The sequence below is a fragment of the Haematobia irritans genome, chromosome 2, assembly GCF_050003625.1.
Source record: "Haematobia irritans isolate KBUSLIRL chromosome 2, ASM5000362v1, whole genome shotgun sequence".
NCBI classification, from domain to species: Eukaryota; Metazoa; Arthropoda; class Insecta; order Diptera; family Muscidae; genus Haematobia; species Haematobia irritans.
The window spans coordinates 153867545-154011723 of NC_134398.1; the positions used below are offsets into that span (position 1 = coordinate 153867545).

Sequence of the window (144179 nt, forward strand, 5' to 3'; positions counted from 1 at the left end):
TAGAAAATTTTGTCAATATTTTATTTTTATAGAAAATTTTGTCAACATTTTATTCCTATAGAAAATTTTGACAAGATTTTATTTCTATAGAAAATTTTGTCAAAACTTTATTTCTATAGAAAATTTTGTCAAAATTTTATTTGTATAGAAAATTTTGTCAAAATTTTATTTCTATAGAAAATATTGTCAAAATTTTATTTCAATAGAAAATTTTGTCAAAATTATATTTCTATAGAACATTTTGTCAAAACTTTCTTTCTATAGAAAATTATGTCAAAACTTTATTTCTATAGAAAATATAGTCAACATTTTATTTCTATAGAACATTTTGTCAAAACTTTCTTTCTATAGAAAATTATGTCAAAACTTTATTTCTATAGAAAATATAGTCAAAATTTTATTTCTATTGAAAATTTTGTCAATGTTTTATTTCGAAAATTTTGTCAAAATTTTATTTCTATAGAAAATTTTTTTGAAATTTTATTTCTGTAGAAAATTTTGTCAAATGTTAATTCTATAAAAAATTTTGTCAAAATGTTATTTCTATAGAAAATTATGTCAAAATGTTATTTCTATAGAAAATTTTGTCGAAACTTTATTTCTATAGCAAATATTGTCAAAATTTTATTTCGATAGAAAATTTTGTCAAAATTTTATTTCTATAGAAAATTTTGTCAAAATTGTATTTCTATAGAAAATTTTGTCAAAATTTTATTTCTATAGAAAATTTTGCCAAAATTGTATTTCTATAGAAAATTTTGTCAATTTTTTATTTCTATAGAAAATTTTGTAAATTTTTTTATATATTAAAATTTTGTCCAATTTTTTATATATAAAAGTTTTGTCGATTTGGTTATATATAAAAATGTTGTAAAAATTGTATTTCAATAGAATTTTTTTAATTCGAGAAATTTTTGTCAACATTATGTTTCTATAGAAAAATTTGTAAAAATTTTATTTTTATAGAAAATTTTGTCAAAAGTTGTTTTTTTTTTATACATAAAAATTTTGTTAAATTTTTTTATATATAAAAATTTTGTTAAATTTTTTTATATAGAAAAATTTTGTCAAATTTTTTGTCAAATAAACCCATATGAATTCAAATCGATGATTTGACAGTGGCATAGGAAAAGAGATATGTTCGTTTCGAATTTATTTCGGCATAAGCCGGCTATCAATGTAAAACCTTTTTTCGGAGGGTTCAAGTGTGGTTTTTGTTGGGTTTAATAAACTGCCTGAATTTATTCTGATAATTGGTTGATAGTTTTGCTGCAAGTAGAGGATGCTGATGAGGAATGTGGTAATTCCGAAACGTGCGTCCATCCAACCATCTTGCAGTCTATAGGGCTTTGCCCAAATAAATTTGACAAACATTCTTTTCCTCTGTTGGTTAAGCTACACTTGTAGTTTAGTCAATGTATGGTTTTAAGCTGCAATAAAAAACAACAACAATGCTTAAAGAACAAAACCAACAATAACAAAACAAAACAAATATAAAAATGTTGTAAACATTTTTTTTCTGTAGAAAATGTTGTCAAAATTTTATTTCAATAGATTTTTTTTTTTTTAGTTCCAGAAAGTTTTGTCAACATTTTATTTCTATAGAAAATTTTGTCAAAAATTTATTTCTATAGAAAAATTTGTCAAAATTTTATTACTATAGAAAATTTTGTCAAAATTTTATTTCTATAGAAAATTTTGTCAAAATTTTATTTCTGTAGAAAATTGCGAAATTTCTATAAAAAATTGAAAGTCTACAAAAACTTAGAGGATTCTACCAATCTACCAAACAGTAAAAAAAAAAACATTGTTGGTAGAATTCTACCAACTGTGGCGAACGAAAATCAATTTTTTGTCAAAAATTGTCAAAGTGACTTTTTGTATTTTTAAAAATTTGAATAATCGAATAATTTACGAAAAAATAGACTTTTTTAAAGCAAAAATTAAAATTTTAAAAATTCAAATATTCGACTACTGCAAAAATCGAAAATATGAAAATTTACGTTTCCGAAGTTCCGAAAAATTAATATGGTCACTTTTTTATTCCCTAGGGTATGTTATACTGCAGCAATATTCGGCTCACCTTGTAAAATAATTAATTTAAGGTTTTACTGATATTTAAAAACATTTAATATTTATGTTAGGATTTTACACTGAAATGTTCACTAACAAATTTGCTTCGATATTAAAAACTGGAGTAAACTACCAAAACCAATTTCTGGGACACATGCATATTCCAGAAAAATATCCTTGCATGTAAGCCAAGAGCCAAGCACGTCTGAATCAAATTTAAATTTCATAGTGAACCGACATAAGCCACACCCAAAATATGCACTTGCATTAACCCGTAGTAGATATTCTGTCATGGGAAATGGAAATACTGCCAAATATTTCATTCGAAAATTGGCAAACGCCAACACTACTTTCATCTGGTATTACTATTATTTACAGGATGCATGGAGCACTGAATGTTCATCATACCATCGTAGATGGGGTTATGTAATTTATTTTCAAATCTTTGACTATGCATCTTTGCAAGAGCAAACCAATAACATTGGTCGTCTAATGATGTATTGATGGTGGTGTGACCAAAATACCAGAACATACCCATGTTCCTGATGTGTAGTAACAAAGGATATTGGCAATAATGGAAGAAGTATTTCTTTTGGAAATGGCAAGGCGACGGAACGACTAACTAATGTCATAGCCTGAATGTGTCGTCAACATGTGTTAACTATTTGGCGGAAATTGAATTTTTATTAAAGGAAAAAAGTTTTCTTCAAGAAATGTGCCCTTTTCTTTCATGCTGCGGAGTTGGCCTTTTATTTTCTTCGATTTGTTTTCTTCTTTACTTCCTGATTGAATTTTCTTTGGCCCGGTTAAGGACGTTGCTTGGCACAGTGGTTGAATGTGAATTGGATATGCGAATATTACGGGTTGAAGTTGATAAAAGGTCAAAAAATCATGACTTCTAGTGAAGCATGACGCTTGGTGTTTAAGCGTCATGCTTCACAGACACAGGGTGTCTGATATGTCATGTAACAAGGTAAAGCATGTTTTTTACATATTTTATACACTGTGAAACACCAAATGTGATACAGGGTATCATTATAAGTTAGTGCATGGTGTCTTTGGCAATAATGCCTAGATTTGGCCTCTGAGCCGCAATCCATGGTGTACGCATTCCATGGTGGAGAGTACACAAAATTCGGCATGACTGATTTTTCGGCCCTATATATATTTGTTTTTCCTATGTATTCCTATTCAAAGACGAATGCTTCGTATCATATCATTGAATAAAATCACTGTGCAGTATTTTTTTCTTACCATTAGCAGCACATCCTTCACTAGTACCCTTTTATATTTTTTCCAATTCCTGTTTTTTTTTTTTGCTTTATGTGCATGTTTTCTTTCTTCGTAGCAAAGTTTGGCAAATAAAATTTAAACTTTAGTCCTTTGTTACCATTTTCAACACACTACCACCATTCAGATACTGCTACATGGCAACATGCCTCTTACTCACGCACACACACACATATATATACTTGTGTATAGATATATCTTTAATATCGTTTGAATTGTATTTGTTACTGCGGCTGAATTTTTCTCCCCCATGCCAATCCACCATTTCCATTCGACTGACCATTGAAAGGATGCTCCATAGAAAAATGTTTATTGGGTTCGTTTGTGCTATCATCGCAAAATTGCCATCATTGGTATGCGGGTAATTAAATTTTCTTTAATTGTTTACATGTTTGGAATTCATTTGGAGTCAGCTAGTGAACGCAAAAGCAAATATTCCAACTTAAAAGTTTTCTACGAATTGTTGTTTTTTGTTTTGGTTTGCTAGGTCACCATCATACAATTGTCTTAAAGGAAATTTAGTTGTTGTGCATACAGTTCAATTTTTTGTAACCGCATTTCCATATTTAGGAACATTAAGGGGTATATGTTTATGGGAGTTTTAGCACAGAAATCTGAAAAACAAATCTCTAGTATTGGGAGCTATAGTTGACTTTGCACGTACAGAGCTCGTATTCCACTAATATTGATCCCATTATTAAAAAAAAAAAAAAAAAACAAGTATATACGGCCGTAAGTTCGGCCATGCCGAATCTTATGTACCCTCCACCATGGATTGCGTAGGAACTTCTACTAAAGGCTGTCATCCACAATCGAATTACTTGGGTTGCGATAACACTTGCCGATGGCAAGGTATCGTAAAACTTTTTAACACTGTCTTCTAAATTGTAAGTTAGCCCATACGGGGTATATATTAAACAAAAAAAGGCCGATTAAATACGTATATAATCTAGTTTGACAAAATTTTCTATAGAAATAAAATTTTGACAAAATTTTTTATAGAAATGAAACCTTGACAAAATTTTCTATAGAAATAAAATTTTGACAAAATTTTCTATAGAAATAAAAACTTGACACAATTTTCTATAGAAATAAAATGTTGACAAAATTTTCTATGGAAGTAAAATGTTGACAAAATTTTCTATAGCAATACAATTTTGACAAAAATTTCTATAGAAATAAAATGTTGACAAAATTTTGTATAGAAATAAAATTTTGACAAAATTTAGTATAGAAATAAAATGTTGACAAAATTTTCTATAGAAATAAATTTTTTACAAAATTTTCTATAGAAATAAAATTTTGACAAACATTTCTATAGAAATAAACTTTTGACAAAACTTTCTATAGAAATGAAATTTTAACAAAACTTTCTATAGTAATAAAATTTGACAAAATTTTCTATGGAAATAAAGTTTTGGTAGATTACAAAATTTTCTATAGAAATAAAATTTTGACAAAATTTTCTATGGAAATAAAATTTTGACAAATATTTGTATAGAAATAAACTTTTGACAAAACTTTCTATAGTAATAAAATTTGACAAAATTTTCTATCGAAATAAAGTTTTGGTAGATTATTTTTGGCGATATGAACCAATTTTTGTGTAATAAGTCATCGGCTATATATAACTAAAGACCGATATGGACCAATTTTTACATGGCTGTTAGAGGCCATATATTGACAAAATGTACCAAATTTCAACCGTATCGGATGACTTTTGCTCCTCCAAGAGGTTCCGGACGTCAAATCTGGGGACGGTTTATATGGGAACTATATATAATTATGGACCGATATGGACCAATTTTTGCATGGTTGTTAGAGACCATATACTAACACCATGTACCAAATTTCAACTGGATCGGATGAATTTTGCTCTTCCAAGAGGCTCCGGAGGTCAAATCTGGGGATCGGTTTATATGGGGGCTATATATAATTATGGACCGATATGGACCAATTTTTGCATGGTTATTAGAGGCCGTAAACTAACATCAGGTACCAAATTTCAACCGGATCGGATGAATTTTGCCCCTCCAAGAGGCTCCGGAGGTCAAATCTGGGGATCGGTTTATATGGGGGCTATATATAATTATGGACTGATATGGACCAATTTTTTCATGGTTGTTAAAAACCGTATACTAAGACCACGTACTAAATTTCAACCGGATCGGATGAATTTTGCTCCTCCAAGAGGCTCCGGTGGTCAAATCTGGGGATCGGTTTATATGGGAGCTATATATAATTATGGACCGATATGGACCAGTTTTTGCATGGTTGTTAGAGACCATATACTAACACCACGTACCAAATTTCAATCGGGTAGGATGAAATTTGCTCCTTCAAGAGGCTCCGGAGGTCAAATCTGGGAATCGGTTTATATGGGAGCTATATATAATTATGGACAGATATGGACCAATTTTTGCATGGTTGTTAGAGACCATATACTAACATCAGGTACCCAATTTCAAACGGATCGGATGAATTTTGCCCCTCCAAGAGGCTCCGGAGGTCAAATCTGGGGATCGGTTTATATGGGAGCTATATATAATTATGGACCGATATGGACCAGTTTTTGCATGGTTGTTAGAGACCATATACTAACACCACGTACCAAATTTCAATCGGGTAGGATGAAATTTGCTCCTTCAAGAGGCTCCGGAGGTCAAATCTGGGGATCGGTTTATATGGGAGCTATATATATTTATGGACCGATATGGACCAATTTTTGCATGGTTGTTAGAGACCGTATACTAACATCAGGTACCAAATTTCAACCGGATCGGATGAATTTTGCCCCTCCAAGAGGCTCCGGAGGTCAAATCTGGGGATCGGTTTATATGGGGGCTATATATAATTATGGACCGATATGGACCAATTTTTTCATGTTTGTTAGAGACCGTATACTAACATCAGGTGCAAAATTTCAACCGGATCGGATAAATTTTGCTGCTCCGGGAGGCTCCCCAAGCCAAATTTGGGGATCGGTTTATATGGGAGCTATATATAATTATGGACAGATATGGACCAATTTTTGCATGGTTGTTAGAGACCATATACTAACACCACGTACTAAATTTCAATTGGATCGGATGCTCATCCAAGAGGCTCCAGAGTTCAAATCTGGGGATCGGTTTATATGGGAGCTATATATAATTATGGACCGATATGGACCAATTTTTGCATGCTTGTTAAAGACCGTATACTAACATCAGGTACCCAATTTCAAACGGATCGGATGAATTTTGCCCCTCCAAGAGGCTCCGGAGGTCAAATCTGGGGATCGGTTTATATGGGTGCTATATATAATTATGGACCGATATGGACCAGTTTTTGCATGGTTGTTAGAGACCATATACTAACACCACGTACCAAATTTCAATCGGGTAGGATGAAATTTGCTCCTTCAAGAGGCTCCGGAGGTCAAATCTGGGGATCGGTTTATATGGGAGCTATATATATTTATGGACCGATATGGACCAATTTTTGCATGGTTGTTAGAGACCGTATACTAACATCAGGTACCAAATTTCAACCGGATCGGATGAATTTTGCCCCTCCAAGAGGCTCCGGAGGTCAAATCTGGGGATCGGTTTATATGGGGGCTATATATAATTATGGACCGATATGGACCAATTTTTTCATGTTTGTTAGAGACCGTATACTAACATCAGGTGCAAAATTTCAACCGGATCGGATAAATTTTGCTGCTCCGGGAGGCTCCCCAAGCCAAATTTGGGGATCGGTTTATATGGGGGCTATACGTAAACGTGGTCCGATATGGCCCATTTTCAATACCATCCGACCTACATCAATAATAACTACTTGTGCCAAGTTTCAAGTCGATAGCTTGTTTTGTTCGGAAGTTAGCGTGATTTCCACAGACGGACGGACAGCCGGACAGACGGACAGACGGACGGACATGCTTAGATCGACTCAGAATTTCACCACGACCCAGAATATATATACTTTATGGGGTCTTAGAGCAATATTTCGATGTGTTACAAACGGAATGACAAAGTTAATATACCCCCATCCTATGGAGGAGGGTATAAAAAAACGAGGAAATCGCTCAATTAGTGTGAGTAATAAATTCAATTGTCCAAAAATCGGGCAATATATTTATGGTATATAAGATCTACATGAAAGTAAGTAGCATTGGTTAATAAATACGGGTATTATGAATAAGATCGGTTTATAAATAAGAGTTTTATGGCCAACATTTTCCAATTTGCGCTATACATATATAGGGAAACTATATCTAAATCTTAACCGTTTTCGGTGAAATGTTGCATAATTAAAATGTAGTAAATTAGATTATATTGTGCCAAATCTGATGACGGTCGAATAGTAAAAAAGCGCAATTTTACCCCATTTGTCGAAATCGGGCTATACATGTCTGTGGACTTATGACAAAAATTATATGTTGTGTGTAGTTTTTGAAAGCGCATAAGTCTGTGTTTAACATACAGAGTTTTGCCCTAGATCGGGAAATATGAAATCGTGCAAAACAATGTAACTCGCGATTTGTATACCCTCCACCATAGGATGGGGACATATATTCTAGGTCGTGGTGAAATTCTGAGTCGCTCTAAGCATGTCCGTCCGTCCGTCTGTTGAAATCACGCTAAATTCCGAACGAAACAAGCTATCGACTTGAAACTTGGCACAAGTAGTTGTTATTGATGTAGGTCGGACGGTATTGCAAATGGGCCATATCGGATCACTTTTACGTGTAGCCCCCATATAAACGGACCCCCAGATTTGGTTTACGGAGCCTCTAAGAGAAGCATATTTCATCCGATCCGGCTGAAATTTGGTACATGGTGTTGGTATATGGTCTCTAACAACCATTCAAAAATTGGTTCACATATTTATATATAGCCCCAATATAAGCCGATACCCAGATTTGGCTTGCGGAGACTCTAAGAGAAGCAAATTTCACCCGATCCGGCTTAAATCTGGTACATGGTGTTGGTATATGGTCTCTAACAACCACGCATAATTATATATAGCCCCCATATAAACCGATCATCAGATTTGACCTCCGGAGCCTCTTGGAAGAGCAAAATTCATCCGATTCGGTTGAAATTTGGTACCTGAAGTTAGTATATGGTATCCAACAACAATGCAGGAATTGGTTCATATCAGCCCATAACTATATATAGCCCCCATATAAACCGATCCCCAGATTTGACCTCCGGCCCTTTTGGAGAAGCAAAATTCATCCGATCTAGTTGAAATTTAGTACGTGGTGGTAGTATATGATACTTAACAACTATGCCAAAAGTGGTCCATATCGGTCTATAGTTATATATAGCCATCAGATAAATCGATCCCCAATCACACCAAAAATTGGTCCATATCAAGTTCATAATTGTATTTAGCCCCCATATAAGCAACCCCCATATTTCAATTCTGGCTCTCTACGTTTGTCTAACACATACCACGTATGGACTAACTCACAATTTAGAAAACGATGTTAAGAAGTTTTAAGATAAGACAACCCAAGTAATTCAATTGTCGGATCACTTTTACGTGTATCCCCCATATAAACGTACGCTCAGATTTGGCTTATGGGAGCCACCGTGGTGCAATGGTTATCATGCCCGCCTTGCATACACAAGGTCGTGCGTTCGATTCCTTCTTCGACCGAACACCAAAAAGTTTTTCAGCGGTGGATTATCCCACCTCAGTAATGCTGATTACATTTCTGAGGGTTTCAAAGCTTCTCTAAGTGGTTTCACGCCGTTCGGACTCGGCTGTAAAAAGGAGGTCCCTTGTCATTGAGCTTAACATGGAATCGGGCAGCACTCAGTGATAAGAGAGAAGTTCACCAATGTGGTATCACAATGGATTGAATAGTCTAAGTGAGCCTGATACATCGGGCTGCCACCTAACCTAACCTAACCTTGGCTTACGGAGCCTCTAAGAGAAGCATATTTCATCCGATCCGTCTGAAATTTGGTACATGGTGTTGGTATATAGTCTCTAACAACCATGCAAAAATTGGTCCACGTCGGTGCATAATTATATATATAGCCCTCATATAAACCTATACCCAGATTTGGCTTTCGAAGCCTCAAAGAGAAACAAATTTCATCCGATCCTGTTTAAATTTGGTACATGGTGTTTGTATATGGTCTCTAACAACCATAAAAAAATTGGTCCATATCAGTCCATAATTATATATAGCCCCCATATAAACCGATCCCCAGATTTGGTTTGCGGAGCTTCAAAAGAAGCAAATCTCATCCCATCCTTTTGAAATTTGGAACATGATGTTGGTATATGGTCTCTAACACACATCCGTGCATAATTATATATAGCCCCAATATAAACCCATTGGCTTGCGGAGTCTCTAAAAGCAAAGAATAATCTACAGAAATTTTATTGCCATAAACAAATTTGTCAAAATGTAATATTTCTATAAAAAATTTTGTCAAAAACTTATTTCTATAGAAAATTTTGTCAAAATTTTATTTCGATAGAAACTTTTGTCAAAATGTTATTTCTATAGAAAATTTTGTCAAAATTTTATTTCTACAAAAAATCAAGAATTCTACCAATCTACCAAACAGTAAAAAAATTGCCATTTTTGGTAGACTCGTGTTCATAATTGTATATAGCCCCCATATAAAGCGACCACCATATTTCAATTCTGGCTCTATAATTACCGCACAAAAGTTCATATCGATCCGTAATTATTTCTTCCCTATATATACCGGTCAAGAACTGAATACATGCGTATTTAATTGACCTTTCTTTTGTCTACTATATATCCTGCATGGACTAACTTACAATTTAGAAGATGATGTTAAGAAGTTTTAAGATGCCTTGCCATCGGCAGAAACCCAAGTAAATTAATTGTGGATGACCGTCTTTAGTAGAAGTTTCTACGTAATCCATGGTGGAGGGTATATAAGATTCGGCCTGGTCGAACTTACGGCCGCATATACTTGTTTTCTACTCAAAAACGGCATTCGCATTTTAAGGACATGAAATCTTTATACAGCATCAAAATACCACATTTGATAAGAGTGTGGTCATTTGAATTAATAACATATCGTGCTATCTACCCCTTATTTAAGACTCCACTCTCTATTTGATAGTATAAAAATCGAAAAACACTTCAATATCATAAAGTTTAATGTAAAGCTATTCTCATCTCTTATCTCATTCGGATATGTCTCCGTCTCTGTGTCCTATTGTCTTGGCCATCATTAAAAATTGTTGCCTGCTGCCCACCCAATGTTTTATTTCACATCATCAGACATAATAATTTCTCCACCGCAATGGGTATTCGGTTGGGTGTGGTATTTTATTGTGGTCTCAGTAACCGAGCAGTGGGCACATGCTCTCGCACTCATTCAGAACCACAGTGATTTCTTCCTCATCCGCCAACAGAATTCTCAAAAACACAGCATGATGCTGAAGTTGGCATTGTAATTGTTGCGAAAATGTTGCTAAGGCAACAGCCTGTATTGAATGGCTAGAGGAGTATGGAAACTAAAGAAAGCGGAACAAGAGAGGAAGGACAACACATTTTTAGCATCATTATAATTATTATCTTCATTATGGTTGTTATAATGCGCGCTACAATGATGCGCTAACAACAACAGCATCCATTTATATGTGATGTTCACTGCAGGACTTCCTGCATCACACACATCTGTGAGACAGATACAAGAATTCCATCCGGATTTTGTTGACTACCGCATACACGCACGTAATGGTAGAAGGGGGAATTATTCACGTTTTAAGTGATTGAAATTATTTTTTTTGAAAGAGAAAGTTTTTCTTCGTGCTGAAACTGAAGAGATCTCAACACCGACGGCTAAGCCAAATACCTGTAGGAGGAAACTTATGCGTTTCAGTGGAGCATTGCGTGATAACTCGTCACAATATTTGGAACGGTACGAAAAAGTGATGTTGCAGCACGATAAAATTCTGCCAAATGTTGCAAAACCGGTAAACACTTATTAAGAAAAACACAAATGGGAATTCGTACCACTAGCCAAAAATTATCCACCAAAATTAGGAGAAATTTTATTAAAAAAATTATCAAACAAAAAAATCTTATTTTGCAAATTTTTATTTCTACATAGAATTTTATCAAAATCAAAATTTTTTTTTATAAAAAATTTTGTCATAATTTTATTTTTATAGAAAATTTTGTCAAAATTTTATTTCTATAGAACATTTTGTCAAAATTATATTTCTATAGAAAATTTTGTCAAAATTTAATTTCTATAAAAATTTTTGTCCAAAATTTCATTTCTTTTGAAAATTTTGTCAAAATTTTATTTCTATAGAAAATTTTCCCAAAATTGTATTTCTTTATAAAATTTTGTCAACATTTTATTTCTTTAGAAAATTTTGTCAAAATTTTATTTCTATAGAAAATGTCAATATTTTATTTCTGTACAAAATTTTGGTAAAATTTTATTTCTACAAAATTTTTTTCCAAAATTCTATTTCTATAGACAATTTTGTCAAAATTTTATTTCTATAGAAAATTGTGTCAAAATTTTATTTCTATAGAAAATTATGTCAAAATTTTATTTCTACAGAAATTTTGTCAACATTTCATTTATTTATGAAGTATTTTATTTATTTATAAAGTATTTATTTTACAAAATCTACCATAAAATCTAGAATACTAGCAATGTAAAAAATCAACTATTTTTGTTGGAACTCTACGTATTGTGGCAACCGTGCCGCAATGACACATGATTTGACTTATCAGCAGTTGTGTCCTTAAGGTGCAGCCAAACATTTTTTTCCTAATTTTATTTCTACAAAATTTTATTTCTGTACGAATTTTTGGTAAAATTTTATTTCTGTAGACAATTTTGTCAAAATTTTATTCCTATAGACAATTTTGTCAAAATTTTATTTCTATAGAAAATTTTGTCAAAATTTTATTTCTATAAAAAATTTTGTCAACATTTTTTTCTATAGGAAATTTTTTCAAAATTTTATTTCTGTAGGAAATTTTGTGAAAATTTTATTTTTATAGAAAGTTTTGTCAACATTTTATTTTTATAGAAAATTTTGTCAAAATTTTATTTCTTAGGAAAATTTTGTCAAAATTTTATTTCTTAGGAAAATTTTGTCAAAATTATATTTCTATAGAAGATGTTGTCAATATTTTATTTCTGTTCAAAATTTTGGTAAAATTTTATTTCTACAAAATTTTTTTTCTGTAGACAATTTTGTCAAAATTTTATTTCTATAGACAGTTTTGTCAAATTTTTATTTCTATAGAAAATTGTGTCAAAATTTTGTTTCTATAGAAATTTTGTCAACATTTCATTTATGGAGTATTTTATTTATTTATAAAGTATTTATTTTACAAAATCTACCATAAAATCTAGAATACAAGCCATGTAAAAAATCAACTATTTTTGTTAGAACTCTACATATTGTGGCAACCGCGCCACAATGACACATGATTTGACTTATCAGCAGTTGTGTCCTTAAGGTGCAGCCAAAAAATTTTTTCCTAATTTTATTTCTACAAAAATTTTTTTCAAATTTTATTCCTATAGAAAATTTTATCAAATTTTATTACTATAGAAAATTTTGTCAAGATTTTATTTATATAGAAAATTTTTCAAAATTTTATTTGTCAAATTATTTTATCAAATTTTACTTCTATAGAAATTTTTGTTAAAATTTTATTTCTATAAAAACTTTTTTCAAAATTTTATTTCTATAGAAATGTTTGTCAAAATTTTATTTCTATAGAAAATTTTGTCAAAATTGTATTTCTATAGAAAATTTTGTCAAAATTTTATTACTGTTGACAATTTTGTCAAATTTTTATTTCTATAGAAAATTGTGTCAAAAATGTTATATCTATAGAAAATGTTGTCAATATTTTATTTCTGTACAAAATTTTGGTAAAATTTTATTTCTACAAAAAATTTTGTCGAAATTTTATTTCTATAGACAATTTTGTCAAAATTTTATTTCTATAGACAGTTTTGTCAAAATTTTATTTCTATTGACAATTTTGTCAAAATTTTATTTCTATAGAAAATTGTGTCAAAATTTTTTTTTCTGTAGAAATTTTGTCAACATATTTTACAAAATCTACCATAAAATCTAGAATACTACACACAAAGAAAATTTCATTAAAATTGAGCCAACGAAAATTTTTCATTGATATAACGAAACATTTTCATTAAGACAATGAAAATGTTCGTTAATAGTACGAAACGTTTCGTTGACTAACAGAAAATTCGTTATAATAACGAAAAATTTCGTTATATCAATGAATTTGTTTCATTGGCTCAATTTTAATGACACATTTCATTAATATAACGAAACTTTTTCTACCAGTGTAGCAATGTAAAAAATCAACTATTTTTGTTGGAACTCTACGTATTGTTGCAACCGTGCCACAATGACGCATGATTTGACTTAGCAGCAGTCTCCTTAAGGTGCAGCCAAAAATTTTTTTCCGAATTTTATTTCTACAAAAAATTTTTTTCAAATTTTATTTCTATAGAAAATGTTATTACTATAGAAAATTTTGTCAAAATTTTAATTGGCAAATTATTTTGTCAAATTTTACTTCTATAGAAAATTTTGTCAAAGTTTTATTTCTATAGTAAATTTTGTCAAAATTGTATTTCTATAGAAATATTTGTCAAAAATTTATATCTATAGAAAATTGTGTAAAAAATTTTATTTATAGAAAGTTTTGTCAATATTTTATTTCTGTACAAATTTTTGGTAACATTTTATTTCTGTAGACAATTTTGTCAAAATGTTATTTCTATAGGCAATTTTGTCAAAATTTTATTCCTATAGAAAATATTGTCAATATTTGATTTCTATAGAAAATTGTGTCAACATTTTATTTCTATAGAAATTTTTGTCAACAAGTTTTGTTTCTATAGACAATTTTGTTAAAATTTTATTTTTATAGAAAATTTTATCAAAAAAATTTTTTTTTTTTGGAAAATTTTGTCAAAATTTTATTTCTATAGAAATTTTTTGTTAAAATTTTATTATTAACGTCCAAATGCATTATATCTAATTTTACAATTAGTAATCGAGCTTTATGGACAAATTTAGATTAAGGAACTTTATTAATAGAGTAATTGAAAAGAAAACGCCAGATAAAAATCTATACACGCCTAGACTGTACTTGTTTCAGTTCGGGCGATTTTATTTCTTTTTTTTTTTTTTTGTTAAAATTTTATTTCTATAGTAAATGAAATAACATTTTGTTAAAATTTTATTCCTATAAAATTTTTTTCAATATTATATTTCTATAGAAAATTGTTTAAAATTTTTATTTCTATAGAAAATTTTGTCAACTATTTTTTATTTATGAAATATTTATTTTGCAAAATCTACCATAAAATCTAGAATTCTAACAATAAACAACGTCTTCCAATCCATAACGCACGATTTGACTTATTGGCGGTTGCGTTCTTATGGTCCAGCGAAAGTTTGGGTCGATTCGCGGATTGGGTCCAAAGGCTCCCCCACTTGGAAAAATTGGTAATTTTTATTTTCCAATCCCAATAAAAGGTAAACATGTTTCAAAAGTTCCATGTTACGTTTTCGCGGGGAACATGTAACATTTTTGCAGCAACTATGTAAGCTTTTCGAAAATTATGTATCTGATTTGGCCAAGCATATTATTTTTGACGAGAAAAGAATATATTTGCCACCAAAATGTTTAAAATGGTGCTCTTGAGGCATGTGTGCATATATGGGAGCTATGAAGTTTTAATAAACTCATAAAAAATTAGGATGTACGAAATTTAATAAAGATCAGTTAATGTGTGCGTAAATTTTGACCAGTTCGGTGGGTTTTGTCTTTCTGCCAAAGACAAACAGACAGACGTAAGAGATAATGAGTTTGTCATAGGGCAGACTTAATCTTAATCAGGCGTCTGCTGCATTGATTTCGCCTTAATTCCAGGGTTGGCCTGTCACAAACTGTGACTTTTGCGACATACGTTTGCGACGGTATAATACGTATGTCGCAAAAGTCGTAAACCTACTGTAGAAAACCAAATTTTGAATAGAAGAAATCCTGAACATTTTTTAATTTAGTTTGACAGCATTTGCTGTGAGTTTCTGCAGAAATTTGTGAAAGTTTTCCCATGGTCAAGCCTATTTTCTTAGGTGGTATCGAAATTCCCGTTAGTGAGTGTGTAAAATACCTTGGAGTTATATTGGACAGGAGACTGAACTTAAAGCTAAGAAAGGACGAGAAAATCCACGGTTACCCTGTACTCGTGCAAAAGGGAAAATGTGGGGCAATAGGGAAAATGTGGGGACTAAAACCGAAAATTGTGAACATTCCTAAGAATTGAAACTTCTTCGCACCTCCATCGTCTTGGATATCATCGAATTCGCTGCCTAGCCGACGCGACTAAAGTATTTTCAGTTTGCGACTTTTGTTACTTTTTCTACATTTATGACGCGTATGTGACGTTTACGACGTTTTCAACTTTGCGACAGTCGCAAACCTAAAAAAGTTTTATACAGACCATCTCTGCTTAATTCTTAAAAATTAAACCTTTTCTTTACTTTTTGGGTTCCTGCCTCTATATGAAGACATTGCGAACAATATTAAGGCATATTTTCTGCTAAATCCACGTGGGCCGAAATGAATTCACATACTTTTCTAATATTCAAATTTCCGTTATTATGTTTGTTTTTATTGTGTTTTATACCATCTAAATTTTTAATTTTTTGCAATGACATCTCTAGAAGAGCACTAAAAGTAATAACTTAGAAAGAACTTCCATCATAAAATATCGATCATACCTATGACAACACCCTTTCATCATGTATCCATTAAAGCCTTTAGCACTCTATAGCGTAAGGCATTGGAGTAATCATTGTCTTGATGCACATCTTGGTAAAATAATTATTTGTTCCATATTCCACCCCGTTGTCCAGCGCTTCCCCAACCCCACAACCTCTGCGTCATTCAATGTCAGTATCCCTATTCATTTATAACAGACAGCATGAGGAGAATAACACAAACTACTGCAATATAGACTATGCTCTATGCTGAATATGTGTCAGGGCATCATTTGTACGCAAACAGTCTCCGGAAGCAACAGTGCAAGTTGCAATTATCTTTCTTTTCTCGTTTTTTTTTTTTTTTTTTTTCCAACAAGAATGTCATGGCTGACACACACACATACATACATAGATTTCTCTATCAGCAGACGAAGACATTATTCACTCATACAGCAATATCAAGCAGACAATTAAAGAAAAACAGGATACTGTCTTCCTGCAGATGCTGCTGATGATGATAATGTTGAGTAACGTCAGAAATGATGGTGAAGAAAATATGGAGAGAACTAAAGAGACGTGAGGTCGTTATGGCTATAATGATTATACGTCATTGCTGTAATTATTCATTTCAATGTTTCTAGAGTTGCTTTCAATATCTCTACACTCCATTGCTGTCTTTTTCACCCGATCAACAATGGAGTAAATGGGAAATAGAATCCCCTTATCCACACTGACAAAAAGCATGTTCGGTTCCAAAGATTGTGTCTTTACACAAATGATTTTGGTATTGATTTTGAGTGGATAATTGAAATAAATTTCAATTAAATTTGAGTTTTGCGTACTATTTGTTTTTCAGTTTTTTTTTTCTTCAAGTGCTATGAAAGTAAAAAGTCAACAAATTTAAAGACGATTTCATTAATTTTGAAGATTTTGCCAGAAGAATTAAAGCCAATTTGACTTAAAACGATATTTCTTTCATGTTAGGATATCCAATTGTCAGTCGAACCATTTAACAATATAGACAAACCACTTCATTGAAAAGTTTGTCGACTTTTGGACAAGAAAAAAAAAAACTTTAAACTTTATACCAGAGAAATGCGTATTTTATGCTAAGCAGAATTCGCATTCATTTTAAGGACATGAAAACTTTGGCCGTACGAGAATATTTTTTTGACCTAATTTGAAAGATTATGCAACCTAAATTTTAGGTTACGTAATATACCCAATATTAAGAACAAATTTCTTTAAAATAATGAAACTTTAATTAAAAGTTGTTTATAGTCTATGTTTCAAACAATTTGTTTATTAAATTTAAAACACAAATTTTGCAAATTTGCATCCCTCCGTTAAAGTCCTATGTCTTTGAACTAAGGAAAACTTAAAATAAAGAAAAACATTTTTGATTTAAAGAAACCGTCTTTAAATTAATTGAGTTATATAATCTTTAAATTTAATATAAAAACTCTTTAAATATCGGATAAAGTGTAATTTGAGGATTTTTGTATTTTTTGTTTAAAGTTTTTTTCTGTTTGTAACACATCGATATATTGCTCTAAGACTCCATAAAGAATATATATTCTGGGTCGTGGTGAAATTCTGAGTCGATCCGAGCATGTCCGTCCGTCCGTTTGTTGAAATCACGCTAACTTCCGAACGAAACAAGCTATGGACTTGAAACTTGGCACAAGTAGTTGTTATTGATGTAGGTCAGACGACATTGCAAATGGGCCATATCGGTCCACTTTTACGTATAGCCCCCATTAAACATACCCCCAAATTTGGCTTGCGATTGCTCTAAGAGAAGCAAATTTCATCCGATCCGGCTGAAATTTGGTACATGGTGTTAGTATATGGTCTCTAACAACCATGCAAAAATTGGTCCACATCGGTCCATAATTATATATAGCCCCCATCATTAGCATAGCTAGACAATTTTCCTAGGGGGGGCTGTAGCCCCCCTAGCTAAAAATGTATAGACTGAAGTTATAAGTTCAATTAATGTTTTATTTCATAAAATTGAATAAAAAATTAGACATCAAAATAACTCGACCATTAATTTATAATAAAGCAACTAAAAGTAGTTCCACACTTTTCCCAGCAAAAAAATTGTGAGTTGTTCTAAAGGCACAACTTTAAAAGCACTTCCAAAAATGTCCTCAATTATTTTAACAACACAGGAAGTTTTTTTACTTCATTTTTTTCATATTTTAATGTGTAATTTTTTGTTTTCTTTTTGTTAAATAGTTTAAAAAAAGAGTAAGAATAAATAAATTGGTACAAATTATTCAAATTTTGCCATAAAACTGCTAAATCCATTATAGACAAATCGATAATTTTGGAAATTATTCGAGGAAAAACGTTTCAAACAAGCGTCAGAATGCATTAAAAATCATAAAAACAATAAAAATATTATTTATTTGGGAAAATATCACAAAAATTTTTAATTCACATTCAAAACACTGAATTCGGATCTCACCTTAAGATGTGATTCAAACTCATTGCAACGGCTGTTGAAACGGTGGACATTTGTCCTATGACAAGCTCATATTACATTCATTGCTTCTCCGCCAATTTTGCACCACTTCTAGACCCAAAAAGAACATTTCACAACTTTTTTGGCGACGCTTTTTCGCAGCATTATTAAGATATTAATTTATGAAAGAATAGTTTTAATATCAATTACTATTTTTTTAAATTAAATTGACTAAACTAAATCAATCAAAAGGTCAACCACAGCTTTATTTCATAAATATCTGACTTCAAACATTGCCATCGGCAATTGCTACCACAACCCAAGTAATTCGATTGTTCATGGAAGTCTTTAGCGGAACTTTGTGCGATTGTATATACGTGTTTAATTGTTAAAAAAAAACTATTGACATTTATTGAAAAATGGAAAATCATAAATAGAGTTTCAAATTCTGGGGGGGGCTAAAATTTTTCTGGGGGGTCTAAGCCCCCTCCCCAAAGGCCTTCCTACGCTTATGGCCCCCATATAAACCGATCCCCCGATTTGGCTTGCGGAGCCTCTAAGAGAAGCAAGTTTCATCCGATTCGGCTGAAATTTGGTACATGGTGTTGGCATATGTTCTCTAATGACCATGCAAAAATTGGTCCATATCGGTCCACTTTTACGTATAGCCCCCATATAAACGGACCCCTAAATTTGGTTTGCGATTGCACTAAAAGAAGCAAATTTCATCCGATCCGGCTGAAATTTGGTACATGGTGTTAGTATATGGTCTCTAACAACCATGCAAAAATTGGTCCACATCGGTCCATAATTATATATAGCCCCCATATAAACCGATCCCCCGATTTGGCTTGCGGAGCCTCTAAGAGAAGCAAGTTTCATCCGATCCGGCTGAAATTTGGTACATGGTGTTGGCATATATTCTCTAATGACCATGCAAAAATTGGTCCATATCGGTCCACTTTTACGTATAGCCCCCATATAAACGGACCCCCAAATTTGCCTTGCGGAGCCTCAAAGAGAAACAAATTTCATCCGATCCGGCTGAAATTTGGTACATGATGTTGGTATATGGTCTCTAACAACCATACAAAAATTGGTCTACATCGGTTCATAATTATATATAGCTCCCATATACACCAATACCCAGATTTGGCTTGCGGAGCCTCTAAGAGAAGCAAATTTCATCCGATCCGGTTGAAATTTCGAACATGGTGTTAGTACATGGTCTCTAACAACCGTGCCAGAATTGGTCCATATCGGTCCATAATTATATATAGTCCCCATATAAACCGTTCTCCAGATTTGACCTCCGGAGGCTCTTGGAGGAGAAACATTCATCCGATCTGGTTCAAATTTGGAACGTGGTGTTAGTATATGGTCCCTAATATCCATGCAAAAATTGGTCCACATCGGTTCACAATTATATATAGCCCCCATATAAACCGAACGCTAGATTTGACCTCCGGAGCCTCTTGGAGGAGCAACATTCATCCGATCCGGTTCAAATTTGGAACGTGGTGTTAGTATATGGCCGTAGAAAATTTTGTCAAAATTTTATTTCTGTCGAAAATTTTGTTAAAATTTTATTTCTGTAGAAAATTTTGTCAAAAATTTTTCTCTATAGAAAATTTTGTCAAAATTTTATTTCTATAGAAAACTTTGTCAAACTGAATTATATACGTATTTAATCGGTATTTTTTGATTTAATATACCACGTATGGACTAACTTAAAATTTAGAAGACGGTGTTAAGAGGTTTTAAGATACCTTGCCATCGGCAAGCGTTACGGCAACTCAAGTTATTCGATTGTGGATGGCAGTGTTTAGAAGAAATTTCTACGCAATCCATGGTGGAGGGTACATATGCTTCGGCCTGGCCGATCTTACGGCCCTATTTACTAGTTTTTCCTCGGGTTTAGTTAATTTAACTAACGAACGCCAAAAATTGTGAGAGTAAAAGAAACTTTCTCCAAACATAATAATTCCATGAATTAAAATAAAATTAAATTGGCTTTAGTGAAAAAGGGAGTTCACTTTTTTTGAGTGTATTGTTTCTGAGTGGAGAATTGAAGTAAGGACACATTATAGATACAATTCTCTTTTATATTTGAGACGTATTGAAACCAATTTGGCCTTAAAACGATATTTCTTTAATGTTACTATTTAACAATATAGACAAAACGACGTCATTGGAAAGTTTATCGATTTTTGGACAAGGAAAAAAACTTTATACCAGAGAAATGCGTCTTTTATTCTAAGCAGAATTCGCATTCGAAAACTTTGGCCTCATGAGAATATTTTTTTACCCAATTTGAAGATTATGCAATCTTAATTTTAGGTTACGTTATTTAGCCAATATTAAGAAAATTTTTTTTTTAAATAATGAAATTTTAATTAAAAGTTATTTATAGTCTATGTTTCAAGCAATTTTTTTATTAAATTTAAAACATAAATTTCTTTTTATTAAATTTAAAACATAAATTTTATAAATTTGCATCCCTCCCTTAAAGTCCTATGTCTTTGAACTAAGGAAAAACTAAAATAAAGAAAAACATTTTTGATTTAAAGAAACCGTCCTTAAATTAATTGAGTTATATAATCTTTAAATTTGATATAAAAACTCTTCAAATATCGGATAATATTGGTTAAAAGTTTTTTTTTTTTTTAATTAACCCTTTCACTACCGATGTCCACATAGAAGAACATTCGAAAAAGGCACCAAATTCTACTTTCCTACTTAGTTTCGATTTATTTCTCGATGTTGTTTTAAAGTAGAGGCTTTAGTTTAAATAAGCTATAAATATTGTCCATATTGGTGAGGTCTAAAATACATTTGAGACAATTTTTGTATTGTATGTTTCTAGTAAATGGACATTTATACAAAACCTATAGCTGATACTTTTACGGGTTCTTTTTTTGTATTTTTTTTTGTCACACTTTGAAAGATGTTATAGGCCAAATAGCGCTTATTTTCTCAAGGCCATTTGGTCACAATTCAAGAATCCAGTTTTCAGAACAAACTCATATAGCTCTTGAAGTAATTGAGGTAGGTTTTCAAAATGACAATTTTTGTTCAACGTGCTGTTAGTACAAGTAAAAACAGAAGAAAAATAAAATTTTTGTTATTAGGTTAATTTCGGTAGTGAAAGAAAAATAAAATTTTTATTATTAGGTTAATTTCGGTAGTGAAAGGGTGAAGAAAACATTTGTTACTTTGAAATAGTTGTCATGACTTGAATTTTTATAGAGAATGAAAATTCCATAAATGAGATTTGTATCCTAATTCTAATTTTACTGATCCTAGATTTAAGCTACATAGCTCTTTAAAAAAATTGTCTTTATTTTAAAGCAGCCGCATCTTTCGGAATTAATACTAAAATCCTTAAGGGAAAAATTCTTCTCGTACAAAGTTAGCTCATTTCTCTAGGCAAGTAAAGGGTGATTCTTTTGAGGTTAGGATTTTCATGCATTAGTATTTGACAGATCACGTGGGATTTCAGACATGGTGTCAAAGAGAAAGATGCTCAGTATGCTTTGACATTTCATCATGAATAGACTTACTAACGACCAACGCTTGCAAATCATTGAATTTTATTACCAAAATCAGTGGCAGAAAATCCGCTTTTTTATCGACAAATTTTGTTCAGCGATGAGGCTCATTTCTGGTTGAATGGCTACGTAAATAAGCAAAATTGCCGCATTTGGAGTGAAGAGCAACCAGAAGCCGTTCAAGAACTGCCCATGCATCCCGAAAAATGCACTGTTTGGTGTGGTTTGTACGCTGGTGGAATCATTGGACCGTATTTTTTCAAAGATGCTGTTGGACGCAACGTTACGGTGAATGGCGATCGCTATCGTTCGATGCTAACAAACTTTTTGTTGCCAAAAATGGAAGAACTGAACTTGGTTGACATGTGGTTTCAACAAGATGGCGCTACATGCCACACAGCTCGCGATTCTATGGCCATTTTGAGGGAAAACTTCGGAGAACAATTCATCTCAAGAAATGGACCGGTAAGTTGGCCACCAAGATCATGCGATTTGACGCCTTTAGACTATTTTTTGTGGGGCTACGTCAAGTCTAAAGTCTACAGAAATAAGCCAGCAACTATTCCAGCTTTGGAAGACAACATTTCCGAAGAAATTCGGGCTATTCCGGCCGAAATGCTCGAAAAAGTTGCCCAAAATTGGACTTTCCGAATGGACCACCTAAGACGCAGCCGCGGTCAACATTTAAATGAAATTATCTTCAAAAAGTAAATGTCATGGACCAATCTAACGTTTCAAATAAAGAACCGATGAGATTTTGCAAATTTTATGCGTTTTTTTTAAAAAAAGTTATCAAGCTCTTAACAAATCACCCTTTATAATTTCATATTACACTTTTGACTATATATAATATTTGTTTTCTTCTTATAATAAAATGTAGCCAAGAAAATATTTATACAATATTTCCTCTGTATATTTACACATATGTGGTGGATAGAAATGGAAGAATGAATGAAAAGTAAACCTACATTTGAGAATTTTCTCCACGTTCAAGTATACATGGTTGTGGAAATGCAGCATCAATATCTGTGAATGTCTGCTATTTTTTGCATATTCATATTCAATCGTATAGATCTAGTGTTTTTTTTTTCTCTTGTCCCCATTTGAATTGTATTCAAATATCGTGTTTTCGGATCAGCCCTAGTTATGTAGCTGTACCAAAGGGGAACATTTCACATCCTATTTTATGGTACCTAAAATGCTTAAGGGAATAACATGAAAAGTTTTAAGCTTGAATTTGTCTGGCAATGGAAACATGAGATCAGATGAATCTCTCTCTCTCCCTCTCTCTCTCTCGTTTTTAATATAATCAATACGATATTGTTTGTAGCAAGATTCCAAACTTAATAGAAAGAACCAGCCTTTCATATCTATGACCAATATCTTGGCCTAGAGAGGCTAAAATATTTCTCCTCGCCAGAAGCTTGTCCAATCTTTGATCCGCTTTCAAAATTGACAATAAATTCCTTATTGAACTCATATCCATGCTAGGATTTTCTCTCTTTAAGTATTCAAGCAATCTCTATAACATTCTTTCCAATATTTGTAAAGTCTTAGTTAATGTATCAAAACGCAATAGATGTAATATGGTGGTTGGGATATATGTTAATGTGACATTTCCGTTATTCTTTCGTCTGACCTTTTATCCCAGATTAGGTTAGGTATAGTGGCACTCCGATATTTCAGGCTTACTTAGACTAGTTAGTCTCTCTATCTTAAGCTCAGTGATAAGGGACCTCTATTTTATAGTGGAGCCCGAACGGCGTTCCACATTGTGGTGAAACCACTTAGAGAAGCTTTGAAACCCTCAGAAATGGCACCAGCATTACTGAGGTGGGCTAATCCACCGCTGAAAAACTTTTTGGTGTTCGGTCGAAGCAGGAATCGAACCCACGACCTTTTGTATGCAAGGCGGCCATGCTAACCACTGCACCACGGTGGCTCCCTGTCGATATGGGTTGTACGCCATTACCCGCATTACTGAGACGTGATAATCCACCGCCGAAAAACTTGTTGGTGTTTGATCGAAACTGGCAAGGCGGTCATGTTAACCATTGATCCACTGTGACTCCCATTTTATACCAATATGTAAAACGAAATTGGGATACACTTCAAATATTATCTGATTCAAGCCCAAAGTTAATAGATCCAATTAATTATACCCTCCACCATAGGATCGAAATATTGCTCTAAGATCCCATAAAGTATATATATTCTGGGCGTGATGAAAAAATGAATCGATCTAAGCATGGCCGTCCGTCTGTTGAAATCACCCTAACTTCCGAACGAAACAAGCTATCGATTTGAAACTTTGAACAAAAAGTTGTTATTGATGTAAGTCAGATGGTATTGCAAATGGGCCATATCGATCCATATAGCCACCATATAAACCGATCACCAGATTTGTCTTGCGGAGCCTCTAAGAGAAGCAAATTTCATCCGATCCGGCTGAAATTTGGTACATGATGTTAGTATATGGTCTCTAACAACCATGCAAGAATTGGTCCGTATCGGTCCATAATTATATATAGCCCCCATATAAACCGATTCCCAGATTTGTCCTCCGGAGCCTCTTGGAGGAGCAAAATTCATCCGATCCGGTTGATCGTGGTGTTAGTATGTGGTCTCTAACAAACACGATATGGACACGAATTGGTCCATATCGGTCCATAATTATACATAGCCCCCATATAAACCGTTCTCCAGATTTGATCTCCGGAGTCTCTTAGAGAAGCAAAATTCATCCGATTCGGTTGAAAATTGCAACGTGGTGTTAGTATGTGGCCGCTAATAACCATGCCAAATTTGGTCCATATCGGTCTATAGTTATATATAGCAGATCCCCAATCACACAAAAATTAGTCCATATCGGTTCATAATCATGGTTGCCGCTCGAGCCAAAAATAATTTACCAAAATTTTATTTCTATAGAAAATTTTGTCAAAATTTTATTTTTATAGAAAATTTTGTCAAAATTTTATTCCTATAGCCTCAAAGAGAAGCAAATTTCATCCGATACGGCTGAAATTTGGTACATGGTATTAGTATATGGTATCTAACAACCGTGCAAAAATTGGTCCAAATCAGTCCATAATTATATATAGCCCCCATATAAACCGATCACCAGATTTGAACTCCGGAGCCTCTAAGAGGAGCAAAATTCATCCGATCCGGTTGAAATTTGGTACGAGGTGTAAGTAGATGGTCTCTAACAACAATTGGTCCATATCGGTCCATAATTATATATAGCCCTCATATAAATCTATTCCCAGATTTGGTTTGCGGATCCTCTAAGAGAAGCAAATTTCATCCGATCCGGCTGAAATTTGGTACATGGTATTAGTATATAGTCTCTAAGAACCATTCAAAAATTGGTCCATATCAGTCCATAATTATAGCCCCTATATAAACCGATCCCCAGATTTGAACTTCGGAGCCACTTGTACGAGCAAAATGCATCCGATCCGGTTGAAATTTGCAACGTGGTATTAATATATGGCCGCTAATAACCATGCCAAAATTGTCCATATCGGTCTATAGTTATATATAGCCGGTCCCCAATCAAACAAAAATTGGTCCATATCAGTTCATAATCATGCTTGCCACTCGAGCAAAAATAATCTAGCAAAATTTAATTTCTATAGAAAATTTTGTCAAAATTTTATTTCTATAGAAAATTTTGTCGAAATTTTATTCCTATAGAAAATTTTGTCAAATTTTATTTCTATAGAAAATTTTTGCAAAATTTTATTTCTGTAGAAAATGTTGTCAAAATTTTAATTCTATAGAGAATGTTTTCAAAATTTTAAATCTTTTGAAAATTTTGTAAAAATTTTATTTCTATAGAATATTTTGTCAAAATGTTATTTCTATATAAAATTTTGTTAAAATCGTATTTCTAAAGAAAATTTTGTCCAAATTTTACTTCTATAGAAAATGTTGTCAAAATTTTATTTTGTCAAAATTTTATTTCTATAGAAAATTTTGTCAAACTTAATTATATACGTATTTAATCGGCCATTTTAGGTTTAATATATACCACGTATGGACTACGTGGTATATATTACGGTATTAGGAAGTTTTAAGATACCTTGTCATCGGCAAAAGTTACCGCAACCCAAGTAATTCGATTGTGGATGACAGTAGAAGTTTCTACGCAATCCATGGTGGAGGGTCTGGCCGAACTTACGGAACTTCGGCCTGGCCGAACTTACGGCCGTATATACTTGTTTTTTTTTCCTTTGGATTTTAGCCAAAATTTAATTACTAGTATGCATATAGAAACTAATCAATACCGGCCAAAATTTTAAATTATATAATTAATATTTTAATTAAAAACGTAAAAATTACAACCCTTTGCTTAATTGATTTTATTTTTTGATTTTATTGAAAAGCGCTTTACTTTGCTGCATTACATATCATCTACTCTGTATAGGTAACAAGCCTTTAATGAAACAAGCGAATTCATACCATCCAGTACTAGAGGGAGAGATTAGGAAGAGTAGGAATATATTTATTGTGATGGCAACTTGAAATCATTACTTCCTCCTCCATTGATGCAGCTAGACTAATATAACTTAAAACTGAAAATTTCCATTATTTTATTTGTCCTTTTCCAAATACGATTTTTCTTACTATAAGAAAAATTAGCTTTACTTTAAAGACAAACGACGGAAGGTATTGAAATTTCAAAGGTTCGTGTCCTAAATTTAATCATTTTTTTTTTAATAAAATTTCTGTATTTTAAAGATATTTACCTTAATATAGCGTACAACAATGATTTTTGTTTCATTTTGCATTTTAGTTAACGGCATGAAAACTATGCGAAACGACGTTGGCACTGACATCCTTCTAATATGGGTTGAATTGTTTTCAAGTCGATTTACTCGATATTCTGAATCACTTTCAACCTCATACATATCTTTCTTTCGAAAAATGTTCTCCTACAGATTCTCGAGAGCACCATCCCACAATCCATAATTGTATGCATTTCATATAGGATGGCAGTTCACGAATGTGCTCCTTTGCTCAGTAGTGTATCCTGGTCATTGTTGTTTGACTTTCCATTAGCACACATTTTCCTTCTGTTTTGTTGGTATTTTTTTTAAGAGCAATTCAAGAGGTCATGAAAATTCCAAATCTTATAAAGTATTCGATATTGGAGATTCGAATCGAGTGGTTTCAAGTGCTATGAACTGGCACATCCAATGGTGTTGATGCAGATGTTGTTGTTGTTTTTTTTTATTTGTTCATGGTGTCGCTTGAGCAAGCATTTAAATTGATTTGAATTTCGATTGAAGGGATATGGAAGTGAATGGATATCTTTGAAAGAGAGTCTTATTTCATGGATCATTTGCTTTTTTTGAATTTGAATTTTACTCGTTGAAATTATTGCAAAAGTTTTGCCTTGCCGTATAAACGGTAGAAAATAATAGAAGTAATTGGACAGATTTTAGTTTAGGTTGAATATTTAAGCACGAAAATGACAGACAAACTTTGTATTCTATTCCATTTTATTGCCAACAAGGTTATCGTTAATGCGATGCTAAATTTAACAAAGTTTTAATTGAAACAAGTATATACGGCCGTAAGTTCGGCCAGGCCAACTCTTATTTACCCTGCACCATGGATTGCATAGAAACTTGTACTAAGGACTGTCATCCACAATCGAATTACTTGGGTTGCGGTAACACTTGCCGATGGCAAGGTAACTTAGACCTTTTTAACACCGTCTTCTCAACTGTAAGTAAGTCCACACGGGGTATATATGAAACAAAACAAGTATATACGGCCGTAAGTTCGGCCAGGCCGAATCTTATGTACCCTCCACCATGGATTGCGTAGGAACTTCTACTAAAGGCTGTCATCCACAATCGAATTACTTGGGTTGCGATAACACTTGCCGATGGCAAGGTATCGTAAAACTTTTTAACACTGTCTTCTAAATTGTAAGTTAGTCCATAAGGGGTATATATTAAACAAAAAAAAAAGGCCGATTAAATACGTATATAATTCAGATTGACAAAATTTTCTATAGAAATAAAATTTTGACAAAATTTTCTATAGAAATAAAAACTTGACAAAATTTTCTATAGAAATAAAATGTTGACAAAAATTTTCTATGGAAGTAAAATGTTGACAAAATTTTCTATAGCAATAAAATGTTGACAAAATTTTCTATAGAAATAAAATGTTGACAAAATTTTCTACAGAAATAAATTTTTTACAAAATTTCTATAGAAATAAAATTTTGACAAAATTTCTATGGAAATAAAATGTTGACAAACATTGCTATAGAAATAAACTTTTTACAAAACTTTCTATGGAAATGAAATTTTGACAAAACTTTCTATAGTAATGAAATTTGACAATTTTTACATGGCTGTTAGAGGCCATATACTACGAAATGTACCAAATTTCAACCGCATCGGATGACTTTTGCTCCTCCAAGAGGCTCCGGAGGTCTAATCTGGGGATCGGTTTATATGGGAGCTATATATAATTATGGACCGATATGGACCAATTTTTGCATGGTTGTTAGAGACCATATACTAACACCACGTACTAAAATTTCAATTGGATCGGATGAATTTTGCTCATCCACGAGGCTCCAGAGTTCAAATCTGGGGATCGGTTTATATGGGAGCTATATATAATTATGGAACGATATGGACCAATTTTGCATGCTTGTTAGAGACCGTATACTAAAATCAGGGTACCCAATTTCAAACGGATCGGATGAATTTTGCCCCTCCAAGAGGCTCCGGAGAACAAATCTGGGGATCGGTTTATATGGGAGCTATATATAATTATGGACCGATATGGACCAGTTTTTGCATGGTTTTTAGAGACCATATACTAACACCACGTACCAAATTTCAATCGGGTAGGATGAAGTTTGCTCCTCCAAGAGGCTCCGGAGGTCAAATCTGGGGATCGGTTTATATGGGAGCTATATATATTTATGGACCGATATGGACCAATTTTTGCATGGTTATTAGAGACCGTATACTAACATCAGGTACCAAATTTCAACCGGATCGGATGAATTTTGCCCCTCCAAGAGGCTCCGGAGGTCAAATCTGGGGATCGGTTTATATGGGGGCTATATATAATTATGGACCGATAAGGACCAATTTTTGCATGGTTGTTAGAGACCGTATACTTAGACCACGTACCAAATTTCAACCGGATCGGATGAATTTTGCTGCTCCGGAAGGCTCCGCAAGCCAAATTTGGGGATCGGTTTATATGGGGGCTATACGTAAACGTGGGCCGATATGGCCCATTTTCAATACCATCTGACCTACATCAATAACAACTACTTGTGCCAAGTTTCAAGTCGATAGCTAGTTTCGTTCGGAAGTTAGCGTGATTTCCACAGACGGACGGACAGCCGGACAGACGGACGGACATGCTTAGATCGACTCAGAATTTCACCACGACCCACAATATATATACTTTATGGGGTCTTAGAGCAATATTTCGATGTGTTACAAACGGAATGACAAAGTTAATATACCCCCATCCTATGGTGGAGGGTATAAAAAGGCCGATTAAATACATTTATAAATCAGTTTGGCATAGTTTTCTATAGAAATAAAATGTTGACAAAATATTCTATAGCAATAAAATTTTGACAAATTTTTCTATAGAAATAAAATTTTGACAAAATTTTCTATAGAAATAAAATTTTGACAAAATTTTCTATAGAAATAAAATTTTTACAAAATGTTCTCTAGAAATATAATCTTGACAAAATTTTGTATCGTAATAAAATTTTGACTAAATTTTCTATAGAAATAAAATTTTGGTAGACTATTTTTGGGGATCGGCTATATATAACTATATACCGATATGGACCAATTTTGGCATGGTTGTTAGCGGCCATATACTAGCGCATTGTACCAAATTTCACCACGGAACCAATTCGAACCAAAATTGGCATACATATCCCGAACCTGAATTCTACTCCCTGTACAGAGTTTCAAGTAAATCGGGGTAAAACTCTAGTCTCTGTGGAGTTAGCACACTTGACTACGCCTATTGTACTCTTTGTTCAAAATTTCAAGCACATTAGGGTAAAACTCTGGCGTCTGGGGTCATATAAATCCATATCGGGCAAAAGGTATATATGGGAGCTATATCTAAATCTGATCTCAAATACATACTTGTGCCAAATTTGAAGTCGATTGGACTAAAATTGCGACCTAGACTTTGATCACAAAAATGTGTTCACAGACAGACGGACATGACATGTAGATCGACTCAGGGGCGGGTCCTGAGCAATATTGCCAAAGACACCATATGTCTTTCTCGTTTCCTTGTGGGTGTTGCAAACATATGCACTAACTTATAACACCCTGTTCCACATTGTGGCGCAGGGTATAAAAAGAGGGTGATAAATTTCGGACCTTTATTTTGTTAACAACAAATGGAAAGGGAGCCACACAATCCGAAAACTATTAACGTATTAAATCTGAGTTTATGCAATGTTGTATTCATTTCATTAAGGGAAACTAAAAATCAGAGATAAAATTTTCTTTGTTGAATAATTTTATTTTCTTTTAACAAATAATCCAATTATGTACTAATCTTAGATTTTTGATAGCCGGAAAAACACAGGCCACACCTGAACCTTTACCTTTTGTCTAAAAATGAAAAAAAAAAAAAAAAACAATAATACCTACAACAAACCAAAACGTCCAAAAGTTGTAATCATATTAAGGAAATTTCCTAGAATTTGTTTTTCTATCTAATAACATTTCATAAAATTCACCTGAACCCTCTTACAATTTTGTTAAAACTTTAATAGTATTACGTTGCCTGTTTCCCCTATTTTTAGAGCATATCAGTGACATACAAAAAAAAAAAGAAAATTCGTGAATATATCTACTAACACACATATATGGGAGCTGTTTGCTATACACGATTGTATCAAAGTCATGCATATGTAATAGGATTCTTAGGAGAATGAGTTTTTACCATTAGCATTTTGTGCCACCAACAGCTGAGACCTCAATATGGAGGATGTAGCTCTCTCGCTCTCTCTCTCTCTTTGCCTTACCTTTACTGTTAAAGATGATAAAGGCAGACATTGTCAAAAGCCAAAGAAAACATAGAGGCAAATATGTACATACGAGTATCAGGAACTGTGCTAACAAAAGTATTTTTTGTGTTTCTTGTTTTTGTTTTTCTTATATATATATATATATATATATATATATATATATATATATATATATATATATATATATATATATATATATATATATATATATATATATATATATATATATACAAACGCTCTATATATACGTATGTATGTTAAGCCTATTTTTTGTTCCAGCCAATTTTATACCATATCCTGTTACGGTATGAATAGAAAATGATCTTCTATTTTTATTGGTTAAAATGCACAAGCTTTAAAAAATCTTGTAAATGTCGGAATTGCAGTGATTTTTGATAGTCTTATAAATTTGGTTGTGTTTTTAACTGAGATTTGTGATGAGAACAAAAAATGATGGCTTTTCGACTTTGTTTAGGTTTTCAAAACTCAATTCTCCGACATTATACTGATAGAAAAAGTTTCGTTATATTAACGAAATTTGTCTTTAAAAGCGAGCCTTTAATAAAGGGTGATACGGTCAAAATTTGGTCAATATAAACTTGACGTTTTTCTTTCAATTTTGCATTTAAAAAACCTGAACACCCCTCATTTTGAAGGTGTGTGTGTAGAATATTGCTCCTATTTTGATTTTGGAATTCACTCTTCAGTTGTCAAAATGCCGTCCAAGCAAGAAGAGCAGCGTATCAAAATTTTGCTCGCGCATCGCGAAAATCCAAGCTACTCGCACGCAAAGCTGGCAAAATCGCTAAAAGTTGCCAAATCAACCGTTACAAATATAATTAAAGTGTTTGGGGAACGTTTGTCGACAGCCAGGAAGTCTGGATCGGGGGGGAATCGAAAACCGGAAGCCGCTGAGACGACAAAGAGAGTTGCCGGTAGTTTCAAGCGAAACCCTAACCTCTCTCTCCGAGAAGCCGCAAATAAGCTGGGTGTATCGTCTACAACCGTGTATCGAGCCAAAAAGGTAGCGACTCCAAATCGCGATGATAAACAAAATACGACGGACAAAGCGCGATCCCGGAGGCTGTACACGACGATGCTGACGAAGTTTAACTGCGTGGTAATGGACGACGAAACCTACGTCAAAGCCGACTACAAGCAGCTTCCGGGACAGGAGTTTTATACGGCAAAAGGAAGGAGAAAGGTAGCAGATATTTTCAAGCACATAAAACTGTCAAAGTTCGCAAAGAAATATCTGGTTTGGCAAGCCATCTGTACCTGTGGCTTGAAAAGCAGAATTTTAATAGTTTCCGGAACTGTCAACCAAGAAATTTACGTGAAAGAGTGTTTGAATAAACGTCTGCTGCCTTTCCTGAAGAAACACGGTTGTTCCGTACTGTTTTGACTGGATTTGGCATCTTGCCATTACGGTAAAAAGGCCATGGAGTGGTACGCCGCCAACAACGTGCAGGTGGCTCCCAAGGACAAGAACCCTCCCAACACGACAGAGCTCCGCCCAATTGAGAAATACTGGGCTATTGTCAAGCGGAACCTAAAGAAGACCAAAAAACTGCTAAGGACGAGCAGCAGTTCAAGGCAAACTGGCTTTCTGCGGCGAAGAAGGTGGACAAGGTGGCTGTACAAAATCTGATGGCAGATGTCAAGCGTGAGGCCCGGCAATTCAGATTTGGAAAAGCGAAAGCCTAACTGAATATTTTTCCTGAATTTAATACTAATTGAACTTGTAAAAGAAATTTAATTTGATTTTTTAAATAAACGATTTCACCGATTTACACGCGTTTTCCCTTGACAAAATTTTGACCGTATCACCCTTTAGAGTAAGGGCAACAAATATCGTACAGGCTGGTAATGTGGTATAGTAGCTTTTTTCTTTATCAACATAAGAATAACCTAACCAAGCTGAATAGATTGTGGCTGTCAGAGAATGAAGCAATCAAAGATCAATTTGATTTTTACAACTTTTTATTTGTGGCAGTTGAAAAAAATTACATTTTAGTAAACTTATACGCTAAAGCTTAAGACCTTCGATGTCATAGCTTTATTTTCATTTTTTCTTATAATTTAATTCGGCCCGGCCGAATCATAAATACCCACCACCATGAATCAAATATAATAGTTTACTTTGAAAACTCTACGTCGTAGCGGCTTACTTGATAATATATTGCATTTTAGGGGGTTTAATGACAAATCTTCTCTCAAGCAAATCAGTTCAACCAGTACGCTTCCCGGAGTAAAAATTTAAAGATTCTAACTATGAAGACCACATCAGATTCTGGTTTTATGAGAACCAATTTTGTTTGAGTTTTAGAGAAATCATAAACACATCGTGCATATGATAAAATAACGCCTTGATTTGAAATCTTAAATTTGTAGATTTTTTCCGCCATTATTTAAATGAATACGATGAGTAAAATCTGGAAATTTTACTTTCAGTTTCAAGCAATTTTCATGATCAGTGCACCTGCTATAACCTGAAAGAAGTGTTTTCTTTTCTGAGGAACGAAATTTTAGACAAGCAAAGTTTTCTTTTGACACAAATTTGAGAGACAATCGTTGAATCGCTTATCAAAACTTCGGACTAGTTTGCTCTAAACGAAAATACTTTATACGAAAGGAGAATTTCGTTTGCCTAAAATTTCATTCCAGAAGAAAATATTTTTTCTTTGGGTGTACCCTCAAGAAGTTAAATCGGTCTGTATCGATGCCTTGCCAAATGGACCGGGAAAACTAAATGCGATACAGATTTTTAGGGTATACAATACCAGTATATTTACATTTTCAAGCAAATCGGATAAAAACTACGGTTTCTAAAAGCCCAAGGTGTTAAATCGGGAGATCGGTTTATGTGGAGGCTATACTAAAACATGGGTCGACACACACCAAGAAGCAAAATCAGGAAATCGGTCTATATGGGGGCTATATCAAAACATGGACCGATGGACACCATTTTCGGCACATCTTTTTATGGTCCTCAAGTACCTCTAGGTTTTCAATTTCAGGCAAATTGGATAAAAACTACGGTTTTTATAAACCCCAAATCGGGAAATCGGTTTATATGGGGACTATATCAAAACTTGGACCGATATAGACCATCTTCGGACTTGACCTGCCTGCAAACAAAAAAAAACGAATCTGTGCCAAATTTCAGGACGATAGCGTCATTATTGATGGCTGTAGCGTTATTACAACAGACAGACAGACGGACATGCTTATATCGTCTTAGAATTTCTCCCTGATCAAGAATATATACACTTTATATAGTCGGAAATCGATATTTCGATGTGGTCCACACGGAATGACAAACTTATTACAAAAATCTTATTATAAAAATCACATTTACCTGTGCTCGAATGGGTTTTTTGGGTGGTTCTTAATCATTTCGTTTTGTATGAATTTGGTATATTTTCCATTTATTAGTTTTCGTATGTAAATAACTCACGAGTACTAAATAAGTATAAAATGTATGCAATTGCCATATACATATATGTTACATTTATTTAAAAAAAAATCTACATTATGGTGTACCACATTACCTGCACCTTTTATGAATTCGTGCTTAATGAGTTTTTTTTTAATAAATTCGCAAATATATGTGAACCCAGCAAAAAAATTTGGAAGATCTTCCAAAGGCACAACTTTAAAAGCACTACCAGAAGATGCTCTCCCAATGATGTTCTTTATTTTAGCTCCCTAGGAAGTTATTTTAATTAAATTTTTTTATAACTTGATAGTGCCGTTTTTTTGCATACATGTATACATACCAAAATTACGTGAATTACCTCGAACTCGTTTTTATCAATAATTTATTAATTGGAAAAATCAGATACAAGTCGTATACAATAAAAACATGTTTGTAACAAAACATGAACATATTTATCTAAGACCCTATAAAGTATATATAGTCCAGGTAATGGTGAAATTCTGAGTCTGAAGTAATTAATACATATAAATTTGCGTGGTTGGTATTTTGCATACCCACACTAAGTCCCATATTTGCTACAACAATTTCCACAGTTTCAGCAATTTGAAAACGCGTTGCACAGCTATTGTTTATGCCTGCAAAATTTTTAAAATATTATTATAAAACAAGTATATACGGCCATAAGTTCGGCCAGGCCGAAGCTTACGTATCCTCCACCATGGATTGCGTAGAAACTTCTACTGAAGAATGTCATCCACAATCGAATTATTTGGGTTGCAGTAACACTTGCCGATGGCAAGGTATCTTAAAACTTCCTAACACCGCAATATATACCACATAGTCCATACGTGGTATATATTAAACTAAAAAAGGCCGATTAAATACGTACATAAATAAGTTTAAAGTTTCTATAGAAATAAAATTTTGACAAAAAAAAAATCTATAGAAGTAAAATTTGGAAAAAATTTTCTATAGAAATAAAATTTTGACAAAATTTTCTATAGAAATAAAATTTTGACAAAATTTTCTATAAAAATAACATTTTGACAATGTTTTCTATAAAAATAAAATTTTGATAGATTATTTTTGGCTCGAGTGGCAAACATGATTATGAACCGATATGGACCAATTTTTGTGTGATTAGGGATCGGCTATATATAACTATAGACCGATATGGACCAATTTCGGCATGGTTATTAGCGGCCTTATACTAACACCACGTTGCAAATTTCAACCGTATCGGATGTATTTTGCTCCTCCAAGAGGCTCCGGAGATCAAATCTGGGGAACGGTTTATATGGGGGCTATATATAATTATGGACCGATATGGACCAATTCTTGCGTGTTTGTTAAAGACCACATTCTGAAACCATGTTCCAAATTTCAACCGGATCGGATGAATTTTGCTCCTCCAAGAGGCTCCGGAAGACAAATCTGGGGATCGATTTATATGGGGGCTATATATAATTATGGAGCGATGTGGACCAATTTTTGCATGGTTGTTAGAGACCATATACTAACACCATGTACCAAATTTCAGCCAGATCGGATGAAATTTGGTTCTCTTAGAGCTATCGCAAGCCAAATTTGGGGGTCCGTTTATATGAGGGCTATACGTAAAAGTGGACCGATATGGCCCATTTGCAATACCATCCGACCTACATCAACAACAACTACTTGTGCCAAGTTTCAAGTCGATAGCTTGTTTCGTTCGGAAGTTAGCGTGATTTCAACAGACGGACGGACGGACATGCTCAGATTGACTCAGAATTTCACCACGACCCAGAATATATATACTTTATGGGGTCTTAGAGCAATATTTCGATGTGTTACAAACGGAATGACAAAGTTAATATACCCCCATCCTATGGTGGAGGTTATAAAAATCTAAAATACTACAATATGGCGTTTCTATGACTAAGGATATTAATCATAGTTTTTGAAATCAAATCTAAGGATCCTGGAGCCACCGTGGTGCAATGGTTAGCATGCCCGCCTTGCATACACAAGGTCGAGGGTTCGATTCCTGCTACGACCGAACACCAACAAGTTTTTCAGCGGTGGAATATCCCACCTCAGTAATGCTGGTGACATTTCTGAGGGTTTCAAAGCTTCTCTAAGTGGTTTCACTGGAATGTGGAACGCCGTTCGGACTCGGCTATAAAAAGGAGGTCCCTTGTCATTGAGCTTAACATGGAATCGGGCAGCACTCAGTGATAAGAGAGAAGTTCACCACTGTGGTATCACAATGGACTGAATAGTCTAAGTGAGCTTGATAAATCGGGCTGCCACATAACCTAACCTAACCTAACCTAAGGATCCTGTAGATGTTTTTTACATTTACTACGTTTTATACAGGTATATGACGTTTGGACGTTTACAACTTTTTGACAGTAGAAAACTCACAAAAATGTTACTCGGACCATCTCTGATTATAATATATAGATTTTATGTAAACCGATCCACAGGCTTGAGTTAGAAGGGCAAATTTCATCTGATCCGGTTGAAATTTGGTACGTGATGTTAGTAATAATAACCTGGTAAATCTGGTTCGTATATGTTTTAAATTGAAAAGGTTGAGTATAGTGGTGGTCAGTTATTACTCTATATGATCACTTAGACTATTCAGATTGTGCTGCCAGATTCTGCATTTCGCTCAAACTCAACAAACATCTTGAAAATTTGGCTCAATATAGCAAAAGTTTTAGGCAGGGTTAAAAGGCATTGTAATAATTTATATAATATGAAATTTATAAATTTTTCATATGTAATGGAATTTGACATACACATAAAGTGAACATCGTTTCAACTAAGCGCAACGTATACATGTTATCCTTAATTTCCACCCCCCCCCCCCCCCTCATGTTCATCAGTTTGATATGAAAACTCCATATTTCTCTATTGATTTGAACATATTGAAATATGCCAGGCAAGTGTGTTACCTTAAGATTAATGTTTCGTGATGCCTATCTTCTATATCCTAGAGCATGAGTAAACCCTTTTTGACACATGTGCCATGATTTATAGATTTGTTTTGCCTTTAAGTAAAATTCCAATATTATTTACATATAACTTTTATGCTTGAAAGATAAATGGTATTCGGCTCAAGTGACAATTGATCAACATTTTAGATATGCAGAGATGTCTAGCAGAAAAATGTTCAAGAAGTTTTGAAATGGGAAATGAATATTGAACGCTAACTATGAAAAATGTATTACACTAACGCCATTTTCATGTAGCTCCGTTAGGCTTTAACTGCCAGTTAACAGAAAGAAAAATGGAATTATCTTTTCTCCGCTTAACTTTAACTGGAAATGTTCAGCTGTTAAGTTTCTAACTGACACATAGAATATATACGTAGATATTACGGTTTAAAAGTTCGTTAGCTAACGTAGCACTAACGGAGCTTCATGAAAATGGGGGTAAATGGTAAACTACAACTTCCTATCGAATTTAAATGACCTAAAATAAGAGTGCAGAAAACGGTTAGGTCGTTTCGGTACTTCGATATCCATCACCACGATCTTATAAGGTAATTCACCACATAAGATATGAACTACCCTCAGGCCTATCGCCAGAATTTTTTTATAGTGTAATTTTCCATCTTTAACCTGAACAAGCATTTTATTTTTACTTCAGCAAGGGATATAGAAGCACGGGTGCCACTTACTCTAACATTAATCTACCAACATTTCAAGAAAATTTTACTAAAAATCTATCAAATTTAAAAAATCTTATTGTGAAATGTTTGATCAAACAGTTGTGGTTAGTATGAAAAAATTGTTTTTTTTTCGAAAGAAATGTTTTATTATTGATTTTTTTTAGTATTTGCAATATCACATATTTTGATTCCACCTATTAGCGACATTTTTTGGTTATAAAAAAGCCTTGAATTGTAAATAGGTTCAATTACAAATGTTATGACGATTACTATTTCTACAAAAGGAGATAACTGACTCTCAATGGATTTTGATAGAATTATCTAACAAGAAAATTAGAATTTTTAAAGATATTGAGTTTATAGAAAATTTTGTATAAATTTAATTTTTATAAAAAATTTTGTCAAAATGTTTACTTCTACAGAAAGTTTTGTCAAAGTTTAACATCTATAGGAAGTTTTGTCAACATTTTTACTTCTACAGAAAATTTTTAAAAATTTTATTTTTATGGAAAATTTTCCCAGTATTTTACACCTCATAGAAATGAATGTCAAATTTTAACTTCTATCAAAAATTTTGTCAAAATGTAACTTCTAAAAAACTTATTCTCAAAACATTATTTCTAATGAATATTTTCTCAAAATTTTATTTCTGTAGAAAATGTTGTCAATGTTTTGATCTAACACGAAAATTAAAATGTTTAAATATATTGAATTTATAGAAAATTTTTTCAAATTTTAACTTCTATAGAACATATTATCAAAATGTTTACTTCTACAGAATTTTTTGTCAAAGTTTAATTTCTATAGGAAATTATATCAACATTTTTACTTCTACAAAAAGTTTGCCAAAACTTTATTTTTATAGACAATTTTGTCAATATTTTTACGTCATAGAAATTTTGTACAAATTCAATTTCAAAAAAAATACTCAAAATTTTATTTATATTAAAATTTTTCTAAAAAAAAAAATCCTGTAGAAAATTTTGCCAAACGTTATTTCTATAGAATATTTTATCAACATTTTATTTCTACAGAAAATCTTGTCAACATTTTATTTCTATAGAAAATTTTGTCAAAAATTTATTTCCATAGAAAAATTTTATTTCTTTAGAAAATCTTGTAAAAATTTTATTTCTATTGAAAATATTGTCTAAATTTTATTTCTAAGAATTTTTTTTGTAATGTTTATAGAAAATGTTGTCAAAATGTCTACTCCTATAGAAAGTTTTGTCAAAGTGTAACTTCTATAGGCAATTTTGTCAACATTTGTACTTCTACAGAAACCTTTGTTAAAATTTTAGTTATATGGACTTTATTTTTATACTTTTTAAAGAAAATTTTTATTTGCCTTTATTTTTATAGACAATTTTCTCAATATTTTTATGTCCAAATTTAATTTCTAAAAAAATCTCTAAACTTTATGCATATAAAAAATTTTCTAAGAACATTTTTTCTGTAGAAAATTTTGCCAAAATTTTATTTTTTAGAAAATTTTCTCAACATTTTATTTCTACAGAAAATCTTGTCAAAATTTTATTTCTATAGAAAATTTTGTCAAAAATTTATTTCCATAGAAAAATTTTATTTCTTTAGAAAAATCTTGTAAAAATTTTATTTCTATTTAAAATATTGTCAAAATTTTATTTCTAACAATTTTTTTTTTTTTTAATTTTTATAGAAAATTTTGTCCAAATGTCTACTCCTATAGAAAGTTTTGTCAAAGTTTAACTTCTATAGGAAATTTTGTCAACATTTGTACTCCTACAGAAAATTTTCCTAAATTTTTAATTATATGGAAAATTTTATTTCTATAGAATATTTTCCCAAAATGTTATTTGTTTAAAAAATTTTCTGAAAATTATTTCTTTAGAAATTTTTGTCAATTTCTTTATCTAACGTGAAAATTTAATTTTTTAAATGTATTGAATTTATAAAATAATTTGTAAAATGTAACTTCAATAGAAAATTTTATCAAAATTTTTACTTCTATAGAAAATTGTGTCACTTCTATATTTGGTCACTTCTATAGGTTTAACTTTCATAGGAAGTTTAAACTTTTACTTCTACAGAAAATTTTGCCAAAATTTTAGTTGTATGGAAAATTTTGCCAAAATTTTAGTTGTATGGAAAATTTTGTCAATATTTTCACTTCATAGAAAATATTGTCAAAATTTATCTTCTTGAAAATTTTTTCTCAAAACTTTATTTCTATAGAATATTTTCTCAAAATTTTATTTCTTCAAATTTTGTATTTTTTTTTACACGAAAATTAAATTTTGTTAATGTATTGAATTTATAAAAAAAATTGTAAAAATTTAACTTCTATAGAAAATGTTGTCACTTCTATAGGTTTAATATCTATAGGAAGTTTAAACTTTTACTTCTACACTTTTGTCAAAATTTTATTTTTATAAACACTTTTGCCAATATTCTTACGTCATAGAAAATTTTCTCAAAATTTTATTTCAATAGAACATTTTGTCAAAAGGTAATTTTTATAGAAAAATTTTTCTAAATTTTATTTCCATAAAAATTTTTCTAAAGTTTATTTCCATAAAAATTTTTGCCAAAATTTTATTTCGAAAGAAATTTTTCTAAAAATTTTATTTCGATAAAAAATTTTCCCAAAATTGTATTGCAATAAATAGTTGAAATGTCTCTTAGCTGGAGAGCAATATTGTGCAAAATCTACCAAAACTTCAAGAATTCTACCTATCTACCAAACAGTAAAAAATCTTCCATTTTTGATAGATTTCTTCCAACTATGCATAAAAGTAAAGGGTGATTCTTTTGAGGTTAGGATTTTCATGCATTAGTATTTGACAGATCACGTGGGATTTCAGACATGGTGTCAAAGAGAAAGATGCTCAGTATGCTTTGACATTTCATCATGAATAGACTTACTAACGAGCAACGCTTGCAAATCATTGAATTTTATTACCAAAATCAGTGTTCGGTTCGAAATGTGTTTCGCGCTTTACGTCCGATTTATGGTCTACATAATCGACCAAGTGAGCAAACAATTAATGCGATTGTGACCAAGTTTCGCACTCAGTTTACTTTATTGGACATTAAACCAACCACACGAATGCGTACAGTGCGTACAGAAGAGAATATTGCGTCTGTTTCTGAGAGTGTTGCTGAAGACCGTGAAATGTCGATTCGTCGCCGTTCGCAGCAATTGGGTTTGTGTTATTCGACCACATGGAAGATTTTACGCAAAGATCTTGGTGTAAAACCGTATAAAATACAGCTCGTGCAAGAACTGAAGCCGAACGATCTGCCACAACGTCGAATTTTCAGTGAATGGGCCCTAGAAAAGTTGGCAGAAAATCCGCTTTTTTTATCGACAAATTTTGTTCAGCGATGAGGCTCATTTCTGGTTGAATGGCTACGTAAATAAGCAAAATTCCGCATTTGGAGTGAAGAGCAACCAGAAGCCGTTCAAGAACTGCCCATGCATCCCGAAAAATGCACTGTTTGGTGTGGTTTGTACGCTGGTGGAATCATTGGACCGTATTTTTTCAAAGATGCTGTTGGACGCAACGTTACGGTGAATGGCGATCGCTATCGTTCGATGCTAACAAACTTTTTGTTGCCAAAAATGGAAGAACTGAACTTGGTTGACATGTGGTTTCAACAAGATGGCGCTACATGCCACACAGCTCGCGATTCTATGGCCATTTTGAGGGAAAACTTCGGAGAACAATTTATCTCAAGAAATGGACCGGTAAGTTGGCCACCAAGATCATGCGATTTGACGCCTTTAGACTATTTTTTGTGGGGCTACGTCAAGTCTAAAGTCTACAGAAATAAGCCAGCAACTATTCCAGCTGGAAGACAACATTTCCGAAGAAATTCGGGCTATTCCGGCCGAAATGCTCGAAAAAGTTGCCCAAAATTGGACTTTCCGAATGGACCACCTAAGACGCAGCCGCGGTCAACATTTAAATGAAATTATCTTCAAAAAGTAAATGTCATGGACCAATCTAACGTTTCAAATAAAGAACCGATGAGATTTTGCAAATTTTATGCGTTTTTTTTTTAAAAAAGTTATCAAGCTCTTAACAAATCACCCTTTAGAACAGGCCTTGTAGTGCAGTTAGGTTCAGTAGTGCGAATGAGTTTCATTTGTACAGCGAGTATCATGAATCATACGCCCCATGTGCCCATAGGAATTCGTTGGAATTCTTTACAAAAATATGTCAGTACTTTTAATATTTTGCATAGATATGAATTATTTTTAATACCATCTATTGAAAACAACTACGTACAGGGTGGCTAATACATATTGCTACTAACTTAAGATTATTACTATTATTTGTTCGACTTACAATGGATTTTGATAGTATGATCTAACACGGAAATTAAAATAAAATTAAAGATATTGAATTTATAGAAAAATTTCAAAATGTTTACTTCCGTATAAAATTTTATTTTTATAGAAATTTTGTAAAAACGTTTACTTCTATAGGAAATTTTGTCAAAATTTAATTTCTATAGAAATTTTTGCAAAAATTTATCTTCTAAAAAATTGTTGTAAACATTTTTTTACTATAGAACATTTTCTCATAATTTTATTTATATAAAAAATTATCTCCAAATTTCTGTAGAAATTTTTGTCAAAAATTTTTTTCTGTACAAAATTCTGTAAAAATTTTATTTCAATATAAAATTTTGTAAAAATATTATTTCAATAGAAAATTTTGTCAAAATGTTTTTATACCCTGCGCCACACTGTGGAACAGGGTATTATAAGTTAGTGCATATGTTTGCAACACCCAGAAGGAGACGAGATAGACACATGGTGTCTTTGGCAATAATGCTCAGGATGGGTCCCTGAGTCGATCTAGCCATGTCCGTCTGTACGTCCGTCAAAGTCTAGGTCGCAGTTTAAGTCCAATCGCCTTCAAATTTGGCACAAGTTCCTGTTTTGGGTCAGAATAGAACCCTATTGATTTTGGAAGAAATCGGTTCAGATTTAGATATAGCTCCCATATATATCTTTCGCTCGATATGCACTTATATGGCCTCAGAAGCCACAGTTTTACCCTAATTTGCTTGAAATTTTGCACCAAGAGAACAATAAGTACTATAGTCAGGTGTGGCAAAATTGATTGAAATCGGTTCAGATTGAGATATAGCTCTCATATACATCTTTCGCCCGATATAGACTCATATGGCACCAGAAGCCAGAGTTTTTGCCCAATTTGGTTGAAATTTTGCAATACGAGTACAATTTGTACTGTAGTCAAGTGTGCTCAATTTTATTAAAATCGGTTCAGATTTAGATATAGCCCCCATATATATCATTCGCCCGATTTTCCGTCATATGACCACAGAGGTCAAAGTTGTAGTCCGATTGACGTGAAATTTTGCACAGAGAGTACAATTAAAATACTAAGTATGTATGTCAAATTTGGTTGAAATCGGTTCAGATTTCTTTATAGCTTCCATATATATGTTTTTCCGATTTGTCCAAGATATCCACATTTTCCTTATAAAATCGCCACTGCTAAGACGAAAACTTGTAAAAGTGATTGAAATTTTTCTTTATCTATAATACATATCTATCGACCGATAAATCATAAATACACATTTGCGAAGTTGCCTCAAAATTGGTTCAGATTAAAATGTTTCCCATATATACCCCGCGCCACATTGTGTACCATCCCAGGACATTATAGATTATAAATTTTGTTCTGATAGAGTCAGATTTAAATGTATATATTTGGGACAAAAACCTTTATATATAGCACCCAACACATTTGACGGATTTGATATAATTAGTATCGAAAATGTGGCCCGACTTTAGGCTTTCCTTACTTGTTTTATATAGAAACTAGCGTAACCCGGCCCGCTTCGCTGCGCCTTCCGAAGCGTATTTGGAGGAACATTTTGCGTTAACTTAGTCAACTATATCCTTCGTGCTGAAAACAAATTCGAAAAGATTTGAATTCTTTTAAACAAATCGGACTACTTGATTTTTCGTTTATAGGTACAAATACGGCGGGAGAGGGTGTACCTTCTTCTATATTTCTTGTGAATTTTAAGTGTGGTTTGTCAAGGAAAGGTATCCTTCTCCTCAACATATCTGAAAATTAAGCATTATATTATAATAACATACAAAGAATTACTGTTTCCCATCCAATAAATCGGAAAAAGCAAAAGTAGTAAAAAATTTTACCACATTAACATTTGCTAAAATGTTGGAAAATAATGCACCCTCTACGTTGGCTGCCAATTTCATGTAAATTTAAGTTCTTTACTAAAAAGAAGTCTGGCAGAAGCCTGTGCAAAAATCATAAAATTATGTCCCGAGTTCCCATTTACGGACAACCCTCTACTTTCAACTTACGAAAAAAAAACGGACAAAAGGGAACCCTCTCTGTACTCATAAGAAGTCTGGCAAAAAAAGCCTGTGCAAAAATCATAAAATTATATACCGAGTTCCCATTTACGGACAACCCTCCACTTTCAATTTAAGAAAAAAAAAACGGACAAAAGGGAACTCTCTCCCCACCTTCGCTCCCTTCTGACCTGATATCGGACTATCACGTACCCTATATTAATTTCGCAACTACTCAATGGTCCCTATAAATTCTATCGAAGTAAATCGACAAAGTTTATTTCAATTTTCCCCTTCCCCAACCAGATATCGAAAAATCATATATTAATTTAAAAATCATGTATAAATTTAATCACCTCCTCCCACGTTCCCTGTAAATTTCAAACACCGTAGTGAATAGCACCCCTAACCTTCCCTGAAAATTCTTGAAACTTTCCTTCAAGTGTGGTGCAATGAAGGTTGCCTCTTCATTTATAACCTTTTCCCCCGCTTCCTTTGTAAATTTCAAGAAAACTTAAATTTTTTATATATCATGTTAGCCTGATACCGAAACAGGCAATTGACGTCCAAATGCATTATATCTAATTATGCAATTATTTTTCGAGCTTTATGGACATATATAGATTAAGGAAAATGGTTAATAGAGCCATTTTTTTTTTGCAGTTTTAGAGGAGGACCTCGAAAAGCGTATCTTTTGTAAACGTCCCAGAAAATGTCAAGCAAATTATAAGCCTAAAGGGGCGGCCTCTCTTCCATCCAAAAATCACAAAATCAGGTATCAACTATTACGGTTGACAGAGGTTACGATCTCTCCCCAGTCCTCTGTAAATTTCAAGTAACTCGGTAAAGTTTAATTGTTTCTCTGTATGTACTTAAGAGAAGCGGATGTCTCCCTATGCCCTTTTATTTTTATTAAAAAATCAGGAACCTGATATAAATTTCATAACCTCACCCATTTTTCCGTAAAATTTCAGTCGGGGGAGTTTAGTTTTGTTTTCACTGTACTTTAAAAAAAGTCGGGCAAAGCGGTGGCCCCCCTCCCCGACCAAATATCGAAAAATAATGTAGCGGATTTTTGTCTAGATGCTAACCCCAACATTCAATGAAAATTTCAAGCAAATCGCATAAGTTTGTTCCAAGTTTCAAAAAGTATGGCAAGTGGGAGGTCCCCCTCCCCGTCCGCATATGAAATCAACAGGTACCCCATATTAATTCCATAACCTCACCGCATGTTCTATTTAAATCTCAGATAATTTAGAGAATTTTAGTTTTTTCACTGTACTTTAAAAAAAGTCGAACAAAGGGGAGGTCCCCCTCCGCCATCAAATATCGAAATATAAAGTAGCAGATCTTTGTCTAGTTGCCAACCCCAACCTTCAATGAAAATTTCAAGCATATCGGTCAACTTTGGTCCAATTTTCAAAAAGTCCGACAAAGGGGAGGTCCCCCTCCGCGACCAGGTGTCAAAAATGAGGTACCCTATTTTCACCACATGAACGTCCCCTATGATATCTGAAAGTTTGAAGTAAATCGGTTCAGCCGTTTCGGAGCCAACTCGGTACATACAAACAAACAAACAAACAAACAAACAAACATAGATTGAATTTTATATATATAGATAAAATTTTGACAAAATTTCCTATAGAAATATAATTTTTCTATAGAAATAAAATTTTAACAAAATTTTTTTAATATATATACAATTTTGGCAACATTTTCTATAGAAATAAAATTTTCACGAAATTTTCTGTAGAAGTAAAATTTTGACAAAATTTTCTATAAAAATAAAATTTTAACAAAATTTTCTAAAAAATAATATGTTGACAAAATTTTCTATTGAAATAAAATTTTTGCAAAATTTTCTATATAAACAAAATTTTGACAAAGTTTTCTATAGAAATGAAATTTTGATTTGAATTTTGATTTTTTTCTTTAGAAATACAATTTTTTTGCATATTTTTCATGGATGGTTAAAGAATTGCATTTGCAGAATTGCATATGGAATATATGCATAACATTTTTATGTTATAGCCTCTACTTTTTAATACATCGCCAAACAAGTCGAAACTAAGTGGGGAGTTAGAGCTTGGCGTCGTTTTCGAATATCCTCTGTAGTGGACATCAGTAGTCAATGGGTTAAATTGATTTTTTATTTTAATCGGGCTTTCTTTTAAGCTATCCTTGTCTTGAAATAAATAAATCATATTTTAATGCGCCTACTTTGTATTGAGAAAAAATTAGAAATTTTAATTGAATATTGAATAATACTTACATGTGCAGTTGCATGTAGATGTTCGTATTTCCGGCCTTTTTGAATGCCCATTTCCAACAAGTACAATCTTGCAAAACAAAATTAGACTAAATCTGCAATTGAAGAGAAGAATATACCAAAATTAATATTTTTGAATACCTTAAAATAAAAAGTGATTAATGTTTTCCAGATTACTGCTTGAATGCCAGTAGAATATAAATCCCCTGAAATATAAAAGTAATTTTTTAACAGTATTGGTCTTTCCCAAATGGTATGTGAATATGTCAAAGTTCAGACATCACTTTGGTAGATTTGTGGCAGCCTATGGACATTTTCAAGTTGAAATCCATGGATAGCTAACGTAAAATTCGCCTTTTTCCATAATTCCTCCCACATTTGCCAAATACTGTTGGCAATACAACGTTATTATCCGGCCGACTTTACCATTTTCTTAATTATTTCCAAAGAGTTCTTCTTTTCAAGACAATTAATATTTTCCTAGTTACAATAAGTCTAAAGTCCAAATTAAACAAATATTGATAGTATTTGCCTTCATGAAATAGATTTTTACTAAGAAGCTTTTACTTGTGGCAAGCATTTGTTCAATATTTCTGCTAAGTACACAACAATAGTTGCATCACATGGATGAGATCTCAAAAGATAATGACTTTCTTCCATCTTACCATAAAATAGATGGAAGTGTACGTTTCAATTTTCTATCAAAAGGAGGACATAGATATGGATAGAGAGAGAGAGGGAGAGAGAAAAATAGTGAGTATGGTTTTGTTTTAGTTGTTGCAATTGAAGTTGCTTTTCTTTCCTCTCGACTCTGTTTGTTATTATCTCATGGGGAAACTCAAATAAAAGTACTAAAAGAAATAAGATAAACACACACACACACACACACACACATGTGTACACACATACACGCATTCACATTTACCAATATGTACTTTCATTTGCAAGAAAGTAATTTGTATTTGTATTGCTGTACGTAACATTTGTACTTCGAGTTCTGTTAGTATTTATACATGTCCTGGGAGGAATAACACTCATGTTGCTCTTGCTGATTGCTTGAAAATTGGGAATGCGAATATAGGTATGTGGGTTTGTAATGGTGTATGTTTTTGACATGTATCAGTTACATATACAAATACGAGTACTATCCTAACTATCAATGTAACTGATAATTTTACTTGCACAATTCTAGCTAGAGATGCACAGTGGGCTAGATTATATTTATAGTACGAATATGAAAGGTTTTATTAGTATTATGAATAGGTGAGTAAAATATTGATAGACAGATGGATGAGACAGATTCTCTTTTATAATTCCCGTTGTAACATATCGAAATATTGGTCTCAGACTCCATAAAGTTTATGTATTCCAGGTCCTGGTAATATTCTGAGACTATCTAGAGAAGTCCGTCCGAATTTCCAAGGAAACAAACTATCGACATGAAACTTGGTGCAGGAAACATTTAAATCTGAAGCAATTTTTAGGCAACTTCGCAAAAGTATATTTATGAGTTATCGGTTGATAGATATGTATTAGAAGTATAAGACAATTTAAGTCATTCTTACAAGTTTTCGACTTAGCAGTGGCGATTTGACAAGGAAAATGTAAGTATTTTGGCCATTTTTGCCCAAATCGGAAAAACATATATATTGATTGAATCTATATATAAATCTAAACCGATTTCAACCAAATTTGACATGCATAGTTACTATGTGAATTCTACTGACTGTGCAAATTTTCACGTATATCGGATTAGAACTTTGGTCATATGACGGAAAATCCGGGGAAAAATACATATGGGGGCTATATATAAATCTGAACCGATTTCAACCAACCGATTCAAAGAACCGATTTCAACCAAAAAAGCATAGTTGTAATGTTAATTCTACTCTTTTTGCAAAATTTCATGTAAATCATATTATATCTTCGCCTTCTGTGGTCATTATACCTACCACCATAGAATGTTGACGGGAAGTTTGTCATTCCGTTTGTAACACATCTTAATATCGATTTCTAAAACGGTATTACCATGTCCGTCCATCTGTCTGTCTGTCTGTCTGTGCTGAAATTTTGCACAAACTCGTCATTTGTCTGCAGGCAGGTAAAGTTCGAAGATGGGCTATATCGGTCCAGGTTTTGATATAGTCCCCATATAAACCGACCTCCCGATTTCTGGTCTTGGGCTTATAGAAGTAGTTTTTATCCAATTTGCCTGAAATTGGAAATCTAGAAGTATTTTAGAACCGTAAAGAGGTGTGCCAAAAATTGTGAGTATTGGTCCCTGTTTTGGTATAGCCCCCATATAGATCGATCTCCCGATTTTACTTCTTGGGCTTCTAGAGTCCGTAGTTTTTATCCAGTTTGCCAGAAATTGGAAAGCTAGAGGTTTTTAGAACTATAAAGAGGTGTGTGAAAAATGGTGAGTATCGGTCCATGTTTTGGTATAGCCCCCATATAGACCGATCTCCATATTTTACTTCTTGGGCTTATAAAATCCGTAGTTTTTATCCAATTTGCCTGAAATTGGAAATCTAGGTATACTGTAGGACCAGAAAGAGGCGCGCGTGTATGGTGATGGTGTTTTAGTATATCCCGATTTTACTTTTTGGGCTTGTAGAAACCGTAGTTTTTATCCGATTTGCCTGCAATTGTAAATATACAGGAATTGTAGACTCGAAAAAAACGAGTTTCGGATTTAGTTTTTATCGGTTCATTTGGGAAGGCCTCCATATAGACCGATTTCACCTCTTGAGGGTATAGAAGGCGCACTGATCATGGAAATTGCTCGAAACTGAATGTAAAATTTCCAGATTTTTTTTCTCGTAACCATTTATATAATGGGGGTGAAAATCTACAGATTTTAGATTTCAAATCAAGGCGTTATTTCATCATTTTCTTGCTTACTTACAAGAAATGTTAATGATTCCTCTAAAGCTCAAACAAAAATGGTTCTTACAAATCCAAAATCTGAAATAGTCTCCATAGGTAAAATCCTTAAATTTATCTTCGGGAAGTGTACTGGTTGAACTGCTCTGCCTTGGAGAATAACCACCCCCCCCCCCCCCACAAAATTTTTCTTCGTTTTATTTTTATACCCTTCACCACTACTGTGGTACAGGGTATAATAAGTTTGTGCATTTGTATGTAACGCCAAGAAGTAATTGTCATAGACCCATATTTTAGTATACCGATCGGCTTAGAATTAAATTCTGAGTCGATTTAGCGATGTCCGTCTGTCTGTCCGTCGTCTGTCTGTATATGTAATTTTGTGCACAAAGTACAGGTCGCAGTTTAAGTCCGATCGTCCTTAAATTTGACATAACATCTTTCTTCGGGTAGAAGACAATCGCTATTGATTTTGGAAAAAATCGGTTCAGATTTAAATATAGCTGCCATATACAGTTATCACCTATTTGATCATAATTCACGTATTTATGATCCGACGTTCTTCAAATTTTGTACATCTGAATGTTTTGTCAGTCCCGCAAAACTGCCAAATATCAGCTAAATCGGTTCAGATTTATATATAGCTCCCATATATATCTTTTGTCCGAGTTTGACTTATATGGCCCTAAAAGCGAGAATTTTGCCCTGATTTGCTTCAAATTTTGCACAACGAGTACGTTTAATAGTATCGTTAATTTGCCAAATTTAGTTGAAATCGGTTCAGATCTAGATATAGCTCCCCTTTATATATTATATATGGCTTCAAAAGCCAGAGTTTTGCACTGATTTGATTAAAATTCTGTACAAGAAGTACGTTTAATAGTATCGTTAATTGTGCCAAATTTAGTTAAAATCGGTTCAGATTTAGATATAGCTCCCATATATATCTTTCGTCCAATTTGGATGTATATGGCCTCAAAAGCCAGAGTTTTGCTCTGAGTTGCTTGAAATTTTGCACAAGGAGTACGTTTTATAGTATCGTTAATTGTGCAAAATTTAGTTGAAGTCGATTAAGATTTAGATATAGCTCCCATATATATCATTCGCCCGATTTGGACTAATATGCCCACAGAGGCAAAAGTGTTACTCTGATTTACGTGAAATTTTGCAGAGGGAGTAGAATTGAACTTGAAACTTTGCACAGGCAGGTTCTGCATATGCGTGAAATCGGTTCAGATTTTGATATAGCTCCCATATATATCTTTCGCCAGATTTTCCGTCATATGACCACAGAGGTCAAATTTGTTATCCGATTTACGTGAAATTTTGCACAGGGAGTAGATTCAACATAGTAACTATGCATGTGAAAATACAGGAAAAATATTCAGTTAGGCTTTCGTTTTTCCAAATCCGAATTGCCGGGCCTCACGCTTGACACCTGCCATCAGATTTTGTACAGTCACCTTGTCCACCTTCTTCGCCGCAGAAAGCCAGTTTCTTGGTTGACAGTCCCGGAAGCTATGAAAATGCTGCTTTTCAAGCCACAGGTACAGATGGCTTGCCCAACCAGATATTTCTTTGCGAACTTTGACAGTTTTATGTACTTTATCTGCTACTTTTCCCCTTCTTTTTGCCGTATAAAACTCCTGTCCCGGAAGCTGCTTGTAGTCGGCTTTGACTTAGGTTTCGTCGTCCATTACCACGCAGTCAAACTTCGTCAGTATCGTCGTGTACAGCCTCCGGAATCGCGCTTTGGCCGTCGTATTTTGTTTATCATCGCGATTTGGAGTCACTACCTTCTTGTAAGTCGATAGTCCGGCTCGTTTTTTGGCTCGATGCACGGTTGTAGACGATACACCCAGCTTATTTGCGGCATCTCGGAGAGAGAGGTTAGGGTTTCGCTTGAAACTACCGGCAACTCTCTTTGTCGTCTCAGCGGCTTCCGGTTTTCGATTTCCCCCCGATCCATACTTCCTGGCTGTCGACAAACGTTCCCCAAACACTTTAATTACATTTGTAACGGTTGATTTGGCAACTTTTAGCGATTTTGCCAGCTTTGCGTGCGAGTAGCTCGGATTTTCGCGATGCGCGAGCAAAATTTTGATACGCTGCTCTTCTTGCTAGGACGGCATTTTGACAACTGAAGAGTGAATTCCAAAATCAAAATAGGAGCAACATTCTACACACACACACCTTCAAAATGAGGGGTGTTCAGGTTTTTTAAATGCAAAATTGAAAGAAATACGTCAAGTTTATATTGACCAAATTTTGACCGTATCACCCTTTATACTAAAAGGTTGGTCTATGATTACTCTTACTTGGCGTTACATACAAATGCACAAACTTATTATACCCTGTACCACAGTAGTGGTGAAGGGTATAAAAAAATGCAATGTATATTTTTTGCCTTTTAATCATTCAAATTAGGTAATTAATTTTTTCACTTTAAATTAATTACGTTTTGGTATTGAAGGTGAGTATAAGGATCAACATAAATACTTTTGTGGTTTAATATTTTGTCCTAATAATAGAGTCGATTGGTATAAACCTAACCTCAATTTCCAACGAAATACTTTTTGTGCATTTCTGCTTATCTCTCTGTCTCTCTCAAAATATCCTCTTGAAATGTTAGTGATGCCAATAAGGCCATGAAGTCGATTCACTTGAATTACCGTGATTGTTGTATGAATGATAAATGGCATTATCATGCCTGATTCAACATTAAAATTTCCCTAATGAGCCAGCATTTATTTGCCATCACATTATGGATGATGATTATATCTATTGAGTTTGATTAAAGCAATACCATATAGCATTTCATTCCCTTTCCCCCTACTATTATCATAAAGAAGGAAAGCGTAGAGTTTAGCCCCTTATCACTCCCTCAAAGACATTCAAATGTTGATTCATTTTGCAGCATCCTCTTTGAACTATGGTCTCCGTGATCTGTGATATACGAGCATTATGACTTTACACTTTGAACATTACATTTGTGTTGGTATACGTGGTTGTGTTTGTACTATAATTGTATTCCATAGCATTTTTGGGTCTCTCGCTACTATGGTCAAAATGTGCCATTTGTGATGACCTACGTATCTTCGAAAGAAATATCAATTTACATCCCCCTCCCCCCTTATAAACAACAAAGTTGAAAGCATGTTTAGTACCCGGTAATGTCATTTTGACAGGTGTTGAATTATGTGTTACCATGTAATTAAGGTTCTTGCATACATAACAAGCTAATGATTCATTGTCATGCCACATGCATGTCTTTGGAATGGTTTCCCACTCTGCCAAATGTACCTCAAATTACAAATGTCGATGGAGCTATCAATTTTGGTGCAGATATGTATTTTTGTTGTATAAATTCGGCCTATTTAGGGCATTCGAAGTTGGAAATTGAAATGCCTCCATTTATGTATGCATTGATGTTTAATGTTCAAAAATAACCAGGTTATTTGTGGTGATTTTGAAGGCAGTAATTTAGATTTCAAAGAAAAGTTTTAAATAGTTTGAGATGGAATTTGAAATATTTTTTTTATTTATTTACAAATTATCTAAGTAATAGCGGAAAAGTAATAAATGACAACGAAGGAGGGTGCATCACAACTTTTCAATGATTACTCTAGCTGTATTGAAACTCGTTCAACACTTTCAGACTACGACAGTTATAAGCATCCACTAACTCCGCTCCATGTTTCATTAAAACCATGAGGAGACCCTGGATTGTCCAACAAATCAGACTGTCGAACCATTTTCTTTCCGGCAGTAACCAATGGTCATTTCCTATCGGGGACATTTTAAATAGTTTTCGACAGTTTGAATCCTCCGGGCCTGATGGAATTACTCCGTCGGAATTGCAAGCAATGAATTACAGAATTATTCATATTATATAAAGTGGGAAATTTTTTTACTCGAGTGCGAATGATTTTCGTCCAATCCTTAATTCCCGCGTAAGACTCTGGATAAGCTGAAAGATGTTTCTCTTAGAACAGGCACCGATTCAATATTGTTCTCGAAACGGCAACATGCTTACTTTACGAGATCGGTCTATATGGGGGCTATACCAAAACGTGTACCGATACTCAACCTTTTCGGCACAACTCCCCACCAAAAAAAGTTGGAAGTTCTTCCAAAGGCACAACTTTAAAAGCACTTCCAGAAGATGCACTCCCATTGATGTTCTTTATTTTAACTACTTAGGAAGTTCTTTTAATTCAATTTTTTATAACTTTATTTGTTCATACTTTTAATGGGTAATTTTAACTTTTTTTGTTTCAAATAGGTTAAAACAGAGTAGGAATTCATAAAATGGTACAAATCATTTAAATTTTGTCGAAAAAAATGCTAAATTCAATTTGAAAAAATTGTGAATTTTTGAAAATATTTGAGGTCAAACGTTTCCAACAAGCGTTAGAATCCATTAAAAATTATAAAAAATTATAAAAATTATTTATTTGACAAAATATAACAGAATTTTTTAATTTACATCCAAAACACTGAATTTGGATTAGACCTAACGAAGAGATGTAAATTCAGTGCAACGGCTGTTGAAATGGAGGACTTCCGTCCTATGACAAGCCCATGTTAAATTCATCGCTTCTGCGTCAATTATGCACCACTTCCGTATCCAAAAAGAACATTTTCATTACTTTTTTGGCGACGCTTTTTTTGCTGGGTCTTTATAGTCCTAAAACACCTCCAGATTTCAAATTTCAGGAAAATGGGATAAAAACTACGGTTTCTATAGGCCCAAGACCCCGTTTTATATGTGGACTATATCAAAACCTTGGGAGCCACCGTGGTACAATGGTTAGCATGCCCGCCTTGCATACACAGGTTGTGGGTTCGATTCCTGCTTCGGCCGACCATCAAAAAGTTTTTCAGCTCTGGATTATTCCACCTCAGTAATGCTGGTGACATTTCTGAGGGTTTCAAAGCTTCTCTAAGTGGTTTCACTGCAATGTGGAACGCCGTTCGGACTCGGCTATAAAAAGGAGATCCTCGTCATTGAGTTTAACATGGAATCGGGCAGCACTTAGTGATAAGAGAAGTTCACCAATGTGGTATCACAATGGACTGAATAGTCTAAGTGAGCCTGATACATCGGGCTGACACCTAACCAAACCTAACAGGTTGGCTGATAAGTCCCCGGTCTGACACATAGATGGCGTCACTAGTATTAAATGCATATTATTTTTATATAGTACCAACCTTCAAATGATTCGTGTCAAAATTTGACGTCTGTAAGTCAATTAGTTTGTGAAGCAACTTTTGTTATTGTGAAAAAAATGGAAAAAAGGAATTTCGTGTTTTGATAAAATACTGTTTTCTGAAGCGAAAAAATACGGTGGAAGCAAAAACTTGGCTTGATAATGAGTTTCCGGGCTCTGCCCCAGAGAAATCAACAATAATTGATTGGTATACAAAATTCAAGCGAGGTGAAATGAGCACGGAGAACGGTGAACGCAGTGGACGCCCGAAAGGGCTGGTTACCGTCGAAAACATAAAAAAAACAGTAAGGAAAGTCTAAAGTCGGGCGGGGCCGACTATATTATACCCTGCACCACTTTGTAGATCTAAATTTTCGATACCATATCACATCCGTCAAATGTGTTGGGGGCTATATATAAAGGTTTGTCCCAAATACATACATTTAAATATCACTCGATCTGGAAGAATTTGAAAGACTTCTACAAAATCTATAGACTCAAAATTTAAGTCGGCTAATGCACTAGGGTGGAACATAATGTTAGTAAAAACATATGGGAAACGTTTAAATCTGAAGCAATTTTAAGGAAACTTCGAAAAAGTTTATTTATGATTTATCACTCGATATATATGTATTGGAAGTTTAGGAAAGTTAGAGTCATTTTTACAACCTTTCGACTAAGCAGTGGCGATTTTACAAGGAAAATGTTGGTATTTTGACCATTTTTGTCGAAATCAGAAAAACATACATATGGGAGCTATATCTAAATCTGAACCGATTTCAACCAAATTTGGCACGCATAGCTACAATGCTAATTCTACTCCCTATGCAAAATTTCAACTAAATCGGAGCAAAAAATTGGCCTCTGTGGGCAAATGAGTGTAAATCGGGCGAAAGCTATATATGGGAGCTATATCTAAATCTGAACCGATTTTGCTGATATTTTGCAAGTTTTTCGAGACTCATAAAATATTCGGATGTACGGAACTTGAGGAAGATCGGTTGATATACACGCCAATTATGACCAGACCGGTGAAAAATATATATGGCAGCTATATCTAAATCTGAACCGATTTTTTCCAAAATCAATAGGGATCGTCTTTGAGCCGAAACAGGACCCTATACCAAATTTTAGTACAATCGGACTAAAACTGCCAGCTCTACTTTGCACACAAAAATACATCAACACACAGACACACAGACAGACAGACAGACAGACAGACAGACAGACAGACGGACATCGCTAAATCGACTCAGAATTTAATTCTAAGCCGATCCGTATACTAAAAGGTTGGTCTATGATTACTCCATCTTGGTGTTACATACAAATGCACATACTTATTATACCCTGTACCACAGTAGTGGTGAAGGGTATAAAAACAAGTATATACGGCCGTAAGTTCGGCCAGGCCGAAGCTTATGTACCCTCCACCTTGGATTGCGTAGAAACTTCTACTAAAGACTGTCATCAACAATCGAATTACTTGGGTTGCGGTAACTTTTGCCGATGACAAGGTATCTTAAAACTTCCTAATACCGTAATATAGACCACGTAGTCCATACGTGGTATATATTAAACTTAAAAAGGCCGATTAAATACGTATATAATTAAGTTTGACAAAATTTTCTATAGAAATAAAATTTGGACAAAATAAAATTTTGACAACATTTTCTATAGAAGTAAAATTTGGACAACATTTTTTATAGAAATACGATTTTAACAAAATTTTCTATAGAAATAACATTTTGACAAAATTTTCTATAGAAATAAAATTTTTACAAAATTTTCTATAGAAATACAATTTTTACAAAATTTTCAAAAGATTTAAAATTTTGACAACATTTTCTACAGAAATAAAATTTTGACAACATTTTCTACAGAAATAAAATTTTGTCAAAATTTTCTATAGAAATAAAATTTGACAAAATTTTCTATAGGAATAAAATTTTGACAAAATTTTCTATAGAAATAAAATTTTGATAGATTATTTTTGCTCGAGTGGCAAGCATGATTATGAACCGATATGGACCAATTTTTGTGTAAATGGGGATCGGCTATATATAAATATAGACCGATATGGACCAATTTTTGCATGATTTTTATCGGCTATTTATTAACACCACGTTGCAAATTTCAACTGGATCGGATGAATTTTGCTCGTCCAAGTGGCTCCGGAGTTCAAATCTGGGGATCGGTTTATATAGGGGCTATATATAATTATGGACTGATATGGACCAATTTTTGACTGGTTCTTAGAGACTATATACTAATACCATGTACCAAATTTCAGCCGGATCGGATGAAATTTGCTTCTATTAGAGGATCCGCAAACCAAATTTGGGAATCGGTTTACATGGGGGCTATATATAATTATGGACCGATATGGACCAATTTTTGCATGGTTGTTAAATACCATACTAACACCACGTACCAAATTTCAACCAGATCGGATGAATTTTGCTCCTCTAAGAATCTCCGGAGTTCAAATCTGGGGATCGGTTTATATGGGGGCTATATATATTTATGGACCGATATGGACCAATTTTTGCACGGTTGTTTGAGACCATATACTAATACCATGTACCAGCCCTATCGGATGAATTTTGCTCCTCTAAGAGGCTCCGAAGTTCAAATCTGGGGATCGGTTTATATGGGGGCTATATATAATTATGGACCGATATGGACCAATTTTTGCACGGTTGTTAGAGACCATATACTAACACCATGTACCAAATTCCAGCCGTATCGGATGAAATTCGCTTCTCTTTGAGTCTCCACAAGCCAAATCTGGGGATCGGTTTATATGGGGGCTATATATAATTATGGACCGATGGACCAATTTTTGCATGGTTGTTAGAGACCATATACTAACACCATGTACCAAATTTCAGCTGGATCTGATGAAATTTGCTTCTCTTAGAGCAATCGCAATCCAAATTTGGGGGTCCGTTTATAATAGGGCTATACGTAGAAGTGGACTGATATGGACAATTTTTGCATGGTTGTTAGAGACCATATACTGACACCATGTACCAAATTTCAGCCGGATCGTATGAAATTTGCTTTTCTTAGAGCAATCGCAAGCCAAATTTGGGGGTCCGTTTATATGGGGGCTATACGTAAAAGTGGACCGATATGTCCCATACTATTCGACCTACATCAATAACAACTACTTGTGCCAAGTTTCAAGTCGATAGCTTGTTTCGTTCGGAAGTTAGCGTGATTCAACAGACGGACGGACATGCTCAGATCGAGTCAGAATTTCACCACGACCCAGAAAATATATACTTTATGGGGTCTTAGAGCAATATTTCGATGTGTTACAAACGGAATGACAAAGTTAATATACCACCATCCTATGGTGGAGGGTATAAAAAGTGTTGTTTCATCAAGACAACGCACCGTGCCACAAGTCATTGAGAACGATGGCAAAAATTCATGAATTGGGCTTCGAATTGCTTCCCCACCCACCGTATTCTCCATATCTGACCCCCAGCGACTTTTTCTTGTTCTCAGACCTCAAAAGGATGCTCGCAGGGAAAAAATTTAGCTGCAATGAAGAGGTGATCGCCGAAACTGAGGCCTTTTTTAGGCAAAACCGAAGGAGCACTACCAAAATGGTATCAAAAAATTGGAAGGTCGTTATAATCGTTCTATCGCTCTTGAAGCGAACTATGTTGAATAATAAAAACGAATTTTGACAAAAAAAAAATGAGTTTTTCTTTGTTAGACCGGGGACTTATCAGCCAACCTGCTAGTATAGCAACTTTCTCTCTGTATCAATACTATAGTTTTAATGGGTAACTGAAAATATTTGGTTCAAAATAAACAAGACCTTCGTTAGTGGTATTGAACGTATCAATATCTAATATTCATCGAATGAAGCTGCCGAGTCGTGTCGCCGATTTTTGCCAGTCGAAGCCGCCCCCCGAATATGTCGACTCATCTCGACTCAAAATTAGCCGCCAATTAATCAAAAATATTGATTTAAATCATAAAAAATTATTAATAATTGTTGAAGTTTTTGTCAAAATGTTTAACTTTCCACCCAACATCCATCAATATGAAGTTGCTAAAATAATTTTGCAAAAATATAGCTTACATAATTTGTATGAAATGTAAATGTGATTGTAAGATTGGTTGTACAACTAATCTCATGACTCCAAAGTGATTTTATAATTGATAATTGTCTGCCGCCGAATAGACAGATTTATATCGGCCGCAGCCGAGGAGACAAAAAAATTATTGTCAGCCGCAGCCGACAAAAATGGGTCGGCTTCATTCTCTGCTAATTTTGTTCCCCATTATATAATTCTACAACTGCCAACAAGTCTTTCCATTCTCAATCCATTCTATTTATAATCTGCCAAATTTAAGATTAAGTGCATATTTAATTATTAGCCAATTCATATGTCTATACTTATAGACAACAAGATGTGAATAATTAAATATTCACTTATTTCCTAAACTGTCATCCAATGCCCAAAAATAAATAACACTCTCCGGGGTAAATTCACATGAGATTGAAGAATATTTTTCCATATGAAATTATTCTTCGTGAGCTCTCGTTATGTACTCTGTCGACACTACATCACCTATGACTACATACATATACACATTAAGTTTAATTGACACAAATAATTAGACAATGAACTAATGAATATTCATTTTGAAATGCTTACTGAAACAAAGGTAGCCTATTACTCCATATAGACATTCTTCAAAGAGAATATGCATAGTTTATGAAGAATGACGTAAATCGATTGCTTTCATGTGATTGCAATGAAATAAGGAGTCAGCCTATTATCATAATTGTAGGATTTATTCTTCACAAAGATTTTGTACAAATCCAAAGAGAAGTTTTCTTCTCTTAAGTATGATTTTCGATTTAGTCTTATATTGGAATTGTGCAATGTAAACTTAACCTTTCAGTTTGCTTTGAAAATTTGTTTGCCACTAATGGAAATTGAAAAATAATTTAATTATTGATGATAGAGTCATTAGTAATATCAAGTGGAGTTTGGGGATTTTAGATGAAACGTGGTGTCAAATGATTGAGTAGACAAAAAATCTTACTTTTTTATTGGAATGGTTAATTTTAAATTGTAAATGATTGATAGCAGGTGCCGTAAGAGTGTACACTTCGCTGTGGCACAGGGTATAATAAATGTATACATTTGTATGTAATGCCCAGAGGAAGCAATCTCTGAGTAGGTTTAGCTGTGGCCGTCTGTCTGGCCAAATAAGTGAAGCCTTAAAGGCACCAAAGCCCATTTAACTCTATTTAAGTTCATAGGAGTTGTTATATTAAATTGAGCATTTCACCAATATGAGAAAGTTTCTTCGACTTTAAGAATTTTTTGTATACGTTAGTTAAATTAACTCAAACAAGTATATTCGACCATAAATTCGGCCAGCATTAATATTATGTACGCTTTACGTAGAAAGTTCTAGGAAAGATTGATATCATCATTCGAAGTAGTACTTGGCTTATTTATTTTATTTTATTGAAAACATTTTTGTTTGTAGTTAAATTTTATTATTTTTTTCGCAATTTTCCATTGTGGATTTTTTATGCATATCCCAAACATTTTTTAAACTAAACGTGGTTAAAGAAAAGAAAATTTTGATTACCAAAAGTACTAAATAACAAGTAAGTAAAGTAGAAAGTCGGGCGGGGCCGACTATATCATACCCTAAACCACCATTACAGAATTAGTAATCATATGCATTTGTGTGGTAACATATAGGTTTGGGAGATAAACCGCAGTTGCATATTTAAGGAAATTAAGGGGTACATGTCTATGGGTGCTTTGTGTCAATCTGACTATAGCTCATAGTCAATGTTGCCAGAGACAATGTTCGGCTTACCCTACAAGGACAAAAAAAGTTCCCTACTTTCCTATACATTCCCAAACAATTTTCCCTACTATATTTTTCGTTAAATTTAAAAAAATTTTACAAAACAAAAATGGTTCTAAGTACTTTATTATCTTAAAACATGAATATGCAACGTATATAACTTAGAATATAAATTTGTATTACGATCACGGTTGCCACAGTTGGTAGAATTTTACCCAAATTAGTAATCTTTTTTGTTAAATCTCTATAAAAATAAAATTGTGGACAAAGTTTCTATAAACAAATTTTTGTAATTATTTTTTCTATAGAAATAAAATTTTGACAATAAATTCTATAGAAATAAAATTTTGAGAAAAAAATCCACAGAAATAAAATTTTGAGAAAAAATTCCACAGAAATAAAATTTTGAGAAAATTTTTTATAGAAATAATATTTTGTAAAAAATTTCTATAGAAATACAATTTTGACAAAATGTTCTATAGAAATAAAATGTTGACAAAATTTTCTACAGGAATAAAGTTTACCACACATTGTTGAAGATCAAGCCTTGCCGGCTTCTAATTTCCTGCTCTAGAGCCACCAAAATGTAAAAATTATTACAAATTGTGTTGAGTGAAAATGTCCTACATTGTGGCCCTACGTCCCTACAAGACGCGAAATATTAGAAAAACCCTACATATAGGGAATTTCCCCTACTTCTAGCAACACTGGCAGTGTTGATATTGCGCCTACGGAGTTAGTATGCCACTAATATTGAGCCCATTATTAAAAAAGAGAAAATCGTTAAATTAGTGTGGGTAATAAATACAAATTTGTAAAAATCGAGCAATATTCTTATGTAAGAGCTACAAGTGCGTATAAGTGCGATCGGCTAGTACATCAAAATTTGAAATTTGAGTAACATTGGTTAATAAATAAGAGTACTATGGCCAAATTTGGGAAAATCGAGCGATGCATATATATGGAAGCTATATCTAAATCTGAACCAATTTGCATAATATTTTGCGGGTTTGATTAATACCACGAAAGGTTACCTTGTGCAAGATCAGTTAAGTAAGACCACGAAAGGTTACCTTGTGAGTAAGATCAGTTAAGAAATGAGGCCTGTATGGTCAAACATAAGGTTATTAGGGGCGAATTTTTCAAAATCGGTTGATACATATATGGGAGCTATATCTACATCTGAACCGATTTTGATTAAATTTTGCACATATAGTTAGTACTATAGAGGACTGGATCTAGCCAACTTTTAGTAAGATCGGTCTAAAATCAATATTTCTGGTAGGCACATTTTTTGGCCGATCAAACTTATTATACCCTGACCACTATGTGGTTTAGGGTATAAAAATAGACGTCAATGATTTTTATACCCTAAACCACATAGTGGTCAGGGTATAATAAGTTTGATAGGCCAAAAAAATGTGCCTATCAGAAATATTGATTTTAGACCCCATAAAATATATATCGATCGACTCAGAATCACCTCCTGAGTCGATCTAGCGCTTGGTGTCCGTCCGTCCGTCTGTCCATGTATTTGTTGTTCACAGGATTCCGGTCGCAATTATTAACCGAGTTGGATGAAATTTGGTACGGGGTGTTTTTTGGGCACAAGGACGAACGCTATTGAATTGGGAAGAAATCGGAACAAATTTAGATATAGCTCCCATATATATGTATCGGCCGATTTCGACAAATGAAGTCACGTTGCGCTTTTTTACACACCGATCGTCATCAAATTCTGAACATAGTAAACATTTTTATCGCCCTTTAAGTCTGCAAAATTTCGTCGAAATCGCTTCAGATTTAGATATAGCTCCCATATATATGTATCGCCCGATTTTCCCAAATTTGGCCATAAATACCTCATTTATTAAGCGATCTTATTCAAACTTGGCTTATTCTAATCTTTTATGGTACTGACAATATGTGCCAAAAATAATCGAAATAGGTTCAGATTTAGATATAGCTCCCATATATATGTATCGCCCGATTTTGCCAAATTTGGTTGTAAAACTCTTATTTATCAACTGATAGTACTCAAAGTTGGCTAAATATAATCTTCTATACCTCTAACTTGATGTGCGTAATTTCATCACAATCGGTTTAGATTTAGATATAGCTCCCATATATATGTATCGCCCGATTTGGTAAAATTTGGTCGTAAAGCCCTTATTTATGAAACGATCGCACTCAAAGTTGGCTAAATGTAGTCTTCTATAGCTCTAACTGTATGTGCGATATTTCATCGAAATCGGTTAAGATTTAGATATAGCTCCCATATATATGTATCGCCCGATTTTGCCAAATTTGGTCGTAAAACCCTTATTTATCAACCGATCGTAACCAAGGTTGGCTAAATGTAATCTTCTATAGCACTGACTGTATGTGCAAAATTTCATCGAAATCGGTTCAAATTTAGATATAGCTCCCATATATTAGAGGTGCGCACGTGACACGAAAATGTCGTGACTGACGAAAATTTTCGTGATTCGTGTGTGAGTCGTGAGTCACGTTCATGACAACAACAAACTTATTATACCCTGTACCATAGTAGTGGAGAAGGGTATAAGCACTTCTTTTGAAGAAACTTTTTTCCATAATAATCACAAAAATTTGATCAATCACTGCAAAATACGATTTTTTAGTTGGCAATTTTTTGTTAATTTTTTTTTTCAAATTTTGGTAGATTATTTTTGGCTTGAGTAACCCTCTATTGGCTTTCCGTTTTCTAAGTATATTTTCATAAGTTTGTTTGCCTGTAGGTTTCCTCTTACTCACTCACCCATATGATGTGGATCCTACCGTTTTCCAAGTATTCGTGTATCATACTTTCACATTTATATACGGTTTGCCCTCCGGCACTTCATTGCCCTCCAACAATCTGTGAATATATTAACGTTTTGCGGCCTTATTTTATTTTCGGGCCATTTTACACATTCCTGCACACATTGTTCGGTAATCGGAATATGTACTCACAAAAAAAAAAAAATCTGATTCACTCACGAAATTAAAACATCCAATTAATGTTTTAATTGATATGTCTTCAATCACAGAAATGATAGTATCAATTACAAAAATAATTGATATTATTAATTTTTGCGATTGATTTTTGTTTCTATTAAAAAATTTGTTTGAATCAATAAAATTTTTAATTGAATATTTTTTAAAAACTCAATTAAAATTTTAATTGGAAAAATGTTCGTGAATTTTTTTCTGTGCAGCGTTTGGGTGCTTCACATATACACGCCGTCTCGTCCTCTCAAGCATCTTCGATCCATCTGTATAGCAGTTATTTCCCTCTGTAATCTGCTTTGGGGTTCCATTCACCAAGGGACTATCTTACTGGAAGGGGCATGACCACTTCAAATATGCAATAATGGATTGTTGCGCAACTATACCCAACGTCTCCCCTCTTTTCTTTAATGATTCGTCTTATTACATATTTCAGCCCATTCTCCCAACATCTTTATTTTCATCACAGCCATGGCGGCTTCGGTTTTATTTTAAGCTCTATAAGTCTTTAGTCCGGCATCGTCTTTGAGGCTTTAGTAGTCATGGTCTTCATTTCCCCTTCATTATGCCAAGACAACATGTCCGTTATACCCATTGGAAAATTTCTATAATACACTTCCTCTCCATCCATGTCCAACAGACTATCAATGTGTATGTCAGGATTGATCTTATTACGCTTTCATATAGCCAGTGCGTAACCTTTGAATTATGGTCCCATTTAGAGCCCACAGTTCTTCTGCACTGTGTCCAACATATGTCGGCTTTCTCAGTCCATTCTTTGATGGGGTTCTTCCAGTTCAGTTTCCAGTCTAAGATTCTCCTCGATTCGATATAATGATAAATTATTGTCCTTCTAGTGAATATGCAAATTCTGCAAGGTATAGTCACACTAAGCAAATATTTGACCAATATGAGTGTCAAACAATTTTTCCAGTTACAGTTTCGAAATATTTGACAATAGTTTTTGGAAAATATTTCTATGGAGATGTTGTACCCAATATGAGCTAAAAGTTTTTGCTGGTTTGACTGTGGCGACAAATTCTTTTTTGATTTCTGTCAAGTAATTGTCCAGTGTTATCGTACCGTTACATTTATAATTATTTTTTAATTATTTACATTTCAATTACTTTTCTTTCATACATGATTCATTAATATAGATATTACAAACAATTATTGTTGGAAGAAATAATAATTGGTCTTTCATTTGCATACATATTGGATATTAAGAGTAAATGAACAGAATGTGAAAATTCCGTAAATTTAAAAAAATTAATTTTACTTAACATTTTTCGCTGTATGTCTATTGATAGTATCACAATGAATGTCATTTAATTCTGACCAGGATGGCCAATATTTCCATATATTTTTATACCCTCCACCATAGGATGGGGGTATATTAACTTTGTCATTCCGTTTGTAACACATCGAAATATTGCTCTAAGACCCCATAAAGTATACATATTCTGGGTCGTGGTGAAATTCTGAGTCGATCTAAGCATGTCCGTCCGTCCGTCCGTCTGTCCGTCTGTCCGTCCGTCCGTCTGTCCGTCTGTCCGGCTGTCCGTCCGTCTGTGGAAATCACGCTAACTTCCGAACGAAAAAAGCTATCGACTTGAAACTTGGCACAAGTAGTTGTTATTGATGTAGGTCGGATGGTATTGAAAGTGGGCCATATCGGACCACGTTTACGTATATCCCCCATATAAACCGATCCCCAAATTTGGTTTGGGGAGCCTCCCGGAGCAGCAAAATTCATCCGATCCTGTTGAAATTTGGTACGTGGTCTTAGTATACGGTCTCTAACAACCATGCAAAAATTGGTCCATATCGGTCCATAATTATATATAGCCCCCATATAAACCGATCCCCAGATTTGACCTCCGGAGCCTCTTGGAGGGGCAAAATTCATCCGATCCGATTGAAATTTGGTACCTGATGTTAGTATATGGTCTCTAACAACCGTGCAAAAATTGGTCCATATCGGTCCATAATTGTATATAGCCCCCATATAAACCGATCCCCAGATTTGACCTCCGGAGACTTTTGGAGGGGCAAAATTCATCCGATCCGGTTGAAATTTGGTACCTGATGTTAGTATACGGCCTCTAACAACCATGCAAAAATTGGGTCATATCGGTCCATAATTATATATAGCTCCCATATAAACCGATCCCCAGATTTGACCACCGGAGCCTCTTGGAGGAGCAAAATTCATCCGATCCGGTTGAAATTTAGTACGTGGTCTTAGTATACGGTTTTTAACAACCATGCAAAAATTGGTCCATATCGGTCCATAATTATATATAGCCCCCATATAAACCGATCCCCAGATTTGACCTCCGGAGCCTCTTGGAGGGGCAAAATTCATCCGATCCGATTGAAATTTGGTACCTGATGTTAGTTTACGGCCTCTAATGACCATGCAAAAATTGGTCCATATCGGTTCATAATTATATATAGCCCCCATATAAACCGATCCCCAGATTTGACCTCCGGAGCCTCTTGGAAGAGCAAAATTCATCCGATACGGCTGAAATTTGGTACATTTTGTCAATATATGACCTCTAACAGCCATGTAAAAATTGGTCCATATCGGTCTTTAGTTATATATAGCCGATGACTTATTACACAAAAATTGGTCCATATCGCCAAAAATAATCTACCAAAACTTTATTTCCATAGAAAATTTTGTCAAATTTTATTACTATAGAAAGTTTTGTCAAAATTTCATTTCTATAGAAAGTTTTGTCAAAAGTTTATTTCTATACAAATGTTTGTCAAAATTTTATTTCCATAGAAAATTTTGTCAAAATTTTATTTCTATAGAAAATTTTTGTAATCTACCAAAACTTTATTTCCATAGAAAATTTTGTCAAATTTTATTACTATAGAAAGCTTTGTTAAAATTTCATTTCTATAGAAAGTTTTGTCAAAAGTTTATTTCTATAGAAATGTTTGTCAAAAGTTTATTTCTATAGAAAATTTTGTAAAAAATTTATTTCTGTAGAAAATTTTGTCAAAATTTTATTTCTATACAAAATTTTGTCAAAATTTTATTTCTATACAAAATTTTGTCAACATTTTATTTCTATTGAAATTTTTGTCAAAATTGTATTGCTATAGAAAATTTTGTCAACATTTTGCTTCCATAGAAAATTTTGTCAACATTTTATTTCTATAGAAAATTTTGTCAAGTTTTTATTTCTATAGAAAATTTTGTCAAATTTTTATTTCCATAGAAAATTTTGTCAAAATTTTATTTCTATAGAAAATTTTGTCAAGGTTTCATTTCTATAGAAAATTTTGTCAAAATTTTATTTCTATAGAAAATTTTGTCAAACTAGATTATATACGTATTTAATCGGCCTTTTTTTGTTTAATATATACCCCGTATGGGCTAACTTACAATTTAGAAGACAGTGTTAAAAAGTTTTACGATACCTTGCCATTGGCAAGTGTTATCGCAACCCAAGTAATTCGATTGTGGATGACAGCCTTTAGTAGAAGTTCCTACGCAATCCATGGTGGAGGGTACATAAGATTCGGCCTGGCCGAACTTACGGCCGTATATACTTGTTTTTGTCTTTTATGGACAAAAACGTAACGTCTTGAGATGGATGGATTTGCTATAATAACATCCTTCTCTTCTTTGATATTCCATATAGCCTTGGAATAACTCTTTATCGTGTGATTTAAGCTTATACGAAAATCGATTACCTTATAAGTTTATTGAAGTTGTACCAAACCAATTTATTCCTATGTATATTTCTTCGTTCTGTTCCCATTGAATACAGACGAGTTCATTCAGAGTTTAGATATTGAAAATTATGGTTATTAAATTACCGATAAGATTGAACATTTTGCTAGAAATTGAAAATTTTCCACACGAACGACATTTGCTCCTACCACAAAAGTTCTACTGGTGTATGTAGTTTGATTGCACTCTTACATATATTATCTTGCTTACAATACACTCACATGCATATATCAAAGAAATCGTAAATCCGTTTGTATGCAAAGATTTGCAAAAATTTCCAATTTATGCATCATAAAGCTTAAAATGTAAAAGGATGTATAAGAAAATCTAGTTAAGTATATGGAAAATGGGTTTCAAAGTGCTTGAAAATTTAAGGGAAAGCATCCAATGTACACTAAAAAAAAGCACTTCCAAATAATTTGATATTTCGTTAGGGATTTTAGTATTGATTTGATTTATTGGTCTTTAATCCAAAAATGTCATCTCTCAAATAATCTAAAAATTAATTATTTTTCTACTTAGATATTTGTCTAATTTTTTTGCGTTATAATTCGCCAAAATATTGGGGAAATTTTTCATTAAGGTTGTCGGGGATATATTTAATAATTTTGGATAATAAATTCCTAAAGGACTTTATGGATTTATTTTCACAATTAGATATGACCCCAATTTTGAGAATTTTTATGCCCTGCGCCACACAGTGCAATAGGGTATTATAAGCTAGTGCATTTGTTTGCAACACCCAGAAGGAGATGCCAGTAATACTCAGGGACAGCTCCTGAATCGATCTAGCCATGGCCGCCTGTCTGTGAACACATTTTATGGAGACTTATATAGCCATTTGATTGGGGATTTATTTCAACTATTGGAAAAATAGGTCCCCAGCCAAAAATTGGAAGTTCTTCCAAAGGCACAACTTTAAAAGCACTTCCAGATGATACACTTCAAATGATGTTCTTTATTTTAACTACCCAGGAAGTTATTTTAATTCAATTTTTTTATAACTTGGGTTTTTTCATACTTCTAATGGGTAATTTTAACTTTTTATGCCCTCCACCATAGGATGGGGGTATATTAACTTTGTCATTCCGTTTGTAACACATCGAAATATTGCTCTAAGACCCCATAACGTATAGATATTCTGGGTCATGGTGAAATTCTGAGTCGATCTAAGCATGTCCGTCCGTCTGTTGAAATCATGCTAAAGGGTGATACGGTCAAAATTTGGTCAATATAAACTTGACGTATTTCTTAATCCACCGCTGAAAAACTTTTTGGTGTTCGGTCGTAGCAGGAATCGAACCCACGACCTTGTGTATGCAAGGCGGGCACGCTAACCATTGCACCACGGTGGTGTGTGTAGAATGTTGCTCCTATTTTGATTTTGGAATTCACTCTTCAGTTGTCAAAACGCCGTCCAAACAAGAAGAGCAGCGTATCAAAATTTTGCTCGCGCATCGCGAAAATCCGAGCTACTCGCACGCAAAGCTGGCAAAATCGCTAAAAGTTGCCAAATCAACCGTTACAAATGTAATTAAAGTGTTTGGGGAACGTTTGTCGACAGCCAGGAAGTCTGGATCGGGGGGAAATCGAAAACCGAAAGCCGCTGAGACGACAAAGAGAGTTGCCGGTAGTTTCAAGCGAAACCCTAACCTCTCTCTCCGAGATGCCGCAAATAAGCTGGGTGTATCGTCTACAACCGTGCATCGAGCCAAAAAACGAGCCGGACTATCGACTTACAAGAAGGTAGTGACTCCAAATCGCGATGATAAACAAAATACGACGGCCAAAGCGCGATCCCGGAGGCTGTACACGACGATGCTGACGAAGTTTGACAGCGTGGTAATGGACGACGAAACCTACGTCAAAGCCGACTACAAGCAGCTTCCGGGACAGGAGTTTTATACGGCAAAAGGAAGGGGAAAGGTAGCAGATATTTTCAAGCACATAAAACTGTCAAAGTTCGCAAAGAAATATCTGGTTTGGCAAGCCATCTGTACCTGCGGCTTGAAAAGCAGAATTTTCATAGCTTCCGGGACTGTCAACCAAGAAATTTACGTAAAAGAGTGTTTGAATAAACGTTTGCTGCCTTTCCTGAAGAAACACGGTTGTTCCGTACTGTTTGGCCGGATTTGGCATCTTGCCATTACGGTAAAAAGGCCATGGAGTTGTACGCCGCCAACAACGTGCAGGTGGTTCCCAAGGACAAGAACCCTCCCAACACGCCAGAGCTCCGCCCAATTGAGAAATACTGGGCTATTGTCAAGCGGAACCTAAAGAAGACCAAAAAACTGCTAAGGACGAGCAGCAGTTCAAGCAAACTGGCTTTCTGCGGCGAAGAAGGTGGACAAGGTGGCTGTACAAAATCTGATGGCAGGTGTCAAGCGTGAGGCCCGGCAATTCGGATTTGGAAACGCGAAAGCCTAACTGAATATTTTTCCTGAATTTTATACTAATTGAACTTGAAAAAGAAATTTAATTTGATTTTTTAAATAAACGATTTCACCGATTTACACGCGTTTTCCCTTGACCAAATTTTGACCGTATCACCCTTTATTCCAAAACAGGAACTTGTGCCAAATTTGAAGGCGATTGGACTTAAACTGCGACCTAGACTTTGATCACAAAAATGTATTCACAGACAGACATACGGACGGACTGTCAGACGGACATGGCTAGATCGATTCAGGGGCCCACCCTGAGCATTATTGCCAAAGACACCATGTTTCTATCTCGTCTCCTTCTGGGTGTTGCAAACATATGCAATAACTTATAATACCCTGTTCCACAGTATGACGCAGGGTATAATTATAAAAATTATTTATTTGACAAAATATCTTAGAATTTTTTAATTTATATCCAAAACATTGAATTCGGATTACACCTAAAAAAGTGATGCAAATTCAGTGCAACGGCTGTTGAAATGGAGGACTTCCGTCTTATGACAAGCCCATGTTAAATTCATCGCTTCTGCGTCAATTTAGCACCACTTCCGGATCAAAAAGGAACATCTTCATTACTTTTTTGGCGACGCTTTTTTGCTGGGGTCCCCAATTACAATTTGTTTCATTTTTGATTTTCAGGCTTAATTTCATGAGGACGTGATTCGTGGCGTCCGAAGACATACAACTTTGACGGAGGAACACGAATTTCAAAAATTCGTGTTCTCAATTTAATACAAACAAGTACAGCACTAAGTTCGGCCGAGCCGAATCTTAAATACCCACAACCATGAACCAAATATTAGGGTTTCCTTTGAAATTTCAGGAGGGCTTGAGGACTTGAGGACATTTCCCGAAGATAAATTTCAAGATTTCACCTATGAGGACTATATCAGATTCTGGATTTATAAGAACCATTTTTGTTTGAGTTTTAGAGGAATCATTAACATCTCTTGTAAGTGTGCAAGAAAATTATAAAATAACGTCTTGATTTGAAATCATTGAGTTTCAAGCAATTTTCATGATCAGTGCGCCTTCTACACCCTCAAGAAGTGAAGTTGGTCTATATGGAGGCATTACCAAATGGACCGATAAAAACTTAATCCGATACACGTTTTTGTGACCCTAAAATACCATAATATTTACAATTTCAGGCAAATCAGATAAAAACTACGGTTTCTAGAAACCCAAGGAGTTAAATCGGGAGATCGTTCTTATGGGGGCTAAACGAAAATATGGACCGATACTCACCGTTTTCGGCACACCTATTTATGACCCGAAAATACCTCTAGATTTCCAATTTCAGGCAAATAGAATAAAAACTTCGGATTCTAGAAGCCCAAGAAGTAAAATCGGGAAATCGGTCTATATGGGGGCTATACCAAAATATGGACCGATACTCACCATTTTCGACACACCTCTTTCTGGTCCTAAATTACCTCTAGATTTCCAATTTCAGGCAAATTGGATAAAAACTACGGTTTCTATAAGCCCAAGACCCCAAATCGGGAGGTCGTTTTATATGGGGACCATACCAAAACATGGACCAATACTCAGAATTTTTGGCACACGTATTTGTGGTCCTACAATACCTCTAGATTTCCAATTTCAGTTAAATTGAATAAAAACTGCGGTTTCTATAAGCCCAAGAAGTAAAATCGGGAGATCGATCTATATGGGGGCTATACCAAAACATGGACCGATACTCAGAATTTTTGGCACACGTATTTTTGGTCCTATAATACCTCTAGATTTAAAATTTCAGGCAAATTGGATAAAAAGTGCGGTTTCTATAAGCCCAAGAAGTAAAATCGGGAGATCGGTCTATATGGGGGCTATACCAAAACATGGACCGATACTCACCATTTTTGGCACACCTTTTTATGGTCATATAATACCTCTAGATTTCAAATTTCAGGCCAATTGGATAAAAACTTCGATTTCTATAAGCCCAAGACCCCAAATCGGGAGGTAGGTTAATATGGGGACTATATCAAAACCTGGACCGATATAGTCCATCTTCGAACTTGACCTGCCTGCAGACAAAAGACGAGTTTGTGCAAAATTTCAGCACGATTACTTCATTATTGAAGACTGTAGCGTGATTACAACAGACAGACAGACAGACGGACAGACGGACATCGTTATATCGTCTTAGAATTTCTCCCTGATCAAGAATATATATACTTTATGTAGTCGGAAATCGATATTTCGATATGTTACAAACGGAATGACAAACTTATTATACCCCCGTCACCATTCTATGGTGGTGGATATAAAAATTGGTTTATATCAATAAGGGTTGATATAATCTTCATATAATATGGTCTTTCGATTTAATTTCTTAATAGTGGAGAAGGGGCACTGATCATCGAAAACTAGGAAACTGGAAGCAAAAATTCCAAATTTTACTTCTCGTGTTCATTCGAGTAAATCGGGCACAAATCTATGTTTCAAATCACATAAAAGGCATTATTTCATTGTATTTTCTTGCTCGCTTAAACAATGTGTTTGAGATTCCTCTAAAAGTCAAACAAAAAATTGTTATTATAAATCCAGAAATTGATGTAGTCTCCATATATAGAGACATTATTTTCGGGAAGCTCACACCGATGTCCTTGGGAGAGTATCTCTTAAATTCTATATTTTTTCAATTACAAAAACAAAATGTTTGCAAAGAAAAGTATTATATTTGCATATACTAAGTGCCACTAACCAAAACTGAAATGAACTGAAAAATATTTTTGCATCATCTTCCAGGAATCTAGTGGGTATCGAAATTGTTCCCGAAGAGCTTAAACTCAGACTTCAGAGGTCGTTTACAAATTACCAGCTAGTGCAGAAAACATATTTTCATGATTGTCGTAATTGGTAAAGGCAAATTATTTTCGATGCTAAGCCGATAGCATAAGCTGCTAGTTATTTTAGTTTAGACATTTTAATAAATAAATAAATTTTCGACGGTTTAATATAAAAATTCCCAAGAATTTCCCAACTTTATAACTGTCTAATATGACATAGCAAAAATAAAAACAAACAACAAACTTAACTTAATTGTATTATCACAAATATTTCATAACTTTAGTTTTCTATTCATTTCATTATCTTCATTTTTTCATAAATATTGTAAATGTATCATACCTTAACTTCCAAGATGTACGTACAGCTTTTCCATTTATCCATAAATTTAACATTAAATATGAAGTTCGTTAGTGATACCAACATTCCAGCAACAGAAAAGAGCCATTCGTAACGTTGACTTTATCCTTAGGGATTTAAGCTTTTAGTTCTTCATACATATTTAAAATGTTGCAAGAGATGAAATTTTTATTTATCATAAATATTCCCTCAACATTTTTGTCACTTTTCATAATTATTATTCATTGGTTGGAGAATGGGAGTTCTGAAAAAAAAATTATAATAAAGAAATAAAGATGATAAAAATAGTGAAAAACATTGACATATGAAGTCACCTAAGAGGGAGGATTAAATATATTTGATAAATTTATTTTAACTTATGGTAGACCATTTTATTTTTATTTTAATATATAATTTTTATAATTTTTTATAACGTAGTAATTTTATATTTGTTTATTTCGAAAAAAATAAAATAATTGATATCAATCCACTTTTTTTCTCAACATCGATATAAACAATTTGATCATTTATACGAGCAGTAGGTGAGAATATTTTAAGCAAATTTTGCAAAACAAATACTTCGTTATATTTAAATATAATATAATAAATTAATATATTTTGAAAATTGTATGAAGTGAAAATTTAATATCCGTAATTTTTGTTCTGTTTTCACTTCCTGTCATCACAAAAACAGCTAAAAAAATAAATATTCACGCATGACTAGGCATTGTCTAAAACAACAAGTAAGTACTCGTAAAGTGGAAAGTCGAGCGCGGCCGACTATATCACACCGTCAACCAACCCTACTGAATTAGTAAACATAAGCATTTGTGAGGTATCACTGACAAAGTTTTGCACACTTGAAGTGGTAAATAAGATTATTTTGTGCCACATTTGGTGACGATCGGTTAGCAAAAAAGCTTAATGTTACCCTATTCCTATGAAAATGAAATCCATCGCCTCTTGTATCGTATTAGAATTGCGCTAGACCACGTGAGACCCTGTCCATAGGTGAGATTCTCGAACCCATATCAAGGGCATTCCACCGTTTCAAATTAGCATTAGTCCAAATTGGATCTATCTATTGAAGTGAAAACAAGTATATACGACCGTAATTTCGGCCAGGCCGAAGCTTATGTACCCTCCACCATGGATTGCGTAGAAACTTCTTCTAAACACTGCGATCCACAATCGAGTTACTTGAGTTGCGGTAATGCTTGCCGATGGCAAGGTATCTTAAAACCTCCTAACACCGTCTTCTAAATTGTAAGTAAGACCATACGTGGTATATATTAAATAAAAAACAAGTATATACGGCCGTAAGTTCGGCCAGGCCGAAGCTTATGTACCCTCCATCATGGATTGCGTAGAAACTTCATCTAAACACTGCCATCCACAATCGAATTACTTAAGTTGCGGTAACGCTTGCCGATGGCAAGGTATCTTAAAACCTCCTAACACCATCTTCTAAATTGTATGTAAGTCCATACGTGGTATATATTAAATCAAAAAAGATCGATCCAATACGTATATAATTCAGTTTGACAAAGTAGACATAAAATTTTGACAAAATTTTCTACAGAAATAAAATTTTAACAAAATTTTCTAAGAAATAAAATTTTCACAAAATTTTCTATAGAAATAAAAATTTTGACAAAATTTTCTATAGAAAGAAAATTTTGACAAAAATTTCTACAGCAATAAAATTTTAACAAAATTTTCTATAGAAATAAACTTTTGACAAAATTTTCTATAGAAATAAAATCTTGGTAGATTATTTTTGGCTCGAGTGGCAACCATGATTGTGAACCGAATAAAATTTGAACAAAATTTTCTATAGAAATAAAATTTTGACAATGATGAAAATTTTATTATGAACCGACTAAAATTTTAACAAAATTTTCTCTAGAAATAAAATTTTGACAAAATTTTCTATAGAAATAAAATTTTGGTAGATTATTTTTGACTCTAGTGGCAACCATGATTATGAACCGATATGGACCAATTTTTGTGTGATTGGACCAATTTTGGTATGGTTGTTAGCGACCATATACTAACACCACGTGCCTAATTTGAACCGGATCGGATGAATTTTGCTCCTCCAAGAGGCTCCGGAGGTCAAATCTGGAGAATGTTTTATATGGGGGCCATATATAATTATGGACCGATATGGACCAATTCTGGCACGGTTGTTAAAGATCATATACTAACACCATGTTCCAAATTACAACCGGATTGGATGAAATTTGCTTCTCTTGGAGACTTCGCAAGCCAAATCTGGGGATCGGTTTATATGGGGGCTATATATAATTATGAACCGATGTGGACCAATCTTTGCATGGTTGTTAGAGACCATATACCAATATCATGTACCAAATTTCAGGCGGATCGGATGAAATTTACTTCTCTTTGGGGCTCCGCAACCCAAATCTGGGAATCGGTTTATATGGGTGCCATATATAATTATGGACCGATGTGGACCAATTTTTGCACGGTTGTTAGAGACCATATACCAATACCATGTACCAAATTTCAGCCGGATCGGATGCAATTTGCTCCTCTTTGAGGCTCCGCAAGCCAAATCTGGGGATCGGTTTATATGGGGTCTATATATAATTAAGGGCCGATGTGGACCAATTTTTGCATGATTATTAGAGACCTTATATCAACACCATGTACCAAATTTCAGCCAGATCGGATGAAATATGCTTCTCTTAGAGGGTCCACAAACCAAATCTGGGGATCAGTTTATATGGGGTCTATATATAGTTAAGGACCGATATGGACCAATTTTTGCATGGTTGTTAGAGACCATGTACCAACATCATGTACCAAATTTCAGCCGGATCGGATGAAATTTTGTTCTCTTTGAGGCTCCGCAAGCCAAATCTGGGGATCGGTTTATATGGGGGCTATATATAATTATGAACCGATGTGAACCAATTTTTGCGTGGTTGTTAGAGACCATATACCAACACCATGTACCAAATTTCAGCCGGATCGGATGAAATTTGCTTCTCTTTTAGGCTCCGCAAGCCAAATCTGGGGATCGGTTTATATGGGGGCTATATATAATTATGGACCGGTGTGGACCAATTTTTGCATGGTTGTTAGAGACCATATACCAACACCATCTACCAAATTTCAGCCGGATCGGATGAAATATGCTTCTGTTAGAGGCTCCACAAGCCAAATCTGAGGGTCCCTTTATATGGGGGCTATACGTAAAAGTGGACCGATATGGCCCATTTGCAATACCATCCGACCTACATCGATAACAACTACTTGTGCCAAGTTTCAAGTCGATAGTTTGTTTCGTTCGGAAGTTAGCGTGATTTCAACAGACGGACGGACGGACGGACATGCTTAGATCGACTCAGAATTTCACCACGACACAGAATATATATACTTTATGGGGTCTTAGAGCAATATTTCGATGTGTTACAAACGGAATGACAAAGTTAATATACCCCCATCCTATGATGGAGGGTATAAAAACGATTAAATACGTATATAATTCAGTTTGACAAAATTTTCTATAGAAATAAAATTTTGACAACATTTTCTATAGAAATAATATTTTAACAATATTTTCTATAGAAATAAAATTTTCACAAAATTTTCTATAGAAATAAAATTTTAAAAAAATCTATAGAAATAGAGTTTTGACAAAATTTTATTTCTATAGAAAATAGAAATAAAATTTTGACAAAATTTTTTATAGAAGTAAAATTTTTACAAAATTTTGTATAGAAATAAAGTTTTGACAAAATTTTCTAAAGAAATTAAATTTTACCAAAATTTTCTATAGAAATAAAATTTTGGTAGATTATTTTTGGCTCGAGTGGCAACCATGATTATGAACCGACATGGACCAATTTTTGTGTGATTGGAGATCGGCTAAATATAACTATAGACTATATAGACCATATACTAACACCACGTTCAAAATTTGAACCGGACCGGATGAATTTTGCTCCTCCAAGAGGCTCCGGAGGTCAAATCTGGAGAACGGCTTATATGGGGGCTATATATAATTATGGACCGATATGGACCAATTCTGGCACGGTTGTTAGATACCATATACTAACAGCATGTTCCAAATTTCAACCGGATCGGATGAAATTTGCTTCTCTGAGAGGCTCCGCCAGCCAAAACTGGGGATCGGTTTATATGGGGGTTATATATAATTATGGACCCATGTGGACCAATTTTTGCATGGTTATTAGAGACCATATACCAACACCATGTACCAAATTTCAGTCGGATCGGATGAAATATGCTTCTCTTAAAGGCTCCGCAAGCCAAATCTGAGGGTCCGTTTATATGGGGGCTATACGTAACAGTGGACCGATATGACCCATTTTCAATACCATATGACCTACATCAATAACAACTACTTGTGCCAAGTTTCAAGTCGATAGCTTGTTTCGTTCGGAAGTTAGCGTGATCTCAACAGACAGATGAACGGACGGACGGACATGCTTAGATCGACTCCGAATTTCACCACGACCCAGAATATATATTCTTTATGGGGTCTTAGAGCAATATTTCGATGTGTTACAAACGGAACGACAAAGTTAATATACCCCCATCCTATGGTGGAGGGTATAAAAAGTCCTCCTAAATAAATTGTGGTCAATTTTATCATCCACCATAGGACGGGCGTGTATTAACTTTGTAATTCCGTTTGTAACACATAGAAATATGGGTCTAAGACCCTATATAGCATATATATTGTGGGTCGTGGTGAAATTCTAAGTCGATTTAGCGATGTTGGTCCTTCCGTCTATGGAAATCACGCCAACTTCCGAACTAAACAAGCTATCGACATTGAACAAAAAATTGTTATTAATGTTTGTCGGGTGTTATTGCAAATGGGCCATGTCGGATCACTTTTACATATAAACCGACCGCCAGATTTGGCTTGCGTAGCATCTTTGAGAAGAAAATTTCATCCGATCTCGTTGAAATTTGGTACGAAGTGTTAGTATATGGTCTCTAACAAACATGCAATAATTGGTCCATATCGGTCCACAATTATTTATAGCCCCCATATAAACCGATCCACAGATTTTGCTTGAACATACAGGAGGGGAGGAGCAAATTTCATCCGATCTGGTTGAAATTTGGTATGTGATGTTAGCATATGTTCTCTAAGATATAGGTCCATAATTATATATACCCCCAGATTTTGATTTGTGAATGCTTTGGTGAACCAGATTTTATCCGATCGATATGCCCTTTAAACACCGTTCAAAAATTGCTCCAAATCAGTGCATAATTTTACATATAGCTCCATATAAACCGATGCTCGGATTTGATTTCCTGATCCTCTGGAAGGAGCAACTTTCATCCGATCCGGTGGAAATTTGCTACGTTCATATATGAATATGCCCTCGAAGAGTGTTACCGTTGGAAATTTTGGAAACGTCGCAAAAAAGTCACATAATGATAAAAAAAAGTCGCTAAATTTGTGAGGTCTTTTTATTACAAAAAATTTTCTATAAAACAACACAAAAACAATAAATGAACAGTCCCTTTAACATGAAAAGATATTTACCAACTTATTGTAAGATAAAATCCAGTAAGACGTAAACTTACAAGAAAGTAAAAATGATTTTTTCCTTTGCTAAAATTAGCAGAAATATAAAAAAAAATATTTATTTTTTATACTACACTTCTAATTGACTCTGTGAAGTATATTGCACGTATGATTTGTTTATGACAAACTCTTACAAGTTTTTACTGGCAACAAAATCTCTAGCAAAAACTTGCAACTTCTCTATTTCTCAAATGTTACATTTGATGTCTCTCTGGCTCCCTTTTGCTGGAATTTTGCAATAAACGAACGACTTCCAGTAAAAATTTGTGATAATTATAAAAAATTATTTGGTACTAGAACGGATCTAGTGGATGAAATGCTATGTAATAAAACAACGACTGAACAAACCAGAATACCGTGTAGGTTAGGTATCGTTCTTAGAGAAGTTCTTAGAGATAATTATAAAAAACTATTTGGTACACTGGTAGAAAAATGTTTCGTACTATTAACGAACGGGCTTCGTTGATTATTTTTCGTTAATATTACGAAATTTTTCGTTATAAGAACGAAAGTGATCGTTAATACAACGAAATCAATCGTTAAAAGACAATTTTGTGTTTTGGTTTTTCGTTATATTAATGAAACCTGTTTCGTTAATATTACGAATATTAACTTTGTATTTTTTTCAAAAACTAGAATAAATTTTTTTTCCAAGATGAAATTATTATAATCATTTGCACATAGAGAGTAACTTTTGGAAACTTTTAGCCCTTAAAATAGTCGTTTTATATACTTCGAAACTGGAATTGAAAATTTCACTTATAAAACGAAAGCGATCGTTAATATAATGATATGAATCGTTAAAAAATAAATTTTAAATTGTTATATTTCGTCATATTAATGAAATATGTTCATTAATAATATGAATGGGAGTTTGAGTATTTCTGCCTCTCCGTACTCTCTCTCTAAAACGTCTCTCCATACTCTCTCTAATACATCTGTAGCGTCTATGTAATTTGTACATACACATCTAAGCATGGCAGTAAGCATCTTTGCGTGTGCGTCTTGAAAAACAAACGGTAAAAAGTTCAACAGAAAACTAGTCTGATGGGCAAACCTTAACAACATTTACGTTCTTTTCGCTGAAGAGTGCACAGGCTTATTACAGTTTCGTTGTGAATAATAAACATAGTTAAATTGGTGTTTTTTGTATATTCGCAAGAAATTTAGTGTAAATTTTAAATCTTTAGTGAAAATGCCAGGGGGAAGTGAACTTTCAGATGAAGAAGGCGGAACAATTGCCGTAATGAACCTTGATTGCAAAAATAAATTGGACAAAAGGACACGGCGATACGATTATCATTTTTTGGTCTTAGAAATTAGAGGCTTTTTTTCTTAAGTGAAAGTCACACTATATGATTACAAATTACTTAATTTATCAATAAATATTATTTCCTACTGTACGAGTATATAAATCCTATTTCAAAGATCTTAACAAAAAATAATAATGGTTGGGTTTCATTAATACAATGAATGATTTTCGTTCATACAACGTATAAGCTACATCCATACAATGAATAAATTTCATTCATACAACGAATAATATTCGTTAATGCAACGAAAAGGCTACGTAATAGCAACGTAATTATTCGTTAATACTACGAAATGTATTCCATAAAGGGTTTCGTAAATATAACGTAAAATTACGTTGTTATAACGAAATGCTACGTTGGCTGACTTTTAATGAAGAATTTCGTTAATACAACGTAGAAATTCATCGTATTAACGAAACTTTTTCTACCAGTGTACTAGAACGGATCTAGTGGGTGAAATGTTATGTAATAAAACAACGACTGAACAAACCAGAACACCGTGTAGGTTAGGTATCGTTCTTAGAGAAGTTCTTAGAGAAGTTCTTAGAAAAGCTTTGAAACACTCAGCATCTACCGATGAAACACATTTTGCTGTTTGGTCGAAACTGGGGTTGAATCCATGGCCAAGGAGGGCCATTGCACAACGGTGCTTCCCAGGTTAGGTGCACGGCGATGAATTCCCATTTATAAAAATTGCTTCAAATTAAAGCATTTCCCTTTTGTGCGACTTTAGTCGCATGCGTGCGACTGAAATCGCACATTTTGCATATTTTAGAAAAGTCGCACAAAAAGTCGGATGACGTCAGAAAGGTCGCCAAATGCGACTAAAGTCGCACAATGGTAGCACTGTCCTCGACTGTCCTATACAAAAATTGTTCAAAATCGGCCCATAATTATACGTAGCCTCCATATAAACCGTTCCCAGTTGACTTCTGAATCCTCTGAAAGGAATTTTCATTCGATCCGGTTGAAATTTGCTACATGATTTTGGTATATGACCTGCCCTTTAATAACCATACACAATTTATCGAAATGGATCCATAATTTGTAACAATCCACCAGTTATGGTCCTACTTTTCCTGAGAATGGCTGATTCCTTCCGTCGGACGTGCTCGATGAGAGTTATTTCCTATTATAAAAACCATGTTTGGTCTAGTTACTAAAATGATCTAAACAGTCTTGTCCATAATTATAGGATGTCCTACTAAAATTTCATATTAAAATGATCTAAACAGTCTTCTCCAAAATTATAGGATGTCCTCTCTATTTGTATGGTTTATATGCACCTTTCAAACTGTTCAGCAATTCATCTCTAATTCATCTTCTTGTTATTGAGCTTAACATTGAATGGAGCAGCTCATAAATAAATAAAAGAGATCTACACTATTTATACCCTGCGCCACACTGTGGTATTATAAGTTAGTGCATATGTTTGCAACACCCAGAAGGAGACGAGATAGACACATGGTGTCATTGGCAAAAATGCTCAGGGTGGGCTCCTGAGTCGATATAGCCATGTCTGTCTGTCCGAGAAACACATTTTTGTAATCAAAGTCTAGGTCGCAGTTTTAGTCCAATCGACTTCAAATTTGGCACAAGTATGTGTTTTGGCTCAGAATAGAACCCTATTGATTTTGGAAGAAATCGGTTCAGATTTAGATATAGCTCCCATATATATATTTCGCCCGATATGGACTTGTATGGCCCCAGAAGCCAAAGTTTTAGCCTAATTTGCTTAAAATTTTGCACAAGAAGAACAATTAGTACTATAGTCAAATGTGCCAATTTTTATTGAAATCGGTTCAGATTTAGATATAGCTCCCATATATATCGTTCGCCTGATTTACACTCATATGACCACAGAGGCCAATTTTTTGCTCCGGTTTAGTTGAAATTTTGCACAGGGAGTAGAATTATCATTGTAGCTATGCGTGCCAAATTTGGTTGAAATCGGTTCGGATTTAGATATAGCTCCAATATATAGCTTTCGGCCGATTTACACTCATATGACCACAGAGGCTAATTTTTTGCTCCGATTTAGTTGAAATTTTGCACAGGGAGTAGAATTGGCATTGTTGCTATGCGTGCCAAATTTGGTTGAAATCGGTTCAGATTTAGATATAGCTCCCATATATATGTTTTTCTGATTTCGACAAAAATGGTCAAAATACCAACATATTCCTTGTAAAATCGCCACTGCTTAGTCGAAAAGTTGTAAAAATGACTCTAATTTTCCTAAACTTCTAATACATATATATCGAGCGATAAATCATAAATAAACTTTTGCGAAGTTTCATTAAAATTGCTTCAGATTTAAATGTTTCCCATATTTATTTTTTACTAACATTGTGTTCCACCCTAGTCCATTAGCCGACTTAAATTTTGAGTCTATAGATTTTGTAAAAGTCTATCAAATTCTGTCCAAATCGAGTGATATTTAAATGTATGTATTTGGGACAAACCTTTATATATAGCCCCCAACACATTTGACGTATGTGATATTATATCGAAAATTTAGATCTACAAAGTGATGCAGGGTATAATATAGTCGGTCCCGCCCGACTTTAGGCTTTACTTACTTGTTTTTCTATCACAATGGACAGAATAGTTAAAAATGAAACCTAAGCCTTTTGTTTACCAGGCGGGAATGCTTAGCATTGCATCACCGTGGCTCCCACGTTACAATTGCAATGTTAAACCGTATGCTTAACATCCGTTTCCAATGCACACTATTACACCCACTTTTGTGACTCGTAGTATTGAAATTAATCATTTCAATATTTCTTTTGATAGTCAACATTCATTTGTTTTTATAATATTTAGCTGGGAAAACTAATTAAAATTCCATTTCTTTTAATATACAATAACTAGTATCGAATATATATTTCCATAGCCCTGTTCAAAAGTCAACATAGAACAAAAAGTTAAGTGGAAATTTTATGTAAAAAGTTATCCTTATTAATCATTATATTGTTGGGTGAAGTGGAAACTTTTTAAAACAGAATAATTCGAAACAAGAACAACAGCAAAAAACATATTTTCAATCTATAATTTTTTCTGGTTTTCCTTTATCGACATCATAATGACGGACTAGCAGTAGTGGCATCCAGGTTTACGTATAAAAATAATCACAATGTCAAGAGAAATGGTATTTCATAACCAACCAACACAGAGTCCGAAACAAAAAGGATACGGTATCCTTTTTGTGAAGAGACAATATTGATTGAGTTTGTTTGGGTTTTTTCTGTTTGTCACGCTCTCTCTCTGTCTCTTTGGTTCCATATTGCATCTGATTTCATTCGATTGCCAGCAACCGAAGCTTTCACAAAGTGATAATTTGTGAACACAACCATATTATTGACAAATAAAAGATGATGAATACTCTGTGTTTTTGCTCAACTCCATTGAGGATATGCCATGGGTCCTGATACGTTTGCAATTCATCAGAGTTTCTAACCAAAACGAAAAAAAAATTGAATCATAATTGTGAGTTTTCGTAAAAGAGTTGAGCAAAGTGTTTGGACAAAAAAGGATATGGGTCAGTGACATGATGTTAGTGTGTATGAATTGATTGATTGCATGGCAATGGGTGTTTTTTCAAAAACAACACACGCACTCATACACACACATAAAGTCCATTAAATTGAACAATGTCTTTGTAATCAAAGGATAATTGACACATGCCTGTCATACCAATGACCAGATGTGAACGTGATCATATTCAGATGTTGTTAATATAACAACAACAGCAACAATACAAACCATTTGATTGAGTTCTTGAACTTTGTTAACACACACACACCCATACATACACACAAAACAAATCAACTTTACTTTTACCACCACCCACTAGAAAAATCATATCCCTTGGCAACATCATTGACCGCCATAAATTTTGGACATTTACTTCCTTAATATGACATAAAATCCCCCATGTCTTAAGGGCAATTGTGAAAACTTTGCTGTTCTTGTGTTGTTGATAAAATTTCCAGCAATCTTTTGATTTATTTTCCTCAGTGATTTATTGGTACATTTTTATTTAGCAACAAACCGCAAAGATTTTTCGAAGTAATTGAGATTTAATTCTTTGAAAGAATTCGACAAAACAAATTTATGTAGCTATAAACTATTGGAAAACACATTGTGGGAATATTTCCGAATACTCAAATTGCCTTTAGAAGGAATTTGTCATACAAGTGATTAGGGTGATTTTATATGCTTCAACATAAAATGACCATAGAGATATGGGGTGTGAGACGTAACTATATTTTGGAGATATTTGATAGATGAAGAATTAGAGCGGAGAGTCTTCGAGGAGCATTTGTCGAATATCGAAATTTAGTCAAGCCGATAAGTCGAAATCGACTATATTCAATCGCCAAGTTTGACTTTTGATAAATTTAAAAATCGGTCAAAACTGACTAATTGATAATTTCGAACAGTCGACATTGGTTTAAAAAAGGAATATGATGAAAACAAACCTTTGGTAGCGTCGCCAGTATCGCCACAAAAGGTATAAAAATATGCAATAAGTACGACTATTCTAAAGCCACGCGGGGCCTACTATATTATACCCTGTTTCATTTTGTAGATCTACATTTTCATATATTTTCGATACCATCTCAAATCCTTCAAATTTTTTTGGGTGTTGTATCTAAAGGATTCTATTCTCATATATCTAAATCTAACACAATTTTTACCAAATTTTGCCATGTATAATTAGAATTTTAATTATATTCCCTGTGCAAAATAAATCGATGTAAAACGATGGCCTCTGTGATCATATAAGTGTAAATCGGGAGTAAGATATATATGAGAGATACATATATCTAAATCTGAACTGATTTCCACCAATTATGTCATGCAGTAAAAGTGATCATTTTACTCCCTCTGCAAAGTTTTACGTAAATCAAAGTGAAACTATGGCATCTGTCGGCGAAATTTGGCGAAAAATTTTTGTGGGAGCTATTTTCAAATCTGAACTGCACAAACAAAAAAAATCTGATTCAATCACGAAATTAATTTATCCAAATAATTTTTTAAATGAAATGTCTTCAATCATTAAATGATAGTATCAATCACAGTTTTAATTGGGCATAACAAAATATTTGAATAAAAAATTAATTTCATTTTAAATTTCACTCAATGTTTTAATTGATTCAAACAAAAACTCAATAATTTTTTTAAGAGATTCAATTTATTATTTAGTTAAACTTTCTAATAATCAGTTAAACAATTAATTGAGGTTTGCAATTGACATCGATTAAATTTTTTTTAATTAAATTGTTATTGGAAAAACTATGTTTAGACAAATTTATCAAAAATTTATTTCTATAGAAAATTTTATCAACATTTTATTTCTATAGAAAATTTTGTCAAAATTTTATTTCTATAGAAAATTTTGTCAAAATTTTATTACTATAAAAAACTTTTGTTAAAATTTTATTTCTATAAAAACCTTTGTCAAAATTCTATTTCTATAGAAAAGTTTGTCAAAATTTTATTTCTATAGAAAAATTTTGTCAAATTTTTATTTAAGTAGCAAATTTCTAAAGAAAATTTTGTTCAAATTGTAGTTCTATAGAAAATTTTGTCCAAATTACATTTCTATAGAAAATTTTGTCCAAATCGTATTTCTATAGAAAATTTGCCAAATTTTTATTTTCGCAGAAATTTTATTTCTATGGGAAATTTTGTCAAAATTGTATCCTATTTCTATAGGATAAAATAAAATAAGATTTTTTTTGTCAAAATTTTATTTCTATAAAAAATTTTGTCAAAATTTGTTTAGGCAGTAGCCGACTATCAAACCTTTTTTCGGAAGGTTCAAGTGTAGTTCACTTTGGGTTGTGTGAATTACCCGAATTTATTCTGATAACTGGTTGATAGTTTTGCTGCAAGTAGAGGATCTGATGAGGAATGTGGTAATTCCGAAACAGCTGTACATCCAACCATTTTGCAGCCTATAGGGCTTTGCCCAAATAAATTTGACAAGCATACTTTTCCTCTGTTGGTCAAGCTACACTTGTGGGTTCGTCAATGCATGATTTTAAGATGAGATCAAAATTTTCTTTCTACAGAAAATTTTTTCAAAATTTTATTTCTATAGAAAATGTTGTCAAAATTTTATTTTTATGGGAATTTTGTCAAAATTTTATTTCTACAGCAAATTTATATAGAAAGTTTTGTCCAAATTGTATTTCTATAGACAATTTTGTTAAAATTTATTTCTATAGAAAATTTTGCCAAAATTTTATTTGTATAAAAAATTTGCCAAATTTTTATTTTCGCAGAAATTTTATTTCTATAGAAATTTTGTCAAAATTTTGTTTTCACAGAAATTTTTTTCAAAATTTTATTTCTATAGGGAATTTTGTAAAATTTTTTTTCCTATAGAAAATATTGTCAAAATATTTTTCCTACAGCAAATATTGGCAAAATGTTATTTCTACAGAAAATTTTGTAAAAAACTTATTTCTATAGAAAATTTTGTAAAAATTTTATTTCTATTTTATATAGAATTTTGTCAATATTATATTTCTATAGCAACTTTTATCAAAATTTTTCTCCTATAGAAAATTTTGTCAAAATTTTATTTCTACTGCAAATTTTTAGAAAATTTTATCCAAATTGTCTTTCTATAGACAGTTTTGCTAAAATTTTATTTCTATAGGAAATGTTGTTAAAATTTTGTTTCAATAGCAATATTCTATAGAAAGTTTTGTCCAAATTGTATTTCTCTAGAAAATTTTGTCCAAATTGTATTTCTATAGAAAATGTTGCCAATTTTTTATTTTCACAGAAATTTTTTCAAAATTTTATTTCTATGGTAAATTTTGTCAAAATTGTTTTCCTATAGCAAATATTGTCAATATTTGATTTCTATAGAAAATTTTATTTCTATAGAAAATTTTTTCAAAATTTTATTTCTATAGAAAATTTTTTCAACATTTTATTTTTATAGAAAATTTTGTCAAAATTTTATTTCTATAGAAATTTTTATCAATTTTATTTTTAAAGAAAATTTTGTCAAAATTTTATTTCAAGAGCAAATTTCTATAGAAAATGTTGTCCAAATTGTATTTCTATAGACAATTTAGTTAAAATTTATTGCTATAGAAAATTTTGCCAAAATTTTATTTTCGCAGAAATTTTATTTCTATTGAAAATTTTTTCAAAATTTTATTTCTATAGAAAATTTTTTCAACATTTTATTTTTATAGAAAATTTTGTCAAAATTTTATTTCTATAGAAATTTTTATCAATTTTATTTTTAAAGAAAATTTTGTCAAAATTTTATTTCTAGAGCAAATTTCTATAGAAAATTTTGTCCAAATTGTATTTCTATAGACAATTTTGTTAAAATTTATTGCTATAGAAAATTTTGCCAAAATTTTATTTTCGCAGAAATTTTATTTCTATAGGAAATTTTGTCAAAATTTTGTTTCTATAGAAAATTTTGTCCAAATTGTCTTTCTATAGACAATTTTTTTAAGATTTTTTTTCTTTAGAAAATTTTGTTAAAATTTTATTTCAATAGCAAATTCCTATAGACATTTTTTTTCAAATTGTATTTCTATAGAAAATTTTGTCAAAATTGTATTTCTATAGCAAATGTTGCCAAATTTTTATTTTCACAGAATTTTTTTTCAAAATTGTATTTCTATGGTAAATTTAGTCAAAATTTTTTTCCTATGGAAAATATTGTCAATTTTTTATTTCTATAGAAACTTTTGTCAAAAATTTGTTTCTGTAGAAAATTTTTTCAAAATTTTATTTCTAAAGAAAATTTTTCACCATTTAAACCGTGTTTCCAGTAACATTCTACTCTGATTAGTTTTCAAAGGACACTATTATGTTTGCCTCACGATTTGATTTCTATAGAAAATTTTGTCAAAATTTTATTTCTATAGAATATTTTGTCAAAATTTTATTTCTATAGATTTTTTTTTTCAAAATTTTATTCCTATAGAATTTTTTTTGTCAAAATTTTATTTCTATAAAAAATTTTGTCAAAATTTGTTTAGGCAGTAGCCGACTATCAAACCTTTTTTCAGAAGGTTCAAGTGTAGTTCACTTTGGGTTGTGTGAATTACCCGAATTTATTCTGATAACTGGTTGATAGTTTTGCTGCAAATAGAGGATGCTGATAAGGAATGTGTTAATTCCGAAACAGCTGTACATCCAACCATTTTGCAGCCTATAGGGCTTTGCCCAAATAAATTTGACAAGCATACTTTTCCTCTGTTGGTCAAGCTACACTTGTGGTTTAGTCAATGCATGGTTTTAAGCTGAGATCAAAATTTTCTTTCTACAGAAAATTTTTTCAAATTTTTATTTCTATAGAAAATGTTGTCAAAATTTTATTTTTATAGGGAATTTTGTCAAAGTCGAACTATCGGTCACATATTTCTTTTGTATCTTAAATTAACAGTTGTAGCCTTAAATATAGATTTTCTATTTAAGATATGTGCATAAATATATTTGTCGTTTTCTAACCGATAAAACATTAACATTATCCCTCTAAATATATTTAACATGTAACGGTAATCGATTAATTAATAATTATACACTCTCATGCTGCTGTTTATCTACTTTTCCTTGAACCACAAATTTTACTCCTTAATATATAGTCCATTAAAATAGTACCCATACCGACATCAGTCTTCATTTTTCTCTGAAAATTTCCAGATTATTCTCATTAAGGTCATTTAAAGCTAAAAAAAAAGGTTCTTGACAAACAATTCCTTTCAACTGCAAATGGAAATGCCGACCTCCTTATTATCCTTTTCCCTCCAAAACAAAGTTTTGAAGTCTCGTCGTTGATTGCAAATCAAAAGTGACAGAGGGTTAGCTAGAATCTTTTGTGCCATGACTTGGTAAAACAATTGCAACTCCAGAATATCCATGGTAATGCTAAAATAAAAATGCCAAAGTGACAACGGAAGCGGTAACAAATATAACAATAAACTTGATGACTTTCAAAGTCCAATCGCGGCAGTATGCAACATATTTTCATCATTGTCATCATCATCCTTCTTTCTTTCTTTGGTTCTTTCTTTGTTGCGACTTTAAGCGTCAAATGCAAAGTTTCCTGCTTGTTTGGTGACTTGACTAAGGGCAAACTAAGTGTTGAACTCTTGTCTTTTTATGTTGTGAGTAGAGCGAGGAGTGGAGAAGACAATATTCGTCTTCGTTTGAGCTTAATCAGTCTTATTGAAAAAGTTTTACTCCACTGAGAGGATATTGTTTGCAAAGGCATAGTGGTAAATGCTTGGAAAAAAGTGGAAGTTAGGAAAAGCAAAGAAAAGAGTTTTTCTTTAAATTCGTTGGAGGTAATTTTTGAGATATGGTATGATATAAAATATGGCACGTAGAGTAATATGTTGCTTATTAATGTCTAGTGGCAGATGGAAGTGATTTCAATCCCAGAATTACGTCTGTTCAATTTTATATAACGTAGACAGGAAATTGAGCTTATACAACGTTTGTGATAACAGCGGCCTTAACCAAAATTGTATATCTATATAAACAATTTTATATCAATAGAAAATTTTGTCAAAATTTTATTTCTATACAAAATTTAATCAAAATTTTATTTTTATAGAAATGTTTGTCAACATTTTATTTCTGTAGAAAGTTTTGTCAAAATTTTATTTCTATAGAAAATTTAGTCAAAATTTTATTTCTATAGAAAATTTCGTCAAAATTTGATTTCTATAGAAAATTTTCTCAAAATTTTATTTCCATGGAAAATTTTGTCAGAATTTTACTTCTATAGAAATTTTTGTCAAAAATTTATTTCTATGGAAAAGTTTGTCAAAATGTTATTTCTATAGAACATTTTTCCAATTTTTTTATTTCTATACGAAACCTTCTCAAAATTTTATTTCTCTAGAAAATTTTGTCAAAATTTTATTTCTATAGAAAAATTTGTTAAAATTTAATTTCTATTGAAAATCTTGTCAAGATTTTATTTTTATAGAAAATTTTGCCTACATTTTCTATCTGTAGAAAATTTTTGTCAAAGTTTTATTTCAATAGGTAATTTTGTCAAAATTTTATTTCTATAGAAAATTTTGTAAAAATTTTATATCTGTAGAAAATTTTGTGAAAATTTTATATCTGTAGAAAATTTTGTGAAAATTTTATATCTGTAGAATATTTTGTCAAAATTTTATTTCTATAGAACATTTTGCCAATTTTTTATTTCTATAGAAAATTTTGTAAAAATTTTATATCTGTAGAAAATTTTGTGAAAATTTTATATCTGTAGAATATTTTGTCAAAATTTTATTTCTATGGACAATTTTGTCAGAATTTTATTTTTATAGAAAATTTTGTTAAAATGTTATATCTATAGAAAATATTGTCAAAATTTTATTTCTATAGAAAATTTCTACAAAATTTTATTTCTATAGACAAATTTGTTAAAATTTTATTTGTATTGAAAATGTTGTCAAAATTTTATTTTTCTGGAAAATTTTGTGAAGATTTTATTTTTATAAAAAAATTTGTCAAAATATTTTTTCTATTGAAAATTTTAGTTCTTTAGAAAATTTTTGTCAAAATTTTATTTCCATAGAAAATTTTGTTAAAATTTATTTTTTTCATTCGTTTTGTTTTGTTTTGTTATTGTTGGTTTTTGTTCTTTAATTATTGTTATTGTGTTTTTGATTTCAGCTTAAAACCATTCATTGACTAAACTACAAGTATAGCTTAACCAACAGAGGAAAAGAAAATAATGTTTGTCAAATTTATTTGGGCAAAGCCCTATAGACTGCAAGATGGTTGGATGGACGCACGTTTCGGAATTACCACATTCCTCCTCAGCATCCTCTACTTGCAGCAAAACTATCAACCAATTATCAGAATAAATTCAGGCAGTTCATCAAACCCAACAATAAACCACACTTGAACCTTCCGAAAAAAAGTTTTACATTGATAGCAGGCTTTTGCCGAAATAAATCGTACAAACATCTCTCTTTCCTTTGCCACCGTCAAATCATCGATTTGAATGAAGTTGGCTGGGTTTTATTTTGAGCGTGCTTCCTCTTCTTTCTTTCATTCGTTTTGTTTTGTTATTGTTGGTTTTTGTTCTTTAATCATTGTTGTTGTTTTTCTTATTTCAGCTTAAAACCATACATTGACTAAACTACAAGTGTAGCTTAACCAACAGAGGAAAAGAATTCATATCTATAGAAAATTTTGTCAAAATTTTATTTCGATATAAAATTTTGTCAAAATTTTATTTTTATAGATAATTTTGTAAAAATTTTATTTGTATAAAACATTTTGTCAAAAATTTTTTTCTATAGAAAATGTTGTCAACATTTTATTTCTATAGAAAATTTTGTCAAGATTTTATTCCTATAGAAAATTTTGCCAACATTTTATATCTGTAGAAAATTTTGTTAAAATTTTATTTCGATAGAAAATTTTGTCAAAATTTTTTTCTATAGAAAATTTTGTCACAATTTTATATCTATAGACAATTTTGTCAACATTTTATATCTGTAGAAAATTTTGTGAAAATTTTATTTCTATAGGAAATTATGTCAAAATTTTATTTTTATTTCTATAGAAAATTTTATGTCAAAATTTTATTTCTATAAAAATTTTGGTCAAAATATTATATCTATAGAAAATATTGTCAAATTTTATTTCTGTAGAAAAATTTGTTAAAATTTTATTTCTATTGAAAATGTTGTCAAAATTATATTTTTCTGGAAAATTTTTTCAAAATTTTATTTTTATAAAAAAATTTCTCAAAATATTATTTCTATTAAAAATTTTGTCAAAATTTTATTTCTTTAGAAAATTTTTGTCAAAATTCTATTTCCATAGAAAATTTTATCAAAATTTTATTTGCATAAAAAATTTTGTCAAAATTTTATATCTATAGAAAATTTTGTCAAAATTTTATTTTTATAGAAAATTTTGTCAAAATTTTATTTCTATGGACAATTTTGTTAGAATTTTGTTTCTATAGAAACTTTTGTCAAAATTTTATTTCTATAGAAAATTTTGTTGAAATTTTATTTTTATAGAAAATTTTGTCAAAATTGTATTTCTATAGAAAAGTTTGACAATATTTTTCCCGCCTTGGTTTTCTCATTTGATTAAAGACTATCTTAGATAATATAATTAAATTGACCAGAATTTACTTGAAGTGTCTTAAAAAATTTGTAATTTTAAACCATCATGTAACCGGTCGTGGATATATTACATTAGAGTTGAAGTTTTCTGAAATTTTTTCACTGCGTTCATGGGTGTTAACAGTAACGTTAGTTGCTGTGGCAACTACAAGTTGTATGATAGCACACTGCAGTTTTTAAAGAACATAAAACATCATTATAACTTTGACAATTTTACTCCTAAGCAAAAAAAAAAAAAATAGGATATTGGATAGCATAAACAAACCTGTAAAAAAGACACAATCACGAATATTTTAATTAGAGCATTAAATGAAGAATAACAGCATTGCAAAAACAAATGACTAACAAAATTTTTGCAACTTCATCAGTTGCCTGAAATTACGGCGTTGATTACTGAGTGAATATTCTCGCAATATCCTCACCAGTATGACTATGTACATAAATAAGGTGGAAGATTTGTTGGTCTCCTCCTCCACCACAACCATAAAATAGTGAGTACACATTTTCATCAGTCTCATATCTACTAAATCTCAATCGAACATACTTACATACATAAATAGATCATTCATGTGTGAAGAGTTCTGCATGAGTATTGCAATTAGAGTTTCTAATGAGACCAGTAATTTTAATACAAAAGTCTATATGTGGAAGAGCTTTGTAAATCACAGTTTGCTTGAGCGCTTTTTACAATTCTGGTTGAACTGCATAATGATATTTTCGTAGGTTCAAAAACTCTTACCACCATATTGAGGAATGTAATTAGGGAAAATATCTACTCTATTACTATGTATTTTAGGTATGATGAGTGTTCATTTCCTTACCACAACGAATATCTTGGATAAGGGTAAAAATTCATGTGTGCAAAAATTCCATCTATAGATATTACAAGTATGTATAGATATATACAAGTAAGTATATGAAGGCGACACCGTGGGGCAATAGTTCAAATGCTCGTCTCAAAAAAGGGCAAATTTTTCTTTTTTGATATAATTTTCTTCTATTGCCAAGTTTGGTGGTTATAAACTTGGCAATAGAAGATAATTTCATTGCGATTAAGATAAACGTTAGTACTCATTAATAAGAATGACTCACCAAAATTTCCAAAAGTCTTAATAACCGGTATCGTATAATACTAAATCCATTTTAACACCACATGGTATTGAGATAAAGCTCCCATATAACTACCGATATACACATATACCCCTTAATTTTCTTAAATAAGGAAATACGGTTTATTTCCCATATATGTTTTAATGAAACCTCACTAACTCTTATATTTACTAGTACAGTAGGTTTGGTTTAGGCTATTATATATTTTCGGCCCTGCCCGACTTTCTAATTTACTCACTTGTTGGAGTCCAAGCATGGTTGTCACTCGTGCCAAAAATAATCTACCAAAATTAAGAACATAAATTAAAAACATTTTACCCAAAAATATCAAATTAAAAAAAAATATTTTGAAGTTTATAATCACATTCTTGTGGTTAGCAAAAAAAAAATGTTTTATTTTATTATATATTATAATATCATTAACGATTTTAGCTTGTAAAAACAAGGTATAGTTGCTACTTCTAAAAAATTGAGGATTTACTCGCAAATTGTTTTGAAAAATTTGTCAAAATTTAATTTATAAAGAAAACTTTTTCAACATTTATTTATATAGAAAACTTTGTCAAAATTTATTTATAAAGATATTGTCATAATTTTATTTCTATAGCATATTTTGTCAAAATTGTATTTCTATAGAAAATTTTGTCAAAATTGTATTTCTATAGAAAATTTTGTCAAAATTGTATTTCTATAGAAAATTTTGTCAAAATTGTATTTCTATAGAAAATTTTGTCAAAATTGTATTTCTATAGAAAGGTTTGGAACAATTTTATTTCTTTAGAACATTTTGTCAATATTTTATTTCTTTAGAAAACTTTGTCAACATTTTATTTCTATATAATATTTTGCCAAAATTTTATTTCTATCGAATATTTTGTCAAAATTAATTTCTATAGAAAATTTGGTCTAAATTGTTAAAATTTAATTTCTATAGAAAATTTTGTCAAAATTTTATTTCTATAGATAATTTTGTAGAAATTTTATTTCTATAGAAAATTTTGTCACTTTTTTCTACAGAAAATTTTGTCAAAGTTTATTTTTATAGATATTGTCAAGATTTCATTTTGATAGAAAATTTTGTCAAAAATTTTATCTCTATAGAAATTTTTGTCAAAATTTTATTTCTATGGAAAATTTTGTCAAAATTTAATTTCTACAGATAACTTGGTTGTTTTATTTCTTTAGAAAAATTTGTCAAAATTTTATTTCTATAGAAAATTATGTCAAAATTTTATTTCTAAAAAAAATTTTTTCAAAATTTTATAGAAAATTTTGTCAAAATTTTATTGACAATTTTGCCAAAATTTTATTGACAATTTTGCCAAATTTTTAGTTTTATAGAAAAAACGCCAAATTTTTGTTTGTATAGAAAATTATTTCAAAATTTTATTTTTTAGAAATTTTGTGAAAATTTTATTTGTATAGAAAATTTTGTCAATTTTTTTCTATAGAAAATTTTGTGAACATTTTATTTCTATAGATAATTTTGTCAATTTTTTTTTTCTTTAGAAAAATTTGTCAACATTTTATTTCTAAAGAAAATTTTGTCAAGGTTTTATTTCTATAGAAAATGTTGTAAAAATTTTATTTCTATAGAAAATTTTGTCAAAGTTTTATTTCTAAAGAAAATTTTGTCAAAATTTTATTTCTATAGAAAATTTTGTCAAAATTTTATTTCTGTAGAAAATTTTGTCACTTTTTTCTACAGAAAATTTTGTCACAGTTTATTTTTATAGATATTGTCAAGATTTCATTTTGATAGAAAATTTTGTCAAAAATTTTATCTCTATAGAAATTTTTGTCAAAATTTTATTTCTATGGAAAATTTTGTCAAAATTTAATTTCTACAGATATGTTTTTTTTATTTCTATAGAAAAATTTGTCAAAATTTTATTTCTATAGAAAATTATGTCAAAATTTTATTTCTATAAAAAATGTTGTCAAAATTTTATAGAAAATTTTATTGACAATTTTGCCAAAATTTTATTGACAATTTTGCCAAATTTTTAGTTTTATAGAAAAAAACGCCAAATTTTTGTTTGTATAGAAAATTATTTCAAAATTTTTTTTCTATAGAAAATTTTGTGAAAATTTTATTTGTATAGAAAATTTTGTCAATTTTTTTTCTATAGAAAATTTTGTGAACATTTTATTTCTATAGATAATTTTGTCAAATTTTTTTTTCTTTAGAAAAATTTGTCAACATTTTATTTCTAATGAAAATTTTGTCAAGGTTTTATTTCTATAGAAAATGTTGTCAAAATTTTATTTCTATAGAAAATTTTGTCAAAGTTTTATTTCTATAGAAAATTTTGTCAACATTTTATTTCTATAGAAAATTTTGTCAAAATTTTATTTCTATAGAAATTTTTGTCAGAATTGTATTTCTAAAGAAAATTTTGTCAAGGTTTTATTTCTATAGAAAATGTTTATTTTTATAGAAAATTTTGTCAAAATTTTATTTCTATAGAATATTTTGTCAAAATTTTATTTGTATAGAAAATTTTGTCAAAATGTTGGGAGCCACCGTGGTGCAATAGTTAGCATGCCCGCCGTGCATTCGCAAGGCCGTGGGTTCGACTCCTGCTTCGACCGAACACCAACAAATTTTTCAGCAGTGGTGACATTTCTGAGGGTTTCAAAGCTTCTTCTCTAAGTGGTTTCACTGCACTGTGGAATGCCGTTCGGACTCAGCTATCAAAAGGAGGTTCCTTGTAATTGAGCTTAACATGGAATCGGGCAGCACTCAGTGATAAGAGAGAAGTTCACCACTGTGGTATCACAATGGACTGAATAGTCGAAGTGAGCCTGATACATCGGGTTGTCACCTAATCTAACCTTTGTCAAAAATTTTTTTTTCCATAGAAAATTTTGTAAAAATTTTATTTCTAAAAAAATGTTGCCAAAATTTTGTTCTTATAGAAAATGTTGTCCAAATTTTATTCCTAAAGAAAAGTTTGTTAAAATTTTATTCCCATTGAAAATTGTTTCAGAATTTTATTTCTGTTCTATATAAATATTTATTTCTATAGAAATATTTGTCAAAATTTTATTTCTACAGAAAAGGTTGTCAAAATTTGTATGGAAAATTTTGTCAATACATTTTTTTTTGGGAAAATTTTGTCAAAAAGTTTTTTTTTGTCAAAACGTCAAATTTTAAGCAATGTTATACAAAATTTTAGTCATATAAAAAAATTTTGTCAAAATTTAATCCTACAGAAAATTTTAGTCCTATAGCCTAAGACCAATATTTATGTTAGTATTGGTTAGGTGTATTGGCAGACTTACTTATACTATTCAGTTCTTGTGTTACCACAGTTGTGAATTTCTTTCTTATAGTAGAGTACTGCCCGATTCCATGTTCAGCTTGTTAATCCATCACTGTCCGGTCGAAACTGAGATTAAACCCTTACAGGTTTGATGGAACTCCGGATTGCTTAAATCTTGATATTTTGTGTTAGGGTCGCAATTTGTGTGTCAATCTGTGCCCTATCGACTTGGCATTTCCTTATAGCCCCTACATTATATTTAATATGCTTCGGTCTCATTTAAAAGTGTTATTTCTATAGCCCAAATAAATTTAGCTTAGCTTTTATGTATCTTAGATTTTTCCTAAACATTAAATATAATCAATTTAAAAAACACATTCGATTAAATTCAACAGCCATTTAAAAAAGTCATATGTAAAGTTCTTTCTTTGTTTTTAATTCAAATGTGTTCATTGCAACCATCCCATATTCACAAAATCCTTGTTAACCTACATTAAGAAAATCATTAGAGCATTGCAATTGTCCTGAGGATCTGCTGAAATAACCAATTTGGGTATATTGGAAATATCAAATGCAAAACGAAATTAAACCAACTCGAGCAAAACATAACACAAATCTGGCTTGTAGCAGGCTTCTACAAAATTTTATTCGAAAGCCCATAGAACGAGAGAAAGCAAAAAAACACAGAAAAAAAAAACATAAACAAATCCTTAAGGCACAACAAACCAACTTAGAACATTAATAACAACTTGAGACCAAGAGGGAAACATGAACAACATTTGGACTGTAACGTATATTTTATATTTTTGCACAGCTCACCCTATATCAGGTCCCTGTGGCGAGATGTGGCCAAAAAGTGGAGAGAGAAGGGGGAAATGGAGTATGTTATATGTTAACCAGGAAGAAGAACAAACACAGAGACCACATGTATATTAGATTTTTTGGTCTTTAGGCAAAAAAATCAATATTCTTGGAATTTTGTTTTTTTGCTTCCCCACAAACATAAAATGTGTGGACTTAATGTCCTTAAGCGATATTCCATATAGTATGCCTTTATCTGGAGTCAATGCCTTTTCCTATGCTGACGATGATGGTGATACGGATGCTGCTGATAATGTTGTCTTCTCTGGCCAAAGTAATTTAATTAGAAAGTTTTGCATCATTAATTTAAAGAAGTTAAAGAAACTATTGGCGCACTTAAAGCAGCTGCCACATTAAATCTCATTTTTTTTAGCTTTAGTTTGCTGACAAAACTATGACGACAACGGCATGTGCACTAATGTAGTTTTGAATGAAATTTCTATAGATGGACAACTAAATATCAGGCATAAAAATATCCTTCACATCCACAAAAGCAAAATTCATCCTTCCATCACGACAGACATGGAAGCATTCATTTGAACAAGGACATAAAAAAAACGAAAAACGTGATGTGCTGTCGTTATGCACACATCGTCATTGCCATGTGTGTCTTAACGTAAGAATGGAGACCATATGCCTACTATAAAAGGCATAAGTTAAAATCGTCCTTTTATGTTATCTTAAAAAATATGGGTGAGTGTTTGCGAATCAATTCCCAGAAGTATTGGAGTTTTAATAAGTAAATATTTAATAAATAATTGATCCTCATTTTTATACCCTCCACCATAGGATGGGGGTATATTAACTTTGTCATTCCGTTTGTAACACATCGAAATATTGCTCTAAGACCCCATAAAGTATATATATTCTGGGTCGTGGTGAAATACTGAGTCGATCTGAGCATGTCCGTCCGTCTATTGAAATCACGCTAACTTCCGAACGAAACAAGCTATCGACTTGAAACTTGGCGCAAGTAGTTGATATTGATGTAGGTTGGATTGTATTGCAAATTAAACCGATCCCCCGATTTGGCTTGCGGAGCCTCTAAGAGAAGCAAATTTCATCCGATCCGGCTGAAATTTGGTATATGGTGTAAGTATATGGTCTCTAATGACCATGCAAAAATTCGTCCACATCGATCCATAATTATATATAGGCCCCATATAAACCGATCCCCCGATTTGGCTTGCGGAGCCTCTAATAGAAGCAAATTTCAGATTTGACCTCCGGAGCCCCTTGGAAGAGCAAAATTCATCCGATTCGTATCCAATAACCATGCAGGATTTGGTTCATATCAGTCCATAATTATATATAACCCCCATATAAACCGATCCCCTGATTTGACCTCCGGTGCCTTTTGGAGAAGCAAAATTCATCCGATCTGGTTGAAATTTGGTACATGGTGGTAGTATATGATATTTAACAACCATGCCAAAAGTGGTCCATATCAGTCCATAATCATTTATAGCCCCCATATAAACCGATCCCGAGATTTGGTTTTGGAGCCTCTTGGAGGAGCAAATTTCATCCGATTCAGTTGAAATTTGGTACATTGTGCTAGTATATGGCCGTTAACAACCATGCTTAACTAGGTCCATATCGGTCTATAGTTAGGTTAGGTGGCAGCCCGATGTATCTGGCTCACTTAGACTATTCAGTCCATTGTGATAACACATTGGTGAACTTCTCTCTTATCACTGAGTGCTGCCCGATTCCATGTTAAGCTCAATGACAAGGGACCTCCTTTTTATAGCCTAGTCCAAACGGCGTTCCACATTGCAGTGAAACCACTTAGAGAAGTTTTGAAACCCTCAGAAATGTCACCAGCATTACTGAGGTGGGATAATCCCCCGCTAAAAAAACTTTTTGGTGTTCGGTCGAATCAGGAATCGAACCCACGACGTTGTGGTTGCAAGGCGGGCATGCTAACCATTGCACCACGGTGGCTCCCACCGTCTATAGTTATATATAGCCCTCAGATAAATCGATCCCATTTCAAGTTCATAATTCTATATAGCCCCCATATAAGCGACCCCCATATTTCAATTCTGGCTCTCTACGTACCGTCCATGTCGATTCGTAATTATTTGTAGACCAACCTATACGTAACTTTTTTGTCTAATATATATACCACGTATGGACTAATTTAGGAAACGATGTTAAGAAGTTTTGAGATACCACAACCCAAGTAATTCGATTGTGGATGACAGTCTTTCGTAGAAGTTTCTACGTAATCCATGGTGGAGGGTACATAAGATTCGGCCTGGCCGAACTTACGGCCGTATATACTTGTTATACTCTGTTTTTATGCCGCAAACCGCATAGTGGTCAGTGTATTATAACTTTGATCTGCCAAAAATGCCTATCAAAAATATTGATTTTAGACCCTATAAAATATACTATAGACTCATAATCAATTTTCGAACCGATTTAGCCCTTGATGTCCATCCGTCTGTCCATATATTTCTTGTTAGCAGAATTGCGGTCGCAATAATTAAACGATTTTGATGAAATTATGTACGTGGCGTTGCTTGTCGCTATTAAGTTAAAAAAATTGGATCAAATTGAATTATAGCTCCCATATATATCTATTGCCCGATTTCGATAAATCGCCCAGCAAAAGAAGAGCTTCCAAAAAAGTAGTTTGGATCCCCAATCTGTGATCCAGAAGTAGTGCAAACTTGGATCATCTACAATGAATTTTACATGGGCTTGTCATAGGACGGAGGTACTCCATTTTTGGATCCTTTGCATTGCTTTAGAAGTTGTGCCCTGGAAGTTAATTTGAATGAAGGAATTTAAAAAGCGAAAAAAAAAATTTTTTTCAACCAATTTCACTTTTTTTTTCATCCATATGTTTTATTACACAATTATTTTCCTATTATATAATTTTTACAATTTGAAAAACTTTTTCGCTCCGACCAGGGATTGAACCTGGGTTTGCTGGCACCATAACAGAACGCCTTAGCACACTCAGCTACAAACGCCATTGAACATAAAGCGTCGAAAGGTCAATTCAAATGTTTGTGATATGATCGTAATACGACGCCAAGGAATAATATTATAATTGCTTCTCGAGATGTTCTTTATTAGTATGAACGAAAATATAAGAAACGCAGGTTCAAATCTCACCACCGGCAATTTTTTTTATCAAATATATTTTCTAAAAATTATTTTTTTATGTCATGCATCGTTTTTATACCCTCCATCATAGGATGGGGGTATATTAACTTTGTCATTCCGTTTGTAACACATCGAAATATTGCTCTAAGACCCCATAAAGTATATATATTCTGGGTCGTGGTGAAATTCTGAGTCGATCTAAGCATGTCCGTCCGTCCGTCCGTCTGTTGAAATCACGCTAACTTCCGAACGAAACAAGCTATCGACTTGAAACTTGGCACAAGTAGTTGTTATCGATGTAGGTCGGATGGTGTTGAAAATGGGCTATATCGGTCCACTTTTACGTATAGCCCCCATATAAAGGGACCCTCAGATTTGGCTTGTAGAGCCTCTAACAGAAGCATATTTCATCCGATCCGGCTGAAATTTGGTATATGGTGTTGATATATGATCTCTAACAACCATGCGAAAATTGGTCCATATCGGTCCACTTTTACGTATAGCCCCCATATAAACGGACCCCCAAATTTGGCTTGCGATTGCTCTAAGAGAAGCAAATTTCATCCGATCCGGCTGAAATTTGGAACATACTGTTAGTATATGGTCTCTACCAACCATGCAAAAATTGGTCCACATCGGCCCATAATTATATATAGCCCCCATATAAACCGATCCCCAGATTTGTCTTGTGGAGCCTAAAAGAGAAGCAAATTTCATCCGATCCGGCTGAAATTTGGTACATGCTGTTAGTATATGCTCTCTACCAACCATGCAAAAATTGGTCCACATAGGTCCATAATTATATATAGCCCCCATATAAACCGATCTCCAGATTTGGGTTGCGGAGCCTCAAAGAGAAGGAAATTTCATCCGATCCCCCTGAAATTTGGTACATGATATTGGTATATGGTATCTAACAACCATGCAAAAATTGGTCCATATCGGTTCATAATTATATATAGCCCCCATATAAAACGATCCCCAGATTTGGCTTGCGAAGTCTCCAAGAGAAGCAAATTTCATCCAATCCGGTTGTAATTTGGAACATGGTGTTAGTATGTGATCTTTAACAACCGTGCCAGAATTGGTCCATATCGGTCCATAATTATATATAGCCCCCATATAAAGCGTTCTCCAGATTTGACCTCCGGAGCCTCTTGGAGGAGCAAAATTCATCCGATCCGGTTCAAATTGGGAACGTGGTGTTAGTATATGGTCGCTAACAACCATACCAAAATTGGTCCAATCACACAAAAATTGGTCCATATCGGTCCATAATCATGGTTGCCACTAGAGCCAAAAATAATCTACCAAAATTTTTTTGTATAGAAAATTTTGTCAAAATTTTATTTCTAGAGAAAATTTTGTTAAAATATTATTCGGTTCATAATAAAATTTTCATCATTGTCAAAATTTTATTTCTATAGAAAATTTTGTCAAAATTTTATTTCTATAGAAAATTTTGTTCAAATTTTATTCGGTTCATAATCATGGTTGCCACTCGAGCCAAAAATAATCTACCAAGATTTTATTTCTATAGAAAATTTTGTCAAAAGTTTATTTCTATAGAAAATTTTGTTAAAATTTTATTTCTGTAGAAAATTTTGTCAAAATTTTCTTTCTATAGAAAATTTTGTTATACAATTTAGAAGATGGTGTTAGGAGGTTTTAAGATGCCTTGCCATCGGCAAGCGTTACCGCAACTTAAGTAATTCGATTGTGGATGGTGTTTAGAAGAAGTTTCTACGCAATCCATGATGGAGGGTACATAAGCTTCGGCCTGGCCGAACTTACGGCCGAATATACTTGTTTTTTTTATTAATTTTTATTTATTTTATTAATTTCTTTTTTTTTAGTTTTTTTTTATTAGTTTTCTATTTTTTGTAAAATTTAATTGTACAAAATTTGCACTTAAAATAGCCTGATTGCGTTCTTTCTAATACTTGTCCACAAGGACTGCATCGGAAGTAGAAAAAAATCTTTTGGGGGATCCCAAGATGCGCTTTAGAAGAAATGTTTGTGCCCTTGTCCAAAAGGACTGCATCGGAAGTGGAAAAAAATTATTGGGGGATCCCACGATCCGCTTTAGAAAAATGTTTGTGGACTTGTTCAAAAGGACTGCATCGGAAGTTGAAAAAACTCGATGGGGGATTCTGGGATGGGCTTTAAAAGAAATGTTTGTGGAACAACTTCCAATTTTTTTTTTGCTGGGCGAGTCATATTGCGCTTCTTCACTAACCAATCGACATTGGATTTGGCAAACTGTAATTTAATTCACTACGCTTCAATTGTGAAAAATTTAAATTTTTTTACTTTTTTATACCCACCACCACAGAATGGGGATGGGGGTATAATAAGTTTGTCATTTCGTTTGTAACACATCGAAATATCGATTTCCGACTATATAAAGTATATATATTTTTGATCAGGGAGAAATTCTAAGACGATATAACCATGTCCGTCTGTCTATTGTAATCACGCTAGAGGTTTCAATAATGGCGGCATCGTCCTGAAAATTTGCACAGATTCGGTTTTTGTTTGCAGACAGGTTAAGTTCGAAGATGGGTTAAATCGACCCACCGATTTGGGGTCTTAGGCTTTTAGAAACCTTATTTTCTATCCGATTTGCATGAAATTGGAAATCTAGAGGTATTTTAGGACCACAAATAGGTGTGTCGAAAATGGTGTGTATTGGTCCATGTTTTGGTATAGCTCCCATATAAAACGACCCCCCGATTTGGGATCTTGGGTTTCTAGAAACCATATTTTCAATCTGATTTGCTTGAAATTTGAAATTTTAATGTTCAACATTTCAAATGCCCTTGCACTGAATTTGCATCACTTGTGAAAATGTGACCCGAATTCAGTGTTTTGAAAGTGAATTAAAAAAGTTTGTGATATTTTGCTAAATAAATAATTTTTATAATTTTTTATGATTTTTAATGCTTTTATTATCCTATTTGAAAAAAAGTTAAAATTACCCTATAAAAATATGAAAACAGCGATTTCTAAAAAAAATTAATAAAATAACTTCCTGGGTAATTAAAATAAAGATCATCTTTGAGAGGACATTTTTGGAAGCTGTTTTAAAGTTGTGCCTGTAGAAAAGCTTTATATTTTTTTGCTTACCTATATAGACCAATGTTTGTATGGTTGTTAAAGGGAATACAATAATGTGGCGTACCAAATTTCAACCGGCAACCGCAAGCCAAATCTGGGGGCGAGTTTATATGGGGGCTGTACCGAAAAATGATCCGATATGACTCATTTACAACATCATCTAACCTAAATATAATATGTAGGTCAGATGATATGCTCATAATTGGCGTATTTATAAACCGATCTTCTTCAAATTCCGTAAATCCGAATATTTTATGAGAAATCCGAATTATATGGTCGTAAAAACCAGAGTTTTACCATGATTTGCTTAACATTTTGTACAAGGAGCACTTGTCTGACTTAAAGTGTGGAAATTAGTTGAAATCCGTTGAGATATTGATATAGCTCCCATATATATCTTTCGCCCGATTTACATTGATATGATTACAGAGGCCAAAAGTATTGTTGTGATTTAGGTGAGACTTTGCATAGCGAATTGAATTAACGTTATAGCTATGTATGCCAAATTTTGTTGAAATCGATTCAGATATAGATATAGCTCCCATATATCTCGCCCGATTTAAACTCAAATTACCACAGAGGCCAAATTTTAACACCGACTTACGTAAAATTTTGCACAGGAAGAAAAATTAGCATTCTGGCTATGCACGCTGAATTTTGTTGAAATCAGTAGTAATAGTAGTAATCTTTATTTCAAACAATTTACAATAATGAATTCATAAAAATATTTGATAAATATTAAAATTTTCGATATGAAGTTAATATTTCATTTAGTTTAAATTTTAATTTTAATTTGACAAGTTTGATTTTAAAGATTTTACGGCTATGACATGTATATGTCGTCTGCCGGTTCATTGTATTATCCAATGTACCTTAGGGTTATGAAGTATTTGTTTGTTATGCATATTCATTCATTATTAGATTTCGATAATAACATGCAGATTTCAGATATTCTACCAATCCATTCCAGTTCGAGTGCCATTTTCCATCAAGTATTTGTATTACTTCATGGTGTTGTAGTGAGTCCTTTCCAAAAATGCGTCTTCTTATAATCTTCAGTATGGGACACTTCCCAAGGAAATGTTGTATATATTCGATTTCACGTAGGTTACATAGTGTGCAGTGGTTGTAATATTCACCATCTGTTGTGTAACGACTGCCATTCAGATAAATCATTCCGCTCCTAGCTTTTAATATCCAAGTGATTTCATTTTGTTTGTATGAATGGCTCATGTATGACGTTCCTCTAGTGTAATCCAAGTGTTTTTAGATCCTTGTGTGGCTCTTTCAATTTTTGAATTCTTATTTGAATTTTGAATTTTTCCATCAGATTTGTAACAGAAATGCAGAATGTGTGTTTCGGTGTTGAAGTATCAATTGATTGTTCCCCATAATGCGATAATAACTCATTTATAGGTTTAACCCAAAGTAGTTCTTTCACCATAAGTATTTTGGTAAAAAAGTTGGGTCTTTGGTCTTTGATATGTATTTGAAATGCAGTTTTAGTTTTAACTTTTTAACTTTTTATCGATTTGCATATTGCCAGATAAAGTTTCCATTTCGTATCTAGTGAAATATCATTTTTGTTTAAAAAGTTCTTCCAGGTCATATTTATAGCCCTTCTCGATTGTGATATTCTGCATTGTACATGTTTTTTAAAACTCAGTTTGGGGGTACATATTACCCCAAGATAGTTATATTCCGCTACAGTTTCTATTTGTTGCCCATTCAAATACCATTTTTCACGCTCTGACAATCTACCTCCATTCCGGAATACCATAACTTTCGATTTATTCATGTTTATTTCCATACTCCAGTTCAGATTTAGATATAGCTCCCATATATCTCTCGCCCGATTTAAACTCATATGACCACAGAGTAGAGGTGTGCACGTGAGTAATAGTTTACTCACGCTCACGCACACTCACGACACGAGGCATTGCCAATTTAATAGCACACCAAGTGCTCGTAAAACTCTTATTCAGTTATGTGTTTTCTATTGGCTATATCCACTATTGTTTAATTTCCTTCAATAAGGCCCCCAATGCATACGCCCAGAATTTTATCTTAATGATTCCAAGCCTGTCAGCTTGCTTGAGTTTTTGATGTGCTCATCTACATACAAGTTACGTGTGTATGTGTATGTAACTATCCGAATTTTTTCTTACGATCTATACACATGGGAAATGTCCAACTTTATATAGTTGTGTGTAAAATTTATTGAAAAGGAATGAACAAACCCTGGAAAAAAAATTCAACAAAAAATAAATATATAAACTTTTAAATCCTTCTTTGTTCAAGGCTTTAAAACTTATGATAATGTGAAACAATTTCTTAAATTATAAAAATGCACAATTTGTGAGAAACTTTTTTCGATTTAGCACAATTTACCAAGAGCTGTTTTTGTGTTCCTTGTGCATACTAAAAGTTCTTAATTCCCATATATTGAAATTCTCGTATTTTTGCATTTGTGAGGGTGTTTTTTTTTAGATAGATAAATATGTATGCTAAAATTATTGCATATTTAAAGCTTAAGGGTGTTTTGTTGAGTTATATATTTTTAAACCCTCCACCACAGGATGGGGGGTACATTAACTTTGTCATTCCGTTTGTAACACATCGAAATATTGCTCTAAGACCCCATAAAGTATATATATTCTGGATCGTGGTGAAATTCCGAGTCGATCTAAGCATCTCCATGCGTCCGTCCGTCTGTTGCAATCACGCTAACTTCCGAACGAGACAAGCTATCGACTTGAAACTTGGCACAAGTAGTTGTTATTGATGTAGGTCGGATGGTATTGCAAATGGGGTCCACTTTTACGTATAGCCCGATATAAACGGACCAGCAAATTTGGCTTGCGGAACCTTAAGAAAAGCATATTCCATCCGATACGGCTGAAATTTGGTACATGGTGTTGGTATATGGTCTCTAACAACCATGCTAAAATTGGTCCACATCGGTCCATAATTATATATAGCCCCCATATAAACCGATCACAAGATTTGGCTTGCGGAGCCTCTAAGAAAAACATAATTCATCCGATCCGGCTGAAATTTGGTACATGGTGTTGGTATATGGTCTCTAACAACCATGCTAAAATTGGTCCACATCGGTCCATAATTATATATAGCCCCCATATAAACCGATCCCAAGATTTGGCTTGCGGAGCCTCTAAGAGAAACATATTTCATCCGATCCGGCTGAAATTTGGTACATGGTGTTTGTATATAGTCTCTATCAACCATGCAAGAAATGGTCCACATTGGTCTACTTTTACGTGTAGCCCCATATAAACGGACCCTCAGATTTGGCTTGTGGAGCCTCAAAGAGAAGCAAGTTTCATCCGATCTAGCTGAACTTTTGTACATGGTGTTGGTATATGGTCTCTAACAACCAAGCAAATATTGGTCCATATCGGTCCATAATTTTATATAGCCCCCATATAAACCGATCCCCAGATTTGGCTTGCGGAGCCTCTAAGAGAAGCATATTTCATCCGATCCGGCTGAAATTTGGTACATGGTGTTTGTACATAGTCTCTATCAACCATGCAAAAATTGGTCCACATTGGTCTACTTTTACGTGTAGCCCCATATAAACGGACCCTCAGATTTGGCTTGTGGAGCCTCAAAGAGATGCAAATTTCATCCGATCTGGCTGAAATTTGGTACATGGTGTTGGTATATGGTCTCCAACAACCTCAGATTTGGCTTGCGGAGCCTCTAAGAAAAGCATATTTCATCCGATCCGGCTTAAATTTGGTGCATGGTGTTGGTATATGGTCTCTAACAACCATGCAAGAATTGGATCACATCGGCCCATAATTATATATAGCCTCCATATAAACCGATCCCCAGATTTGGCTTGCGGAGCCTCTAAGAGAAGCATATTTCATCCGATCCGTTTGTAATTTCGAACATGATGTAAGTATATGGTCTCTAACAACCGTGCCAGAATTGGTCCATATCGGTCCATAATTATATATAGCCACCTCCTCCTCTTGGAGGAGCAAAATTCGTCCGATACGGTTGAAATTTCGAACATGGTGATAGTATATGGTCTCTAACAATCGTGCCAGAATTGGTCCATATCGGTCCATAATTATATATAGCCCAGATATAAAACATTCTCCAGATTTGACCTCCGGAGCCTCTAAGAGAAGCAAATTTCGTCCGATCCGGTTGAAATTTCGAACATGGTGTTAGTATATTGTCTCTAACAACCGTGCTAGAAATGGTCCATATCGGTCCATAATTATATATAGCCCCCATATAAACCGTTCTCCAGATTTGACCTCCGGAGCCTCTTGGAGGAGCAAAATTCATCCGACCCGGTTCAAATTTGGAACGTGGTGTTAGTATATGGCCGCTAACAACCATACCAAAATTGGTCCATATCGGTCTATAGTTATATATAGCCGATATCCAATCACACAAAAATTGGTCCATATCGGTTCATAGTCATGGTTGCCACTCGAGGCAAAAATAAACTACCAAAATGTTATAGCAACTTTTGTCAAAATTTTATTTCCATAGAAAATTTTGTCAAAACTTTATTTCTATAAAAAATTTTGTCAAAATTTTATTTCTATAGAAAATTTTGTCAAAATTTTATTTATATAGAAAATTTTGTCAAAATTTTATTTATATAGAAAATTTTTGTCAAAACTTTATTTCTATAGAAAATTATGTTAAAATTTTATTTCTATAGAAAATTTTGTGAAAATTTTATTTCTGTAGAAAATTTTGTCAAATTATATACGAATTATATACGTATTTAATCGGTAGTTTTGGATTTAATATACCACGTATGGACTATCCTACAATTTAGAAGACGGTGTTAGGAGATTTCAAGATACCTTGCCATCGGCAAGCGTTACCGCAACTCAAGTAATTCGATTGTGGATGTCAGTGTTTAGAAGAAGTTTTTACGCAATCCATAGTGGAGGGTACATAAGCTTCGGCCTGGCCGAACTTACGACCGTATATACTTGTTCATATTTATTTAAAGATTTTAATGTTTAAGTTTCCCAAATTCAATAGCATTCGCGTGTGCACTAAATCAGAATCGGTTACTAGTTGGGACCGGAATCCTGCGAACAACAAAAATATTGACAGACGAACAGACAGACGGAGGGACAGCAAGGGCCAGATCGAGTCTGGAAGTGATTCTGAGTCGATTGATATAAATTTAATGGGGTCTAAAATCAATAATTCTGGTATGCAAATTTATGGCATATCAAAGCTACGAGTATTATACTCCAGCAAAAAAAGCGTCGCCAAAAAAGTAGTGAAAGTGTTCTTTTTGGATCCAAAAGTTGTGCAAAATTGGCGCAGAATCAATGAATTTAACATGGGCTTGTCATAGGACGGATGTCCACCATTTCAACAGCCGTTGCACTGAAATTGCATCACTTCTCCGAATTCAATGTGTTGGCTGTGAATTATAAAATTGAGTGATATTTTGCCAAATAAATAGTTTTTATAATTTTTTTTTTTGATTTTCAATGCTTTCTAACGCTTGTCTAAAGTGTTTGACCTCAAATATTTTAAAAAATTTGCAATTTTTTTTAGAATGGATTTAGAATTTTTTCGACAAAATTTAAATAATTTGTACCATTTTATTAAATCTAACTCCCTTTTTAATCTATTTGAAACAAAATAATTTAAAATTTTTTATTACAAATATGAAAAAAGCGAGTTTTAAAACTTTGAATGAAAAGAATTTCCTGTGTAGTTAAAATAAAGAACATCTTTGGGAGTGCATTTTTGGAAGTGCTTTTAAAGTTGTCCCTTTAGAAGACCTTCCAATTTAGTTTGCTGGGACCCTAACTACTATATGGTTTAGGGTATAAATATAGCTATTTACTTTCTTGCACTACCCAGCAAAAAAATTGGAAGTTCTTCTTAAGGCACAACTTTAAAAGCACTTCCAAAAATATCCTCCCAAAGATGTTCTTTATTTTAACTGCACAGGAAGTTCATTTGAGTCAATTTTTTATAACTCGCCTTTTTCATCTTTTTAATGGGTAATTTAAAATTTTATTGTTTCAAATAGTTTAAAAACAGATTAAGAATTAATCAAATAGTGCAAATTATGTAAATTTTGCCGAAAAAAATGCTAAATCCTTTCTAGAAAAAATTGCTAATTTTTGAAAATATTTGGTGTCAAGCGTTCCAGACAAGCGTTATAATGCATTGAAAATCATAGAAAATTGTAAAAATTATTTAGTACTCAAAATATCACAAAATTTCGTTATTCACATCCAAATCACTGGATTCGCATCACACCTTAAGAGGTGATGCAAATTCAGTGCAACGTCTGTTGAAATGGTGGAGATCCATCCTCATAAAAAATTGTAAAAATTATTTATTCCTCAAAATATCACAAAATTTCTTTATTCACATCCAAATCACTGGATTCGCATTACACCTTAAGAAGTGATGCAAATTCAGTGCAACGTCTGTTGAAATGGTGGACCATCCTATGACAAGCCCATGTTAAAATCATCGGTTCTGCGCCAATTTCGCACCACTTCCGGATTCAACAAGAACATTTTCACTCCTTTTTTGGCGACCCTTTTTTTGCCGGGTACATATTAACCTCCATGTATATATGTACTACATGTTTTTCGCCCCACTATGGTAGTGCTCATTTTACTAATTCGTCCTCAATTTAATTTTAATTTTAGATATATTCAATGACACCCCGTAATACTTACATATTCATTTGAAAGAAATATGACATTGCATGACTGGCCATCAGCACGATCTGTAAATAAAATTTAAAAAATCATGAATAGTCATATGGTTTTATGGTTAGATTTACAAAAAAAAAATAATCCAATTAATATTATTAACACCATTAAATTAATGAATTTCTGCCTTATTCGCAAAATATTTAGTCAGATGGTCGAAAATCTACACTGAAAAAAATATTTATTGTGATAACAAACAGTTGATGTAATTGTAGTGAAAATGCGATAAAGGTTGGTTTTCCTTGACCAAAAGAGAATTTTCCATAAAAAAATTTCTCTTCAGTGACAGCAGATTATTTTTTATACCCTAAACCACATAGTGGTCAGGGTATAAGAACTTTGATCTGCCAAAAATAATGTGCCTAACAGAAATATTGATTTTAGAACCAATAAAATATATACCGATTGACACAGAATCACCTCTTGAGTCGATCGGTACAGGGTTTTTTTTTGGGCAGAATGACGAACACTATTGAATTTGGAAGAAGTGGGATAAATTTAGATATAGCTCCCATATATAGGTGAGGTGGCAGCCCGATGTATCAGGCTCACTTAGACTATTCAGTCCATTGTGATACCACATTGGTGAACTTCTCCCTTATCACTGAGTGCTGCCCGATTCCATGTTAAGCTCAATGCCAAGGGACCTCCTTTTTATAGCCGAGTCCGAACGGCGTTCCACATTGCAGTTCGCATATATATGTACCGCCCGATTTCGACAAATGACATTTTTACTAACCGATCGTTGTCAAATTTGCTACAAAAGTAATATTTTCCATCAACCTTCAAGTCTGCAAAACTTCATCGAAATCTGTACAGATTTAGATATAGCTCTCATGTATGCATTGACCGATTTTCCCTAAATTTGAGTAAGATTGATTAATAGGGCTTTCGTGGACAAAAATAGGGTTATTTGGGGCTAATTTTTTGAAAATTCATATATGTGGGAGCTATATCTAAGTTAGGTTAGATTAAAGTGGCCGCCCGATTAAGTTTCAGTCTCACTTAGACTATTCAGTCCACTGTGATGCTACATTCAACTAAAAATACCTATTAAATGTGGGCACTTCTCGTTTTAACCACTGAACCTTCTCTATTATTTTGTTTTGTTGAACCAAACCGATTGTTCCAAAAACATTTACAGACTGCTTAAGTTAATGTTTCCCAGTTCCATCAGTAATCTAAAGCTATAGCCCCTAAAATTCGCTTACGCCTTACACAAAATGCAGGACACTCACACAAGAGGTGTTTAATTGATTCCTTTTCCTCCGCATCATGACAGCTCATACAGTAGTCATTATACTTCGCACCAATAGTTTTTGCAAATTCGCCTATCAGGCAGCGACCCGTTATAGCAGATATCAGAAGACCCGTTATAGCAGATATCAGAAGTCTTGAGAACACTAGCATATCTAGTGTGCGGTTCAAGTTTAAATGGGACCCTATTTGCTTGGTGTCGTTACAACCCTTGCAATTCTCCAATCGAACATTCGCCATCATGACAACCTTCTCACGCAGTAAGAGCTTGCAGGTAGCCAGAGGCATACTAACAGATTCTAGTTCCCCTGGAATATGTAAGGTAGTTCCTAGCCTTGCTAACTCATCTGCTTCGCAGTTCCCCGGTATGTTCCTATGGCCAGGCACCCATATTAGGTGAATATTGAATAGCAGTAGCTCAGCCATCTCATTGAAAGATTTGCGGCAGTCGATGGCCGTTTTCGAGTTAAGGAAGTATCCAAGAATTTTATTACAGGTTGACTGTCTGAGTATATATTAATGCCAACTCTTGTTGGAACATTACTTCTCAGCCAATTCGCCACCTTTCTTATTGCTAATATTGCAGTCTGAAAAACACTACAGCGATTAGGCAATCTTTTCGCTATTCGAATTTCCAGATCTTTAGAATATACTCCGAAACCCACTTGTCCATCCAATTTGGAGCCATCAGAAATCTATATATCTTTTATTGCCCGGGGTCTGTGCACACCACGCCTCGCTGTTGGGAATTAGTTTCAAACTTTTTGTCGAAAAGTGGTTTCGCCAGAGTGTAATCCACTACGTTAGGCACATCTGGCATTATTTTGAGGACCGAACTGTGACCGTACATTTTTTCCGACCACAGCGGTAGCTCGCGCAACCGCACAGCCGTTGTTGCAGCTGACTGTTTGGCCGAAATGTCTAAAGGCAATAGTCTTACTGAATGCGCCTGAGATATACAAGCACGCCATACGGTGAACTTTGTCTAAACTTGTCGGCTGCATATAACAGGTTGGCTGATAAGTCCCCGGTCTGACACATAGATGGCGTCCCTAGTATTAAATGCATATTATTTTTATATAGAACCAACCTTCAAATGATTCGTGTCAAAATTTGACGTCTGTAAGTCAATTATTTTGTGAGATAGAGCGTCTTTTGTGAAGCAACTTTGGTTATTGTGAAAAAAAAAAAATGGAAAAAAAGGAATTTCGTGTTGTGATAAAATACTGTTTTCTGAAGGGGAAAAATACGGTTGAAGCAAAAACTTGGCTCGATAATGAGTTTCCGGACTCTGCCCCAGGGAAATCAACAATAATTGATTTGTATGCAAAATTCAAGCGTGGTGAAATGAGCACGGATAACAGTGAACGCAGTGGACGCCCGAAAGAGGTGGTTACCGATGAAAACATCAAAAAAATCCATAAAATGATTTTGAATGACTGTAAAATGAAGTTGATCGAGGTAGCAGAGGCCTTAGAGATATCAAAGGAACGCGTTGGTCATATCATTCATCAATATTTCGATATACGAAAGCTCTGTGCAAAATGGGTGCCGCGCGAGCTCACATTTGACCAAAAACAACGTGTTGATGATTCTGAGCGGTGTTTGCAGCTGTTAACTCGTAATACACCCGAATTTTTCCGTCGATATGTGACAATGGATAAAACACGGCTCCATCACTACACTCCTGAGTCCAATCGACAGTCGGCTGAGTGGACAGCGACCGGTGAACCGTCTCCGAAGCATGGAAAGACTCAAAAGTCCGCTGGCAAAGTAATGGCCTCTGTTTTTTGGGATGCGCATGGAATAATTTTTATCGATTATCTTGAGAAGGGAAAAACCATCAACAGTGACTATTATATGGCGTTATTGGAGCGTTTGAAGGTTGAAATCGCGGCAAAACGGTCCCATATGAAGAAGAAAAAAGTGTTGTTCCACCAAGACAACGTACCGTGCCACAAGACATTGAAAACGATGGCAAAAATTCATGAATTGGGCATCGAATTGCTTCCCCACCCACCGTATTCTCCAGATCTGGCCCCCAGTGACTTTTTCTTTTTCCCAGACCTCAAAGGGTGCTCGCAGGGAAAAAATTTGGCTGCTATGAAGAGGTGATCGCCGAAACTGAGGCTTATTTTGAGGCAAACCCGAAGGAGTACAACCAAAATGGTATCAAAAAATTGGAAGGTCGTTATAATCGTTGTATCGCTCTTGAAGGGAACTATGTTGAATAATAAGAACCGAATTTTGACAAAAAATGTGTTTTTCTTTTTTAGACCGGGGACTTATCAGCCAACCTGATAGCATTATAGGTCTAACCACTGCCGTGTATAGCCAATGCACAATTTTCGGTTTTAGTCCCAATTTTTTTTCCTATTGCCTTTTTGCACGAGTACAAAGCTATCGTGGCTTTTCTCGCACTTTCTTCAATATTAAGTCTAAAGTTCAGCTTCCTGTCCAGAATAACGCCATGGTATTTTGCACACTCACCAAAGGGAATTTCAATACCCCCTAAGGATATGGGCTTAACCGTGGGAGTTTTGCGATCTTTGCAGTACATGAGTTATTCTGTCTTTGCAGGATTTACTCCAAGACCCATATATCTAACCCTGAATCGATTCGAACATTTTTCATATGCCCGCAAAATATAATCCGAATGGGTTCAGTTTATATATATGTTATATATGTATCACTCGATTTTATTTATCACCAATAACCCTATTTTTGACCACAATCGCCCTATTTATTAACCAATCTTACTCAAATTTAGCACAAAATAACCTTCTCTGGTATCAATCAATCCTGAGAAACATTATCCAAACATATTCAGATTTAGATATAGCTCCCTAGCTCCCTTAACTTAAAGATCTTATTTAACCAAACATAGTATAATTGATATTTGAACCTATCAAAGAATTAATACCTAAATCATTTGTGTACACTGTACAGGTAACATATTTGAAATCACACAAGTGTATTTTTTCAGTGCACACATTTTTCAATTTTTTGGTGATTTCGTTTTTTGGTTCAATAGTTCATTAGCAAAAAATATTGCGTGCAAAATACACATCATTCAGAAACACAAAATAAAAACTTAACCCACAGAAACGCAAAGTCATTCAGAGACTACATTTTCATTTCCCTTCCAATCGATGTGATTAATATTTTGCCAAAAAAAAAAAAAACGTATATGTAAAAATTTCATGTAGTCGAAATTTTGTGTGGAAAGAGGAATGACGAACAAACCAATGTGGGCAAAATTGTTATGTTATGAGTTTTGTGAATTGCGAGTTTTTCGCTTAGGGAGTTCTTTAAAAAAAAGAAGGGAAAACAGAAATAAAAATATAAAACTTTGAGGGGAATATACATGGACATGAGAAGTTGTTTCGCATTCGTGAAAGTGGTCAGTTACCGAATTAGGTGTTTTTCGACTAGAAGTCATTCCAAATTGATAAATACGTGAGAAACAAACTGATCGGCAAGTAAACGTCAAAAAGGTCAACTGAAAATGTTCACCTACTATTGACCACACTGAAAAAAGCATGCCTGCTTCTAAAGATTTTGTCTTTACTTTAAAAATTTTGGTATTGATACCGAGCCAAAGAAGCGGAGAATACAAGTAAGGATAATTTTAAGACACAAGTCTCTTTTAAATTTGGGGTTTGTGTACTTGCTTCTAGGAAGCAAATGTTAATTTTTCGCTTTTTCAGCTTTTTTCTTTATATGCTATCAAAGCCCTTTAAAAAACAAGTTAACGACAACTTTTTTTTTCAAAATTCAGACTCGACTTCCAGTAGAAATTATGGTATGTTTCAAGTAAAAAACCACTTTGAAATACAGTGTTGAAAAACATGTCCTATATTTGAAAGATTTTTTTGGTTTGTAGTCAAGATGCAAAGAGACAACAAATTTAAAGATAATTTCATTAAATTTAAAGAATTTTTCTGAATTATTAAAGTCAAGTTGACCTTAGCCCAAACATTTTTTCTTTCATGTTATGATACCCATTTTTAAGTGAAATCAATAATTATAAGGACAATACGACTTAATTGAAAATTTTATCGACTTTTGGACAAGGAAAAAAACTTTATATTAGAGAAATGCGTCTTCTATGCTAAGCAAATTTTGCATTCGTATTTTAAAGACATGAAATCTTTGACCTCACGACAATATTTTTTTCAGTGCACCAGAACTCAAGCGTCACCGATAGTAATAGTGTGGGCTGCCGTAACGACCGATGATCGCTCTTCGCTCGTATTCATTAACCTTGGGAACAAAATAAATAACGAATACTATCAGGAAATTATCCTAAAGACAGTATTGAAGCCCTGAGCAGACAAAGCAAAATCTTCGCATCGCATTGGACCTTTGACTCTGGGAAATTTCAAATAAAAATAAAAATCAATTACCAAGGTCTCGTTCATCTCAAGACGACGCTACACCGGCAAAGGAAGAAAAAAACAAGTATGTACGGCAGTAAGTTCGGCCAGGCCGAAGCTTATGTACCCTCCATCATGGATTGCGTAGGCAAGGTATCTTAAGACCTCCTAACACCATCTTCTAAATTGTATGTAAATCCATACGTGGTTTATATTAAATCAAAAAAAGATCTATCCAATACGAATATATTTCAGTTTGACAAAGTAGACATAAAATTTTGACTAAATTTTCTACAGAAATAAAATGTTAACAAAATTTTCTATAGAAATAAAATTTTCACAAAATTTTCTATAGAAATAAAAATTTTGACAAACTTTTCTATAGAAAGAAAATTTTGACAAAAATTTCTACAGAAATAAAATTTTGACAAAATTTTCTATAGAAATAAACTTTTGACAAAATTTTCTATAGAAATAAAATCTTGGTAGATTATTCTTGGCTCGAGTGGCAACCATGATTATGAACCGAATAAAATTTGAACAAAATTTTCTATAGAACTAAAATTTTGACAAAATTTTCTACAGAAATAAAATTTTGACTATGATGAAAATTTTATTATGAACCGAATAAAATTTTAACAAAGTTTTCTCTAGAAATAAAATTTTGACAAAATTTTCTATAGAAATAAAATTTTGACAAAATTTTCTATAGAAATAAAATTTTGGTAGATTATTTTTGGCTCTAGTGGCAACCATGATTATGAACCAATATGGACCAATTTTTGTGTGATTGGACCAATTTTAGTATGGTTGTTAGCGACCATATACTAACACCACGTTCCTAATTTGAACCGGATCGGATGAATTTTGCTCCTCCAAGAGGCTCCGGAGGTCAAATCTGGAGAACGTTTTATATGGGGGCTATATATAATTATGGACCGATATAGACCAATACTGGCACGGTTGTTAAAGATCATATACTAACACCATGTTCCAAATTGCAACCGGATTGGATGAAATTTGTTTCTCTTGGAGACTTCGCAAGCCAAATCTGGGGATCTATTTATATGGGGGCTATATCTAATTATGAACCGATGTGGACCAATTTTTGCATGGTTGTTAGAGACCATATACCAACATCATGTACCAAATTTCAGGCGGGGCGGATGAAATTTGTTTCTCTTTGAGGCTCCGCAACCCAAATCTGGGGATCGGTTTATATGGGCGCTATATGTAATTATGGACCGATGTGGACCAATTTTTGCATGGTTGTGAGAGACCATATACCAACACCATGTACCAAATTTCAGGCGGATCGGATGAAATTTGTTTCTCTTTTAGGCTACGCAAGCCAAATCTGGGGATCGGTTTATATGGGGGCTATATATAATTACGGACCGATGTGGACCAATTTTTGCATGGTTGTGAGAGACCATATACCAACACCATGTACCAAATTTCAAGCGGATCGGATGAAATTTGTTTCTCTTTTAGGCTCCGCAAGCCAAATTTGGGGATCGGTTTATATGGGGGCTATATATAATTATGGACCGATGTGGACCAATTTTTGCATGGTTATTAGAGACCATATACAAACACCATGTACCAAATTTCAAGCGGATCGGATGAAATTTGTTTCTCTTTTAGGCTCCGCAAGCCAAATTTGGGGATCGGTTTATATGGGGGCTATACATAATTATGGACCGATGTGGACCAATTTTTGCATGGTTATTAGAGACCATATACAAACACCATATACCAAATTTCAGCCGGATCGGATGAAATATGCTTCTGTTAGAGGCTCCACAAGCCAAATCTGAGGGTCCCTTTATATGGGGGCTATACGTAAAAGTGGACCGATATGGCCCATTTTCAATACCATCCGACCTACATCGATAACAACTACTTGTGCCAAGTTTCAAGTCGATAGCTTGTTTCGTTCGGAAGTTAGCGTGATTTCAACAGACGGACGGACGGACGGACGGACGGACATGCTTAGATCGACTCAGAATTTCACCACGACCCAGAATATATATACTTTATGGGGTCTCAGAGCAATATTTCGATGTGTTACAATCGGAATGACAAAGTTAATATACCCCCATCCTATGATGGAGGGTATAAAAACCCCAGAACAACCTCGTGCAGCGAATGATTGCTTCATCGGCCTTTTAAAGATAATATTTCGTGACAAAGGTAGACTACTAAAACAAATCTAAACTGTTTTTAATCTACGACTAGATATAGGGCGTCAAAAACTCTATACAACAAAATTAAATTTTTTCGATTCGAATCTTGAACAAGGTCATGGGTTCGCTTCCTGCCTCGACCGATCATCAAAAAGTTTTTCAGCGGTGGATTATCTCACCTCAGTAATGCTGTTGACATTTGTAAGTGTTTCAAAGCTTCTCTAAGTGGTTTCACTGCAATGTAAAACGCCGTTTGGACTCGGCTATAAAAAGGAGGTCCGTTGTCATTGAGCTTAACATGGAGTCGGGCAGCACTCAGTGATAAGAGAGAAATTCACCACTGTGATATCACAATGGACTGAATAGTCTAAGTGAGCCTGATACATCGGGCTGCCACATAACCTGACCTAGCCAGGTCCGTCCGTTGAAATCACGCTAACTTCCGAACGAAGTAAGCTATCGAAACTTGAAACTTGGCGCAAGTAGTGATTTAGGTCGGATGGTATTGCCAATAGGCCATGCAAAAATTGGTCTATATAGGTCCATAATTATATATAGCCCCCATGTAAACTCATCCCCCATATTTGACCTCCGGAGCCACTTGGGAGAGCAAACTTCATCAGATCCATTTAAAATATCGTACGTGGTTTTATTATATGGTCTCTAATAACCATGCAAAAATTGGTCCATACGGGTTCATAATTATATATAGTCCCCATATAAAGCGACCCCCATAATTACCGCGCAAAAGTTCATATCGTTTCGTAATTATTTGTAGACTTCCCTATATATACCGGTCACGAATTTTACACGAATTTTATCTGCATTTTTTTCCTAATATATACCACGTATGGACTAACTTAGAATTTAGACGATGTTAAGAAGTTTTAAGATATGTTGCCATCGGTAATTATTACCACAATCCAAGTTATTAGATTTTGGATGACAGTCTTTAGTAGAAGTTTCTACGCAATCCATGGTGAAGGGTACATAAGATTCGGCATAGCCACATCCATACATACTTCTTTTTTTATACCCTCCACCATAGGATGGGGGTTTCATTAACTTTGTCATTCCGTTTGTAACACATCGAAATATTGCTCTAAGACCCCATAAAGTATATATATTCTGGGTCGTGGTGAAATTCTGAGTCGATCTAAACACATCCGTCCGCCCGTCTGTTGAAATAACGCTAACTTCCGAACGAAGTTATTATTGATGTAGGTCGGATGGTATTGCAAATGGGCCATATCGGTCCATTTTTACGTATAGCCCCCATATAAACGAACCACCAGATTTGGCTTGCGAATCCTCTAAATGAAGCAAATTTCATCCGATCCTGCTGATATTTGGTACATGGTGTTAGCATATGATCTCTAACAATCATGCAAAAATTGGTACACATCGGTCAATAATTATATATAGCCTCCATATAAACCGATCCCCAGATTTGGTTGCGGAGCCTCTAAGAGAAGCAAATTTCATCCGATCCGGTTGAAATTTGGTACATGGTGTTAGTATATGGCCTCTAACAACCATGGAATGGTCCATATAAACCGATCCCCAGATTTGACCTCCGGAGCCCTTTGGAAGAGCAAAATTCATCCGATTCGGTTGAAATTTGGTACCTGAAATTAGTATATGGTATCCAAAAGCCATGCATAATTATATATAGCCCCATATAAACCCATCCCGAGATTTGGTTTTGGAGCCTCTTGGAGAAGCAAAATTCATCCGATCTGGTTGAAATTTTGTACGTGGTGGTAGTATATGATATTAAACAACCATGCCAAAACTGGTCCATATCAGTCCATAATCATATAAAGCTCCCATATAAACCGATCCCGAAATTTGGTTTTGGAGCTTCTCGGAGGAGCAAATTTCATCCGAGTCCAAATTTGGTACATTGTGCTAGTATATGGCTGTTAACAACCATGCCTAACTAGGTCCATATCGGTCTATAGTTATATATAGCCCTCAGATAAATCGATCCACAATCACACAAAAATTGGTCCATATCAAGTTCGTAATTTTAGCCCCCATATAAGCGACTCCCATATTTCAATTCTGGCTCTCCACGTACCGTGCAAAAGTCCATATCGATTCGTTATTATTTGTAGACTTACCTATACTCAAAAAACTTGGATCCAAAGATTTTGACTTTCCTTTAAGGATTTTGGTATTGATTCCGAGCCAAAGATACGGCTTCTTTAAAATAAAGACATTTTTTAGGGACCTCCCTGGCTTTAAATATAGGATCGATAAAATTAAAATTGAATACAGATCTCATTCATCGAATTTTTATTCTCTGTTCGCGATATATTAATAAAGGTATTCATGTACCAACAAATTCCAGTTTCAAAATCCAAATTATGCCAAGTACTTCAAAGTAAAAACTGTTTTCTTAATGCTAAAAAAAAAACTTCAAACTAAAGATGCAAATCCTTAAAATAAGTTTTAGCCTATATTTGAAGCATTTTTATCTTAAATTTAAAAATTCAATATGTCAGTTGAATTAGAGACGATTTCTTTAAATTAAAAATGTTTTTCTTTATTTTCAGGAACATTTGCCTTACTTCAAAGATTTACAACTTCAACAGAGGGACGCAAAATTTCAAGATTTGTGTCCTAAATTTAATGAAACAAGCAAGTATTATAAACTTTCTTTTAATTAAAATGCCATTATTTCAAAGAATTTTGTCCTTAGCATTGCGTAAATTTCGAGTCCTAAAATTTAAGTTGCATAAACTTCCATATTAGGTCAATGTTCAAATTTAGATATAGCTATCGCCCGATTTTGAAAAATTCGCCCTTATAACCTTATGTTTGACCCTACAGGCCTCATTTCGTAACTGATCTTACACAAATCTTGCACAAGTTAACATTTTGTGGTATTTATCAAACCCTCAAAATATTATGCAAATTGGTTCAGATTTAGATATAGCTTCCATATATTTGCATCGCGCGATTTTCCCAAATTTGGCCATAGTACTCTTATTTATTAACCAGTGTTACTCAAATTTCAAATTTTGAAGTACTAGCCGGTCGTACTTATACGTACTTGAAGCTCTTACATAAGAATATTGCTCGATTTTTACAAATTTGTATTTATGACCCACACTAATTTAACGATTTTCTCTTTTTTAATAATGGGCTCAATATTAGTGGCATACTAACTCCGTAGGCGCAATATCAACACAGCCAGTGTTGCTAGAAGTAGGGCAAATTCCCTATATGTAGGGTTTTTCTAATATTTAGCGTCTTGTAGGGACGTAGGGCCACAATGTAGGACATTTTCACTCAACACAATTTGTAATAATTTTTACATTTTGGTGGCTCTAGAGGAGGAAATTAGAAGCCGGCAAGGCTTGATCTTTAACAATGTGTGGTAAACATTATTCCTGTAGAAGATTTTGTCAACATTTTATTTCTATAGAACATTTTGTCAAAATTGTATTTCTATAGAAATTTTTTTCAAAATATTATTTCTATAACAAATTTTCTCAAAATTTTATTTCTGTGGAATTTTTTCTCAAAATTTTATTTCTATAAAATTTATTGCCAAAATTTTATTTCTATTGAAAAATTTCTCAAAAATTTGTTTATTGAAACTTTTTCCAAAATTGTATTTTTATAGAGATTTAACAAAAAAGATTACTAATTTGGGCAGAACTCTACCAACTGTGGCAACCGTGGTGGTAATACAAATTTATATTCTAAGTTATATACGTAGCATATTCATGTTTTAGGATAATAAAGTACATAGAACCATTTTTGATTTGTAAAATTTTTTAAATTTAACGAAAAATATAGTAGGGAAAATTGTTTGGAAATGTATGGGAAAGTAGGGAACTTTTTTTGTGCTTGTAGGGTAAACCGAACATTTTCCCTGGCAACATTGACTATGAGCTATAGTCAGATTGAGACAAAGCACCCATAGACATGTACCCCTTAATTTTCTTAAATATGCAACTGCGGTTGATCTCCCAGACCTATATGTTACCCCACAAATGCTTATGATTACTAATTCTGTAATGGTGGTTTAGGGTATCATATAGTCGGTCCCGCCCGACTTTCTACTTTACTTACTTGTTTCAATCCATAAATATATTCAATTTTAATAAAACTTATTTTTTTTGTTTGTATTTAGAATTATTCATCCTGAAATATGAAATGTTAGTTATGAAAAATAATACGAAAGAGAACAATATAAAGAAAAATCTGACATATTTACTCCAGGCAAAATATTTGTCATAAATCATAAAAAAATAATAAAAAAAATTGAAAACATAAAAATAGCCACAGGGTTTTCCCATATATACATATTTTGCGTTAATAATATGGTTACGGAAGCGGTGATATGTATGCAAGCCATATAAATCTACATATTTACATATATGTGTGAATTCATAAAAAAAAGTGAAGCTTGATTACAATTCTGTTTTCCAAATACTCACATGTCTGAAATTATTATGGTTATTAAGCTTAAGCCTGCAGATATAAATAACTGCTCTTATTTTTTTGCAGACAACATTACAATTCGGCTATCGGGCAATATTTAATTTTCCACTTTGCCATAGCTTTTATGGGGATGTTGAATATGACTGATAAGTATATGCGTCATACTTGAATGAATTTAGTTAGTCATTGCTGGTCCAGTGTAGAGGCAAATACAACAACAACAGTACACACAAAAAATTATCACCAACTTTTTTTTCAATTAAACACGTAATTGAATTCGGAAATGGATTCAATTCATATGTTAATTGATTCAATTAATTATTTAATCAAACCCGAATAAAAATAAATTAAAAAATTATTGATATTTGTCACGTTTCCAATTAAAATATTAATTGATTCAATCAATTTGTTAATCAATTCGGAAATAATTTTCAATTACAAACGTGATTGAAAATTTTTCCGTTTCCAATTACACATGTGATTGATCCAATCACCTTTGTGATTGAAAATGAATAATTTTGAGCGATGGAAAGAGCGATGGAGAGATCAGTCTGTGGGAGTAACTCGTAACGAACGGTCGGGATTTTGTTTTTGAAATTGAAAAACATGATGATAAATATTTTGAACGCAACAACAAATCATAGCAGAGGGTTGAAATAAATAATGTGTGCAACAACAAATGTCCACGTGGTAAAGGTTTGAAAAAATATATGACAGAACGCATTTGAAATTAGTTGTGTTTTGTGGTATTGTAGGTTAGGTTAGGTTAAAGTGGCAGCCCGATTAAGATTCAGGCTCACTTAGACTATTCAGTCCATTGTGATACCACATTAACTAAAAGTACCTATTACATATGGGCACTTCTAGTTTTAGAAGTTGTAAAAATGGACAACAATCTACTTTTATTGAAGGTAAGAAATTGTGAAATGTGAATACCGTTTTCCATTGAAGCCTATTTACATTAAATGGACTAAAATAATATATTTTTTATTCATTTCTTTTAGTGACCAATTTTATTTCGTAAAATTGACCAGTCAATCCCATCAACTCCATCATTTTATCAAATATATAATAATATAAGAATATGTTCGCAATCAAAAGGTGGGTACCGTATTGATCTTTTAAAATTATAAATTTCTTTCTTAAAACCAAGAGCGGTATGGGTTTTTTGGAAGATTCACTTTGAATGCGTTGGCATTAAATTGCATTTTTGTTTTACCTGCCTTTTTCAGTTTGAACCCAAGTAGAGAGCAGTATATCTGATATTTAAACTAATGAGCTGAATTATGTAGTGGCAAAAACTTCTTTCTTTCCATTCCATACCATTCCATTCTTTTAATTGAACAAAATTAAATTCTAATTATTCTGTTTACTTTCAGAAAAACTAACTTAGCTTACAGGCTGCTGATTTATTGGAAATCTAGGCGCATCTACAATTAGAAGGAACATGCTGACACGGTTATTATGATAAGGAAGATAATGATTTATATAGTTTACTAGCGTAACCCGGCCCGATTCGCTGCGCCTTCCGAAGCGTATTTTGCGTTAACTTAGTCAACTATATCCTTCGTGCTGAAAACCAATTCGAAAAGATTTGAATTCTTTTAAACAAATCGGACTACTTGATTTTTCGTTTATAGGTACAAATACGGCGGGAATGCATATATAAAACGGTTCGTCTTAAAAAATGTCGCGGAGAGGGTGTACCCTTCCTCCAAATTTTTTAAATAATGTTCTGTATTCAAGTAGTTGTAGTAGTTCTTGTGCATTTTAAGTGTGGTTTGTCAAGGAAAGGTGTCCTCTCCTCAACATAATTAAGCACTATATTATAATAACCTACAAAGAATTACTGTATCCCATCCAATAAATCGCTGGCAGAAGCCTGTGCAAAAATCATAAAATTATGTACCGAGTTCCCATTTACGGACAACCATCTAATTTCAATTTAAGAAAAAAAACGGACAAAAGTGAACCCTCTCACCTCCCACCTTGGCTCCACTCCGACCTGATATCGGACTATCACGTACCCTATATTAATCTCACAACTACTCAAAGGTCCCTATAAATTCTATCGAAGTAAATCGATAAAGTTTATTTCAATTTTCCCCTTCCCCAACCAGATATCGAAAAATCATATACTAATTTAAAAATCATGTATAAATTTAATCACTTCCTCCCACGTTCCCTGTAAATTTCAAGTAGATCGGAGATGTTCAAATTTTGCTCTATTGTTGTAAAGGGACGTCACTTTCCCCGATACAATATCGACAAACACTGTAGTGAATAGCACCCCTAACCTTCCCTGAAAATTATTGAAACTTTCCTTCAAGGTTGGGGTAAGGAAGGCTGCCTCTTCGTTCATAACCTTCCCCCACTGCCTTTGTCAATTTCAAGAAAACTTAAGAATTTTTTTTTTTTTTTAAGTTTTAGAGGAGGACCTCCTCCCCGACCAAATATCGAAAAGTGATGTAGCGTATCTTTTGTAAACGTCCCAGAAAATGTCAAGCAAATTATAAGCCTAAAGAGGCGGGCTCTCTTCCGACCAAATATCACAAAATCAGGTATCAACTATTAATATCGTAACCTCTCTCTCCCCAGTCCTCTGTAAATTTCAAGTAACTCGGTAAAATTTAATTATTTTTCTGTATGTACTTAAGAGAAGCGGATGTCTCTTTATGCCCTTTTATTTTTATTAAAAAATCAGGAACCTGATATAAATTTCATAACATCACCAATTTTTTCCGTAAAATCTCAGACGGGGGAGTTTAGTTTTGTTTTCACTGTACATTAAAAACAAAGTCGGTCAAAGTGGTGGTCGCCCTCCCCGACCAAATATCGACAAATAATGTAGCGGATTTTTGTCTAGATGCCAACCCCAACATTCAATGAAAATTTCAAGCAAATCGCATAATTTTGTTCCAAGTTTAAAAAAGTAAGGCAAGGGGGAGGTCCCCCTCCCCGTCCACATATGAAACCATCAGGTACCCCATATTAATTCCATAACCTCACCGCATGTTCTCTGTAAATCTTAGATAATTTAAAGAATTTTAGTTTTTTCACAGTACTTTAAAAAAAGTCGAACAAAGGGGAGGTCCCCCTCCGCCTCCAAATATCGAAATATAAAGTAGCAGATCTTTGTCTAGATACCAAACCCAACCTTCAATGAAAATTTCAAGCAAATCGGTCAACTTTGGTCCAATTTTCAAAAAGTCCGACAAAGGGGAGGTCCCCCTCCGCGACCAGGTTTCAAAAAATGAGGTACCCTATTTTCACCACATGAACGCCCCCTACGATCTCTGAAAGTTTCAAGTAAATCGGTTCAGCCGTTTCGGAGACAACTCGGAACATACAAACAAACAAACAAACAAATAAACAAACATAGATTGAATTTTATATATATAGATTTTTTCACCCTATAGTTGTTATTGATAGTAATTGTATGTGTAAGTTATGTTAGAACAAAACACACAAGAACCAAATTTATTTGTCTATTGCATAATTAAAAAAATAATAAAATATTGAATATGTTTTATAAGAAACACATGTTTTCTTTTATTTCAAATAAAACTAAATACGATTTTGGTGGCGCAATATATACATTTTTTGATTGAAATTTATAGCCAATTTCAATTAATTATTTAATTGAATCAATCAAATAGTTGATTGATTTTTGTCGCGAAATAATTAAAATTTTAATTGATTTAATTAAAACTGTGATTGAATTTATGTTTATATTATATATAGTAGATTTGCCAATTCATTTGTTAAGAACAGAAGAAATCTTTCCTCGCAGTAAATTTACAAAGAGTATTATTATTTTAATTGATTCAACAAATTTTTTAATTGAAACAAAAATCAATCACAAAAACCCTGCAAAACAAGCGGTAAAATTGACGCAGAAGCGATGAATTCATAGGACGGAAGTCCTCCATTTCAACAGCCGTTGCACTGATTTTGCATCACTTCTTTAGGCGTGATCCGAATTCAATGTTATACATCCATAACTTTAAAAAAGTCTGTGACCTTTTGTCAAATAAATAATTTTTATAATTTTTATACCCTCCACCATAGGTCGGATGGTATTGCAAATTGGTCATATCGGTCCACGGCCCCATCGGCCCCCATATAAACGGACCCCCAAATTTGGCTTACGGGGACTCTAAGAGCAGCAAATTTCATCCGATCCGGCTGAAATTTGGTACATGGTGTCACCATATGATCTCTAACAACCTTATAAAAATTTGTCCACATCGGTCCATAAATACATAAAGCCCCCATATAAACCGATCCCCCGATTTGGCTGGCGGAGCTTCTAAGAGAAGCAAATTCCATCCGATCCGGATGAAATTTGGTACATGGTGTTAGTATATGGTCTCTAATGACCATGCAAAAAATGGTCCACATCGGTCTATAATTACATATAGCCCCCATATAAACCGATCACCAGATTTGACCTCCGGTGCCTCTTGGAAGACCAAAATTCATTTGATTCAGTTGAAATTTGGTACGTGGTGTTAGTATATGGCCTCAAACACACATGCAAAAATTGTTCGAAAGCGGTCCATAATTATATATAGCCCCCATATAAACCGATCCCCAGATATGACCTCCCCCGTGGAAGAGCAAAATTCATCCGATTCGTTTGAAATTTGGTACGTGATGTTAGTATATGGTATCCAACAACCATGCAGGAATTGGTTCATATCAGTCCATAAATATATATAACCCCCATATAAACCAATCCCCAGATTTGACCTCCGGTGCCTTTTGGAGAAGCAAAATTCATCCGATCTGGTTGAAATTTGGTACGTGGTGGAAGTATATGATATTTAACAACCATGCCAAAAGTGGTCCATATCAGTCCATAATTATATATAGCCCCCATATAAACCGATCCCGAGATTTGGTTTTGGAGCCTCTTGGAGGAGCAAATTTCATCCGAGTCAGTTGAAATTTGGTACATTGTGCTAGTATATGACCGTTAACAACCATGCCTAACTAGGTCCATATCGGTCTATAGTTATATACAGCCCTCAGATAAATCGATATCCAATCACACAAATATTGGTCCATATCAAGTTCATAATTGTATATAGCCCCCATATAAGCGACCCCCATATTTCGATTTTGGCTCTCTACCACGTAGGGGCTAACTCACAATTTAGAAAGGTTAGGTTAGGTGGCAGCCCGATGTATCAGGCTAACTTAGACTATTCAGTCCATTGTGATACCACATTGGTGAACTTCTCTCTTATCACTGAGTGCTGCTCGATTCCATGTTAAGCTCAATGACAAGGGACCTCCTTTTTATAGCCGACTACGAACGGCGTTCCACATTGCAGTGAAACCACTTAGAGAAGCTTTGAAACCCTCAGAAATGTCACCAGCATTACTGTGGTGGGATAATCCACCGCTGAAAAAACTTTTTGGTTTTCGGTCGAAGCAGGAACCGAACCCATGACCTTGTGTATGAAAGGCAGGCATGCTAACGATTGCACCACGGTGGCTCCCACACAATTTAGAAAACGATGTTAAGAAGTTTTAAGATACCACAACCCAAGTAATTCGATTGTGGATGACCGTCTTTCGTAGAAATTTCTACGCAATCCATGGTGGAGGGTACATAAGATTCGGCCTAACCGAACTTACGGCCGTATATACTTGTTATAATTGTTAATAGATTCTAACGCTGGCCGGAAACGTTTGACCTCAAATATTTTCAAAAATTCACAATTTTTATACCCACCACCATAGAATGGTGACGGGGGTATAATAAGTTTGTCATTCCGTTTGTAACACATCGAAATATCGATTTCCGACTATATAAAGTATATATATTCTTGATCAGGGAGAAATTCTAAGATGATATAACAATGTCCGTCTGTCCGTCTGTCTGTCTGTCTGTCTGTCTGTCTGTCTGTCTGTTGTAATCAAGCTACAGTCTTCAATAATGAAGTAATCGTGCTGAAATTTTGCACAAACTCGTCTTTTGTCTGCAGGCAGGTCAAGTTCGAAGATGGGCTATATCGGTCCAGGTTTTGATATAGTCCCCATATAAACCGACCTCCCGATTTGGGGTCTTGGGCTTATAGAAATCGTAGTTTTTATCCAATTTGCCTGAAATTTTAAATCTAGAGGTATTTTATGACCATAAAGAAGTGTGCCAAAAATGGTGAGTATCGGTCCATGTTTTGGTATAGCCCCCATATGGACCGATCTCCAGATTTAACTTCTTGGGCTTATAGAAACCGCAGTTTTTATTCAATTTACTTGAAATTAGAAATCTAGAGGTATTGTAGGGCCACAAATACGTGTGCCAAAAATTGTGAGTATCGGTTCATGTTTTGGTATGGTCCCCATATAAAACGACCTCCCGATTTGGGGTCTTGGGCTTATAGAAACCGTAGTTTTTATCCAATTTGTCTGAAATTGGAAATCTAGAGGTATTTTAGGACCATAAAGAGGTGTGCCGAAAATGGTGAGTATCGGTCCATATTTTGGTATAGCCCCCATATAGACCGATTTCCCGATTTTACTTCTTGGGCTTCTAGAATCCGAAGTTTTTATCCTATTTGCCTGAAATTGGAAATCTAGAGGTATTTTCGGGTCATCAAGAGGTGTGCCGAAAACGGTGAGTATCGGTCCATATTTTAGTATAGCCCCCATAAGAACGATCTCCCTATTTAACTCCTTGGGTTTCTAGAAATCGTAGTTTTTATCTGATTTGCCTGAAATTGTAAATATTCTGGTATTTTATGCTCACAAAAACGTGTATCGGATTAAGTTTTTATCGGCCCATTTGGTAATGCCTCCATATAGACCGACTTCACTTCTTGAGGGTGTAGAAGGCACACTGATCATGAAAATTGCTTGAAACTCAATGTAAAATTTCCAGATTTTACTTCTACAGATTTAAGATTTCAAATCAAGACGTTATTTTATAATTTTCTGGCACACTTACAAGAGATGTTAATGATTCCTCTAAAACTCAAACAAAAATGGTTCTTATAAATCCAGAATCTGATATAGTCCTCATAGGTGAAATCTTTAAATTTATCTTCGGGAAGTGTCCTCAAGTCCTCAAGCCCTCCTTTCAAAGGAAACCCTAATATCTGGTTCATGGTGGTGGGTATTTAAGATTCGGCCCGGCCGAACTTAGTGCTGTATATACTTGTTTGAGATTGGATTTAGCATTTTTTTCGACAAAATTTAAATGATGTGTTTCATTTTACGAATTCTTACTTTTTATACCCTTCACCACTACTGTGGTACAGGGTATAATAAGTTTGTGCATTTGTATGTAACGCCAAGAAGGAAAAGTCGGAGACCCATCGTTTAGTATACCGATCGTCTTAGAATTAAATTCTGAGTCGATTTAGCGATGTCCGTCTGTCTGTCTGTCTGTTGATGTATTTTTGTGTGCAAAGTACAGCTCTCAGTTTTAGTCCGATTGTCCTAAAATTTGGTATAGGGTCCTGTTTCGGCTCAAAGACGATCCCTATTGATTTTGGAAAAAATCAGTTCAGATTTAGATATAGCTGCCATATATATTTTTCACCGATCTGGTCATAACTGGCGTGTATATCAAGCGATCTTCCTCAAATTCCGTATATCCGAATATTTTATGAGTCTCGAAAAACTTGCATAATATCAGCCAAATCGGTTCAGATTTAGATATAGCTCCCATATATAGCTTTCGCCCAATTTACACTCCTTTGTCCACAGAGGCCAATTTTTTGCTCCGATTTAGTTGAAATTTTGCACAGGGAGTAGAATTAGCATTATAGCTATGCGTGTCAAATTTGGTGGAAATCGGTTCTGATTTAGATATAGCTCCCATATATAGCTTTCGCCCGATTTACACTCATATGACCACAAAGGCTAATTTTTTGCTCCGATTTAGTTGAAATTTTGCACAGGGAGTAGAATTAGCATTGTTGCTATGCGTACCAAATTTGGTTGAAATCGGTTCAGATTTGGATATAGCTCCCATATATAGCTTTCGCCCGATTTACACTCATATGACCACAGAGGCTAATTTTTTGCTCCGATTTAGTTGAAATTTTGCACAGGGAGTAGAATTAGCATTGTAGCTATGCGTGCCAAATTTGGTTGAAATCGGTTCAGATTTGGATATAGCTCCCATATATATGTTTTTCTGATTTCGACAAAAATGGTCAAAATAGCAACATTTTCCTTGTAAAATCGCCACTGCTTAGTCGAATAGTTGAAAAAATGACTCTAATTTTCTTAAACTTCTAATACATACATATCGAGCGATAATTCATAAATAAACTTTAGCGAAGTTTCCTTAAGATTGCTTCAGATTTAAATGTTTCCCATATTTTTTTACTAACATTGTGTTCCACCCTAGTCCATTAGCCGACTTAAATTTTGAGTCTATAGATTTTGTAAAAGTCTATCAAATTCTGTCCAAATCGAGTGATATTTAAATGTATGTATTTGGGACAAACCTTTATATATAGCACCCAACACATTTGACGGATGTGATATGGTATCGAAAATTTAGATCTACAAAGTGGTGCAGGGTATAATATAGTCGGCCCCGCCCGACTTTAGACTTTCCTTACTTGTTTCATTTATATACTTGTTTCATTTTGTACAATTTCTAATAATTTTCTAAAAACTATTTTATGAAAAGTTTATATATATTTTTATTTACAATATACATTTATTTATATTTATATTAAAATACCAATCTCCGCCTGACTTTGAATTTTCTTTATATGTTTTCACTACTTTTTCGCTCAAAAGTGGTATCTTCAGAATTGAAATTCTATTAAGAAGCGACTAAAAAACTTATACATGTTAAATATTTAATGGAAAAATTCTATCTGTGTTATATAGTAAATTGTAGTCTATGTTGTATTACAACTTTGCCAAATTAGCAAGAACATGTTTACTCTTTTTATCATCTCAGCTTCAGGAAATTCTTCGTTTTTTGCAGCATCAAATGACTAAGAGATTCAAATTCACATTTTCCCATTAACATTAAGAAAATCATAGACGAAGCTAGCACACCACCACCACCACTACCACCACCCCTCTACATCATCATCAACATCTGTAACATCTACTCAAGGTGGCTCTTAACAATGTTGCCATGGTTACAGAGTAGCCAGGGTCTTCTCCGTGTTCTTTGTACGACTGAGTAATAATATTTTAGCAATTAATTTTCCACTGCCAGGCATGATGCAAACACAGTAACAAGGTTGTTTAACTAAATCCATAGAGCATCGTCGTCTGTAATATTTTCTTGTAGCATTGCGCTTCTTCCCTTTCACATCCTTCTCGCCCATCTCGTGTGCTACTATTTGAGTGCTTGCCTCACAAGTGGCAGACGCCAGGTCAGAAGACCATTTTGATTCACTGAAGTCCGTAGCAAGATCTTTTGTGAAATGGAACCACTTAAGTGGCTTTAAGTGTTTGAGCGGCTTTTCACTTTTCATTACTGGAGACACGTTCAACAAGGTAATGTGAAAATGAACCATTGAACGCGTTGCTAGTGAAGAGATGCCATGAATAAAGAGTGTCATTTGAGACAGGGCGGTTTAGGGTAGATGGAGTCTGCTTTGGTATAATGATATCAGTGCAGGTTTCAACATCATCATCATCATCATGAAGTGATCAAATATTAACAAACATTGATTTAATTATGATGGTATTCGAGTGGGCTACTATTTCCACAAAATTTCATATTTAAATTACTTGGAAATCTATAATGATAATTATCAAGAGAGTTTTTGAGATCTCTGTTTCATGATGAATAACCAACCCATTCGAAAATGAATTTATGAAAAATTTAATAATTTAATTATATTGAGAATTTAATTGAACTATATGAAATAATGCTTTCCGCTTATAAATTGGAGTTTGAATTACAGCAAATGCTATTACCCACACGATTTTTATGAGTAGCGGGTATTTTCGTAAGTCAAAAAAATTGTGTGAAAATGGTCATAGAAAGAATAGCCTCAATTTAATATAAGGTCCACAAAAATAAGCACCAACAAAAAGAAACTGTATGAGGCGGTATTGGCCCCAGGAAAATGTGCCCCATAACCCCAGAAAAAGGGCCCCAAGACGGGCAACGCTTCAAAATGAATATCAGCTGCAATATGAAAATGACCCCAAAGCAAACTAGGGCTCTCTCTGATTTAAATAACTGTGTGAAAATGACCCCCAATCACTTTTTGGGTTTGGCCATTTTCTTGGGGCACATATTCATAGTACCACTGAAATATAAAAATCGACCGCAAAATAAAATTTTGGCTTATATTCAGCCTCAATTTAAAATAAAAATTAAATATATATTTCGGCCTTATGATCAAGGAAATGAGCCGTATGCAAATGGTCCCAGGAAGAAGAGCCTCAATTGGAACAGCAGACAGTAATTTGAAGCAGACGGTGCGAATACTGTCCCCAGGAAAATGAACCACAAATCCCAAATGAAAAAGCGTTGGACAACACTTCATAATGAATATCAGCACCAACATAAAAATCAAACTTAAAACAAAATTAGGGCTCATTTTCACTTATGATTTTAATGAATATGAGAACCATGAAAATAAATCCCAACAAAATGTAACTGAAGTCATGCTTCATGGACTTGAAAATAAAAAAAAGTATATACGGCCGTAAGTTCGGCCAGGCCGAAGCTTATGTACCCTTCACCATGGATTGCGTAGAAACTTCTACTGAAGACTGTCATCCACAATCGAATTACTTGGGTTGCGGTAACACTTGCCGATGTCAAGGTATCTTAAAACTTCCTAACACCGTCTTCTAAATTGCATGGTAGTCCATGACAAATTTTTCTATAGAAATAAAATTTTGACAAAATTTTCAATGGAATTAAAATTTTGACAACATTCTCTATAGAATTAAAATTTTTACAACATTTTCTATAAAAATAAAATTTTGCCAAAATTTTCTATAGAAATAAAGTTTGACAAATTTTCTATAGGAATAACATTTTGAAAAAATTTTCTATAGACATAACATTTTTACAAAATTTTCTATAGAAATAAAATTTTGGTAGATTATTTTTGGCTCGAGTGGCAACCATGATTATGAACCGATATGAACCAATTTTTGTGTGATTGGGGATCGGCTATATATAACTATAGACCGATATGGACCAAATTTGGCATTGTTATTAGCGGCCACATACTAACACCAGGTTGCAAATTTCAACCGGATCGGATGAATTTTGCTTCTCCAAGAGACTCCAGAGATCAAATCTGGAGAACGGTTTATATGGGAGCTATATATAATTATGGACCGATATGGACCACTTCGTGTCCATATCGTGTTTGTTAGAGACCACATACTAACACCACGTTCCAAATTTCAACCGGATCGGATGAATTTTGCTCCTCCAAGAGGCTCCGGAGGACAAATCTGGGGATCGGTTTCTGTGGGTGCTATATATAATTATGGACCGATATGGACCAATTTTTGCATGGTTGTTAGAGACCATATACTTACACCACGTACCCAATTTCAACCTGATCGAATGAATTTTGCTCCTCTAAGAGGCTCCGCAGTTCAAATCTGGGATTGGTTTATATGGGGGCTATATATAATTATGGACCGATAAGGACCAATTCTTGCATGGTTGTTAGAGACCATATACCTACACCATGTACCAAATTTCAGCCGGATCGGATGAAATTTGTTTCTCTTAGAGGCTCCGCAAACCAAATCGGGGGATCGGTTTATATTGGGGCTATATATAATTATTGACCGATGTGGATTAATTTTTGCGTGGTTGTTAGAGACCATATACTAACACCATGTACAAAATTTCAGCCGGATCGGATGAAATTTGCTTCTCTTAGAGGATCGGGAAGCCAAATTTGGGGGTACGTTTATATGGAGGCTATACGTAAAAGTGGACCGATATGGTCCATTTGCAATACTATCCGACCTACATCAATAACAACTACTTGTGCCAAGTTTCAAGTCGATAGCTTGTTTTGTTCGGAAGTTAGCATGATTTCAACAGACGGACGGACGGACACGCTCAGATCGACTCAGAATTTCCCCACGACCCAGAGTATATATACTTTATGGGGTCTTAGAGCAATATTTCGATGTGTTACAAATGGAATGACAAAGTTAATATACCCCCATCCTATGGTGGAGGGTATAAAAAAGTTTAAAAAACTATTAACTATTGTTGCAGATAAAGAATCTCTTGGGAATCGAGTTAACCCATTATGGACTCTGCCAATAAAACAAAGGTCAAATTCGGACCGAAGGCCGTCCATTTATATGTTTCCCTTAGAACTTACATTGGACCCTTTGGGATATGTCCATAAGAAAAATTCTCAAACCACAGCCGAAGCACGTCCATATATATCTCTTTGTATTCATGTTAGCCCACCTTGGACCCTGTTAAATGAAGAAAACCGAAAACATTGGCCACCCAAGACCTAATCTGATGCAATCGATTGCAATAAACGGGTATATAGTTGTCACCAATACTAAATACCAAAATGCGAAAATACACTCAAAAAACAGTGAACTCTCTATTTCACTAAAGCCAAATTAACTTTATTTTAGTTCATGGAATTATTATGTTTGGGGAAAGTTTCCTTTACTCTACTAATTGTTTGCGTATGTTAGTTAAATTAACTAAAAAGCGGGGGAAAAAATTATACACAAATTAAGCATAAGAATTTACTAAATTTATATTTCTCACAACATAGTTCATTATTTCTTTAAATTTGTAAATTTTACAACAAATTCGTTCATCATGCACTTCGTATGTCACGAAAGACATTCTTGCAATTTTGAACTCCAAGTTTTTCATTCAAACTAAAATAAAACAAAATTTTCTTTAAAAAGTGAAAAAAAACTTAGTTATGTCTAATAAATTTTGTTGAATTTGTCGAAAAATATTTACTTATTTTTATGACATCGGCGTGATGCCAACGTTTGTAATACTGTTTAGTTAAATTTTTCTACAAATATTCAAAATTTTCTAAAATTAACCGAAAGTTTTCTTCCTGGTGGGTTCACTGTTTTTTTAGTGTAGGCGAAACACAATGAGGGTTGCCATACTTGGTAGAATTCTACCAGAAATGGTAGATTTTTTAATATTTGATAAAAGATTGGTAGAGTTTTTGACGCTTTGGTAGATTTTGCAAAATATATCTCTCCAACTAACAATCAATTCAATTTTCTAAAGAAATAAAATTTTGACGAAATTTTCTATAGAAATAAAATTTTGACAAAATTTTCTTTAGGAATAAAATTTTTAAAAAACTTCCTAAAGAAATAACATTTTTAAGAATTTTTTTTTTATAGAAATAAGATTTCAAACACATTTTTATAGAAATTTACATAGAAATAAAATTTGATAAAATTTTAAATAGATGTACAATTTTTTTTTCTATAGAAAAAAATTTTAACAAAGTTTTCTATAGAAATAAAATTTTGAGAAAACATTCTAAAGAAATAAAATTTATATAAAAATATCAATTGAAATAAGTTTTTGATAAAATTATCTATAGAAATAAAATTTTGACAAAGTTTTCTACAGAAATAAAATTTTACAAAATTTTCTTGATAAATAAAATTTTAAAAATTTTTTTATAGAAATAAAATTTAGACAAAATTTTGTATAGAAATAAAATTTTGACAAAATTTCCTAAAGAAATAACATTTCGAAAAAAATATAGAAATAAAATTTCAACAAAATTTTCTATAGAAATAACATTTTTAAAATTTTTTTTTATAGAAATAAGATTTTAAACACATTTTTATAGAAACATAAATTTACATAGAAATAAAATTTGATAAAATTTTAAACAGATATACAATTTTTTTTCTATAGAAAAAAAATTTAACAAAGTTTTCTATAGAAATAAAATTTTGAGAAAACATTCTAAAGAAATAAAATTTATATAAAAATATCAATTGAAATAAGTTTTTGATAAAAAGATTATAGAAATAAAATTTTGACAAAGTTTTCTACAGAAATAAAATTTTACAAAATTTTCTTGATAAATAAAATTTTGACAAATATTTTTATAGAAATAAAATTTTGACAAAATTTTGTATAGAAATAAAATTTTGACATAATTTTTTATAGAAATAAAATTTTCTATACTAATAAAACGCATTACATAGCTTTAGTCTGTAAGGACTGTTATTAAATAAAATAAAAAAAATTGACAAAATTTTCTATAGAAATAAAATTTTGACAAAATTTTCTATAGAGATAAAACTTTAATAAATTTTCTATTAAAATAAAATTTTGGCATAATTTTATATAGAAATAAAAATTTGACAAAATTTTTTATAGAAATAAAATTTTGACAAATTTTTCTAAAGAAATAAAATTTTGGCATAATTTTCTATAGACATAATTTGGCATGTTTGTATGAGTGAATTTTTCCGTTTTTGACTCTAGGTGTGTTAAATTTCTGTGGAGAGAGCATTACAATTTCAGAGTTGTTCTTCGTTACTTATTCTGACTATAAGGAGCGTACACGAATACAAAATATATTTCACTTACGCGCACACTAGATAGGGTCACGAAAAAAAGTTGATGCGTTCACCCCCCAGTTTTGTAGCATATTCGAAGACAATTTCAGAACACCAAAACTTTTCTTTTCGTGTACCCTACGACTCCCCAAAATACAATTTATTGTGCTGTGTCGTCAATTGAAGTCCGATCGAAAAGAAAAGCTTATCGTTGTTCGTGGTTGATCAGGGGCTATATTTTGTGCATTGGAAATTTTTGACTCCGACGTCAAATTTGATTTTTAATTTTTTTTATTTCTGATATAATCATATAGCCACCATAAACACTGATTCTTAAAGGTCATGAACCGATATTGCCCTTCTTCGAGATTGTCTTGCTTGATGGGAAAAAGGCATATTAGCAAAATTTCGGCACGATTCAGCATAATTATTATAGACGGGAATAGAAATGTATCGTTAATGACTTCGTAAGATCGGAAATAAATAATCCAATGTTTATAATTTTACAATTTCCTAAACTATTTATAAAAAATTTGCAATAGTGGACATACAATTTTATTGCTGTATATATCCTAAAAATTATTAAAAAATTATTAGTTTCATTAATTTTCTCATTTTTGTCCAATCAATGCATACTCTAATTTGCTCAAAACCATATTTTTTCTATTCTGAAAGAAAGAAGGATGTAGAAAAGCGTGTCGATTCTCCTATTTTTAGTGTAGGAATATCCCCTAATATCCTCCCCTAAATAAACTGAAGCTTATCTAGCTCTTTTGTTCGGCAACTGCAGCAATTATGTGAGAAAATATTGACATTCACTTAAACTCAATAACCTCTACTTGATCCCCTCTTTTGACGTAATTTTTGATGGCGTCACCATGATACTTAAATTTGCTTTCAGTTCTTCTTTCTTCATTGTGGCACAATCTAAAAGTAAACTTAACATGCAGACGATTAAGTTTTTGTTCTCTTTAATTAAAAACTAATATTGCGCAAATATGAACGCAATTGCTTTTGGCAACTGTACGAGTATCCTAGACGCCAGTATTCAGAGACGAGTATATAGGACAGTGGATAATAATACAATGCTGGTCGATTTGCTTTGAATTTCCTAATAGGTGTGGAAGAAATCTTTTTCATTTATCAGAGTTAATATATCATTTGGGCTTTTGTGCATTTTTTGGTGAGAATTCTTATTCGACTCGCAGAAAAAATCTGTAATATTAATATTTTCGATGTAGTTGGATCGATACTACTTCGTTAGCTGATTTGACTCATCATAAATTAAAAGAAGGCCAATACAAAGGGCTCCAATGTCACCTCAATGTTTTTTGATAAATTGAGGATAAAATGACAAAAATCCTGATCTCATAGTGACAACCTTGAAGATGCGCAAGATACATTGACTAAACTACAAGTGTAGCTTAACCATCAGAGGAAAATAATGTTTGTCAAATTTATTTGGGCAAAGCCCTATAGACTGCAAAATGGTTGGATGGACGCACGTTTCGGAATTACCACGTTCCTCATCAGCATCCTCTACTTGCAGAAAAACTATCAACCAATTATCAGAATAAATTCAGGCAGTTTATTAAACCCAACAATGAACCACACTTGAACCTTCCGAAAAAAGGGGTTTGTATAATAGCCGGCTTAACCTTTTTTCGGAAGGTTCAAGTGTGGTTCATTGTTGGGTTTAATAAACTGCCTGAATTTATTCTGATAATTGGTTGATAGTTTTTCTGCAAGTAGAGGATGCTGATGAGGAACGTGGTAATTCCGAAACGTGCGTCCATCCAACCATTTTGCAGTCTATAGGGCTTTGCCCAAATAAATTTGAAAAACATTATTTTCCTCTGATGGTTAAGCTACACTTGTAGTTTAGTCAATGTGTGGTTTTAAGCTGAAATAAAAAAAACAACAACAATGCTTGAAGAACAAAACCAACAATAACAAAACAAAACGAAAATAAATTTTTTACAAAATTTTCTATAGAAATAAAATTTTGACAATTTTTTTTTATAGAAATAAAATGCCGATAAAATCTTCTATTGAAATAAATGTGGAAAAACTTTTTGCTCTAAAGGGCCGTATCTTAGTACCATCCACCATGGATTTTTGACAAATTTTTCTATGGAAATAAAATTTTGACAAAATTTTCTATAGAAATAAAATTTTGACAAAATTTTCTATAGAAATAAAATGTTGACAAAATTTTCTATAGAAATAAAATTTTGACAAAATTTTCTATAGAAATAAAATTTTGACTAAATTTTCTAAAGAAATAAAATTTTGACAAAATTTTCTAAAGAAATAAAATTTTGACAAAATTTTCTATAGAAATAAAATTTTAAAATTTTAATTTTAAAATTTTAATTTTCTATAGGACTAAAATTTTTACCAAATTTTCTAAGGAAATATAATTTTGACAAATTTTTCAATATAAAAATAAAATTTTGACAAAATTGTCTATAGAAATAAAATTTTGGCAAATTTTTCTATAGAAATAAAGTTTTGACAAAATTTTCTACAGAACTAAAATTTTGACAAAATTTTTTATAGAAATAACATTTTTTGACAAAATTTTCTTTGGAAGTAAAATTTTGACTAGGTATTCTATAGATATTAAATTTATCTAAATTTTCCATAGAAATAACATTTTAACAAAAATTTTCTATAGAACTAAAATTTTTACATAATTTTCTATAGGACCAAAATTTTTACAAAATTTTCTATAGAAATATAATTTTGACCAATTTTTCAATATAAAAATAAAATGTTGGCAAAATTTTCTATAGAAATACAATTTTTACAAAATTTTCTACAGAACTAAAATATTGACAAAATTTTTTATAGAAATAAAATTTTTTGACAAAATTTTCTTTGGAAGTAAAATTTGGATAAGGTATTCTATAGATTTTAAATTTATCTAAATTTTCCATAGAAATGACATTTTAACAAAATTTTCAATAGAAATTACGATTTGGCAACATTTTCTATAGAACTAAAATTTTGACAAAATTTTCTATAAAAGTAAAAAAATGTATTGCTATAGAAATAAAATTTTGAGAAAATTTGCTTTAGAAGTAGAATATTAACAACATTTTCTACAGAAATAAAATTTTACTCAAATGCTCTATATAAATAAAAATGTTGAGAAAATTCTTTATAGAACTAAAATTTTGACAAAATGTTCTATAGAAAAAAAATTGACAAAATCTTATAGAAAATTTGTTGACAAAATTTCTATAGAAATAAAATTTTGGCAAAATTTTCTATAGAAATAAAATTCTGGCAAAATTGTCTATAGAAATAAAAATTTTCTATAAAAATGAAAATGCTTGCAAATTTGTTTAGGCCGACTATCAAACCTTTTTTGGGAAGGTCCAAGTGTAGTTCACTTTGGGTTGAGTGAATTACCCGAATTTATTCTGATAATTGGTTTATAGTTTTACTGCAAGTAGAGGATGCTGATGAGGAATGTGGTAATTCCGAAACAGCTGTACATCCAAAAAAAAAGTTTGGAGTTCAAAATTGCAAGAATGCAACGCATTTGTAGTAAAATTTACAAAATTAAAGAAAGAATGAATTATTTTGTGAGAAGTACAATTATAGTAAACTTTCATGCTGTATTTGTGTATAAGTTTTTCCCGTTTTATAGTTCATGTAAATAACTCACGAAAAAAAGTTCTAGATTAAAGGAAACTTTCTCCAAGCATAATAATTATATGGACTAAGATAAAGTTAAATTGGCTTTAGCGAAATATATAGTTCACTTTTTTTCTGGAGTGTAGTGTGGTTCCCAGTCATTACTCCTTATTATAAAGAAGGAGCCACCGTGGTGCAATGGCTAACATGTCCACCTTGCATACAAAAGGTCGTGGGTTCGATTCCTGCTTCGACCGAACACCAAAAAGTTTTTCAGCGGTGGATTATCCTACCTCAGTAATGCTGGTGACATTTCTGAGGGTTTCAAAGCTTCTCTAAGTGGTTTCACTGCAACGTGGAATGCCGTTCAGACTCGGCTATAAAAAGGAGGTTCCTTGTCTCTGAGCTTAACATGGGCAGCACTCAGTAATAAGAGAGAAGTTCACCAATGTGGTATCACAATGGACTGAATAGTCTAAGTGAGCCTGAAACATCGAGCTGCCACCTAACCTAACCTACTATAAAGAAGGAACCTAATCTCAAGCGCATAACTCAATAATTCAGACGTTGCTACCGGGACCTGAAATCCTTGGTGAACTTGGCGTCACTTGGGGCCTTAAGAAAAACCCTACTCCACTCACAGTTATTCACATCCTATAAAAAAGAATAAAAGGTTCCATTAAATACTGTGTTTTTGTATTTTTACTTTTATTGCCTTACCAGTATATGGATAAAACTTCCACATCATTTTATTGTAGCACATCTAATCTTCCAATATATGTAATCATACCACACAAACACACCCATACTCATATATGAAAGCATACTAATTTCAAGGGATAAAATGTATTACCACAGTATATGGAAGATATCGAGTATGTGAATTTGCCTCACATCAAAAATTGCCAATGTAGAAAAACTCGTATGTATGAGGTCGCTCAAATACAATGTTGGAGTAGAATAGGGACTAACATCGACTGCCAAATGTGAGGAAACCAAAATTGGGCTCAAAGTAAATTACTTCTAATTGCAAGTGTTTAATTATACACTATTTTAGTTTTATAGCTTTTGCGGTTGTGTGGTGAAAGGAAAGAACACAAAAAAAGAGGAGAGCTTAGAACGAATAGAAGGGATCTGACTGGCAATTGTTTGTAATTACTTTGGCAATCGCTTTTTCTAGTACAAAATCTACTACCTCGTTCCCCTGCCACCCTCTCCCATCATATGAAAACCAGTGAACCCTATCTTAAGTCATTCTAAGAAACCATTAACCCAACTCAAGCATAACACCCTAGTTACCACAAGTTTTTTTTTTTTTTGTTTTTGTTGCTCTCACTTGTAACATCTTTTCGAACGTTTGCTTCAAAATGTTTGCTTTCTAGCTATTTTTAGCTTTAAACGGGGTTTGCTTTGGTCTTTGTAAGGAGCGAGTCCTTGTGGAGAGGAAAATGGCTTTTGTCTTCATATGATGATATTCATATCCTTAGCTGTGTTCATAGTATTAATTTTTATGGTTAATGTAGCTCATGGCTCATATCTGATGAATGTTTTTAGTTATATTTTTTTTAATGATTTTTTTTTTGCTTATGTACTTAAAACATAAGGAGTTTTCGGAGAGAGATTTCGAGAAATATAATCAATGTGGCAACGTTGCCAGTGTATGTTGCAACGTTGCCACATTGATTATTTAACAAATTAGCAAGAAAGACGATAATCTAACACAGGAGTGAATTAAACTATGACAAGCTTCAATTCATACTGACCGCAAAATATTATGATCTTTAAACAAAAATATTAAAAATAAGATCCCATCAACATTTTAAAAAGATTTCCAGTATAATAAATCAGGGATACCGAAGTAACGCAAATCCCAACCTATTGTTTTTTTTTTTTAATTTAATTTGAAATCTGAAGGAAGAATTTTCTTCTCTGAGTAAAAAAATTTTAGACAAACGAAGGTTAGGTTAGGTTAGGTTAGGTTAGGTTAGGTTAGGTTAGGTTAGGTGACAGCCCGATGTATCAGGCTCACTTAGACTATTCAGTCCATTAGTGAACTTCTCTCTTATCACTGAGTGCTGCCCGATTCCATATTAAGCTCAATGACAAGGGACCTCCTTTTTATAGCCGAGTCCGAACGGCGTTCCACATTGTAGTGAAACCACTTAGAAAAGCTTTGAAACCCTCAGAAATATCACCAGCATTACTGAGGTTGGATAATCCACCGCTGAAAAACTTTTTGGTGTTCGGTCGAAGCAGGAATCGAACCCACGACCTTGTGTATGCAATTCGGGCATGCTAACCATTGCACCACGGTGGCTCCTAAACGAAGACCAACGAAGTTTTCTTTTAAAATAAAAAACAAGATTACAGAAAAGAGCTGGAATACCCAGCAAAAAAAAAATGGGAAATTCTTCTAAAGGCACAACTTTAAAAACGCTTTCAAAAATGTCTTCCCAAAGATGTTCTTTATTTTAAGTGCATATGAAGTTAATTTGAGTTAATTTTTATACCCTCCACCATAGGATGGGGGCATATTAAGTTTGTCATTCCGTTTGTAACACATCGAAATATCGCTCTAAGACACCATAAAGTGTACATATTCTGGGTCGTGGTGAAATTCTGAGTCGATCTGAGCTTGTCCGTCCGTCCGCCCGTCTGTTGAAAGCTATCGACTTGAAACTTGGCACAAGTAGTTGTTATTGATGTAGGTCGGATGGTATTGCAAATGGGCCATACCGGTCCACTTTTACGTATATCCCCCATATAAACGGATCCCCAAATTTGGCTTGCCAATCCTCTAAGAGAACCAAATTTCATCCGATCCGGCTAAAATTTTGTACGTGGTGTATGTATATGATCTCTAACAACCATGCCAAAATTGGTCCACATCGATCCATAATTATATATAGCCCTCATATAAACTGATCCCCCGAATTTGCTTGCCGAGCCTCTAAGAGAAACAAATTTCATTCGATCCGGCTGAAATTTGGTACATGGTGTTGGTATATGGTCTCTAACAACCATGAAAAAATTGGGCCACATCGGTCCATAATTATATATAGCCCCCATATAAACCGATATTTAACAACCATGCCAAAAGTGGTCCATATCAGTCCATAATCATATATAGCCCCC

At 33.2% G+C, this 144179-nt stretch overlaps 1 long non-coding RNA gene across 1 annotated transcript; it reads right to left on the reverse strand.

Annotated features, from left to right (window-relative positions):
• Positions 1-46959: 46959 nt before the first annotated feature.
• On the reverse strand, positions 46960-110605 carry LOC142224234 (uncharacterized). Its single transcript, XR_012719085.1, has 3 exons — positions 110555-110605; positions 73274-73535; positions 46960-47056 (listed from the first exon to the last, which is right to left on the reverse strand). It is a non-coding gene; the product is annotated as an uncharacterized LOC142224234 (long non-coding RNA).
• Positions 110606-144179: the final 33574 nt, after the last annotated feature.